The sequence below is a fragment of the Scleropages formosus genome, chromosome 12, assembly GCF_900964775.1.
Source record: "Scleropages formosus chromosome 12, fSclFor1.1, whole genome shotgun sequence".
NCBI classification, from domain to species: Eukaryota; Metazoa; Chordata; class Actinopteri; order Osteoglossiformes; family Osteoglossidae; genus Scleropages; species Scleropages formosus.
The window spans coordinates 23250495-23394170 of NC_041817.1; the positions used below are offsets into that span (position 1 = coordinate 23250495).

At 47.5% G+C, this 143676-nt stretch overlaps 3 protein-coding genes across 9 annotated transcripts; 2 read left to right on the plus strand and 1 right to left on the minus strand.

Annotated features, from left to right (window-relative positions):
- Window positions 1-18035: 18035 nt before the first annotated feature.
- lmo7a (LIM domain 7a) lies at window positions 18036-70048 on the minus strand. 2 transcript variants are annotated; one of them, XM_029256653.1, is made up of 34 exons: window positions 69754-70048; window positions 68711-68840; window positions 58632-58702; window positions 56750-56819; window positions 50978-51084; window positions 42717-42747; window positions 41702-41815; window positions 40764-40959; window positions 39806-40058; window positions 39160-39420; window positions 38476-38775; window positions 37906-38058; window positions 36790-37521; window positions 35154-35183; window positions 33462-33573; window positions 32713-32855; window positions 31597-32194; window positions 30900-31178; window positions 29812-29926; window positions 28673-28834; window positions 27749-27933; window positions 27421-27484; window positions 27084-27143; window positions 25189-25214; window positions 24779-24886; window positions 24301-24390; window positions 23180-23460; window positions 22580-22635; window positions 22091-22366; window positions 21496-21697; window positions 20809-21108; window positions 20350-20458; window positions 19479-19581; window positions 18036-18764 (listed from the first exon to the last, which is right to left on the minus strand). In XM_029256653.1, exons 2-34 carry the CDS (start codon window positions 68777-68779, stop codon window positions 18742-18744), a joined length of 5679 nt encoding a protein of 1892 aa, XP_029112486.1. In that variant the 5' UTR covers window positions 68780-68840; window positions 69754-70048; the 3' UTR covers window positions 18036-18741. The 2 variants fall into 2 exon arrangements, with proteins under 2 accessions (XP_029112486.1, XP_029112485.1); XM_029256652.1 differs by lacking the exons at window positions 22091-22366; window positions 36790-37521; window positions 37906-38058; window positions 38476-38775; window positions 39160-39420 and having other exon boundaries at window positions 69754-70041.
- An 8533-nt stretch (window positions 70049-78581) lies between these two features.
- Window positions 78582-82030, plus strand: commd6 (COMM domain containing 6). The gene is made up of 7 exons (XM_018743537.1): window positions 78582-78647; window positions 79076-79134; window positions 80609-80674; window positions 80781-80857; window positions 81006-81174; window positions 81359-81511; window positions 81626-82030. The coding sequence occupies exons 1-7, from the start codon at window positions 78587-78589 to the stop codon at window positions 81674-81676; spliced, it is 636 nt and encodes a 211-aa protein (XP_018599053.1). The 5' UTR covers window positions 78582-78586; the 3' UTR covers window positions 81677-82030.
- Window positions 82031-83785: 1755 nt separating this feature from the next.
- On the plus strand, window positions 83786-116194 carry tbc1d4 (TBC1 domain family, member 4). 6 transcript variants are annotated; one of them, XM_029256780.1, is made up of 20 exons: window positions 83786-84063; window positions 96822-97388; window positions 98387-98476; window positions 99635-99739; window positions 99923-100055; window positions 100149-100240; window positions 100450-100560; window positions 100808-100927; window positions 101343-101393; window positions 103243-103454; window positions 104678-104821; window positions 109214-109374; window positions 109718-109918; window positions 110850-111011; window positions 111106-111264; window positions 111516-111760; window positions 112536-112695; window positions 113118-113287; window positions 113396-113572; window positions 114955-116194. In XM_029256780.1, exons 1-20 carry the CDS (start codon window positions 83818-83820, stop codon window positions 115171-115173), a joined length of 3525 nt encoding a protein of 1174 aa, XP_029112613.1. In that variant the 5' UTR covers window positions 83786-83817; the 3' UTR covers window positions 115174-116194. The 6 variants fall into 6 exon arrangements, with proteins under 6 accessions (XP_029112613.1, XP_029112609.1, XP_029112610.1 ...); XM_029256776.1 differs by having other exon boundaries at window positions 83981-84916; XM_029256777.1 differs by having other exon boundaries at window positions 83981-84916; window positions 103246-103454.
- The last annotated feature ends 27482 nt before the right edge of the window (window positions 116195-143676 follow it).

Below are 143676 nucleotides of genomic sequence, written 5' to 3' on the forward strand. Positions count from 1 at the left end.
GATGGTGAGCTGGTCTGTACGATCGGTGACTTTTAATATATTCATGTCCTGTGAAACGCAGCGGGTTTCTACAGTGTCTTGCTGTTCGGCAGGTCTGGGGGTTCGAGTCCTGCTTGGTACCTTGTGATGGACTGGCATCCCGTCCAGGGTGCCCCCCCTTCAGCCTTGCACCCAATGTTGCCCGGAAGGCTCTGACTTGCTGCGACCAGCCACCGGATGGATAGATGGATGGATGGATGGATGGATGGATGTTTGGATGTCCTGTGAAAAGGTAGCAGGTGCCCCAGGTAGACAGGTGAGAGTGTCACCTGAATTGCACTTTTCCATTCTCAGCTCCACCTCCCAAAAAACACCTCCGGTAGCCATCTGGCACAGCGGTGCTTTCTTCAAAACCAGGATCCCCGTTGAGTGCCGTCCTTTCCGTAACGCCTCGAGCAACGTCACACGGGCACCTGCGCTTGGGTTCATCCTACGCAATCCCAGTGAACCGCAAGCATCAGCTGTCAGTGATCGATATTCCAGCATAATTTGCACCGAAGCAATTTGCATTTCTTTTTAAGGGTGTCACAATTTAACCTGATGAGTTACGCTTTAAGGTTAAAATGTGTGGCCAGCAAGAGTATCTCCTACTCATAGTAGATCTTTTCATTTGAACACAACGGTATCATGTGAGATATATTCCTGGATGACTCATAGGGCATTTGCAATAAGCTATTTCAGGGCTTCAGTCATCACACGTCTTAAAGGCACAAAAATGAAATGCATTTTATCCAGCCCTGCTGCTTTTTTTGAAGTTTACATTACAGTCTGTATTCTTCCTTTTACAGGAATTTATCTAATGACAGCTCAGTGAGGAACAGGGTTCTTTCATATAGCGTTGAATGTCACTGGAAGGGCTCGGTTGAGCGTAATGTGAATAAAGCTAAAGAAACTCATTCCAGTGAAATTATAGTGTCCTCAGAAAGATCTATTCATAAAGAAGGCAATATCCTTTTTAATATTTCTTTTTTAAAAGGGCACCCTTAAAAAATTATGTCACGCCCTGTATGGATATTTTAGTCTATATGACGATTTATGAACTTCGTATGTGTGCAGCCTTTTATTTACCATCCAATGAAAGCAGGAATCGGCAGGAATCTGTGCTTTAAAGCAGAATCGCAAATCATGCTGTTATTCATCGATAATCCAATAGCAATTACATTTCGACTGGTGAAAAGTAAAGGACTTTGTCAGTAGATGAACTCAGAAATGGCTTATGCACTTTAAAACTTCCCTCCGTTTGCAGGTCAGAAAACATTAACCCACGAGCAGAAAGCTGCAGCTCAATTCCACTTCCAGCCGAAGCATCAAACACAGTTTTTAAGAAAAGCAACACATTAATAATGCTTCACAGCAGCTTGAAGCTCTCATTCAAGGGGATGGCCTACAAAGAGCATCCAAGGAAAATCCATACATTTGTAGTTATGATTATGATTATGGTCAAAATACTCTTACATAGCCACAATAAAATTCAAATATAATTCTATTTTCTATAAAAACAACATAACAGAAACCTTTTCTTTGACTGTTTCCAGTCCATAAAGTGGGATATCACTTTCAGTAGTTGGATGATGCTCCAACGCAGGTGTGTTGGGTGGCAAAAATTGGACGATCAGAGCATCACGCTTCCTGGTTGCAGCATCCTGATCAACTCTGGTTTGGCTGCAGGGCTAAAGGTGCCCAATGTGGAACCACCCAAAACATACCATGACCCCAGGTGACATCACTGATGTCATGACCTGAGAGAGCCTGGATCTCCTCAACTCGTCTTCGGTCTACATTGAGCACGAGTACATTCGCACCCCTCTCATGAATTGTCAATGAATTGTGTGCCCCTGGCATTGCATGTTCCCACACCCCGAACAGAACCTACAGTCAGGCAGGACAGAAGACTCTTAGACCAGAGGCGGCCATCGAGCAGCCATCCAGAGACCACAAACAGCGCCGGGCTTGAATAGTCCTTAAAAAAGCTGCAGCAGCATCAGCTACAGAAACTAATGAGCTCTTTGTCCACTGTGACTGTTTGCTGTCAATAATCCCACCGAATGCAATTTCGAAAAGGTGAGACATCAGACCATATGGAGTATTGACGCGATGCCATAACAATGAGGAAAAAGAGTCTTCGCCTCCCTGTCGGGTCAGCCATAGGTGGTGGCGCGGGGGTTGCGAAGCAGCGGCCTGGATCAGTCAGCCGAGAAGCTAAGCAGTATAAAGGAGACTGTTCTGGAAGGATTCCCGCAGCGGAGGCTGGTAGTACATCACATCAGTCGTGCAGGCTCGTCTCACACACACACACACACACACACTGACTCTGGGGGATGTTTTCGCAGCCAAGTCTTGCAAATTTGCTTGAACTTGATGAGTCTTTAAAGTCCGAGTTCTACCCATAGTGGAAACTGTCATAATAAACCCCATCCCTTGGCTGATACTTTTCTCCAAAGCAACTTTCAACACCAATCTATTTACCCATTTATACAGAGAGGTAATTTTTTTTACTGGTGCAATTTAGAGTAAGTAGCTTGCTCAAGGGTACTAGAGCCAGAGATGAGATTCAAACCTATGACCTTTGGGCCCAAAGCCTGTAGCTCTAACCACTAAGCTCCATCCATACATTTTCTTTCCCGCTTGTCCTAGTAAAGTCGCAGTGGCATCAGAGAGAGCAGAGAGGCCCAGCCGCCCCTGTCCCCCGTAACTTCCTCCAGCCCAGCCTGGGGGATCCCCAGCCGTTCCCAGGCCAACTGTGAGATATAATCCCTCCGGCGGGTCCTGGGCCGACCTCGGGGCCTCGTCCCGGTTGACCGTGCCTGGTGTACCTCCAAAGGGAGGCGCCCAGGGGGCATCCTTACGAGATGCCCGAACCACCTCAACCGGCTCCTCTCAATGTGGAGGAGTAGCGGCTCTACTCCGAGTTCCTCCCGGATGTCCGAACTCCTCACCCGATCACGGACAGTGAGTCCCAACACCCTGCGGAGAAAACTCATTTCAGCCCCTTGTATCCACGATCTTATTCTTTCCACTAAGCTCCAGTTTCCAGTAGAGCACAGCTGACACTGTAGCATTTAGGAATGTTGCCTTTGGAGCTGAAAGTTGCAGGTTTCAGTTCCACCTACTGCTCTAGTAGCCTTGAGCGCTGCGCTTATTCTAAAAATTGCTTTAATAAAGATTACCCAGCTGTACAAGTGGGTAAATAATTGTCTATTTACCCACGACGATTGTAACTGTGGGTAGCTTTACATTTTACGTCGCTTTGCAGAAAAGTGTCAGCTAAAGGAATAAATACACAAACGAACCAGCGTTTTTTTGTAAAGAGATCAACGCACATAGGAAAGTTCACCATAGTTTACATTTACATTTACATTTATTCATTTAGCAGACGCTTTTGTCCAAAGCGACATACATGTCAGCAAAAGCACAATTTATGCGTTACATTAAGAGAAAGAGATATAGATGCAGACACATGACTCAAGTCAACCTAATTTGTTACCTACCACTTGATGCACTGAAGTTCATCTTTCAAGTAGGTGCATAAAACACAAGATAGACAAATCCTGATACCCTCCTAGCTTTTTTCTTTTTTTTTTCTTAATAATATTAAGATACACAAGCAAGCAAACACAATGCCGCAGTAGTGGCTGATAAAAGGCATTTACAGCGTACATGAGCTGGAGAGATCTTGGGCGAAATGGGTCCGGAAAAGGTGAGTTTTCAGACCCTTCTTGAACGTAGACAGAGTTTCCGCGGTTCTGAGTGAGAGGGGAAGGTCGTTCCACCACAACGGAGCCAGAACCGAGAACCTCCGTGTAGTTGCTGGTAAAAAGACGGTCAGTTTTTTTGGAGCTGCACTAAAAACGAAACTCTCGGCGATAATAAGGCAGTAGATGTATTACTTGGGCTTTGGCTTTGGCTGTCTACTTGTTCATGTAAGATGGTGAGCAATTTGACATGTCCAATATTTTGGAGAGAGGAGCTGGTTTGAGCTTTTGGACCCTCTTCCATCAGCTACCAGTCTTCCACCGGTACACACCAGTCTTTCTGTAAGGCCCGTAGGAATATGGCCACCTCTCAGTTCCCATGTTAAGGCCAGTGTCCCAGAGACGCACTCCAGATTCCACCAGAGCACAAAGTCTGGAACATCATTAGAAAAATTTTCATTAGTCTCCTGCTTAAAAATGTCCTCTTCTTCCTTTTGATGTATTAAAATAGTCGCAATGTTCCACTGACATCCTGGAGTCCGTCCAGTTTACGAAAAGAATGGGCTCTTTGAAAAAGCACTCAAAGGAATAAAGGACTGTAATTGGCTTCTGTTGTTTGCTTTCCGTTTTTCATTCCGGAATGTCACGTCTAGCTTTCTCCTCACCCGAAAAATGTTCACGTAATACCATCAACAATACACGCTGAATGCGATCACGACATATTTCTGTAGGCAAACTCACAATAGCTAATTCCACCGCAGTCGGTTCTCCCTTCGCCCGTTTCAAAATCGAAAGGCGATACACACTTTGCTACACGCAGGAAACAACCGTTGGGCCGAGATTGGATTGTTATTCCAAAACAGGGGAACGTAGCAGCGCCAGGATCGGACTCGCACTTCCTCCCTCTCTGACAGGCCGTAGACGGCCTCGTTCGCTTCCACCCTCTGCGCGGTTATCCGTTTCCGTGACAACCGCCGTGGAGCTGCTCCGTGTCCGAAGTTATCGCGCCGACCCTGTGAAAGCCCAGATCCTTCAAACTTACGTCTTTAGCAGGATCTCGAGGGAAGACTAACAAAAGAGGAGGCCCCGGACCAGCGGCTGAGACCGAATCTCAGCCGCTGGTCCGGGGCCTCCTCTTCGTTTTGGCTCGGCTCTTAATTGTCCTCAGCTGAACTTTTTTACTGTAATGAATGACGCGATTCAAATCATGCTAAGACGTGAGTGTTAGCAAACAGAACTTTGTGTAGGGAAAACGCTGCTGAGAAAACTTCTAAATTTCCATAAGTGAGTGATGCGGTTTCATTATTACAGTTGCTATGGTTACAATTAGAGACTTTGTTATTTTCCTGAAATATCAGCAAATATCTCATCCAGGTGAGCTTCACTGCTCATTGTTTCATCTCTTTGTTCAGTCCCTGGAACGATGGAGTCCAAAGCCCCCGTCTCACCCTGGCGCAAACATACTTTTACCGGGGTGAGAAAATATTTCCGTCTGCAGTTCTGTTAGCGCTTTTGGTTCAGCGCGGTTGGAACGGAGCAGTGCATTTGATCAGCGTATAAATCACAGCAAATTAATTAAGAGCTTGGCTGGAACACAACTCAACCCGCAGAGCTCCGTGCCAGGACTAAGGGTTGGTCTGGGTTGCTGCTTTTAAGGTTTGCTCTTTAATTTACTCCCTGCGCGAACCATCGACGGCGCGAAGGCACACGGTTTCCGAGTGCTCGCTTGAGACGAAGGCTGCGTTTCTTGCTCATCGCCCAATTGGATCATTATCCGTGTGGACATTAGTGGCCCCAAGGTGTCTGAATATTATTCATGGGCTAAGAGCAACACACACACACACACACACACACACACACACACACACACACACACACACACACATTCTCCCATGGATCTGCACAGCTGTAAACAGCTGAACTCTCTGGGCTGTTTACTGCTCGCCTGGAATGCTGTGTTTGCTCTGCAGAGGGAAATACGCCGCTCTCCCTGACGTGAAATCGCCCGACCCGATGCCTTCCTCCTGTACGCAGGACAGAGACCGACCCGATGCCATTCCCCTGTAGAATGTAATTTCAGACTCTCCGTTTTCCTGTTTAATAAACTCTCGGACATTCCAGAGCCTCATCGCCCTGTCTGAGCCGGACTGACCCTGCATTTCGAGTTGAATGAAATTTCAAAGCATTCTTGGATGATGATGATGATGATGATGATGACGACGATAATAATAACAAAAAGAGTCATGCACTAATAAATGGTTTATGACAATTCGAAGCGAACAGCGTTTTGGAAGTACGATTACGTTTTGAACACGTCGTGTCTGTTGATAAAAAAACTGCCCTGCTCTGTACTGTAAAAACAGCTCTGCTCATTTTTTTTTACTGGAGTGTTACATTGATAGTAAGAGTAATACATATATCCATCCATTCATTTTTATCCACTCTATATGACTTGTGTTTTTAAGTGTGTTTTCCAAGTTGTACATCCTGCAATGTTGATTCCTCATATTCCTTTCAGAGGACAGTCTATGGTTTTAAATGGTGCCACATGTTTGGGAGAGAGAGGCTTGAACTACTTCCTAGAAATCCTAAGAATACATCGGAAAGCCTTTTTTTTCCTGGGTCCCAGGAGGATATAATTTTTCACTATGAACAATTACATGTTTTCATTAGAAACTCACTGAGCACTCACTGACACATTTATTTAGCAGACGCTTTTCTCCAAAGCAACTTCCAATGGGTAGTGTTACCAGCCCACACACCTTATTCACCATGGTGACTTACACTGCTAGATACACTACTTACGCTGGGTCACTCATCCATACATCAGTGGAACACACACACTATGGGGGAACCTGAGCAGCATGTCTTTGGAGTGTGGGTGGAAACCAGAGCACCCAGAGGAAACCCACGCAGACGCGGGGAGAACATGCAAACTCCACACAGACTGAGCAGGGATTGAACCCACGTCCTCTCACATCACGCAGGCGCTGTGAGACAGCAGCGCTACCACCGTGTGTTGCAAATGTGGTCATCGTTGTACCTGAAAAATACTAACTAGAACACCAGCTACTGCCGTTGTTAGAGTGTTGGGGTAAGTAGTGTCTCGTTATCAGGTCTTCTGTGAGTGAAACAGATTTGTTAAAAAAGGCTGCGGTGCCATATTCGCAAACATCCCCTCCATCCCCCCCCTCCTCGTTCCATCCGCCGATCACTGATCCTGTCCCGCATCCAGAAACAAAATGCTGTTTCTTGTTGAAATTGTGCAGCTGATGGAGTCCCGAAGAAGCTTTGATTTCCTGCAGACGTTCTCTTATCTGTCTGAGATGGACAGTAGTCAACAGGGGAAATAAAAAGGGCACTCAGGGATAGTTATTTGTGCCCTTCTTTGACACACAGAAATATCCAGCAAATGACAGCAATTCTTTGCTAATCCACAGCGAAAATTGGAAACAGCAACCGTGCTTTTTTTTTTTTTCCCTCCCACATGTGACAGGTGAGGGGATGTGTCTCTGCAGCAGGCCAGGCTCTCTGGGTTTTGCCAGGTGGCTGTTTTGACAAGGACTGGCATTGTGATGCTGTCCATACTCTGCCTGTACAAGATCAAAAGTATTTCTTCGCTCTGGATGGACACAGTTCCATAGTAGCAGAGCTCAATATTTCATCAGTGCCAATAAAACAGGGGCAGCTGGTAGCGCAGTGTTGTAGCTGCTCTCTTCGGACCCAAAGATCGCAGGTTTAAGTCTCACCTTCATCTGTGGTGCCCTTGAGTGAGATGCTTACCCTAAATTGCTCCAGTAAAAGTTTCCTTGCTGTATAAATGGGTAAATAATTATAAGAAGCTTAACACTGTAAGTCAAATAAGGAGAAAAGCATCAGCTAAATGGTGACTAGATGCATTGGTTTCGCACCCAAGCCAAAGAAGTGTCCTGGAGATGACAGGTGGACGGCTGTGCTGTGTGACAGACCCTCACCCATCCTCATCCATTTTCTCGAACCTTCCCACAATAACCCTTGTTGGAGGCGCGCGGCTTTCCTCGCCGATGCGGAGTTCGCTTTCATTGCGCCGGCGCCAGCTGAACAAACAAGGTGTGACATAACTCCTGTTCGTCTTCACCGCTGAACGGATTTCCTCTGCGCTACAGGCAAACTGTCAGGGGAAAAAAAAAAAAACCGTTGCATAAAATAAGGTTGCCTTTCATGGGTGAAGGTCATCTACGCTGCGCTTCGGCTTACGGAAATGCTCATCGCCGGGGGTCAGCGGGTACTGAGAAGTTCCATGTATTACTAAGGCCTCCCCAAAACCCTGGCAAATAAACACACGCGATTCATCACATCGTTCCCGGTGCCTGAGATCCTGCGTCGGCTGCTTGTTTTCCATCCCTTCGTGCCGCTCACTGGGTCCGGCGGTTGGAATTGGACAGCTGCCACGTGTCACGGAACACGACGGCGTCACGCGAGCCGCATCGCTCGCTTCCTCCGCAGACCCTCAGCCGAAAGAAAACGAAAAATCGATACGTGTTAAAATTCATCAGCCGTTGAATTAGTAATACTTCTCAGCGGTTGTCGCCTCGACACTGTAAAGCCTCGGGGAGTACTACAAAGAAATGTCACATGGGACAGCTGGACACACCTCAGGCAAGGAGCCTTGCCTCCACCTGGATTCGGGTGCGCAAGCTGTCGGCTTTCTCGTTTCTCTTCTCGCCGATCATCATAATAGCAGGCACGTATTCATGATATCAGCAAAAACAAGACCTGATTATTCGTAATAACAAAGCAATCACATGACGGCTTCATTCTTCTAAAGCGACAGCAGCCTCAACGGAGCGTACAGGTGTTCGACATGACACGGGGCCGCCCCGTATCTTCTATTCACGTGCTAATGGGCCTTCGCTTCAAATGTACGTGCCGCTCTCGCAAGGCCTGCTACTCGTCGAGAGGCTGCGTGGTGTTCAGGGTGTCACTGTGATCGAACACGGCGGCGCAGCGCGGTCGCTTCACACCGGCGCCTTGCTCGGCGTTGACGCGAGCAGCCTCAGCCAAAAACTTGTGCGGACCCAAGAGCGCAACTTTTCTCGTTCGCTAGCTTGAAAAAAAATTTATACGGAATGTTTGTTGAACCAGAGGGTGCGGTGGTGCAGTGGGTTGGACCACAGTCCTGCTCTCCGGTGGGTCTGGGGTTCGAGTCCCGCTTGGGGTGCCTTGAGACGGACTGGCGTTCCGTCCCGGGTGTGTCCCCTCCCCCTCCGGCCTTACACCCTGTGTTGCCGGGTTGGGCTCTGGTTCCCCGTGACCCCGTATGGGACAAGCAGTTCTGAAAATGTGTGTGTGTGTGTGTTTGTTGAACCAAGACCGAGGAGTCATCCGCAGTAGGGCTGCTGTGATTAAGGACCCGACTACAGACACCCCTCTACTTACGTAAATCTGACTTAGGTAAATCCGGATTTAGGCTAAAAATTCCCGGCAGACACATTGTTTACGGATAGCGTTTACGCAAAACGGCTGAAATACGTTAAGCGCAAGTCGGCGTAGCCAGACAAGGCAGGAAGCTGCATCTTCCCAGTTCCTGCGTATTTTGAGCCGCAAACGCATCTCCTCTCATTAGCGTACTGCTTTTTTCCCATATTTTTTACCCTTTTCCTTATTCACAATGCCTGGCGGTAAACATGCGCTTGAAGGAAAACGAGAACCTTCCCTCAAGCGTGCAGCAGTTGATCTGGAGATGAAATTGAAAATAATTAGGAAGTATGAAGGTGGACAAAAATGATCGTCTGTGGCACGGGAACCAGGTTTAGCCGTATAGACTGGAAGAGGGGAATCTGACATACGTAACTTTTGACTCACGTAAGGGGTTGAAGAACGGTCTATTTGCCAAGTTGAGGGGTGTCTGTATATGGGATCCTGAAATTGTTTTGCATACAAAAGCAACTAGTGAAATGCTATATGTACTGTATCGGTGTCTGTCTATAGATATGAACAAATATAAACAATATGAAATTACAATAAACAAACTACATTTTTAGAAATGTTTCCTCTCTCCTTCCATATACCTCCATATAGGAGCAGAACCCCATAAACTGCTATGGTCACAGAGATGTACACCAAACTTACCCACATCAGTTACTGCCCTTTTGTAGGATTGGCAAGAGTATCCCACTCCTGACACCAACAACCCTAATAAAGAAGTCAATCTCAGTCTCCCACACCTAAGCCTCTCAGGCAGGCCTCAATATATACGTTAAAATTACAGACTGACTGCTTTGTCCTTCAAACAAATGAGTCAACAGTAACACACTGAAGCCGCTAAAACAGTTACACTAGTTTCAGTTCTGTAGGTTTCTCCAGTTTTAGTTCACAAATTCATTGCAAAGGTCATTCCATAAAACTAATTAGCGCTGACCTCATCGTTTATTTGACCAGACACTCCCATGCTTCTATTCTTAGGCATTTATTGAATTGTGTGTCTTTGTGAAACCTCCGGGGTGGAAAAAAAATAATAAAAAGACATCCTCCATTGTACAGCGGAAAAAGGCTAACGTTCTTTTATCTACAGGCATTAGCTGGTGCCATCCAACATATCAGGAGGAATTTAGGTTTAATTGTTTTGGTTTTCCATTCATGGTGTAAAAGGTCACAGTCTAATTTATTGCTAAGCAACTGCAGAGCTGTGACGATATCAAGGGTAGGAATCATTCTGCGAGTCCAACATGCGATGGACAGAAAAAGCAATCAGACAGGTTGCACAGATGCCCTTTCGGTGCTCCTGAAAATGGAGGTACGGTATCTCGCAATTCACAAACGCCCGCCTGCCATATTCGTCGCAAATAATATAGACGCTGTGATTTTTTCAGTGTTTGCTAAGGTGAAAAGGTCAAAGAATGGACCAGAGGATTCATCGGGAATGGTGTCGTGCGGTTTTTAAGATCCATTACTTAATTTATGGCACAGTTTAAACCTCCTCCTGGCCAGCGTATCATGTTTGCTTCAGTCCCATGATAAATATTCATCAGAAAAAACAGAGAGTTTCTGATATATACAGATATGCATATATTCCAGAATGGAGAATCAACACCAAAAACTGATCTGACTTGTTTATGCTTTTATGAGCTTGATTCAGGATATTAGTATAACTAGCACAGTAATATTAATATCCTACATAAACATGGATAAAATAGTTTATTTTAACAGTAACATAGTTTAAGTATATTAATTCTAAAACTCAGAAAAAATATACCACAAAGCCTTTTAAAGCGTGTTTTAAAGTAACATTAGAAATGTAAACTTTATGTAATGGATTTTACCTTCTCACATTTTTTGATTTTAATGTATGAATGTTTGTAAAAGGATAACAACATCATAACATTTGTCAGGCTGAAATTAAGGCTCTGTTTGATCTCGGTAAAATCGGACGAGTCCAGTTGTGAAGAAAATGGTTTGATTCACAAAAAAAAATTTATAGCAGTCCAGCTTTAGTGTAATATTCCACATTAGGGGATTAAAGTCACAATGTGATGTTTTTCAAACTGGTTTGTATAATCCCGTTATCAGTTTTAATATCACAACCCATTCATTAAATCAGTTTAATCAGTTATTATAATTACAGCATGTGCTACAGGGGTCTATATACATGGGATGAATTAATTTCCAGCTTCACATCTTTTGAAAAACAAAGCCAGTTGGATTTGGAGGAAAACCAGAGTCCCTGTTGTTTACTGACAACTTTTCTCTGAAATGACCAACGACGTTCTCTGCTGCCCACATTTCACGTTTCCTCGTGGGCCTCTTCGACGGAACAAAAACTGCTCCCGGACCGAATTCATCCTCACTTTCATAATTTACAGGCTATGCGGAATTAATCAAATGGTCATCTTCACCACCCCCCCCGGTGTGAATTCTCCTATCCTCAGCACCCCTTCTTATTTAAAAAGCACTGTGCCAAAGAACGTATTGAAGAAGCGGGGGGGAAATGGGCATCATGGCCCATAGCCAATAAAGCGGAGCGGAATGAAAGGCAAATATGAGGCTCAAAATTCAAATGCGAGCCCTGCTGAACCTTATTTAGAAACAGAAAAAAAGGCTGCAGCATTTAAATGAGGGGAAAACAGCAGGGAGCAGAAAGCACTGCTCTATTGACAAGTGGAGGGTCTGAGAGAGGGGGTAGAAACAAAGAGGCAGAACGATGTTAATGGATGGTGCGATCGTGTCGAACGGGGAGTGAAAACACAAAGCCAGATCCCCTGAAAGACGCAGTGATTGTGCATGCGTGTGCATGTGTGTGTGTGTGTGTGTGTTTCCGCTCGATGCCAATTTCGCAGGAGAGAAATGGGCTTTTAATCAGCCCTCGCCATGCTGGGTCATGCGGCTCCCCTGCCCGTTCCTTTTCCATGCCCAAAAGGCCCCTGGAGGAGGCCGCGCCCAACCTCCTTTCCTGTGAAAAGCCGCACGACAGCGAGCGACACCACGGCACAAACGTCGGCCGTGGGGAGTCGCAGGCAAACTGCAATTCATAAACGTCTATTCGTGTGACTGCACCCCCCAGGCAGCTCATTGCTCCAAAGCACAATTGTCCCCAAATATTGTTTAAAGCACCAAATGTGACAACAGCCTTCGGAGAAACCGCACACAAATCAATGCAAACACACACGCGGTCTGAAACCACTTGCCCCAAGCAGGGTTGCGGCGAACCGGAGCCTATCCCGGCAACACAGGGTGCAAGGCTGGAGGGGACACAACCGGGACAGGATGCCAGTCCACTGCAAGGTTCCTCAAGCAGGACTCAAACCCCAGCCCCACTAGAGAGCTGGACCTGGGCAAACCCACTGCGGCACCACACTCCCCTGCTCAAGCCAACTACTTGATGGCAAACAAGAAGGTGAGAATTAGAGGCTACCAGCCTTATTATCAGGTATACTTCATCATGTCGTGTTTTTCCCCCGCGGTCGTAATCACGTTTAATCTCCAGCATCGTGACTTATTATTAAATGATTTTTCATGTTTGTCACGTTTGAAATGAGATCCCCACCAGGGCCCAGACCTAAATGAATGAAACACACTCTCGCTGCATCGCACCCTGTGCCATTACTTCCGGTACCTAAATTCTTTAACGCAGCAAGTTTTACCGCGAGTTAAAATAACAATTATAACCACATTGTGTGCATTTGTATGAAGTTGCACTTCTTTATTACACCAACACAAATAAAGCACTCAGAGCAGCTGAGCGCCTTCAGGGTTCACCCTATTACACACTATGGAGTATCTATATTCTGCAGGGAAAATACACACACACACACACACTTTCAGAACCGCATGTCCCATACGGGGTCACGGGGAACCGGAGCCTACCCGGCAACACAGGGCGTAAGGCCAGAGGGAGAGGGGACACACCCAGAACGGGACGCCAGTCCGTCGCAAGGCACCCCAAGTGGGACTCGAACCCCAGACCCACCGGAGAGCAGGACCGTGGTCCAACCCACTGCGCCACCGCGCCCCCCTGCAGGGAAAATAATTTAGGAAATTATCATAGCTCTAGGAATTCACAAAACATTATTTCTTAATTTTGGAAATTACCTTCCATGTAGTACAAAGCAATTCCAATGAACTCTATGTAGTGTTACCAGCCCACACACCTTATTCACCGTGGTGACTTACACTGCTAGATACGCTACTTTCAATGGGTCAATCATGCATACATCAGTGGAACACACACAAACTCTCTCTGTCATTCACACACTATGGGGGACCTGAACAGCATGTCTTCGGAGTGTGGGAGGAAACCAGAGCACACAGAGGCAGGGAGAAGATGCAAACTCCACACAGACTGAACGGGGATCGAACCCGTGTCCTCTCGCACCACTCAGGTGCTGTGAGACAGTAGTACTAGGTGCTGTCCTGACATGATGCATGACACAACTTGATACATGTTTCAAGTTTGAAAAAGTTTCCCTCTGCAGCTGCCCCCCCGTCACACCGATTGTGTTCATATGGAATAATGTGCGGTTAGAAAGGAGGAGGAGCTGGAGAAATCACTGTGTTGTTTCACAGCGTTTATGGTCCCTTGTAGTGATCTCAAAGACAGGAATGTTTACTGGAGGGGTTTCCCTTTGGGATCGCCCGAAGGGGCTGGGTTCCGCACTCCAGCGCACCAAGGCAGACGGGGAGGGGGGCTGCCTCAGTTATGGAGGCAGCAGGCTTGCGTGACACCGGAATGTTCCCACAGAATTCGGAGCGGTCCAACCGCCTCCTCTCCTCCCCGGGTGACACGATGTCCGAGGAGCTCAGGACCCAGGCTCTGGAACCATCACCAGGGTGCCTGACCCACCGGCAGCGTTCGGTGGGTGGCGAAGAGGGAACGCCGGGGGACGGTGCGGTCGACCTTGGTCTCAGGCCACGGTCATCCGGACAGCGCCGCCCCCCCAAGCTCTCGTTCTCTTCTGCCCTCGCAAGGTCACCTTCCCCTCTGGGAGGTCAGATTCCCCTTTAGAAGAGCCTGCGTGAGCAGCGAGCTACAGAATCAGATTCGAAAATACTTTCCGTTTTCAGCAAAAGGTGGTAACAGTGTCACGTAGCAGAGTGGAATTATTCAAATCACAACTTTATCACGGAAAACCTGGCGATTAATTGACCCAGTTTCTCTGCCAGTTTTATTTGTGAAATTAACGTCTACCCAGGAATAAATGAACGGCTTCAGGGCTCGTCCTTGTTAGTCGGTGATGGAGCCTCCACATTCTGCAGGGGACGTCTCTTTTTTTCCTCATTAACACAGGTAGGGAATTAAATATCATCGCTGATTTTCAGAAATTATCTACATCACACAAGACAATCATGAACGGCGCATGAGAGCGCAGTAGTGTGCACTTCGGGTCTTTAAAAAGTTCATGCTGTATTGGCAATTTGAACTTTCTGAAGTTTAAATCTGATGAATAACTAAGCAGATTTGCCAGTTTTATTTGCCAAATTAAGGTGTCCTGGAGTGGTTGGTAATTTTTGTCATGGCAGCACAGCGGGTAGCGCTGGTGCCTCGCAGCTCCTGGGCTGAGGGTTTGAATCCGGGTCACTCTGCATGGAGCTTGCGTGGGTTTCCTCCGGGTCCTCTGGTTTCCGCCCACACTCCAAAGGTGTGTTTCATGTGAATTGGTGACTCTAAAGTGACACTAGTGTGTGTGTTCGTCCGTGTGTGAATGAATGACTGCCCTGTAACGCCCCATCCAGGGTGTATCCTGGTGTATCCTGGTTCATGCCCTAACCCTCCAGGATAGGCTCTGGACCACCGCAATGCTGCACTGGACAAATGGAAGGATAGTTGACATGATGCATAATGTTGCTCATGAAAACTCATTATTAAATTACACATTGTGTCTTGGAGTCCAAACTGGCATAACCACGGACGCATTTTTTTAAATTCAAAAAAAAAAAATCGCTTACAATCAGATGACAAACGCTCATCTCTACGAATTCCTCCAGACAGAATTCCTCGCACATCTCTGTGGCCGTTCACTCATTGCTGAGTCTTCATGCGCCGAATCCTCCTCCGGCGACTCATGCTGAGTGACAAACTACCGCCCTCTTACAAGAAATACGTCTATACCATAGCAACCGAACTTGCATAACATCAGTGGCTCTGCAGCTAAATATAGAATATTTGAACACGGTAGGAGACAGTCATCAGCGTGTCGGGGATACCTTCATCTCTGCCGGTATTCCTTATTGACTGAACAGTTCTCACTTAGCAGTGGCAGAGATCAGTGGAGTAAGACCCAGTCATGAAGGACAAAGCAGGCGCCTTTATTTAGTGGCATCCTTGGGCTGACATCATCATTATAATTATTATAAATATTATTGACTTCATGCTTTTATCCAAAGCAACTCAATGTTTAATCACTATTTCCAGTGATTTGCTCATTTATACAACAGGGTAACTCTTACTGCATCCATTCATGGTAAGTAGCGCTGCTGTCGCACAGTGCCTGGGTGGTGTGAGAGGACATGGGTTCGATCCCCACTCACTCTGCGTGGAGTTTGCATGTTCTCCCAGTATCTGTGTAGGTTTTCTCCGGGTGCTCTGGTTTCCTCCCACACTCCAAAGATATAGTGTGTTCCACTGATATACGGATGAGTGACCCAGTGTAAGTAGTGTATCTAGCAGTGTAAGTCACCGCGGTGAATAAGGTGTGTGGGCTGATAACACTACATAGAGTTCATTGGAAGTCGCTTTGGAGGAAAGTGTCTGATAAATAAATGTAAATGTAAGTACCTTGACCAAGTGTACAAGAGCAGGAGGTGGGATTTGAATAGATGGCCCTTCTGAATAGATGAGCAATGTTAAAGCTCAGACATGTGAGGAAGAACCCCATTTCAACATGCTGGACAGTCACTCATCAGTTCTAGGGCAGGTTCTGCATTTCCAGCCAAACTGTTGCTTTATATGGATAATCACAGCGAGAGCGGGATACGACCCCATCATGGAGAAAGTGAAGACCGCACGGCTGTTGCGCTAGTGGTCTTCCATTCTGCCACACTTTCAAGTCCACCAGTCCTGGATGGGGAATGCAAACCCTGAAACACGGAATGGGAACCAGATGGAGGCGTTCTTGTGACAACCCTGCAACTTTTACTGGCTCTTAACCGATCAACATCGCTGATACTATCCTCTGCTCTTTTACAAGCTTTGCGAATTTATTTCTTTAGGTAATTTTCAACAGCACAGCGGTTTCACAGACTATAGCTGTAATTACTCAGATGGATGCAAATCGCCAACCTTGGAACCTTAGCAATAAGCTGCGGACACATGCAGTACGTGCATTTGCATATCCGCACATTTTTCAGCGTTCAGTTTCCGAGCCTTCGGACACACCGAGCCTCTCCTTACTATTGTTCAAAAGTGCATAAACCAACCTTAGCATTTTTAGGTTTGAACTATAGCAGGGGGCATCTGCGAGCATAATAGTTAGAGCTACTTCTTTTGGACCCAAAGGTTGCAGGTTTGAATCCCACTTCCAGCTGTAGCACCCTTGACAAAGATACTTACCCTAAATTCCTCCAGGAAAATCACCCATCCGTACAAATGAGTAAATCATTGTCAGTTGCTTTGGAGGAAAGTGTCAGCTAAGTGGAAAAAAATAATGTAACTGTACATTGAGATTTCTAAGGGTGATACTGCCCCCTGCTGGCACCACATTAAAGGTACAAAGAGTTAAATCTTAACAGGCATGAAATGCTGCATAAACCAGTGGATTAAATGACTTCATAAAAGCTTTTTTTTTTTTTTTTTTTTAAATATCTATTGAAACCAGATGGGAGTGAGCAGTATAATTCTGAACTGCACACACTTGGAGGGAGTGGTAAATCTGACCTTACGGGGTTAAAACGTGTAATTCAGCAGACAGCATTCATCTCACAAGATGTACTCAGAATACAATAAACATGCTCTGCAGAAAATAAACAGAGGCTAATGGATGCTTTAGCCTCCGGAGGACTGTTATACATTTTTAAACAATATATTACCCAAGACAAACAGCGAGCGTTCAATGTGTAAACCGTGGTGAAATATGTGCAGGACAAAGGAAGCATTTGTCAAGGGGACGACTGGTGAAAAGTCCCATGTGCTTCCCACCTTACCGCACGCTTTGCTGCTCGTGAGAACTTTGCTAGATGAATATAAAGTGATGTGGAAGATGTGATGACACGTGAATAAATAGAAGCGCCATGCTGGAGAAACCATTTGTGCAGGTGTTGGCCAAGCTCACCACGGGCCATATAACACCGACCGCTGCGGTTTCTGCGTCGCGCAGCGAGTTCCGCAATGTGGATGTAAAACATATTTATTCTACAAGTCTGGGTTCAGATTCATCACCTCGGCGGCTGACAAAACCGGATCTTCCACACTGCGTTTCATCGGGACGAATTTTAAGAGTTACGCACTGCGGGCAATGGACTTCTTTCATACGAAAAGGACATTTCACTCTAGATGCACATCTGCAAAAGAGGCTTTTTAAAGAGCAATATGTCTATTGTACATCCAAAATTTTTATCTTTATCCATTTACTTCTAAATGGTTTCTTACGTGTAGTTTTAAATAATAAAAAAAGTCACGGTGACAATTATACCCCATGTAGAGGGGAAAAAGAGGAAAAAAAAAAAAGTGTAGTTTCAGCAAACCAGTGTTAATTGTCATTATAACACATACACTATAGTGGAGTTTTAAAGACAGCGTAACATTTTCAAAAGCATCCGAAGCGCCTTAAGGCCAGAGGACCACTATGTCCATCGAGTGCCGAGCAACTGACCCGAGCCACCGAGTAACAGGTAGATACTGTTTATTATGTCCAAATATTGATACACCCACACATTTTAAATGCTTCAAAAATGCAGATTTCACAACTTTATTTACAAACATTACTGAACAAAGTTTACTTTAATTCAAAATGAGACGAGAGCATCCGTTTAGTTCGACTTCAAATAGGTTTGAACGTAAATGTGCTGCTGCAATCTCGGCCTTCACCATCGTAAAGAAAAGGCACATAAAAAAAAAAAAGTAAACAACAACAACATTAATAATTCAGACATACCCAGTTCAGGAAACAAACCTAGTGGGCAGAGCACTCAAAAACAGGAAGGAAGCATTAAAATAATACGTTTCAACCGCTTTAACATGAACAATTTAACGGTGATGCTCTGTCGGACGGGCAGGAGGTTCTCAGCAATACGCCACAACATGGAATTTGTCTATTGTTTCTAATAAACATCCATTGCATACAGGATCATGCATGTCCCTTATATTCTGGACAAGAAAAACCGCCACGCTAATAAAGACCGACAGCCCCCCCCATCCCCTCCCCCACCTGCCATACAAAGACGATGCTGACAAGTTGGCTGCACATTTAACGTCCGCGGAATCATTACTTATTGATATATCCTCGCTGTCGGAGGGCGACCGCCTGCTGGAAACGGTCGGTTCGGGTTCGCGACCGCTCGTTCTCAGTTCGCTTCTTCCTCGATCTGCTGTAACGTCAGGTCACATGGAGGTGGGCTGACCGCCTGCGGGGAGGACAAAAAACATGGTTTAAACAAGGTAAAGTCCTATAAGGCCGCGCTGTTAATCTGCGCTCCGAGTCCAGAAGGACTTTCTCCTCCGGGCGGGACCATCCCGACCGAACTCCTGCAAGTACCGCATTTCGACTCTCGCTGACATTACAAAACGAGTTGAATAAACCGGCCACGCAACTAACCTGCATATCTATGTACCTGTATAGAGTACATCATACCGTATATGTTGCTGCGACGACTCCTTGTTAATCAGTATTAAAAAACAGGAAGAGATTCTTCAGTATCCAAACGCTCATTGATTTCAGGAACAAAGTAAGTTTGGATAAAGGGAGATGGATGTAGAGTAGCAGTGGGGACAGCTGGTAGTGTAGTGGTTACAGGTTCGAGTCTCATCTCCAGCTCTAGTACCCTTGAGCAAGGTATTTAGCCTAACTTGCTCCAGTAAAATTACCCAGCTGTATAAATGGGTAAATAATTGTGAATAGACTAACATTATATGTTGCTCTGGAGAAAAGCATTGACTAAATGTAATGTTAGTATATTTTATTAGAAAATTAAAGCAAACCCATGAAGTTTAAAGACTGAACACTCAGAAAAACAAAAACAGGTTTAAAAAGGAAAATAAAACAACAAACGCTATTATGGTGGTATAATGTGAATTTTCATTACTTCTCAACATGTAGTTGGAGAAAAGATTTTGCTCACTTTTGATTCGGATGTAACAGGAGTTGCAGTAGAGCTGTCTGTTTCGGATTCGGACCTCGGCTCCGGATTCAGAACCCCCGAGGTCGGACTTGCAGCTGATGCACTGGAAGGGCAAAGGGGAGGAGCATCACACTAAGACCCCGCCCGCAGCCGATATAGCCAGGCTCCACCCACAGCCAAGCCAGCAAGGCTCCGCCCACAGCCAAGCCAGAGAAGATCTCCGAAAGTGACGGAAGGTACCCAGAAGCCAGAGGGAATAGACAGCGTGGGAGAACAGGGATGCCGCCACCACAAACCAGAGATCCGCTGAGGTGTAGGTGTGTGTGTGTGAGAGAGAGAGAGAGAGAGAGAGACGAGCTCGGCCTGGGTGCAGCAGCAACAGCCCTGTGGTCCAGAGACACAGACACAAGCGCATATGGTGGTGCGGACAGCGCGGAGATCACAGATCGGTCCGGGGTGAAGAATTTGGCGCTCTGAAGCTGGACGGCCAGAACACAAGCAACTCCCGAAGACCAAGGAAACCGGGGTCCGAACTGCAGCCGAAACAGTCAATAAGCAGTCAAACATCTCCTGGTGCTTAAATCAGTAGCTGCAGTGTGGAGAATCATATCGTCAACGAGCCACAACTTCTACAGTACGACTCCTCAAACTACCGTGGTAAAAAGTGTGTTAAACAGGGATGCTCAGAGGGACACTCGGTGCTTCCTTGGTTCACGTCACGGAGCTGCTTGGATTCCGGCTACGATGCAGAGATCAGGTTAGCGGTAACGTGGGAATGAGTCAGCTTGATTACTGCAGACAGGCTGGAGTAGATGTCCTCAAGGGGGGGAGGGCGGGGCCTCCTCAAAAGGGGGCGGAGCCTCTCGCTCACCTTGAAACAACTCAAATGGTAACAAAGGCCCAGGGACTCGATGATCATGGCCGCTCCCTTGCCCAGCGGGAGGTCGCAGAGCGTGCACATTTTCCTCCCGCTCACTGACCTGGGTCACACATCAGACAGGCCGTGACGGGAGGGCCACGCCCGGCACCCTTTGCCATCCAATCCCCCACCTACCCCCGCTACGAGGACCAGCGCGGCACCCCGAGGGGTCCGGCCTCTCTGAGACTCGGGGACACATTGGGATCCAAAAAAGCCACACATCATTAAGAACAGAGGAACACGCTTATGGAAGACATGACAAGCAGAACTCATGGAACATGAAGGAGTTAACATGTTACAACTGTGGAGAGAGGCTGCTGGGGGTGATGTGCAGGGTGAAATGATGGTGAAGTTTGAGCTTGGAGCTCGAGGTGAGCGTAAAATGAAGCCAGGGCCCCGAGCGGGTCGTACCTGGTCCGCTGCTGCGACGGGGGCCGGGATTCGGGGGCGGGCTCCTCGGCGGGGGCCCCCGGCGGGGTTGGGGAAGCGGAGGGTGGCTGAGACCAGGGGCTCTGTCTCAAAGAACCCGTGGAGTAGGAGCTGGGCAGGGTGGCAGCGCCAGAGCGAGCGTAGCCCAGAGAGGAGGCCGAGGACAACGTGGACAAGGACGAGTGAGGCCGGCTGTAGCTCGGGGCTGAGGAGGCGGAGACTGACGACCAGGACAAAGGCCTCCAAGGACGGGCGGAGTCAAGGTTGTCCAGTGACTCTCCTCTGGTGGGCGGACAAAGCAGATCAATGTTAATGCCAATTATATTTGAGCTTCAGATGACTAACGTTACCCGTCTGCTGTTAATTTAATTTGTCGGAAGGGGACATTTGCGAGCTCAAATCGATCCCCCTCTGCCCGAAACATCAAGAATGAGAAATCGGTGACTAATCTGGAGCCTTCCCGTCATCGCGGACAACCACGCAGATGGTGACTGGTTCCAGAGTGCGGACAGAGCTGAGAACTTGGAGGTCCAGGCCTCGGTGATCAGTCTGCTGCTGACCAGCCTTACTGTCCGTACAGGATGCTGCACTTTTACAGACCTCATCAACAGCAGTTTCCCTCCCGGGATTTGAACCCACAACCTTGGTGCGGCAGGTTTCGCCGCTGACCTGCGGATGTGTCCCCCAAGGTTGACGGGCTCCTTGTTGATCACGCTGGTGCTACGCTGGCGGATCCAGCTGCTGTCCGTCAGGAGCTGCGTCTTTTTCTTCATCTCTTGCAGGATCTGCTGACGCTCCAGCTCGGCCTGGGACAGCGGGGTGCTCCTCTTCCGCTGCGAGTCCCTGCTCCAGGTTCCCTCGCCACCGCTCACTGTAGGGATGGGGATGCGACATTACGGGTGAGGAGGCGGGGCCACTTCCCCACAACCGTCTCTTTCGAGAGGCTCCCACTGACTGGAAGAGGACAACACCCATATTCTCGGCAACAACAAATCTAATCAGGCAGGGATTTCGTAATTTTACCTCGAGTAATTTCACTGCGCTGAACCGACTGCCGATTCAGCTACTGATGCTAATATTGGATTAAAAACAAACAGATTGTTTTGCTTGATTGGTCATTTATTTTTCTGCCAAAAACGTGTTAGGTAGAGCATCAAATTACTGGCGTTGGTAAGCTTTGTACGATTTGCCAGCCGCTAAGATTGGTCAGCTTGGTAAATGGTTGCAGTCCTGATTGGTTGCCGTGACTACAGGCCACGCCCACCTCTCTCTGGGCCCCTGTAGCTCAGGGTGCTGAGGATGTTCTTCCTCTTGGCCTCCAGGCTGGCTATGGCCAACGACCGTTGGGCCCTGAAGTCTCGGTTTCCCCTACGCTCCTGCTCCAGGACCGACTTGGCCCCGCCCCCCCGGACACCGTGCCGGCCTGCGGCAGAGCAGCGCAGGTGGGTTCTCTCGTATTCCTCTATACGGCATCCTCTCCAGGTCAATGCCAGTACGACAACGCGAGCTCCAGCCGAAGATGGATCTAAACTATCGGAAGCTGATAATTCAGCGAGAGAAGAGTCACGTAGGACCAGGCTGCTGTTCGTCCCATCAATCACTGGAATATTCAAGGGCTGAAGTGCCAGTATTCTTAGAATGCTCTTATCACAAGGAACTCTGATACCCACATAGACCACATTACCTAAAAGCACTTACACATTCCTGACAGGAGTGTCATTTTACCTCTTTAAATCCATCCACGCACACGCACCTCTTTTAGCTGGCTTGTCCACATCGTCCAGCTCAGGAGTGGACTTTGACTTCTCCCTGAAAAACAGAAATCAAGAGAGGACTCGTGTTCATAAGGGATCTGGAGCAAAGTCCTTTAAACACACGCCTTCTCTGAATCAGCAGCGAAAAGCAAATTTTTCCAGCAAGGTCTCGGGAAAAGCCAGCAACGAGGAGCAGAGCCGCGGCGATTGCGGAACGAGGGCTGGCCTCAGAGCGACGAGCATTAGGGCGACGCCCACTGACCTGCTGCGCACGGACACCTTGGGGGCAACTTCGGAAAACCTGCACGAGTGCCACGGCCTGTCGCAGCAGCGGAGAGCAAGGCACAGAAAAGCAGAGCTTCAGAGCGGGGACAGCGAAGAGACAGGAGGGGAGCCAGACCGACGGCTGGAGAACAACATCTACAGAGACGTTACGCTAAAGCAAACAGGTCGGAGAAGAGAGCAGAGCCTCTAGGACACAGGTGAGGAAGGAAGCAGCAGATGCCATTATCAAGAAAGTCCTGTACTTGAACATCTGCAATGCATGATGGGACTGGCTCCTGGTTCTGCTTTAGTGTTAACAGCATCGTGGCCCTCACCACTGCTGCTGCTCCTGCAGCCTGTGGCTCTCCTGCTCCTCCTCAATGCCCTGGAACCGTCTCCTGTCTTCTTCCTCCTGCCTCTCCCTCTGCCTCCGTTCCTCCTGCTCCTTTTGCCTCCACTCCTCCTGTTCCCGCCGGCATCGTTCTTCCTCCTCCCACTCCCTAGCTGCTTCCCACTGATCTTCCTCCAGGGAAGGAGGAGTGGACTCGCTCAGAGGGACCTGGTGGGAGCTGAAGGTGATGCTGCTCCTGCTCTCCAGCTGCAATATTTTCTGATCCTGTGAACGATGTCAACGAGACGTTATTGCTACAACAGCACCAGTGTAGCCCTAACCCTAAACCCTTCTATGTACCTTAAAACACGAGTGCGCAATTAAGTGGGAGATGAAAAATTTTGCACTTTTTGGAATTTTTTTCACCATTGTTTTCTAAAACTCCTGTTGCAGAGCAGCAACTGCCTGCATTTCAAAGTACCACCACTAGTTGGCAGTAAAACGCATTTGTGTTTGTGCTGAAGACCAAAAACAAGAATACTATATATTTCATTTGATATTACCTTTAATTTTATTGCAACTCATAATCAAAATTTTAAATGAACAGCTTTTTTTTTTTTACATAACCTAGCTGTACATGATTTGGGGGACATCTGTATCATTAAGCTTGTCTTGATTCTGTAGATACTAAAGAAAGCTGAAAGTCACCAGAAACCAACCAACACTTAACATGCTTATGTGATGCCAGGAATTAGAATGAGGAGGTGACAGTTTCTGAAAACAAAGTTTTAATTTAAACATAAGTGCTATATGGCAATCAACTCTCGCCCTGTTGGGTGTACCCTGCCTCACGACCTGTCCCTGATTCTCGGATAGGCTCCAGACCATGACAATGAACAAGTGGCTACTGATAACGGATTAACGAATTAAAGTATAGCGTACTATACGAACAGTTGACTTTTTTAATTATAGCTTTGTCTGAGGTTTTTTTAATACATCTGTATTATCCATCTTGTTTACTGTGATTTGTAAAAGTACCTTCGGGGTTACACACAAATCAAGTTAGACTTGCGGTCCCAACTCCTTGTGACTCTTGACCATATACAAGGGTGATGGAAGCCTTACCTCTTTGGACCCGGAGTCCTCCTTTGCGACCTCCTGCTGTGCTCGCTTCCACTCCTCCTCCAACTTTTCCTGGTCACGCTTGTATTTCTCCTGTGCAGATAGTCACACGGGCGAAAGGCAGAGTAAGTCAAGCAGACCTAACGACCAAGTGCTGAAGGCTGCTGGACTATCAGGTGTCGCATCGTGGATGGATTACGCCATCGAGCGCTTTTGTGTAGCGGCCTTTTTCGCCATGACGACCTAGTGCGAGCCTCCCGGTAACATCCTGCTCTGGGCTATCATGTTCATTCCTGGAGCTCTTCTGGATTGTCGCTCTGACTCTGTTAGAAACTAAAGTGTGTATGGTGAAATAAATGGAAATTCACCGCAGCTTTATTTCGCAATGTCGACTGTCCGAGCAAGAATCACGCGCCCAAGCCGTAACTGATGAAGACGAGACCCGTGAGGTTAAATGTGTAGGTCGTCTCCTGGTGCCCACCTGCAGGAGGCGCTCCTGCTCCTTCTGCCACTTCTCTTGCCGCCTGCGCTCCTCCTCAGGGTCCCAGGACCAGCGGTTGGAGGTCGTACTAAGGGAGGGGACTTGCAGCTAGGGCAGGACCAAGGGAAGAGTTGCTCCAGTCACAACCCAGATGAACTCCAGCCACCCCAAAAATCTAACAGTACATTATTCTCGCCGATCCGACTGTTAGGTGAGCACCAGGAACTCAAACTAAAATTAAAGTTTCCGCACAAGTTACTCACTACGTCCTTGATGATGCACCTAAAAGAGCATAAGAACTTGCCTTTTGCAACCCACAAAAAAAAAAAAAAAAAAAAAAAACTTCCTATTCCAAAGGGAGAAAGTGGTAATGACTCCAAATGGTCTTCCAACATCAGGAAATTACTTACATCTGATATTGCAGAGTCGGAGCCGCCTGCCAAGAGAGCAAGAGAGGAGCGCCGTCACATTGCTGCATACCTGGAGGCTTCATACAAATTCTCCAAATACTGAAGTTCAAGCCTAGCTCATGCAATCTCAATTTTACACATGTGCACCTAATTCTACCAGCTGAAAAAGACAAACTACAGCTGATCACAACACAAAACTCCCCCCCCCCCCCCACACCGTCATGGTCAAACCCGTGTCTCCTAATCACTGGTCACAGAAGATGCAGGAGAAAGGTGCTAAATTTCTGGAGGAGAACATGCAAAAAATGCGAGCACATGCATGCTGCAGATGTAAAACCAGCCGAGGCGAGAGGATCCCATGTTACCGTGCGCACAAACATGCACAAGAGCTGGTATTAGCAGGTGCTGTATGGACCCGAGTCACGACAGGTAACGCATGCAAAAGGATCGGCGTCTGAATGCAATAAGGGCGTCGTGGACCTGGTCAAGACAGCTACACGAAGCATTCTCTAGGAATGGGGATGGAGAACAATCTGACCAAAACAGACAAATTGGTGAAATAAGTGCTCCTCAGAATGCTGCTCTGGTTCCTCAACATGCGGTCCAGTAACGCCTTCAGAAACGGAGGAAGATCTCACCGACAAAAGTATTCACACCCCTTTGGTGCTTACAGTTGCCGAAACTTTTAAATATTCTCATTAAAAATGAGGTGCGTAGAGCACAAATGAACACTTCTGACCAAGGTACCTAAGAGACACAAAGCATCATACTTTCATGAACCTGGGTCATTTTTACTGGGGTAATTAAGTGTAAGTACCTCACTCAAAGGTGCTTCAGCAGGAGCGGGGATTCGAATCTGAGACCGTCCATCTCAAGACGACAGCTCTAACCACTAAGCTCCACTGTGTGTCTCAGGGAGTTATCTTCTGAACCTTAAAAAGGATCAGATGTTGGCTTCATGTGCCGCGTTGATGCGCCGAGTACCTGTCGCTGGTCTAGGTCCGTTTGTCACGAAGTGCTGAACGGGATATCAGATACAGTTTGGTTATGACTCATTAATGTAACATTCCTCTCTAGATTAATGCTCTGTGGATCAGACGAAAGCGTCCACTGCATTCCACACACAGGCGGTCCCTGATTTACGACGGTTCGACTTACGATTTTTTTGGACTGTACGACTGTGAGCTGGCGACAGACATTCGGTAGAAACCGCACTTTGATTTTTGAATTTTGATTTTTTTTTTCCCCCCCGCCAATATGCAGAGCGATACTCTCTCGCGATGCTGGGCAGCGGCAGCGATCCGCATCTCCCAGCCTGTCATGCAGAGGTGCGTATTAAACGCATTGTTGACTTAACGACATTTGACTTACGATGGGTTTCACGGAATGGGGACCACGCTCTGGGTAAACACACCAAGCTAAGAAATACTGCACGCGGCCTTATTTTATTTGCTTTGCATGTATTTCCCAAATACGGGGTGCGAGTACTTTTGACTGCGACTCGAAGCAGGTACAAATCACAACACTGAACTCCACGAGAGGGAAAGCCTCAGAACAGATTGCAAGAAACCTGGAGTTTTCCAGGTGTGAATGTGTGGAGTGTGTGAGAGAGAGAGAGAGTTATGGACTCTGAATGGCAGTGGGGGGGGCACACACTGGAGCACCGCACACGTGGCATCTTATTTACCACAGAGGTAGACGAGTGAACTGAACGCAAACCCTGAGGAGCCTGAAGAGAGAATAAAGGGCATTACAGCGCTGGTTAAATGAGAAGATGTAGAGATGAAGGCCCCGGCTTCAGCGCCGGATGGTACAAGCCGCCCCAGCCAAAAGCGAGCTGCCGACCCAAGCAGTAAAGCCCCTGCAGGCGCTGGTTTATAACTTTACGCTTTTACCTTTCTGCTCAAAAAACTCGGATCTCCTTTTTAAGTTTCGCAAAGAAATGGACTCGTGTTCTACATGGGGACAGAACAGGTGTACAGCATGAGAGGCGAGAGGTCACCTCGGAGACGCGCCGACAAACGGCACCGGCCCTGAAAACATCTCCGCCACCGAGTGATCATTCACACCGTGCTTTCTGAGCAGGACATCGCAACACGTAGGTGAAATTCCTAAGCAAAACAGTTGGCGTCGAACCAAAATTTGAACACAGACGATCGAACTCGGCAGCAAATCATTTTTCACGTTCATTTATGCTGCAGTCAAGACTTTGGGAAACCGGCGTTTACCTACCTTTGTGTCTCACCGTCACCGATTCGTCACGGAAACCGCCGTTTACCCCTTTAGCTGGGAGATCCTGGAAACGCAAACCATGCAGCTCTCATTAACGGCCTTTTTTCGTCAGCTTACCAAAGACCCCAATTAAAATTAGAATTAAAAAATAAAAGCCAGCTTTAATTTCAGATATACAGCCAACTTCCGTTGAACCCGTAGCATGATGGAAGGGACTGAGGTACACTAAGCATTTCAATTGTCTAAAACTTTCGCTTGCTCACAAAAATCTAACTGCATCCTCAATTTCTGCCGACCGTGCGGTCGCCATGAGCGCGGTGACACTTACGTTGACAGGCTGAATTCTACGCTCCTCTGTCTTTGTGGGGGTTTCTGCAGACAAAGTTCCGGAATTTCTCTCCAAGCTAGAGATGACGTGCTTTTCGGGGCCACCTACAAGTGTCGGATCCACACTGGTCAGATTGATGGTTTTGTGGCTTTTAAATGGCAGGGAAGGTGGCTCGCTGTCCCAGGCTGAGATGCGCGGTCAGTGTGGGGGAGGGGCACAAGATTTTTTCATTTATTACACAGTCGATCGCGACTCAAAGCTGCGAACACCACTAGGCAGGACTCCCATGTGCCCGGTACCCCCCCGCCCCGCCCCGCCCCGCAGTGCTTACAGGAACAGAGAAGGAGCGACAGACCAACAGTCAGACAGACAAACCACCTTCCTCAGCAAACAGGCCACACCTGAGCTCGGTACTTGGGGGTTCCCAACGGGATCACCAATAATGGTTGGTTAGTTCCTACGATTGGCCCTTGTCTGTGGCTCTGGTCGGGTTCTGCTGCGATGCGTTTGGGGTCCGTTTTGAAGTTTGGACATTTTAAGAGCTCATAAATTCTCCCAACGGAGCATTTTGGGCCAAATTAACAGATTTCTTGCATTTACCTTTATTCTTTTAACTGACAATTTTCTCCAAAGCGACTTGCATTGTTAAACTACCAACAATTATTTACCTATTTGTATAGCTAGGTATTTTGCTTTTTTTTTTTTTTTTATTCACTGGATCAATTTAGGGTAAGTACCTTGCTCAAGGTCAGCTGAAGATGGGATCTGAACCTGCGACCTTGGAGTCCGAAGGCAGCAGCTCAGAGTATGAATCCTGTACGTGTCAAGGATGCCTCTTGTCTTCAGGAGACCACTTTATCCAGGTGCCCTTTCGGCTACTGGAATGCAGCGAGGTGGAGCCTGTAGCTCAGGGGAGGGGCTTACCATTCTTCCCGTGGCGGCGCACGTCCATCACCAAACTGCCGTGCTGCAGCGCTGCTTCCAGGCTGCCCTTCCACTCATCGTAGCTCATGTCGGACACGCGGCGGCCACCTACTGCCAGGACCACATCTCCCACCTGCAGCCTACACAGCTCTGCTGGACTGCCTATGAGATAAAGGGTGGAGAAAGGTGTGGCACTTGGGGGAGGGGCTACAGCAAAAAGCCACACCCCCTTACATAGCCCACATGAGGTGTACACACGCATCCCACTGACATCCTATTGTACTCAATACAACTCTGCATCAACGCAGACGCAACGCAGTCTCATCTCAGCCACGTATAGAAACGAGTGGACGGACGAACGTCTCGGTTTGCACGAGCGCGATGAGCGGGTACCCATCCTCAGGGACGTGGGTATTTCCTAGCGATTGTGCTCACCAGACGTGACCTAGAAAGGATATGTCCTACATAGACTTGGCATGTGTGGTGAAATTCAGCCTACCACCAGCTGGCGAGCTCAACGCGGAGCGGCTCGCAGTTCCGTCAAACTGCTCTCACCCATTTCGCACGCTATCGCTCTGTCCGGCCAAACAGAAATGAAAGTAGGAGGAGTGATATATAATATATAATCCACGCTACTCGTGCCAATGCTGGACTCCGGTGTCCTTCGAGGTTCGAATACCGCACCGGAAAATGAGTGGAAGCAGGGCGGCGGGCTCCCTGCAGGGCGACGGGGAACCTCTGCACCTCCGAATGAATCATTCATGGGCGTCTCACAGAACGGGCTGCATCCGCTACCCGCAGCACCAACCCAGCGCACTCTTCATTTACGAGTCCTGCACCCCCACGTCTAACAGACGCTCAACAAGCACTAGAAAGCGCTGCAGGCTGGAGCAAAGCCTGCGACGAAAATGTTTAAAACGGGGGTAAATTCACAAACGGCTTGAGCGTAACTTTCCCTAAACTGGAGCGGTCCAACGGAAGGAGTCACCAGCTCTTCCTGAGCACTGAATGTTCAGGGATTGAACTTGCAAGGAAGGCTAATTGTTCTGTGGAGTGAGACGAAGTGAGTTTGCTGTCAGAAAACAACGTGGACCGCTGAGCGCTGAGCCATGAGCGAGACGTAGCGAACCGAGCTTTACCTGGCTGGACGGACTTGACGCGGGCCCCGGTCGAGTCCCAGCTGGTCTGGAAGCCGAAGTCACGGCTGCTGTTGGGCTTCTGGTTCAGACTGATCCTCATGTCACTGTAATATTCCTGAAAGGCGGAAAGAGACACTCAGCCGCACAGATCTAGTGTCGCCCGTCTCCACGGTAACCCTAGCCCCCCCGGAGCAGCCAGCAGCGTCCAGCGACGTCCTCTGGGTCTAGCAGGATGCCCATTACCGCCTTACTGACATACCATGCTGCAGGAGAGGTACAAACGCAGGTAAAATACCTGCAAGTGGACGCTGTGCAGTCTGCTGGACCAAAAATGTTTTGCAATTTGTTTGAATTAAATTCTGTTAGGTGTAGGGGGCACGGTGGCCCAGCGAGCAGTGTTGCTGTCTCACAGCGCCTGGGCGGCGCAAGGGGACGGGGGTTTAACCCCTGCTTAGTCTGTGTGGAATTTGCATTTTCTCCATGACTTTTTCCTCTGGGTGCTCTGGTTTCCTCCCACAGTACAGACATGCAATTCAGGAGAACTAGTGATGAAAAAAAAAATTGTATGGATGTGACAGAAAGTGTGTTTCCCTCATATGAATGATGAGCGGCTCATTGATACTGTATCTAACAGTTTAAGTCACCCTGGTGAATACGGTGCGTGGGCTGAAGTCGCTTTAGAGAAAAAGTGTCAGCTAGATTAATAAATGTACAGTAGGTGTGGTAAATTTCTATGAAAGACCACGTTCACAATCGTGAAAAGGTAGGGCTGGATCCAGAGATGCCCGACCTGGTTTTACTTCACCTCTTGACCTAATCTGGGGGCAGAAGGTGGTGCGGTGGTTAGAGCTGACACACCTTGCAATCAAAAGGGTATAGGTTCAAACTGACACATAAAAATTATCCAGCTGTAAAAATGGGCAAGCAGTTTAGTGCACAAACCTCATTGTATGTCGCTTTGAAGAAAAGCAACAGTTGAACGAATAAGCAATAATAATTAAAAAATAAAATCCAGGCGAAACCTTGAGCTACAGTCAAGGTTTCTCCCGTGCAAAGAGGTGTGTGTAGGTAGGACTGGAGAGACTTACCTGTGGGCCATCTCCATCAGTGGTGGTACTGAGCTGGGACACCATCGTGGGCTGAGGAACCACCTCGCTAGTCCCTGGGTTTGATGACGACGATGGTGGTGGCGGGCCAAGCTCCTCCTGGTGCTCTTCTTCCTCTTCATCCTCATTGCTGCTCTGCACGGAGCTGGACTGGGAGCGCGTCTCGTCCTCCGACGTCAAGAACTGGCTGTAGCGGCTGGGCACAGAGGCTCTGTGAGCGGTGCCTGCCTCGCCGTTGAAGCGCTTGTGCGAGTCGTCCATCTGCGGAGAGCGGTCGAGGATCAACGACACACAGTGGACTCGATCTTCAGCGTAACCTGGACTTTAAGAATAAAACATTCCCATGCATTTTCATGCTGTCACTTACAGCTGTGACCTCTTGAATTAAAGGGCGTCGGAAACATTTAGGGTTCAAACAACAGGAAGGGGAGCCGAGAGGATTTGCACAAACATGGAAATTCAACAGAATGAAGCGGACAGTCTGGCCATTCTGCTTGAATAGACCTTGAAGCCGTTTCATTATTCATGCAAATTGTAAAGCGATCAGGTAGCAACAGGTAACACGAGGCCCCCTGCTGGGACAGCACACGCAGCGAACCCCCTCATCCCTGTGCGCCTGCCTCTCAAAGGGCGGCGTGACGACAACTGGTCACGGAGAGAAAGTTACGGCATGACTCACGATGAAGCTCCGCGGCAGCGAGGAGATCCGAGTCGCTTGCGTCCCGAAAGGCCTGGGCGTGACGACGGAGGTGAGGCGCGAGCCGTCTGACCGCTGGTAGCTCCTGGGGAGGGAGACCGAAACCCGAGCCGTCCCCGGTTTGGCCTCCATGGAACGGTGGGCGTAAGGAGGACTGGGGCTCCGCTCTGCTGGCTGCGCTGCGAGGATCTGGTTTGAGAAGCTGGCAGAGATCTCTGTAGACGAGCTGGGGCGCTTTGTGTCGGCGCCCCGGTCGGTGCTGTTCTGGGCCGAAGGGGGCGGTGCAGACATTAATGGGGCGGGACTGATGGATGATAGGGCGGGGCCATCGGTTAGAGATGCAGGGCCATCAGACAATGAGGCGGGGCTATCGGATGGCAGGGCAGAGCTAAACAGTTGCTGGGTAGGACCAGATTGTGGTGCAGGGGTATCAGGCCCTTGGGTGGGTGTTGTGTTGATAGTGTAGTTCTGGCCCAGCTGGATCTTTGCGAGGGGCCTGATCTCGGAGGCGGGGTCCTGGACACTGGACGAGGACAGCATGTTGCCGTTGCTGCCAAGGGTATCCTGTTCTCTACTGTCCCTACAGCGACACAGAGGGGCCACAGGGGGTGGAGCGCGAGCCGCTGTTAGGTTCCACTCTTACTCTACCCGAGCGGACAAAACCAGAACGAGGATGTCCGTCTGCTGCACGAAGGACTTAATTCACACAAAAGACACGTGAAATTACCAGTTCATTCAGCCAAAACGAAAAAACGAGGACAGAAACACTGCAAGCAGTTGTCTTTGAGTATGAAAATGACAGATACGTGTTATTCAAATGAGCTACATTTCCATATGCTAATCAGCACACTGCATGGTTGCCCTTCAGTACCCATTGTATACATTTCAAAGACTTCTCCAGCAAGACTGATAACTGTGTTCTTAAGATCACATATTTACATTGCAGATTTTAATAGGGGGGAGAGAAAAAAAAAAGTGCTACAGAACATTGAATGGCCGCACGTTCGATAACCGTGAGCGTGCGCACAACTGCGCTCCGCCAAATAGATCTAAATTTGGCCCCAGCGATGGCCTGTCACGAGGAAGCCAGATCCGTACCTCTCCTCCTGCACCTCTCCGAAGGTCCTGGACCTCCTGGTGCTGCTCCCGCTGGCAATGAGCTCCATCTGATCTCGCTCTTCCTTCTTCTTCACGATGTCCGAGTTTATGCTCCGCCGGCGGTTCTTCCACCTGGTCAGGTCCTGGGCAGGGGGTGGAGACAGGCAGGAAACCTCACTCTTCAGCGGATCCACAGACAGGGGGGACAGAGGGAGAGATGCAAGAGAGCACACGGGCAGGGGACCGAAGGGCGGGGCTGATGCTTTCAGGTGTCCTACTTCCGCGCGGTCGACTCCTCCCGCCCCTCGTCCCACGTGCATCGAGCCATTATCGTGACCTACATGTAGCACTACGACAGAGAGCTCAGAGACTCCAACGCACATTCTGGTTCGGCACTCCAGCCCAACCGGCAAGGACACAGATTCCACACTGCAGTAAAGTTCACATTTTCTCAGCAGCACAGTTATGGGTTCACAAATGACAGAGCAACAGAACCTCCGTCAGGAGGACATTTAGTGTGGATGGTCTCATCCGCAGGAGGGGGACAAGATTTAATTGTGAACTTGACCATCGCTTACGAAGGATCTCGTCTTCACTAGGATGTTTGCTAGTAAACACCCGCCGTTTGCCGTTTGATAGATGGAACTGCATTAAAAAGATCCAAATTGTTTCCTGAGGGAAGCTGACAGACAGCAGCACAGGCTGTGCCGGTGTGGTCGCTACCGCCCCCTAGTGGTCGGGGTACTCACATCCTGCCACTTGTCCTCACACTCCTTCACCTGGGCGCGGATCCTCTGCAGGTCCTCATAGCGCACCTGCCGCAGGACAGGTGACTCCGGGATGTCCTCCACAGACTTGCTCCTGTTGGCGCAACGCAAAATGAGACAAAAGACGGCACACGCGGTCGTGCTTCTATTCTCAGAACTGGTTCCTCTGGGAGAGGAAAAACGTTACGCTCCAACCAAAAAGTGTTTAAGCTATTTCCTTAAAGGCACAATTTCCTCAAGAGAAACTGCTGAAGCAAGAAGTACCTTCTATTTGACTGCTCAGGAATTTCCTGCATAAATACCAAGTAATTCTTAGCAATTATTATTATAGGAATAGTTGGTAGTGTACGGGTTAGAAGAGCTACCTTTGGACCCAAAGATCACAGGTTCGAATCTCACCTCCAGCTATAATACCCTCGAGCAAGGTACTCACCACAAAAAAAAAAAATGCTCCAGTAAATACAAAGTATCCAACTGTATAAAAGAATTGTAGGTATATTAACTTTGTAAGTCGCTTTGCAAAAAAAGCCATCAGATAAATGAATAAATACAAGTTACAAAATCAAGTTAGACTGCAGGCACAGTTTCTACATCTCAGATTTATTCATTTATCAGACGGCTTTCCTCCAAAGCCACAAACATCTCAGATAAAAATACCGCAGTGCATTACACCATAAGAAAATTGAGTGAAGTCTATTTTGTCACATTCCACCATATGGACCAGTACACATTACACAAGTACCTGCATAATGGCTTTTATGTTGTTCAACAGATTGTGCAATAACTTAAATGCTTACACGGTAATCGTGCACTTACAAGATTGGGGAAATTGAGTCCAAGTTCTACGATATGACTCAAGTTCTACTCTTAAACACCTTATAGACATTTTAATGTCCTTTTTGACAATTAATACATTGTGGATACTTTGAGTAAATTAATAGTTTAACTATGAAGATTAGACATCTATAAATTGGTTTGCAGCAGCCGCTATACTATTTTTTCTTAAATTTTTCGAATTTCCATTTTGGTGCATTCCAGAAATCCATTACAGGGATCAACATAGTCCGGTATGACTGAAAAACTTTCTGGATGTTTTAGAAATTGCGTGTGTGTGCGCGTGTGTGTGTGTCTCTCTCTTCAACATATTCCCATGGGCAAGGATCTCACACAAAATATTTCCATTTCAGCTGAGCATGAATGCACAAATATTTCAAATGCAAAACTCAAGCAGCACTGCTATGGAGACGGTGCCTATGCAGCAGACTTTTTCACGTTGCGCACGAGCCATACTTCAAGCAGGCGTCACATTCAAAGTTAGGCAGCGCTTGCGCTTTCAGCCAGGAATCAAATCAAAAAGCCATTCAATGCACCAGACTTTCCCGGTGGCAGGAACATTACTTACCTGCTAGGCACTGCAGGGCACATCTGGGGAGTAACTACCAAAACCCAGACTCCCGGAGGCAGAAACACCAGCCTCTTGCCAATTATACTTTATGGGAACACACATCATTGCTGGCCAATTTTGGTGACGTTAACCACTTGAAAATTAAACATCTGTACATTCCAGCACTTCATGCTGAAGGATCCAAAAGCAACTGGACGTGTTAAACAGCAGCAGCAAGCGAAGGGGGGGGGGGCAGCATGGATCAGCACGGACGTGGATTTAACACTCACCCATCTCTACCAGAGCGTTTCTGGAGAAGTCTAGGAGAGCAAAGACAACCACAGACACACCAGGTCACATGGGGCTGTGTGTTTTTCTCTCTCTCACACACACACACACACACACACACAGCCAGGGGAATTGCAGCACATGCTCACAGTCACGGTGCAGTCACTGGGGTCTCGTGATGATGAGCACCACAAAGCCAAGAACAATTCCAGGTAGCACAACATCCCATCAAACTCCTTCAAGACAGCACTTTGGTCCCATCACACGCCACAGCCCCAGAAGTGGACAAAAACACTTTGGAAGTCAGAAATAACTCACTTTTAGTTGGAGACTGCAGGGAGGAAGATGATGTCATTGGAAAGTCTGAGTTTCTTCCCCTCTTACAGAATCTGCAGCGCTAGTCACCCCTTTGTTAATGTACAGTGTTTTGGTGTAGATCCCCTTTAATAGCATTTCTACAAATACCTACATCAGAAAAGAAAAAATGTCCACCGGGATCATAAATGTGAATTATTTTTGAAAGCAGTCAGCTGAGGTTCTGTCATCCAGCCGAAAAGTCCCTTGTGTGGTGTAATACGGGACATGAATAATGCTGGCTGGCAATGTTTCTGTAACCAAGGCGTCACATGTTAACTTGGAAACGTTCGGTTCTACAAACACCTACAAAAGCTGCAGGGAGATGAGAGAATTTCAAACAAAGTGTAAAATGCTGCGGTGTTTAAAACCTCCACGAGAAGGTGCCTTCTGCTGGACCCTTAAAGTCAAAACTGCTCCTCGCTTCCCTGCTCACTGCACTGCAGCCTTCCCAGACCTGTGTGAATTCTCCACCATGAGCCAGGAAGGCAAACCTCACACTCGAATATAGGTGCGATTCTGGAAGCGGGGGGGGGGGGGGTTTAAAAAATAAATTAAAGAAAAAAAGTCTCCCGAGCGCATACACTACACATGGCAAAAAGCCTTAAAGCTGGTTTGTTTTTATTGAATCACGAGTACAGTTCCAGTTCACGTCACAGGCAAACCTCATTTAAGCAGAGCACAGCATCTCTTTGGAATATGAGATTTAAAAACCAAAACAGTCCAACAATAAAGGCATCGCTTCAACTACGCGACTCAAGCGCTTCCTTTGCGCATAAGGCTTTTGGTAAGACAATGAATGAAATGACATTCAAAAACAGCTGTACATAGCACTCCTTGACTGATTTCAGGAAGGCAGAGTGTCCGTTGACTCGCCGAAAAAGACTTCCATCAAAGGCCTACGAGTAAGGACTGCCCTGCCCTCGTTCGGTTTAACCTGCGGCTTCTTAAAACACCCGGCCCATGTGGTTACTGCAGACAAAGGCCTATTCGGTTATTACGTGCAGGCTGAATAAACTCTATTCGGGTGGGTTTCCGCACTAAACCATACTTTTCTTTGTTGAATTGTCTTGCTCCTAAGACGAGGCACCTTCGGTACTTTCGCCAAGACCTCCTTGACCAGTCTCTTTCACAAAACGCAATTTAAATCTGTGTCACGTTTAAAGCGCCCGAGTCACATTCTACTGGGGTTAGGCCACGCGTGAAATGAAAAGCCAAAACCGGGTGGAAAAAGATGCGTCGAAGGGGAGGGCCGCTCACTCTTTAAGCTTCAAAAAGCCTAACCTCTCCACCATCAGCTTCTTCTTGTAGCGCAGGCGGCTGGCTTCACGGATCGCCTGCCATTTGTTCATGTCCGCGTCGCTGCAGGAGGAAGGCACGCCAGGGATAGGCTGAGCGGCCAGGGACGGATGGCCCGCCCCTTGCGGCTGCCCCGCTCCCAGCCTCCGGAGGAGCATGTCGTCGCTAGCAACGTGTTCCCGACGCCTCCCGTCTCTGTCCCTGGTCTTCTCCCCGTGCTCAAGGGGGCAGGGGGTGCACAGAAGACGGGTCTGTAGTTTGGCAGGCAGGGACCAGGGCTCAGGAACAGGCAGGGCACGGTACACGTCAGGGGCGCCCGAGGGGGGCCGATCGGTTTTGGGCTGGTTGAACTTGCGGAAGACCAGGTCGTCTCTCTCGATGTCAGGCGTTACGCGTTCGCCCCTCCTGGGCTGGGTGACGATGCTGGCCTCCAGCCAGGAGCGCGCGGCAACCCTTGTTCTGCTCTCGGGCTTCCAGCCGGCGAGGTCGATGCCGCTGTGGAAGGAACGGGTGCGGCGGGCAAACATGTCGTCGTTCTCCAGGTCGGGGAGGAGATCTTGTGCGGCAACGTGAGGCTCGGAGAGGTAACGCGAGCCCAGCACGGAGCCCTTCGCACACCTAACCACTCTGGGGCCAGCAGTGGGATCTGGCCTGGAGAACCCTAACCGTGGCTGGGTTGTGTGAGGCGGTACGACTGTGTATTGCTGCATGTGAGGACTGCACGAGGGCAAGAAGAGAGACAAGCGGAAAGGATTTTAATTGCAGGAGAACTGGGAAAACAGAGCAAAGGCAAGAACACCAGAGATCAGAGGGAAAGAAGCAACTTGTATTGGTACCATTTCAGCAGGTAGGCCTACAGGTACTCCACACTGTGCTCCCCCTATAGTATACACCCTCTATGTACAAAAGTACGAAAAACATTATCTGCCATGTCCCTTTGTAGCAATAATTCATACATATTCTTCAGGAGTTTCGTAATCCTTAAGGCTTGTTTCAAGTCTCTGCTATAATCTTAAAGAGAACGTTAGTATGCCAGGGGCATCTCTAGGGTAGCTGTGCAGTTAGGGGGGCGTTCCTGTGCACTCGTAGCCGTGCAGCGACCTGCGAGTCGTGAGGTCGGGGAGGATGGGGCCTCCAGGTGTGTACTGGTTACTAGTGGCCATGTCCAGCTGCTGCCGAACGGGTGGGGCTGGTACGAGCCAGGGAGCGATATCGGTATCCGAATCGTCAGATGACGAGCCAGACTTCTTCTGGCTAAACTCGGCAAGGACAGGGAAGAGAGAGGGAGAGAGAGACGTGGAAAAAACGGGGAGGGAGAAAGAGAGAACAGGAAGATCAGAAGAACAGAGCCAAACACCAGAGTGCAAAACAAGATGCTAAGACTCGCTGCAGTAAACATCTGGGAGTGAAAAAGTGCGAGAGAAGAGAACGAGAACTTCGAGATCCAGAAAACCCAACGCACACAACACAGAAATCTGATTTAACTGTCATTGATAGTAGTTACAAAAAGTGGTAAGGTGTTGATATGACAGAAGAGGGCAAGGAAGGTGTAAGATAGAGCACATAGAATACATGCTATAAGTTCTGCATGTAGACTTATTGGTAAAAGATTAGAAATATTAGCGATGTGGCTGGACCCCTCTGTCCTCCTCCTCGTAATTCCAGACACACCTGAAACCCTGCATCTTCCTGTACCAGGGCCGGCGCTGTGAGCCCAGCTTTATTCTCTGCACATGGGCTTCCTCCTCTGGCGTCCAGTACTTGGGCAGAAACCTGTCGTACGGTACATTGGCGGAGGACAGTGGCAGCATTCCAATCTTTCGTGCGTACAAGTCATCCTGCACCGGGTCTGCATAGCCCACCTCATCCTCGTCATCTTCATCTTCCGAGTCATAGCACGGCTGTCCGGGGACCGCGCGCATTGGGGCGGTCCGCCTCTCGCTGGGTGGAGGCGGCGGCGAAGTGCTGCTGCTCGAGAAACAGCCAACCACATGAGCCGTAGGATGATACACACCCACATGTGCACGCACACACACACGCACGCTCGCTCGCTCGCTCACGGCCGTCAGCTGAGTGCAACGGGTTAGTGAAACGCAGGCCAAACACCGGCTACCTCCACATCCACGGACTGGCTAAGGAGGAGTGCGACAACTCCAATCGGAAATCAATGACACGTGAAGTTTTTGCTCTGCCCGCCCTCGGGGGCCTTGGTTAAACCAAAAGGAAAAACAAGGAACTGTGAACACCCAAAACAGCTGGTTAGTGGCAACATCAGTATTAGCATCCGTGGCAGGAAGCCAGGACCTTTGCAGGGGCATGGCAAACACAAGCACGGCTCCCCCACAGCTGTCTGACCTGAGAAAGGCAACGGAGTTTCGCGGAGCTTTAGGGACCGCGGCCATTGAAGGCAAGCCCGAAGGCACGGCGTAGTTGGCCGGTGTCACGGGGGGCGGGCTGCGAAACCTGCGGCTCGCAAGGTCGTCCAGCACCAGGTCTGGCTCCGGCCGCTCCAAGTCCGAGTCGCTCTCGCTTTCGTACTCGTAGGAGCAGCGGTGCGCACTGGGCTGGGCGTCATACCCGTTCTGAGGACGGGAGTCTGCACCAGTCCCGTCTCCGCTGGGGCCGACAGCCAATGGAAGTCAGAAAACGCACAAAAGCCAAACAATGGAGATGATGCAGCTCCCCGACAGCAAGCATATCCCCCTTAGCCGTTGCCCATTGCCCAGCGTTTCTTACACCAGGCAACCTCAGGGCAACTTTTCACTCGGTACACCCAGCGGAGGCAGTCCCCCCGACCCTCACCCTCACCCCCACCAGAAAGAACATAAGCATGTTCAACAATACTACTTGCAAGGGCAGCTTAAATATCTCTGCAGGGAAGCACACTGAAACCAACACCTAAAGGAAAGGACGATGTCGCTCCATGTGCACTCAGTCAAATGACACTGTGTTCAGTAAGCACTGAGGCCAAGCTAACGTGGGCATGAGGATGAGGAGTTACCTGGTAAAGGTGCCATCCTCTTCAGTATACATGGGACTAGCCCAGCTCCTCCGGTTGTCCTCGTGGCGGTCTGCCCTCTTCTTCCGAAGCGGTGCCGGGACATACGCTGCCGGCTTGTCCTTGCTGGGGAGGAACTGGTTGAACTGGGTGGCGGTCCTGGGCTCGATGGCCTGGGAACGGCGGAACTGGAGAAGGTCTTTGCCGTCGGCCATGGTGCCAGACCTATGATCTGCTTCTGCGTCGCTGCTGCAACCTGGGGAGCAGATAGCAGGACAGTGAGGTTTTCGCAGGGATGGCCGTTTCAGTCAGAGCGTCCAGCCACGATTGGCTGGACCGGGGCACGAACGGCGTTGGCTCATTAGCGGGATGGTGACAAATACTCTGGAATCTCTCTTCGGGTTCATGGCACTGGAACACGACGGCCCAGCCAACCGCAGTGCGGTTCTCTGCCCATACCTGAGCGCGACTGTCAGAACCACTGCCTGCAATGACCCATTTGAAACTTACTGGCCATTTCAACACAACTTCTTTGAGCAAAGACTGTCTCCTTGAATGAAGAAGACATCTACAGATATGTAACCGTGAAATATAAATCTGACTTTCGGCAATCAATCAGTAAAAGGAGACAGTTGCCTTGTGGGGGGGGGGGGGGGGGGGGAGACACATGCACACACAGTGATATTTGTGGTTCTGGACAACAGCTATCAACCACTAGGGGGCATTCAGCCTTTAAAATTGCTCAATTGGTCATGTTGAGGGGGAGATTGAAAATTTTCATTCTTCAAGAGCACAGTTTCGGACTGTTGCCTTTTGGCACAGCCGACCCCGCGATATAATCAACGTACGAACCGTCTCCGTGACGCCACGAGTGCATTCACCGAAAATGTGCACTTTGAGACAGCCGCAAATAAGCGAAAACAAGGTATCAAGCAGACACTGCACGTTCAGGTTCGCCTACCCTCGCTGCTGCCCTTCAGAGTGGCTTCTGAGGAGATGCTGAGAGTCCTCGATTCTACGGAGTCCAAGCTGTCCAGAGAAGCCTCCCTCCTGTGGGCAGATTGCAGAGCGTACGGCTCCTCCCTCTCGGCGTACCAGCCGTCGCCGAAGCCGCTGTCCCTGACGCTACGTTTCGGCCCCGACGATTCCTCCAGCGCCTGGAACACAAAAGATAGCCACTGTCTGGGTTGGCTGCTCCAGAACACACACACACACACACACGGCCTCCTCTTCGAAAACACAGATGCTTGGATCAGACATGTTCGTGGGAGAACAAACAACACAAAAATATATACATTTTGCAGTGTGGCATGCAATTAATACACAGCTCATAAATAAAACACTAAGAAAATGCTAATACCCATTTAGGTAAATATTCTAATTCCGCACCACTCACTCGGAAGCACCCCGAAAACACCACAAAAGCAAAAATTATATAAGTAACATTTTCATCTGAATATGCCAAACTGACAGTGATGGAAAAATTGAAGAGGCTTTGTAGAGCAGGGAGGGGGAAAAAAAAAAAAAAAATGTTTACTTTCATTTAACTCAGTGGTTTAGCATAAACCCCAAATTCCAGCACTTTGAAATAGAGTGTTAATGTGCAGTGAAACCACACAGAGCTAATAGGATTAAAATACCTGTGCGAAAGAATTACTTCAATTTTTCAGTATTTACCGTTCCTTCTCCAGGGCTTGAGAGCAAATCCGACCATAAGCGCATATTTCAAATGCCACAAATGGAAGAATTAAAGAATTATGCCGAGCGCGAGTCAAAAGGGAGAAAACGCGTACGGTATTAACGCTTATGCAGAAACTCGTTTTGCAGGGTTACACAAGACTCCGTTCGCATTAGCTGGATAAACCCGGACGGTGCCTGTGGTCCTTGGCGAAACGTTACCTTGGAAAGCGCAATGCCCAACAACCCTTCGAAGGCCTTCAGGTTCAGGTGAGGTCCATTATAGAACGGGTCGACCTGTGCTTTCCGCCCCAGCCAGTAAATGGTGATCAAAACCTGGAAGAGAGGAAAAATATAAAATCAACTGTATTTTCCACTCTCTGAAACAAGCGTGGGCAGCAAAGCAGTCTGTTGGTGCGTTGCTCAATGCGTTTGCTGTTTTCAATCATAGCTCAGTTGGGCAACAAAATAATTATAAAGGGAATAATTATACTTTTTTTTTTTTTATTATAAAAAAAGATGAGCCACTCCGAGTGAACGTTGCATCATAACATTGATCTTCATTTGTTTTCCGGCAGCTCTGATTGAGTATCAGGCCCCACCTGCCCGCTCAGCAGAAGGAAAGATCTTTAAAAGTCCACGTTTGCATGTGACGCTGTTTATATTTAGCCCGTTTCATTCTGGACAGCTCTGAATAGCTGCCCGACAAATGTTTGCGGGGGCTGGTGGGGGGCAAAGTGGCACGGCTTCCTCTCGGCACATGCACCGTACAGGGTGTTTTGTTTAATATGTCCCCACCCCCCAAATGCAATATGCTGAGCTGGCGCAATATTGATTGTTATCACATGCGCGCGCGCACACAGCTCGACTGGCGGAGGGAAAATAAGAGTATTTTCCAGCACAATCCTGAAAAGTTTGCACTACGCACAAGTATGGAAGCCCACCCCCCGGGAGGTGGTGTAAATCACCGAGCGTACAACATTGCACGTGAATCGATGTTAAACCCACACTGGTGCCCGAAAGGAACACAATCCCTGAATCAATAAATACAAAAATGGGGGGGAATTGCATTAATATTAAGTAACACAGGACTGCAAAGATGAGGAATTAAATAAAATAAAATGTATATTGCAACTTTTTTAAAATTAATTTTACAATACACAGAAATAAGTATACACATACACACCGATACACACCATTGCATGCAGAGGCAGGCGGTTATGGAATTCACACTTACATTTTTGAGCCTCCTGCTGGTCTCTTCTTGGCTGAAAGAGAAAAAAAGTGTGTGGGGTGAGCGGGCAAGAGCCTGGGAAAACGATGAGAGGCCAGCATGTCCCGACCCCCTGTTCCCCCGCTGAAAGCGCTAGAAGGGGAAAGTGCTGCCCCTGCTACCTAGTGCCCCCCCACTCCTGCACAAAAGGTCCCGCCGGAGCCGGAGTCCTACACAAGGCTCCACAGCGCCCCCAGAGGCTGTCCTTCACACCGGGGGAGCTCGGCGGCTCGCCGGGCCTGCCTGCGAGGGCAGCACCTAGGGTACGAGGATACGACGGGCCGGGTCGACAGGAGGACGAAAGGAATGTTCCGGGAATACCGCTTTTTACCTCGTCACATTGGTACAGGTAGGATCCAGCCAGAGCTCAGAAGTCACACAGAGGAAACCGTGCGAGAGGTACAAATTCCTAATGTACATTTCTAAAGAACTACAATCCTTCCCATAACACTGTTCATTTTTGTAATAGACCCTTTTCCAAAATGTTTCGCCAGAGTCCTTAAAAGACTTACAGAAAACAATAACCAAGCTAAATATAACCATACATTATCAATAATCGCTTGTTTAGTGCAGGATCACTGTGGTCTGGGGCCTATCCCTGAAGCATAGGCTAGGAGGCAGGGTACACCTGGGTGGGATGCCAGTCCATCAAAGGACAATCACACACTAGATGGGCAATTTAGAATCAATCATTAAGTTGAAAAAAGAAAGGGGGGGGGGGGGGGGGGGGGGGGAGAGAATAAACCTTCTTTGGACCGATGCCATGAGAGCATGGTAACACCATACAGACTGAGCTGGAGTCAAACCCTAAGCCGAACCCAGAGCCCAGGAGCTGTAAGGCACCAGCGCTACAAGTTGTGCTAAATATAAATCTTGCACAATGAAACACTGATCAACTGTGGGTTCTTCCTGAACTGTGGCGAAACACGGAGACGAGGACCACGTCCTCGAAGAGAGTTCACAGGTAAACTTGATGCACTTGCACCACGATGCTGAGCTTTGTACGGCAGTGATTGACAGAGCTACAAGCTTGTCGACCCAGAAACAACCCAAGACTGTTCTGGAATTCCTTTCCAGGCATCTCCTCCCGCAGCTCGGGCGGCTCTCAAATGCCAGCGGTGGTCAACGGCGACGCCATCGCTTAGCCACGAGCTGTAGGTCGGACTTGGCGGTAACCGGGCAACCCGCAACTGTTTTCCTAGGCAAACTCTTCGTCGGCCTTTGGCATCGAGGAAGTCGCCGTCATCCAGACGGGGACCAGGCCAGGGGGGACGTCTCAGGAGAGCCGTCATGCGGGATGCCGATGTCCATCACCATGCGACGCATACCAGCCACGCTCGTCCTGCGGGGCAGGGGTGGGTGTTCACGCAGCGTTGCTGCATGCCTGGACCGTGAAGAACTTTGGCGCGTCTTTGCCCCCGCATTCCAGCACTTGGGCGACTCGGGGACCACCCGCGAGGAAGGGGGAAACATTCGTTTCTGACACCAGTCGCCATTACAACCACTGTCCCCCCATGACTCCTCAGCCACCCTAAGCCCGACTGCATCGGGAAAAAGGGAATCAACAGCACACATCTCGCACAGTAATGACTTCAATAATGATGATAAAAAAAAAAGTGAGGGGGGGACTGTTGCCTTTCTGAGGCTGGAACAAAAGCGGTATTTGTAGTTCTGCTGGAAAGTGAACTCTGGGAATAATCTTCCGCAGACCTGGTTAATAAAGGTAATTTACAAGGGTCATTATGACTTAAGCACTTTTGGGCTGTGTAGTATTCCAAGAAGCTTTTGTAAAGCCTTCTACCATTACTGTTCAAAAAAAATCAGCTGTTAGATCGCATGAATAAGCAATGAGGGGTGGGGGCAACAAACTTAATCATTACAGAACACTGTTCAGCAGTATTGCCACTATAAATAAGTGTATAACATTCCACAGAATAGCAGTCGGCAGCATTTTCTGCCCTTCAGCTACTTACTGTGTGTCTGTGTGTGAGAGAGCAGGCTGGAGGAGAAGCCAGTGTTTCAAACCAGGACATAAGGGGCTACTGGAAAACACAGCCAACTGTTTCCTTTTTACCACAATTTGAAAACTTAAATGCAGCACTGAATTCTGAAATGCAGTTCAATTAAGTTCCCCCTCCCCCCCACCCCCACCTTTCTTTTTCAGTTACACACAAAACGGCCAGATGTTGTGCACTGGTCACCACTGTCTATTTTATCATAACTAACTACAGAAAATATCAAAAAAGTCAAGCGGTCTCCACTGCTGTGGACTGAGGTTCTGAAAGCCTAATACAACGATTTACAGTGCCAGCAGGAAGAGCTGAATTCTGGATGAATTTTCATGTTTTTTCCATCCCGTACAAATGCCAATTTTTTTCTTCAAAAAAAAAAAAAAGTTTAAATGTAGAAACCTTTGTCCAAACCACCTTATAATGTGAGATTTGCATACTGAGCCACCAGCAGTGATTTGCCCATTTATACAGCAGGGTCATTTTTACTGTATCAATACAAGGTAAGCACCCTGATCCAGGACACTCCTGTGGAAGGAGGGATTCAAACCCTGGTCCCTTTAGAGCTGTTGTCTGCCACTCAGCCACTACGCCATCTAGTGCCCACACAGTACCTTCAACCACTACCACACAATACCTTAAAAAAAATAAAAATGTCAGTTACTTAATTGCACAGATGCATTCCGTGCTGAGGTTCAGCATTCTCATACCCAGGGTGAGCAGAAGGCAACCCTTGGGCGTTGATGGAACCGATGCGCCCGTGTGGGGCTGAAGAGAAGCGACACGCAACAACCTGTGGGAACTTGCAGGTCATCCAGAGAAGAGATCTATTGATGACACCCAGGAGGATAGGAGGAAACTGAGCAAATCTATGCAACAATGGATTTCTCTTTCCAGGGATTATGGGAATTAAAAAACTGTAAATGTAATAAAAAAGAAAAAACACTCCATGTGATGAGTACAAAATGAAGTTTGGCACCTGCCAAAAACATTTTTACTGAAAGATACATCACGTATTGTGAGCAATCTACGAGCAGAGGAAGAACTCTTGCTTTTTATTCCAAACCAGGTCTAATTCTCTGATCTTCTGCTGTAGAGTTTGGGTCAAATGAAGGTAAGCCAAGGAAAAGACACACTGACACTTGTCAACACTTTTTCCTCCTTGATCAGATTTGCTCCCAGCAATACAAAGTACACAGGTACATCCATAATGTGTCAGGGCAGGTCTTCTCTGAAGAAGTACAGGCTTGGGAGCTGCTTGAGATCTACATCTCAGTCATTATGAGTCCAAGTTAAGTTGTGCTGAAGTTGACTGAACTGAGGCCATTCCCTGCAGCAGTTCCTAGACACTGGATAGGAGGAGGAGGAGGAGACCAGCAGCGCAAATGTTCAAGGACATCCTGCCAAATCCACATGTGGCAAGATGTGTGAGACGTGAAAAACTAATTTCAATTAAAAAAATCCAGAAATACTAAACACACACAGGTGGCAAGTCCCAGATGGAGGTTCACCTAAAAGACTGGCTGCAACAGACACGTCCACCACAGAGACCTGCTCTTATCAAACACTTCCACTGCTACCTGCTGGTAAATCAGGTGTGGCCGGACCCTTCTCGTACCCAGTCCTTACATGCCCCACGGCCATTTATGGTAAAGGCTGTCACCGCAGCAGGAAGGCGTCTGACGTTCGCCGGTATCGCTTGGCTCACGGCTTTCTAAATCAGTTCTGGGCAAGTTGCAGGGATACTGTGGCGAAGGTGGGTGCAGAAAGTCACACACCCCAAAAACAAACAGGGCACACCTGTCCTTGTCATCTATCCCAAAATAGATCACGGGTTATCCTGGGACTGGAGCTCGTTCTTGACCGAAGGACTCAAACAATGACAAGGGAGAACAATGGTCTTCTACAACAGAACCACCAGTATAACTCGGGCTATAATTTAATTCTTGTGTTCAGTCTATAAAAGTCTCTCTCAATACCACTCATTTTGTGTGTCGTGCCCAAACAAACAGTAGTTGTCATGCTCAAGTAGGGGGAAAAAAAAAAAAAAATACTGCATATCTATCTCATTGCTGAAATGGTTTCCTTTTCTTAGGCAAAAGGTCTTTTATCCAACACTTTTAATATTCACTTCATACTCAACTCATGATAAACCAACAGCTAACACAGTAAAGGGCATGGATTTATAACCTGAAGGTTGTGGGTTTCAGTCCCACCCCCTTGTTCTGCTATAGAACCCTTGATCTTATTTGTAGCCCAAATTGCTCCGGCGAACACGGATCTGTTCACATCATGGGAAAGAGCACTGATTGGAAAGGCCGCTGGGGGTAATTAACAAGTGGCCCTTCTTTTAAGGACAAACATCTTGCGTACAAAGCTTCTAGGGGTGTAGGAAGGTGTTCTACAGTGACTTGAGGGGATTTCAAACCTCTGGGACAAGACGTTCTCGTCTCTGCCAAACCGAGTTAATTTGCATGTTCTCTGAGGCAAATTAATTCAGCTGCACTGTGAGCTCCAGGGTGATCTTATCAGAGCACAGTAATTATTTGATTGATGGGAATAATGGCGCAGTTACGAGAATCCGAATCCTGTAATCCCTTGTACCCCTGGAGAAACACTGGAACTGGCAGTCAGCAGTGAACACACGTGCTCGTTTTTATGCCTCTTGCATCTTCGTGGGGTGTTATTCAGAGGAATCTGATTGGTCAAGATGCTCAACAATCCACCAGGAGCCTAAGACAAGACCTATGTTCTTTATACCCCAGCCAGATTGTTATATTTCTCCACTTCTAGCAGCTCCCTGGTTCCACGCATAGTCCAAAAACAAAAGCCTGTAGGGTCTTTGTTTTGGCATCAATGTAGTAGAATGAGCTCCCTCTGTGCCTCAGAACTGCTGAATCCCAATCAACTTTCACAAAGGGTCTTGGAAGTCATCTGCTCACCTAACTGCTCTATAAACTTGCGATGAATTATCCGCCACACCTACTTCTGTATTTCCTATCAGTTCTACGTGTAAAATCTTGTGTAAAGCGTTTGGGCAGAAACAGCAGCACAGGGGGAGGAAGAAAAGAAAAAAAAAAAAACTGACTGTGCTTCAACAATCGTAGGTCTTTACACATGTTGGCAAAATTCACTCCCCCCCCCCCCCCCCCAGTCTGAGTTGAATGTTGCTTTGGAGAACCTGCTAAATGACTAAAGGTAAGAGCGACTACATTCATATTACTGGATGAGGCAGAGGCGTCTCAATGATTAGAGCTATAGCCTTTCATTCAAAGGACCTGGGTTGGAATCCCACTTTTAACTGTTGAACCGTTGATTACGGTACGTTACCAAGCAGTACGAATGGGTAAATCATAAGCAGCAGAGCAACACAAAGTCACCAGGGAGGGAAAAAAAAGCCCCATGAATAAAATACAAATGTGTATAACCATTAACCTGCAAAGCAAACTGATCAGCTGAATGTTTCCATCAGAAAAATTCAGCATCTCACTTCCCAGGTTTCATTCATCAAATATCTCTTTCAGCAAAACGCTGAAGAAATCGCGCTCTTAGCATCAGCAGCACATGTAGAAGACTGCCAACAACCACAACACACTTATCTCAAGGAACAACATACCTTGGAGTCACTCTTAATAAGCGATAACCCCAACAGTCATAACTAAACATAACCTTAACACTCAAGTGCAATCTATATCTCCAGATTGCTCAGAGGTGGTAAACTGGAGCTCTACATGAAGGTCTCTGTGTGTGTACACACACGTACACAGGGGAAATAAGAACTTATAGCCAAGGCCAGTAACAGCTGCGCAGGCGTTGGGACGTCACCTTGTCGTTAGCGGAGCTTGAAGTCACGCCTGAGAGCGACCTCGAGCCATACGAAACGCACGCCACATTTTTCTGCGGATGATGCTGACATTTGTCCTCCTGAAATGTGACTCGGGAGGCGGCATCGCAGGGGACGGAACAGCCACTGCCTCCCATTCAGTGCCTTTAACTACACCGTAGGGGGGATGGCACACACCTGAGGGATCCTGAGCAATCACACACACATATACACACACTTCAAACACCACTGAATTAACCTAGTGATAAAAGCCAACAAGAGGGTAACATCGAACCAAAGCGGACGTGTTGCTGAGAAACAAACGCAAGTGTAGGTTACGGTTACCGTAGGTTATGCAAATGAGGATGAAATTAGGATATCGCATTAACGCTAATTATGCCTTGCGTGTGAGCTGCCGGTACACGAGGGCTGTTTTTAGGCACGGCGACTGTGCGTCCGTGAGGAAATCTGAGGGACTTCAGGTCCAACATGGTGGCTCTGACAAGAGAGGCTGCTGGGAAATGGAGTTTTTGTGCTGAAACTCAGACTAAATGGAGTGTGCTTTTTTTAAAGGAATTAAATGACTAGGTGAAACTCAGCATGTTAAACTATGAAAATTCCTTTCCCTTCAGACTCAGCTCGCAGTGTTTTAATGAGCCTTCTTTCCGTCTTCATGCCAGAATGCACTGGGATGAAATGTCATACGCAGCCGTTACCGTCAGGACACTCGGGGCAGAGTGACCTCTTTCCGAGGACAACGAGAAGCTGCACCCTCAGGGACGAGCACGTAAACATGCACGCTCTGTGAATGAACAGCTGGGGGTGGCCACTGGTGTCAAGGGTTCGAATTTCAATCCCAGTTAGAAAAGGATTCACAACGCTAGTGGCGCAGAACATCCGAAACATTAAACGCATTTTCACAACAGATACGTACACTCAGCTTTTAACATACTATTAAGTATTCCAAATTTGTTGTACAAAACTTATCATTTACTCATTTAAAGACCATCACGGCAGTATTGTGCCAAACCTAATGTCATAAAGAGGCCATCCAGCTCTAAAATTAGGATCTGCGGACCACCATGTGTATGACGGTCGGGCCCCAGGGTCGACCACGCTTCCGTCTTGGCAACCGCTCGTTTGACTGGTTACCGGGGAGCAACATAGCCCTGTTTGATTGGAAAGGCCTACTGGTTGCCAGGGACGGAAGGGCGTGGTGCTCAAAGTGAGCTGGAGGAGTGCCGGCTGCGCGGCATTACCATGGACCGCAGTGAAGCTTTCAGCTGATGTCACACAGGGAGAATAGAGAAGGGGGGGGGGGGGCGGTTATGGTTACGGGTAAAACACACACTTACAGCCGCTGCTCTCGGGCACACGGGCCACGGGAGCTTATTTGCGCAACACCTGAGCTTGCAGAATAATGCATTACTGCGGTAAAAGGAGGAACAAACAGTGCGGCTTCAGAGAACTTATCTGTCACAGCAAGTATTCTGAAGAACATTCATTGTAGTGTTATTGCAACTACTTTTTTTTTTATATACTTTTTAATATATTTACACAAATATAGCTATGTGTCATGTATGCTAAATTGGGCCCTACTTCCTTCAAGGGTACAACAGCAAGGTCCTTCCAGGCAAATGAACCATAAACTTTAGGATAAAACATCCAGTTCAATAAATGTTTACCTATGAATTTATAGAAGCCCACACACACACACACACACACACACACACACACACACACACACACACACACACACACACACCTGTTTTACACTTGGTCTCATGTCTGCAGCCAATCCCTTACCACACTACCAATTAAATGTAATACTGGTAAAAGCATAGACTCGCACATGAGCTGTAAGCAGGAATTTTGCCAACTAAAATCTCAGCAACTCTATAATCCAGGCAATCTGCGTTTTATTGTAATACACAGAGTTTAATCCCTTCCCACCCCCACATACTTTAAGAACATACACATAGAAACTGCTTCTTTGGCAACATTCAAATAGCAGAATATTTCCCCACAGCCAGGACACATGCCCTTCAACTTCATTAATTCCTGCAAAACACCTCCTGACATTTTCACCTTGCCAACCTCAGACCACCCCCCCCCCCCCCCCCCAAAAAGGATACTGTTACATATTTGTTCTTGGAAGGAGAAAAAAAAAAAAGTTAAAAAGTTACAGGTGTTCGGCCTGTGGTGAGCTTACACAGAATCAACACGGTAAGAAGTACCAAAGGGAAGAATGTCTGAACACTGGTCCTTCTAAACTCAACTCCTACCTACAAAGGTCAAATCTCATATTCCGCTGACGCAGAGATGGAGATAATGGGGACCTCGAGCAGGATGTACACGGCCCTCCCTCCTCCCCGAGGCAGAACCTCACTTACTTGACAGTGACTCTGGAGGAAAGGTCCTGGAGGTCTCCTGGATGGAAGAGCTGAGCTTCTTTCAGTCCCAGCTTCCCGCAAGCCTTCAGGAACACGTTGATGTTGTCCTGCGGAAGAGCGGAAAGCGGTGCCCACGTTTAGCCACGGCAGCACTGACCCAGGAATTCACTGGCAAAAGGTCCAGAATTCTTTGCATCCAAAGTTCAGCCCAACAATTTGCTGGCAGGGGTGGGCGGGGAAAAGCCAGAGGGGCGGGGCTTACAGCAAATAAACAAGCACTGCCTGCAGAGTGACATGCCGGGTCACGGCACTACCTGTTATAGCAATGGGGGGGCGGTGACTGAGCAAATATACCCCAGTGCCACCAGGGCCCTCCCCAGAGATGTGTGCGTGCACACACACACACACAAAGCTGAGCCTAGTGTTTCCACACACAGCCCTTTTCCCGCTGGTACCACCCCCCCCCACCCATTATCCATGTGTGAGCACATCGCTTTCAAGATCCCTCTGCTGCCAAGAAAGAACAGTTTGATGACATCAGCACACTTTACTACCCATCAGCCTTCTCTGGAGTTCTTCACAATGATCTTAACTACTTTTGGGTGGGGGGGGCTCCAACACATTACACCGCTTAGGTCCTCCAGGCGCTTTGCACATCACACCCGCTTTTCAAAACCCCTTCCAGACGCGGCGCCGAGATTCAACAACCCAAACGGCTCACTCTTTCCTTAAGATATTTCTTTCAGTCAACGAACTACAAATATTTACCGGACGTCAGTTCGCCGCGTGTGCGTTTTCCTCGCAGCCTCCTGCTTGCGTCTCCAGACCGACGTGCAAATCATGCAGAACTGTGTTGGTGTGCAGCCCAGCTCTGTGTTTGTACACATAAACATGTGTTTCTAGCCATAGGATGGGCAAGAGTGGCCTAACCCTGTCATTTCCAAGGCCTCAAATGATCATGGGCTTCTTGGTTTGCGCACACACACGCACACACGCAGTAATGTACTCATTAGCTGGAGGAACCTAGTGTTCAGCTCCTGTGCTATAGGCAGCTCTCACCCTGACCTCTATTTTCTCCGACCTGGAACGTGGGTGTGAGGTGGGGCTCGGAGCACATCAAGAACACACCGTCCCCCCTCCCATGCTCGGGTTCCAGCTCAAACCTCGCCATCCACCTTCAAAACTCAGCAAGGCCAACATTCACCAAAGCCTATTTTGCCTATGCTGCTGTTATAATGTAACCACAGGAAACAATGACAAAGATATCTTGATAAACCTCAGATGGTCCATTCTCATTTTCTCATTCCCTGCAGAGCTGACACACCTGGTATTTATATATATTTTCTGCCTGCATTTCCTGGCAATGTGTGAAAGTGATCTGAGTGAATTGAGCGTGCCCCGTGTTCCTGCTTCCCCCTCCTTCGGACTATTAGGTGGTCATTGTTTCGCTGCCCCATCAGCAAGCCCATTTTTTAGGGATACACAATAGAGATCCAACAATTTACATTGGCTTTCCTCCAAAAGTACAGCATCTCTCAAAGCTCATCTATTTCATTTATCCAGTCCTTCAACAGAGCAGGTGTTTGGTGCTGCTGACCCAATCCCACCCTTCTTAAACGCATACAATTGCCACAACCCAGTGAGGAATGACATGGCATCACAGAGTTACCTTTAAAATTCTGTGTGTGTATATACACACACACACACACACACACACACACTTTCAGAACTGCTAGTCCCATACGGGATCGCAGGAAGCCGGAGCCTGCCCGGCAACACAGGGCGTAAGGCCGGAGAGGGAAGGGGACACACCCAGGACGGGACACCAGTCCGCCGCAAGGCACCCCAAGCAGGACTAGAACCTCAGACCCACCGGAGAGCAGGACTGCGGTCCAACCCACTGCACCACCGCACCCCCATCATATATATAAAATATATGAAGCACACAGTGTGAGAGACATTGATGTTGGGTCCAGTGCTCAAAAAGTCTCCAAGTCTCAGTCATGAGGATAGGGCCTATATATAGGCAAAGCAATAACTGGCTTTGAAAGCAACTGGGTAGAATTGAAATATATTTAAACTTTCTTGAAAAAGCTAAAACAAGACTCTGTACAGCCTACACAAACTCCACAGATACTCGAGATTTACTGCAGAAACCCCAGTAGTATTACTGTCTATTTTCAGGAACTACTCTTCAAATACTTGGCTGTGGACATATTTTGACATGAAGATCAAAGCACCAGAGAAACTAAGAAACAAGAGACATTCTGTTCTGCAGAGAGACAACGGATTATTTTACATGACCTGTGAATATGGGCTGAGAAGAAGAGCTCTTGATGGGAAGTCAAGGGCCATTCTACATCATGTGGGGGGGGGGTGTGTGTGTTTGTGTGAGAACATGTTAAACAATCACATGTTCTTCAGTTGATCTCTGGCTCACATGTCCAGTCCTCTAGCACATACAACACATCTCCTCTGCACTTGAGTGCTATTCATTGAGGTCTCCAGATGGACACGGACATCTCAAAGCATCTCATCACAACAGCTTTGGTCACGTTTGGGCACCTATAGAGTCACACTCACTAAAACAAACTTCCCTGACCTCAACATTTCCACACACACTCACACCAAAGACATTCTGCAGGATCTCCAACAATGGGAGCGTTTGAACCGCCTATCCTGTTATGAGGTAGCCCTCGAGGAAAGACTGACCTCATGGCTTCGCCTTTTCTCGGCACACGACCGGCAATACCAAGGTGGGGCTGGGGTGGGGGCTGAGATGGCTAAATCTGGCAGAGCAAGCCAAGGGGAGCTCCAGGTCTGAAAGACCAGGCTGGATGACCATCTAGACATGCTTCCTGCAAACCCACAGAAGGGACTGTTGTAGCTCCCTCACCACAGATGGCGGCCAGTAGCTCTAGAGTCTGACAGCAGACACCTCCTCCGACAGAAACCACACACCTCCAAACAATGCTGATGGGAGCAAGACATTGGCAGATGAGGAAATGACGACGCTGCCAAAAATAGAGCTATACGCCGCATCCGAGGAGACCAACAAGGCGTCGTTTGCGATGGCTCATTTCACGATGCAGAAGCCTAAAAGAGACACGATGACCTCAGCTGGGAATCGGAGCCGGCATTACAAAGCGGTCCACGGCTTTACGGAAAGGGTCTGAAATCAGTCGTCTAATGAACTGGCTCTGAGATGCAATGTCATATGTAACATATACTTTGTCTCGATGACACCGTAATCAGCTTCACGCAAGTCTTTACTAATCCAAATCACATGCCCCGAAGAACTGGAACCTCCATTATGATCTAGTTTAAAGCAGAAATCCACCGCAGGGAGACATCAAAGGAGACTAAATTAAAAACTGTTACCATACCAGGTGTACAAGGAAAACTCTGAAAACATTTAACACATTAAATATAATAACCCACAAGAAAATTTTCTGTTTCTTCACGTGGATCTCTGTATCCAGAGTCTACGAGAACTTGTAACAACAATGTTTTCCCATATCAATCCATGTCAAAGCACACTGAGGTCACCCATAAAGCAGGATAATTGGGATTAAAAAGCTTCTCTTTGGTTTTGAATTACTGCCCTGGATAAAAATGCCTTTAGGGACACTGTGTACGGTTGCCTTGTAAGGCAGAGCAAGAATATAATACCTCATTAAAAGGTGGCCCATTCCGACGACCCAGCCGCAAGTCGAATTTATTGCACGTCGAAAATGTCATTACGTGAACCATAAGGACTTACACAATATGAACAATTAACATGCATTAATACTATACTGTATAATACGGCTTTTCCCCCAATAATTTTTCACATCATTCATATTAAAATAACACAATATAAATACTGCCAGTATTTTTTCATGCTACAATATTATTTCCTGCTTTTATTTCCAAATCTATTGTCTTCCACTTTTTTTCCCACACCACCAGAATAACCATTGAGTGGCAAAGTGGGTATTTTAAACAAAAATTAATTTGAAGGGAATCACAAATGAAAAAGTTCTGCAAAAAAAAAAAAAAAAAATTGCTGCTGAACACCCAAACACTGGCTGAGCCACAAAGAATAATAAATACGGTGTCTTGCGGCAGCCGATGTTATCGTGCAGCAGACGGCGCGTCGTTAGACATTATGAGAAAACTTTAGGACTCAAACATAATATAATAAGGTTGAATGGATGGCTGTAAAGCCCAGGCTGTCGCAAGTCATACGTCATGTCAAGAACGAAACATACCGATACGGTGTTACACCGTGTCTCAGAGCGTAACCATCATCTTTCACTTCTAACGAGAATTTCGGACATTTCTGAGTTGAGCTCGTTTTTACATGTAGCTTTCAGTAATAATTTAAATGATTTTTTTTATTGTAATGCTTTGAGTTAAGTGTATTCTATTTAGTGGGTTTTAACTACTTTATCTGGGATGAATAAAGGGAGGACAAAAATACCTGAGTGAGGTCAGTTTCTCTAAACTTAATTTTTGTGGTCAGAACGAAAAGCAGTAGTAGGAAAGTATTTGTGGTCCATTAATATGCAGCAAGGAGCGACATGAGCGCTGCACCGGGATCTGGACGGCAACTTCATTAACGGCTCAGTCAAGCTCTTCGCTTACAGCCATTTGGTTAATTTCAGGTTTCGACTTTTGGGTCGAGCCTTTTCCAAAACAGCCACCCGGAGCGATCGGGGCTGGTGTCACGCGGAGCGAAGGATCCTGGCCGGGGAAAGTCGCCGTGCAGCCCGCTGCCTGGAGCCGGGAGTCCGCCGGCCGAGAAAGTTAGAACCGGACCCCAGAGCTGACGGCGCCGAGCGGTCCCCGCTGCCTCCCCGGCGAGGCTCGCGTCCAGGCCGGGCCCGAACCCACGACACGCTGTTCTCATTTGGCTGAACGCTGCAAGACAAAGCCCTGCGGAACAGCCTGACCACAGCGCCTGCACATTTCCATATTTCACGGCGAGCGAGCGCCATTCAAAGGGCCTTTTCATTCGAGGGACCGATCGCCCTGCTCGTGTCCTCGGAGACGCGAAAACCTACAGCGGATCATCTTTGTGCTTCCCTTCACACATCCAAAATGTATCTAATCTATCATTTTCACCTTACGAAGTCTCATATAACGCTTCAGCTTCTCCTGGATATGCATTCAACATTTCCCCAGGAAACGACTAACAGGGCCACAAACCCTGGGAGGGGGAATATGGGTAATCTACAGTAACCCTAGTAACCGTGATATTTACACTATGTACTATGACGAAAGCAGGGCCTTAGAGTATATAGATCAATACCATTCATTGCACTTTAACAACCACACAGCGCATATAAAATCTTCCAAAGCTATCATTTCAGATTTAATATGAGATGCATGGACAAACTGTGACCGGAAGGTTGCTGGTTCGATTCCCATGTTCACAACATCCTTGAGCTCCATAGTGCCCCATATGGGGCCTTCAGCTGCAGCCCAGTAGCACTGCACACCGCTACATGGATGGCGGTCAGGAAGCTCCGACACCGGCGGCCTCTCTGCAGCGCTCGCTCAAACACACTTTTACACACCCCCAGATGCCGTGTGCGCCGTCTTACCACGGTTTCACTTCAGATGAGCAGAGCCAATAGCACCGCAGTGCCACTTCATATCAGAGTTGTTTTGACTGTGTGCAAGTCATCAGCATCGGCACTTCAAACTTGTTTCCCTTTCTCACAACCCACACACACACCCACGCAACCGGTCGGGGACTTCAGCAGAGCAGGTCCTCGCACTCACCAGGCCAGCGATCGGGGTGGACAGCCGGTTCACTCGCTTTATGATCCCCGGTTTGATCCTGTTGATCAGGCTGCAGAGGAACAGGCAAAAAAAGAGAGTGTGTATGTGTGTGTGTGTTCGCAGGATGAGTGCAAACAGTGGCATTGTGTATGCCTCCACTACTTCCTCTAGTTTCCCCGCCTTCCTACACACACACACAACCTGTTCTGCTTTGCCACTTTATCTGTGTGTGGGGAACAGAAAGACAGACTTTCATGGTCTCATTTTATCACTGTTTGGGCTCCCCAATCCCAGAATGCACTGCTGTTCTGCTCAGTCACTTTCTGTTTATACAGCAATAGTTTAGAGAGATGCGAATTTGATTTTTTTTTAAATTAATCACTATACATTGTGCTTGTTGCTAGGGATGGCTGAGGATACACACACACTTGAGCTGGGCAACTATCAGATTAGATGCATCACAAAGCCCTCCTACTCTTGTGTAGGAATCTTTACAGTCATTCTCCTACTCCGCAGCCCCACCTTGAGCTATTTTAACATTTGGGGGGGGGGGGGGGGGGGGGGGGGGGGGTAATAAAGGCCCAAAAGAAGATTAATAACCTGCACAATCACATTATTTCAATGAATCTCAGTAGCGAGTCCAAGGCAAAGGGAGGCATGCAGTTAAATGTGGTTATGACTCATACTCTGTTATGTCTGCTTCCAGCATCCCATAATTTCCAAGCAGGCACAAGTGCCATGTGAACGGAGCCCGGCTGCGGCTCCCGCTCCGCCGGGACGGCGTGTACCCAAGCCGCTGGAAAGGGGGCGGCGTTCATTTTAGACCGGTAGAAGTCAGGAAGCCGTCTTTTCCCGACACTCCACCGCAACCAACACCCCCCACCCCGGAGACGGGGGGGGGTGGGAGGGAAGAGACGGACGCGGCCCAACTGCGTGAGTTCGGCTAAAATGTCCTGGCACGTTCGCCCAAAGATGCTGCCCACACCCATCAGAGTTTCATGAAGGAGCCCATTAGCGACCAGGTTATAGGAATGGCCCCCCCCCCCCCCACAGCAACCCAACCCTGGCATCAAGAGTACGGCATCTGGGGTGGGGCGGGGCAGGGGGCAGGCTACTGATGGCTGCTTCCCCGCATGCCGTGTTCAGGTTTGGAAACGGGATTCATTAAACATTAAATCCAGCTGAAGTCAAACACAATGAGGGTTATGTACTAAGCATGTACTGGCATAGGGGGTAGGCTGTTGGGTTTTGTGATTTCTACCAAGAGAATCCAAGTTTCCCTCCACGACACTTTGGTGCTTCATTAAGTCCGGATATCATCATTTTGGTTCCGTCAGTGATTAGAGTTGAGGAACACACCCAAAACAAGGATGTGAAAGCAATGGCAACGTCACCTTTCACTGTGGAGCACAGCAGGTCAGGAGCTCAGTTTACACCGTCATATTTAATGACGTCCTCTACTGGGGGGGGGTGCGATCTCTGCCGGGGAGTCCCACAGACTCAGTTTTGTCACATGTCGTGTTAAGGTGGTGCGTGAGAGAGAGAAGTTTCCGGCAGGGATTAATGAAGTATCATCCCATCCTGTACTAATTCATTGGCTGATTAATCTTTTTTTCCCCCCCATGCAGATCTGAACACAGTGGAGCAAATCCCACATTCACACTGGTAAAAGTCTAAAAATTTAAAAAAAAATAAAAAAAATTCTAAAATGTTTCATAAATGCTGTGGTTTGAACAGCACTATGCAGCACATTCCCCTCATCTGAGCTCATGGGCTAAATGGTACCTGCAGTAGGGGTGTGTGACCTGTTGTGGGCAAACCCAAACTCCAACAGGCCAGCGCTGATCTGAAACAGACAGTGGGGGGGGGGTCAAGAACTCACTCGCAGAGCAAGACTCCGTTCTCCAACGCCGATCGGAAGTGTCTGCCACCAAACGTCTTCCTGGTGACCTCCTGAGAAGACAGAGGAGAGGGGTGAGGATGTCGGGGGGGGGTGAAAAACAAGAGTTCCACTGTGGAGGCTCTTTAGCTTTGTTTTCCAGAATAATCTGAAGGCCAAGTAGAGCTGATATGAATCACTGAAGATCTGCAGGAACATTGAATGCGAGGGAGCTGCAGTCTAAATATTGCTTATATACTATATACACTCACAGAAAGCCACACACACACACACACACACACACACACACACACTTTCAGAACCGCTCATCCCATACAGGGTCCCGGGGAACCGGAGCCAACCCGGTAACACAGGGCGTAAGACCGGAGGGGGAGGGGACACACCCAGGACGGGACGCCAGTCTGTCACAAGGCACCCCAAGCGGGACTCTAACCCCAGACCCACCGGAGAGCAAGACTGTGGTCCAACCCACTGCGCCACCGCACCCCCTCTACACACAAACACACATGCCTTTATTAGGTTCAAAAAAAGGGTCTGCACATAGAATAAGTACAAAACACACATTTTCCTTTATTAGGCCCAAAACAATAACCCCCCCACACATACACACACACACACACACACACAGACCAAGCTCCATAAGACATGACAACCAGCCAACAAAATACTCGACCAAACCAGCAATCACAACACATTCATGCGCAATTTAAAAGACCATTACTTGACAAATAAAACAAAATAGTGCTGGTTAACCTCTTTCAGTTAAAGCGACGACGCGGAAACACACAAGCACACAGGATGAAGAATAAACCGCTGAAATATAAAAACTGGAATGTCTGAACATGGGGGGGGGGGATGATTCATTGTACGTAAAGTCATATAAACACTCAAAAAAAACAAACTAGGAACACAACTTAACATATATTCTGAAACATATTTAAGACCTGCAAATCAAACACGAAAAAAAAATTATGTATGTGGCACAGTGGTTAGGGCCATTGTCTTTGGACAGAGGTCGCAGGTTCGAATCCCTTGACCAAGGTACTCACTCTAAACTGATAGAATAAAGTTACCCAGCTGTATAAATGGATAAATAATTGTAGGTGGCTTAACATTCTAAGCTGTTCTGGACAAAAGCGTCAAATCAACATAATATTTGGCACGGTGACACAGCGAGTAGCTCTGCTGTCTCACAGCACCTGGGTGGTGCAAGAGGACATGGGTTCAATCCCCACTCAGTCTGTGTGGGTTTCCTCCAGGTGCTCTGGTTTCCTCCCACACTCCAAAGACATGCTGTTCAGGTTCACCTATAGTGTGTGAGCGATAGAGAGAGTGTGTGTGTGTGTGTGTGTGTGTTCCACTGATGTATGGATGAGTGACCCAGTGTAAGTAGTGTATCTAGCAGTGTAAGTCACCGCGGTGAAAAAGGTGTGTGGGCTCATAACACTACATAGAGTTCATTGGAAGTCGCTTTGGAGAAAAGTGTCTGCTAAATAAATAAATGGGACTATTTCCACTGGAGTGAAGAGATTCCGTTTTCCACACCAAAGACTTGACCGCGACCAGGTCTCAGCACAAGAGGGACTGTGCCGGCGACAGTTTTTCCATTTCAGATGAAGGGCTATAATCACCACCACCAACATAAGAGACCATTTCACAGCTCAACGGGGTATTGTACCACAGGCTCTGTTTGTAGAAGGCGATTCAAACCAACAGCGCCTACAACGGTTCCATCGAGAATGCGCTTTGGGTGCAATAAATACACTTATGTAAACGGAGCTGAAAACTGAGCGCTGCGAACAGGACCGCTCCGCGTTTCATGCGACCGGACCGTGACGACCATCGGCTGCTTACAGACCTTCTATCAGAACTGCTTCGCATTCCAGCCAACTTGGCCTTTGACGTTCGGCCTCTCATGTCAACACGAAGAACTGATTCCAAACAAAAGTGGATATTTCTTTTATTCCCTTTTTCAAGCCCTAGTTTGACTTACAACATTTTCACGCATGTGAAATTTTATGGTACTCAGATTCGTTCAGTTTTTATTTAATCAATAGGGAGGATACACATTAACGAATATATCTCCGCCAACAAGGACAGCAGAAAACTCCCTTCGATAGAGGAGCCAAATACATGGAAGCGAGCGCACATACGGTACAAGGTTCGAGACACACAGCGCACACAGAGGCCTCAAGGCTCCTCTGTGCAAACACGGTAAACAAAATAGTAAACAAGCTGCCACCTGCTGTTGGTTCTGAGAACACAATGAATTACTGTGGTTATCACCAAGTAAAAAAATATATATATTTACATTTGAAAAACTAATATATAAATGCAATACATATATTAATTTTAAAATTTTTATAATTTTTCTATGTATACAAACACATTTTCAGCAAACAGGTGCACTATATTCCCGAGGAGTGTTTTGCCAATGAACAAATTTTGTCTCATTATCTTGTCGCTTGTCTCATTATCACATGGATTACATGCAGCTTTGCAAACTAAATAAAACCAAAGCAATATCCAGAAACGGCCCTCCTGTTAGATACACGATGCCTTAACGCCAGAAGATAACATGGGTTTCATCACCCCGGCCCAAGAGTAACCGGACCTAGCAGCGTCTCCCAGACCCAGTCTGCAGGGGTGGGGACACGAAAACGTGGATTTAATCCCGCGATTTAAACGTGCTTCTTTTCCCCGCTGCTGGACAAGGTGTCAGCAGAGCACCTGACCGGGGAGGTTAGGAAATTTGTTGAAACGCAGGTCTGCAATCACACCCGCATTCATATGAGCGGGAGCCGATAACCTCACACTACGATACTCATGCAAAACCAAGCGGTACCAGCCTATAACTACAGAATCCAGACCTCGGTTTTCTGTCCCCTGCAGCAACGCGTTCAGAGGAGATCCAGACCAAGGCATTGTTTGGTCTGACCGGCTACATACCACAAGGAAATACACACGGGAAATAAATTTAACAACAGCTGGTAGTGTAGTGCTTAGAGCTACTGCCTTTGGATCCAAAGGTCGCAGGTTCGATCCCCACCTCTGGCTGTAGTACCCTTGAGCAAGGTACTTACCCTAAATTGCTCCAGTAAAATTACCCAGCTTTATGAATGGGTGAATAACTAACCTCAACACTGTAAGTTGCTTTAAAGAAAAGTGTCAGCTACAGGAATTAATGCAAAAAGGTATATTATCTGGAAATTAGAAAAAAGTAGAGTACTGTGCAAAAGTTTTAGGCACTTGGGGGAAAAGCTGTAAAGTGAGAATGCTTCTAAAAATAATGTTCTTAATGACTAAACTTCCTAGAAAGCTTAGCAACCATCCACTGTCAACAACCACTTGCCCCGAGCAGGGTAGTGGCGAGTTTGGTCGGGTCCCGTTCTCCGGCGGGTCTGGGGTTCGAGTCCCGCTTGGAGTGCCTTGCAATGGACTGGTGTTCTGTCCTGGGTGTCCCCCCTCCCCCTCACACCCTCCTGTGTTGCTGGGTCAGGCTGCGGTTTGCCGTGACCCCACTCGGGATAAGAGGTTTCTACGTGTGTGTGTGTGTGTATATATACACACACACACACACACTCTCCTTTAATGACAAACCCCTTACTGTAATACTTGAACTTTTTACAAAAAATCTAGAATATGCTCTTTCCCATTGACACTCATGCAGAAGATACTAAATAACCGTGTACAACAAATATTTTTGCGAAACATCCAAGTGCCTAAGACTTTTGCACAATACTGTATATTATCTGATTCTTTAGCATGACACTGCAATCCTGTAAAGTAATTTTTCCCCACACACCAACTCACAAACCAAACCTGACTAGTAGGGCAATAAGGAATAAACCACGCCTGGGTGCCGCACACTGACCCGATCCTGCATAAGCATCAATCCCACAGGTAGCTGCACTTATTCTATAAATTAGGGACTCAACAGGAAGACCGACTTAAAAGCAACAACTGCTACTGGTGCTACCGGATCACGTTTCTCCCCCCCGCCGACCGAACACACAAAAGCCACATACCTGACCCGGCAACGGTAGGTTAATTACACGGTTGTACGGCGAAGAGCGTGGCGCGGACTGCGGAGCGAGCGTCTGGTTTCGCGGCGTAATCCTACCCCGTTACGACCACCGTTCCTCTCAAACGCCTCCAGAGCAAAACCAACATTAATTACGGAGAAACAGCTACGCCCAGCTCAGGACTTTTCATTTACTAAGTCATAAAAAAAAAAAAAAAAAAAAAAATTATACACGGCTTCGGCCTTCAAATGGGAGTGGATGGTACCCCCCCCCCCGCCCCCTCCCTTGTTGCCCGAAGCCTAAATCTGAACTGGTTAAAACTACAGCTACAGCCATTGTTCATTCATATAGGGACAATGAGGCGCTGCGGCCCGCTTGGATCCTTTCTTCGGACAAACAAAAACACACACACACACACACACACACACACACACACACACACACCATCACAAAACTAAACCAGCAAGGCCTGGCACACAGCGCTTTTAGTCACAGGCGGAGGAAGAAACGCATTCCCGAAAACACAAAAATATTCCGGCCTTAAACTGGCTGCCAGGGGAGGAGAAAGAGGGGAAAAAAGAAAAAAAAAAAAAAAAAATAAATCAAATGGTTCTCCAGGAAACGTGGTTATGGTTCGGTTAGCTTTATTACAGAGCATCCTTCTTTCTGCAGAGCCGTAGAGGAGGGCTTCGCCTGCAGGGCGCTCTCACGCCGCTCACCCCTACAGATAACACACAGACACACGCGGCACGCTCATTCGGTTGAGGGTCCCGAGAGCCGCGGTCAGGGCTGGTGTCGGGAAGCCCGGTTTCACGAGGAAATAAGCTGCATCGATGACTGCCGGCAAGTCTGAAAGCTCAGCTGGAATTTCTACGGCAGGAGAATTTCAAACGGAACGGCATGTGGAGATTTCCAGCAGCGCTCACCCAAGAAGGGAGCGGGTCGTCCGACATGGAATCAAAACCAAAAACGGCTCAGCTGGGAAATATAACTCAGCACAGAGGTCCCCGAGACACGAGAACCTGACCCTGTTACGAGTTTCATGTAATACCCCCCCCAACTTTGACTTATGAGCCATTTCTTTGCATTTATGTGGGTGGAATTTGGATTTTTGTGCACCTCCTGACAGCGGAGCAGCACGAGACATTGACATTTAATCCTCTAATGGACATTTTTCTCTAAAACGACGCTCGACATTAAGTAGAACTGAGCCGACACCTTTTGGGTGTCATATCTGAAATGCTGCGCTGAACTCCCTACAGTCATTCACACATTTATGCGCTACAGCAGCGTAACACACACACACACACACACACACACACACACACACACACACACACACACAGTACAATTTTGTCCCGTTTACCTAAAACGGGTCTTTTGGCTATGGGAAAAAAACCTGTTTTGTTAAGTATGCACTATGTAAAAGCTATGAAAGAGCACAGGTAAATACACAATAATACAAATAAAAAAAAAAAGAAAGCATTAGAGTAATTATTGCTTCAATAGTTATTTTTTTCATTATTAATTTTAATATTGTGATATTTTAACAAATACGTGTGAATTTCCTGGGTTAGAAACGTATACAAACTTAGCACTGAAAACTGATAGTAATTATATCTGCAACTTATGCAAATTCACCCGTTTCTGATGCTGGGAACTGGATATCCTTGGGGCATCTCTTTGCGCATCATTGCAAACAAGACGTTACCGTTTACGAAGTAGAAGATACCCCTTTTTCCAGCAGACAAGACCACCCAAAGTTCTGGGTAGGAGTTACTAACACGCTGCTGAAAAGGAAATGCAGCACAAAAGCAGTGTAAGGCCCCCCCAAAAAGATGATCTTTTAAATTTGAAACAGTAGTACTCAATACTGATAATCAATACTGAAACACTGCTGTTAGTACAATTTCCATCACGATTAATCAAGTTCTACTTTACCTAATAATCAATATTGCAATAAAAATATAAGAACATGTAGGTATGTACTGTATATATGCTTTAAACTTTACCTAGCGCATCAAGTCATGCAAATTTACCTGTGTTTCTCCAGACCTCCATTCACAGAAGAGCACGTTTGGGTTGGTAAACCCATACCCTCATCTGTCCAACATCTGTCTTACCTGTCGGTCAACTCTCCAAAAGGCGTTCATGAACTCAATTCCCAGTTTCCAGCAAGTTTTTCCCAGTGCCACTGCAACATGTGGAGCAACGTTTCCGCGAGAGCCCGAATCGCTGCTCTGTCCCTCGGCCACACGGTCACTCTCGATGACCGCGCGGCGAGCCGACAAATGTCACACGGACCTTCGACCTGCTAATTTCCGGGGCTGCCCCCAAACGCCAGCAGAATGACCACGACCGTTCACTTCAACCTCTTCAAATATTCACAGATCAGCCCTTTCCAACCTCCCACTGGCGAAACAATCCCACTGTGGGTTTTATTTTTTTGCCTCTGTGGTCTAAAGTGAAAAACAGTCTATTTGGAGCTTCGTAAATGTGTCCATGCCCCATACTAAATTTCTATGACAAACCGTTTCAAAAGAGCTTGACTGTAAATGATATCACAGAATTCATTTCAGCAACAAAAAAAGCCATTCTAGCAGTAGGGGAAAGATTATATTTCATGTTACCGCTTGAAGGTGGGTTTTATGTAGTACAGGAAGTTGAGGTGGCACGGAGCACGAGCGTATTCACCGCGAACACGGCTGCGTGTTCAGACCGTACACGCGAATGGCCCGGAAGGTGGTCTCACCAAAAAAAAAAAAAAAAGTTGACGGGTATGGCAACTAGAAGAGCAGCGTCACAGCCGAGCGTGATGGGAAAAGGAGAGAAGGGCTCCACCTAGAGGCTGATACCCCTCCCGTGATACCCCAATCTGAGACTGTCAAGGGGTGAGTGGGGAGCAAAGGTGGATCTCTGAGCTCACCGCGATAAAACCCTGTGCAGGAATGTCTGCATGCGACACATTCCTGAATGTTTACCCAGCTTTAACACTGCACACCCCACCTCCCCCCACGATGCTGCCATCTTAAGGTTGCCCTCCAGCCTGCAAACCTAGTTAATTATTCACCAAGAAGAACCGGGGTGATTTGCCTGTTGTTTCACACATGCGTGTCCCCCCCCCCACACACACACAGAACCCATTACCCTGCCGCCACCACAATGGGCCAGTGTACGGGTGCGAGAGGGCTGACGTCGTAGGGAAGGCATGCAGATTCACCTCTTGTGAAACAACAATATTTGTTTAGTTACAGGCGCAGCTTGGACAGCGAGACACCCTGCTGGGGGGAAATTCACTGGGGAAGAGGCAAGAAAATCCTCATAAACTGCACCATTAATATAGGGCTAGCGAGATGGGCAGGGAGTCTAATGAAAAACTGGACGTCCGTTACTGCATACCAAGCTTTTGGGGACATTCTTCAGAGGTCCAACACTCGTTCTGACCTCCGTCTTTAAAGTAGCAGTCGGGAGAACCTCATCGCTCAGACTCGACGATCAGAACTATGCTTTGAGTTTGAAACAAGAACCACCCGCCTACCTTTACGCTTCCTTTCCCGGGTTATTTATGAGGTCAGAAATATTTCCAATTTAAACAGAGGTTATAGCCTAAAAATATGCGTTAATGAGATGTTGCATAACATTTTTTGTAAACTTACGGTTCATGCCAGGCCATGACATTCCACATTCCTTTAGAAAAATTACCCATGGTAAAAGCACAAAAAATATTTGATTTTAAATGTTTTCTGGGAGAAACTGAACAACATTTAGTTATGATGATCTGAAAGTATATGACTTGTTGGACACACACATTAAACGTGTGTATCATGCACTGCGGACTGCAGAAAGAGTCAAGTGCTTGTCAGTACATTAAAATACATTCTTACCCTGTTATTACTCCATTGTACTAACTGAAGTATGTGGACATTTTTATAACTAGATTGGATTTTGAAGCCAGCTGTTTGACAGGACCTTTTATTGAAAGGAACTAAAATCCAAATAGCTGATACGAAACAGCCAGCAAAGCAAATTGCAAAGAAAAAAAAAATAATACATTAAGAGCAAATGAGGAGGTCAGTTCTTAGATGTCACCGAAATTGATGCAAATCGGAATTCATTTCAAATGAGTTGTGAAGGAACAACCATTCTTTCCACAGACAGGTCCAAAATTCTGCAAGGATCGGCACACTTCTTGGCATGGGGTATTTTCCCGAAATATTTTTCCCCAGAAGTAGGAACAGGATTAAAAACTGAGCTCCAGATATTAAAAGATTATGGCTCCATAACTGTTGCCAGCTTTGCATATGCACACATGGACACCAGTGTGATGGGAATGGAGAATTTAAATGTAAAAAAAAATGACTCATTCCATTTCCTGGTGGTGTCCATGAGGGAGACAGACAAAACTAGAGAAAAATGCCCCACCGCTTTGCAGTAAGATCCACCAGTTCAAGCTCCATTAACCCTCAGCTCACACTGGAGTCAGACCATCAAACTGAAATAAAGCATTCACTGCAAGTACATATAACTTCTTAATGACAATCAAGAGGACAAGGACAGAAGCTGGAAACAAAAGCAATTTACACTTTAATAAGCACCATTTACTAAGAACTAACTAAGATTTGTTAGTGATCCTGACTTCCTGCGATTGGTCAGTGGTTTTGGTCAATTCTGAGCACTAACTGCTACCCTGAGTTGACTATATCTCATTACCAAAATATTCTTTATTCATTCATATGATACCATTGTAAGACACTTTGGACAAAACTAAGTTTGTAATATATTTGTAATTATTTTCCCCATTTACACAGCTGGGTAATTTTGGGCAATTCAGGGTAAGGACCTTCCTCGGGGGTATGACAGAAGGAGGTGGGTTTTGAACCTGGGTCTTCAATCGCAAGACCCCCCAACTTCTGCACCACCAGCCGACCCATTTCATTCATATCTGAACGCTGAGACGATGTCTAAAAACACCACACTGGAAGATATCTGCTCCAACATATAAGCGCGCGCACACACACACACATGCAAAACCTGTTCATCCTTTGTTTTGTCGATGTAAAAATAAGATTACTTATTTTCAAGCATAGTATACAGATCCCACAACAAGTGACAAATGTTCATCTGTTTCAGTACAGAACCCACCACTCAAGGCCTTTAAATGGATCTCTGGTACGCAGCAACCCAGTGTGTAAGAGCTGTCACACTGTTTTCATAGGAAAATAAAAGGACACAAAAGGACATTGAATTTGGCCCCCATGTGTCAAGCGCCTATCGAGTTTTAGCAAATATATCATATTAGAGCATGGAGAACATCTGTAAAGCTCAGAGAAAATGACCTGTCAACGCCGGGAGCCATCGCTACACTCACAGCTACAGATCTCGGGATAATTTGCCTCTGGCTCTGGAAATAAACCACCCACACCCAAGAAGCAGAATTGGGGTAAACTTTGTCTTTTAACCCCTTTGGTTGTGTTCTTTCCTCCACTAATGCCCTTTAAAATTGGCCAACAGGTCCAGACAAGACTTGACAAATGGGAGTTTGCTGGAGGATCAAACCAGAAGCAAACATCTATGGGTTCAAAGAGAGAGCATTTCAGCAGTTTGTTTGTAGGCTATGAGCAAATATTTTCGTAATTCCAAAGTATTAAACTCAAAAGACAATCACAGACAGCTCCAGAACCTTGAGGTTTCCAGCTGACCGCAATACAGACAAAAGGTTACTGTAATTTTTAACACGATGTTCGCAAGTCAGAATTTTCCACATTTAATAAAATCTACTTTACTGCATTTTTTGTCATTCGCTTCTACATTTTATATACATGTTCACCTCTAAGAATAATGCATTTGTTTATGGGGAAATGACAACACCAAGCGAAACGGATGTTTCTTTAAACTTGTAATACGACTTCACAGTAAAAACTGTTCTAATAGTGACTGGGAGAAAAGGGCACTGGACCAGCAGAACTAAAAGTTATCCACCACACACACAAAATCAGGGTTAGTAACACTGTTGACCACCAGCTGGGCAGCACTTACCTCGACCCATCGTTGGGCTTCTGCAAAGGCAACGTCGCAGCTCACTGTGGACTGCTCTCGCCACTCCATCTGGATGGGACCTGGGCTGCAACTACCAGAGGGTGGCTCTAGGTCTGCTGAAGATCTGCAACTTCACAATCAGTGTCAGAACCTGATTTGCTGAAATTGTGCAATTTCACAAACAAGTGCTGGAATCTAGCCTGATGTTGGTCAATGTTACAATCCATGGATGGCAGTATGTGATCTACTGAGTTTCTCCAATTTTAAAGGGAGCCGATTAGGCCTAGTTTGTAGATGTTCCGCAACTTAGGAATTGGCACGTGGTGGAACAGGGTCTGTTGATGTTCTGCAAATTTAAACTCAACCCATTTAGAAACCTGTGCTGCTGAAGTTGTGCAACTTTGCCGTTCATGGATTGTGAAACACCATCAACTTAAGTTCTTTAAGTTTACAACTAATACATTTTGGAATTTAGTTTACTGATCTGCTAGAACTTTAAAGTCAGCAGGTGGTGGGCAAGGGTCAACTGAAGTTTTAGAACCAAACTAATTTTGGAACCCCGGTCTACAGAACTTCAACTTCACAACCAGCACTGGAACTTAGATAACCGCAGTTCTTCTGCTGGCACCAGGACCGACAAAGCAGATGAACCATTATCCCACGACTTTAAAATGAACGATCAGTGGATCTTGGTCCGAGTCTGCGACTTCATAATAAGAGAAATAAAACCGGCGCCGGCAGTTCCGAGTTGCGAAGCAGGACGCGTCGTCGCGTTTTCCGCGAGCAGCAAACGGAAAGCGGGGAGTTTCAGATAAGATCTCGCACACTTAGTTTCTGCACAAGATCGCTCTTCCACAGGTACAGCTCGCTCACAAGTGTGTTACCTAAGGCTGCCAGTCCACCAGACGGTCCAAAAGAGGCGGAAAAAAAAAAAGCGCAGGAGGAAAAGCCACGCACGCGGGCGCGCCGCAGGTGATACGCGCCGTCCAACACCTCCGTCCTTCTTGAAGTTCTTCTCCTTCTTCTTTCTCTATCGCTCTTACCTCGAGGAAGGAGGAACGTGTCCCGGAGTGACTCTCGTCTCGTGCAGCCCGCCGCTCGCGCACCTCCTCGTCCAGGTGGCCGCTGCTGGATGAGCAGCAGGTAAACTAAACGGAGCGCTCCGGGAGAATCCCAAACGCAGCCAAACACGCACGCGCCCCCTCGCTCGCGCGCGCGCACACGCGCAAACACACACCTTCGGCTCCCGGGAAGCCGCGAAAGTCTGCAGGTCTGCGGTGGAAACCTCGGCAAAGCTCGCAGAAAAAGTCCGGAGAGCCGAACAAATCCCGCCCTCTGGTGCGTCCGAACCGGGAGGGGGGAGAAGAAAAAAAAAAAAAAAAAAAAAAAAATCACCACCCGCAGGACCGGGACGGGAGCGCGCTTCCTCCGCGCACGTGCCGACTTGTCAAACCCGGGTCTCTTCCACCGCTTGTGTCGGGATCGTTTACAGAACCGGCCTCGCAGAAAACTCTCCGGAGTCCAAGTCCACAGTGACTGAGGAGAAACTTTAAAGTGGTTTAATGAGCTGCAGGGAAGGAAGCAGGTACAACACCTCCCATCCTGACAAAAAAAAAAAAAGAAGTCACTAAGTTTGTATGCTGCACGAGTCAGCTTCAAACTAAAAATGCCAAAATTTAATTTCTGCGTTTGGCTTGAAGGACTGTGTTCACATTAAATTAGATTAATATTCTCAAAGCAGCATTTGACCACCCTCTGCACTGTCCTTCGAGGGTAAACACTGGGTGAGGTCAACATGGTAAATGTTAAAAGCATTCATTTACTGCAAAGGATTCACACGTCAGTGCACCTGAGAAACACCTGAGTCATGGCATGACCACTGTGAACTCCAAGAGCAAAGTCAACCGCCGCACAATGTCATCCAGATAGGAAGAGGCTCGCTGTGTGCGTAGGGTTCCTTCAAACACGGTAAAATTATAGCACCGGCTACTGGAGCACAGTAAATGTCAGGTGCTGCTGTGTGTTAAGTGTTAAGAAAGAGTATCTACTGGGGGAAAAAAAAAAAGTTTAGTTCAGGGTTCATACAAAGATAAAATACTAAAGACAGTTAATGCTTAAGATTCTGCTTTCAGCAGATGCTTTCAGATCCTTTAACAAGGGTCTGAAGACTCACCTCTTTCAGACTCACTTTGCCCATATCATCTTAAACTCAGGTAAGGTTTAAATTTTAATGCACCGTAACTTTATGATCATGCCTGGATAAGCCTTTACACAGCTACTACTTCTGTATTGTACGTTAAAAAACAAAAAGTGTTGGAAGGTAAGGGTGACATGGTGGGGTCCTGCTGTCTGGCGGATCTGGGGTTCGAGTCCTGCTTGGGGTGTCCTGTGATAGACTGGCGTCCCATCCTGGGTGTGTCCCCTCCCCCTCCAGGTCTGCGCCCTGTGTTGCCGGGTTAGGCTCCAGCTCCCCGTGACCCTGCATGGGACAAGGGGTTTCAGGGATCATCTATTCTGAGTTTTATGGAGCTACTCATGTGATGAATATGGGTTTATATGGTGGAAAGAAACAAACTAACTTTACCTAAGAGTCACAAAAATGCAACTATGTCTCTCGTTCTCCTAATGTGATGAACACAATGTATTTTTTTATCCGAGATGTATGTCGCTTCGGAGAAAAGCGTCTGATAAATGAATAAATGAAAATGTAATGCTGAAGAGGACAACCTTCTCAGCCAAATAGGGCCTGAAGTTCGTTCTGTTACAAAAGCATCTATTTATTTAAAAAAGGCCATAAAACATTCAGAGAAAATATTGTACAAAATTTCTTTCACTGAACTTTATTATCGTCACGTAGAATGATATCATAAATAGTAGAAACGGTGCCTTAATATTTTCGACTTGACTTTAGTTGGACTGTTATTTTCAAAGCAAGCCTGCTCTTCATCCACAGATGCTCAAAGGGTGCATTGAAACCTGGTTAAAAACCCCTGATCTGGAACTTTTTTATGTAAAAATGTTACATGATATTTAGAGCAACATGGTGGCTCACAGCAGCTGGGTGGTGTGAGAGGACATGGGTTCAGTCCCCTCTCAGTCTGTGCAGAGTGTGCATGTTCTCCCCGTGTCTGCATGGGTTTCCTCTGGGTGCTCTGGTTTCCTCCCACACTCCAAAGAGATGCTGTTCAGGTCACCCATGGTGTGTGAGTGACAGAGAGTGTGTGTGTGTGTGTGTTCCACTGATGTATGGATGAGTGACCCACTGTAAGTAGTGTATCTAGCAGTGTAAGTCACCGTGGTGAATAAGGTGTGTGGGCTGAGAACACTACACAGAGTTCATTGGAAGTCGCTTTGGAGAAAAGTGTCTGTTAAATATATGTAAAAGTATTTATGGCTCAGGTTGAACAATGAGTTTTTATTGCTATATATCACGACAGATCAAGAAAAATGTTAACAGAATGAAACTTTCAGCACTCGGCTGACAGTTTTCTGTTTGTTCTCTGCATCTGGCCAGGAAGCGAGATTGGCAAGGGCTCTGGAGAAGGGCCACCATGGTGATGCGCAGCTCCTCGGGGTCTCGGGACATGAACCTCGCAGACCTCTGTTACATCCTGTCCGGGAGAAATATAAAAATAATAATTTGGCTCTGTGCAAAGCGAACTGTGGGACCGTCGTACTGGGAAGCGCTCACACAAAACCACTGTGGAGTCGTATCTGACGCCTCTATGGAAATGCAGGGATAGCAGTATCAAGAGTGACAGCGGTGTGACTGAAATTAAGCATATCTCCAGCATATTTGAATTTCATAACATGTCATGAGAGAAACTACCGCAGAGAGAACAGGAGATACTCGCCACTGTGTGACAAGACTACTAGAAAAGTCCTTTTTGAGACATATAGTGACATAATATCACACACACACACACACATTTTCAGAACCGCTCGTCCCATACGGGGTCACGGGGAACCGGAGCCTACCCGGCAACACAGGGCGTAAGGCCGGAGAGGGAAGGGACACACCCAGGACGGGACGCCAGTCCGTCGCAAGGCACCCCAAGCGGGACTCGAACCCCAGACCCACCGGAGAGCAGGACCGTGGTCCAACCCACTGCGCCACCGCACCCCGACATAATATCATTTTAAATCAATTAACAAAGTGCGTTTACCACCAGAATTAAAACACGTGGCTAGACGTATGGGGGTGTGCTGGCACAGCGGGTTTGGCCGGTGCCCTCTATGTGGTGGGTCTGGGGCTCAAGCCCTGCTTGGGGTGTCTTGTGATGGACTGGCGTCCCGTCCAGGGTGTTTCTCCTCCCCCTCCAGCCTTGCACCCTGTGTTCCCGGGATAGGCTCCATCTCGCCATGATGTTGGCTGGACAGAGTAAGGTGGCAAAATAAGGTGCTGTTTGACCTCTAGGAAGCCATCCTCTGTCCTTCTCACATGGACAATATGGGAAAGTCTTACAACCATGTAAAAAGAGGGAAAAAATGTCAGGCTTTGGTAAAGCCACATGTTAACTATTTAATTTACTGCTAGGGCAATGTGTGGCAGTTTAAAAGAGGAAAAGGAGCACATGGGGGTGGATAAGGGACACAATGGAATTTTTGCCCATGCGAGTCTCCAAGTCTGCTGTTTATTTTCCCACAGCAGAAGTTTGCGTGTCGTGTCCCCCCCCCCCCCCCCCCGCCAGACACACAGTAATACTGACCCATTTTCCAGTGGACAGGAAAGCCAGTCTGCTTGGAATACATATGTGTGGGAAATAAATGCATAAAGATTTTTCTTGCGGTAAGGGATGTGTGGACAACATGTAAACGCTGGATCGTTCACCTGACAATAAAACGTGTATTCAGAAACACAACGGGACAAGGTTAATGAAAGACAGGACTTCAGAGGACTGATCCAGTTTATATGAACGCCCACCAGTGCTGGCAAATGCGGTAAAAAGCAAATACACTTTTACATATAAAGTCAGGGCCCGAGAGAGTAATACAGTAATAGGCAAGATCATAATATGGAACAACTGGACATTTTTTCCAGAAGCAGTCATATTTCTCATAAAAAGAATCAATATGAAAATGATATTATGGATTCCTGTCTAATACACTGTTTGTTTGTATTTGCGTTGAAAACACTGAACACGAATGGGTCGGAAACGAGTGAAAAGACAGTGTACTGCAGGAATGTGTGATGCCGGCGTGTGCAGGGCAACGCGAGAGAAACCGCAGTGGAGATGACAAACGCTGGCAAAACCGGGTATGTGGGCGCTGCTGTGTTTCAATACGCCGCTGCCCCAGTGTCTCGAACCTCATCCCTTTCAAGGAAGGCTGCCTTTTCCTCTGGACCCAACAGTCGCTGCTTTCGCTGCCCCGTTCGCTTCTGGGACGAACTGACGATAAACAATTCTTCAGAAATTTATTTGCTTTTAATTATATTTCAATAACACATTCTTTCAAACTAAATTAATTCTAAGGATGTGCTAAATGTATTTATTTATTCATTTAGCTGATGTTTTCCTCCAGTTTACACTGAGTTACTTACCACAATTTACCCATTTATACATCTGGGTAAGGGGGGCGCAGGGGTGCCGTAATGCAGCGGGTTTGACCAGGTCCTGCTCTCTGGTGGGTCTGGGGTTCGAGTCCCGCTTGGGGTGCCTTGTGATGGACTGGCGTCCCATCCCGTGTGTGTCCCCTCCCCCTCCAGCCTTACGCCCTGTGTTGCTGGGTTAGGCTCCAGCTCGCCACGACCCCCCCTCGGGACAAGCGGCTTCAGCCACTGTGTGTGTGTGTGTGTGTGTGTGTGTGTGCGTACATCTGCGTAATTTTTACTGTATAAATTCTGGTAAACTATCTTGATCGAGGGTCTAGTTTACTACCACAGGAGTGCGAATCAGATCCTGGGTCTTTCATTTGTGAAGAAACAGCTCTAACCACTGCGCCACCCACTGCCCTTATGATGAAAGGTACATAACAACATTGAACTCAGTAACTACGCTTTGTTCACTGACTCCAACACGATATCAGCGCACGAAGCAGAAAGAATCAGTTTAAAGCCTAAAGCTGCAGTCCACACTTACCAAACTTACAGCGTGAATCATGCCCATTGTTCCACAGCAACCATTAATCAGCCATCTGACACATGCAGTAAACCTCTGTGCTGACTTCCTGTCCTCGAGATTTAATCGCAACCTCCTCTTAGAGCCTTAAACATTCGTGGTGGACACAAAGCAGTGTGTTTTACTCTCAAAGATGCAGAAGTGTCCAATAGTGACTGATTCAGCCACACTGAGGTGTCCATCTGAAGAGTGTGATTTCCCAGCATGAGAGTGTACTTACCTTTTTATTATTTACTCCATATTATACATCTCTTTAATGATTATTCTGATTTACTTGTAGTTACTCTTGGATTATCCCTTATTACATTGTTCACCATATGGAATTCATCTTTACATGCTTTTCTTGTGTGCCTGTGCTATGACCTTCTGCAGAGAGTTCTAGAATACAGAGCATTCCTTCACCTTGGCCCTTTTCCACAGACGCAGGGAAAGGAGGTAAAAGGGTTCAGCTATCTTTTGTTTCGAGAACATATTCATAAGCTACAGCCCAACCAGACCGCTTCGCTCTTCTACTTCTGCCCGCTTGGTGGTCCCACGCACGAAAGGTAAAGCACGGAGGTTCTCGGTTCTGGCTTCGTTGTGGTGGAACGACCTCCCCCTCTCACTCAGAGCTGCTGAATCTCATTTCTTCCATACTCACTTCACCCACGATCTCATAAATTCATGTAAGGTGTAAATGTTCATGCTCTATAGCTTTAAGATCATGCCCGGATAAACCTTTCTGATAATATATTTTATTATTATTTTTATTATTATTTCAATTATATATTATAACTGATTATATGTCTTATTTGTGTCTTAGGTAGTCTTGGATACATCCCTCCCTGAGATTTTTAACCACTGCGCCACCTGCTGCTCTATGTGTGACATGAGCATCCTAAGCTGCCCACTATACTGCCAAGTGCAGCCAGTCTGTGCTGTCAGTAATTTAACCCTGTAGGTGTTGGAATTAATCCGTTATAAATGCGAGGCTCAATAAACTTTAAACAGTTGGTGTATGACAGTTGGGGGTGCGGTGGCACAGTGGGTTGGACCGCAGTCCTGCTCTCCCGTGGGTCTGGGGTTCGAGTCCCGCTTGGGGTGCCTTGCGACGGACTGGCGTCCCGTCCTGGGTGTGTCCCCTCCCCCTCTGGCCTTACGCCCTGTGTTACCGGGTAGGCTCCGGTTCCCCGTGACCCCGTATGGGACAAGCGGTTCTGAAAATGTGTGTGTGTGTGTGTGTGTGTGTGTGTGTGTGTGTGTGACAGTTCTCTCCAGATGCCACCCATCGCGGACATCTGCACTTGCGGAGGTCATACGGCCGCACCGCTGTTAATGCAAAGTAGCACATCTGCGTCCTATCGTTTCATACAGCCTGAAACTTACTTACATTTACATTTTACATTTATTCATTTGGTAGATTATTTTGTGCAAAGCAATGTACGTCTCACAGAAAATACAATGTGAACATTACATTAGCAGGAAAAGAGACTTAGATGCAGACGTGTGATTCTTAAGTACAGTTAGTTTCTTTCCACCATATGCACCAATGTTCATCACACAAGGAGCTGCATAAAACTTTATCAGAATATCAATGAGAGGGGGTGCGGTGGCACAGTGGCGCAGCGGGTTCAACCGAGTCCTGCTCTCCGGTGGGCCTGGGGTTCGAGTCCTGCTTGGGGTGCCTTGCGATGGACTGGTGCCCTGCCCTGGGTGTGTCCCCTCCACCTCCAGCCCCTCGCCCCACGTTGCTGGGTTAGGCTCTGACTCTCCGCGACCCTGTATGAGACAAGTAGTTTCAGATGGTGTGTGTGTGTGTGAGAATATCGATGATTCCTGATCATCTTCCTAGTAATAATGTTTTTTTCTGAGATACATATAAACATTTGCATTACATTAGAAGAGTAGCTGCGTAAAGGTTTATCCGGGCATGATCTTAAAATTATAGCATATAAATATTTACACCTTACATGAACTTTGATCATGGGAGAAGTGAGTCTGGAAGAGTTGAGTTTTAGTTTATAAACTGGACGTACTGACGAATTTACCAGCCGGACAAAGTGAGCAGTTTATAAGATGGAAAAGCTGAGATGTTTCCTAGCTGGTGGAATTTACTAGTGGACAAGTAGTTTACAAACTTAGCATGATGACTGTTTTGCATACTAGACAAGATGAGCAGTTTATAAGCTGGGAAAGTTCACTAGGTGACAAAATGAGCTCTTTAAAAACTGCAGCAAAGGGTGACAAGTTCACTCAGTGAACAAGTTAAGTAGTTTATAAGCAGAAAATTTGTCTAGTTCACCAGGTGGACAAGATCACTAGTTAACGCACCAGGGACACCAGGCCATCGCGAGGCACCCCAAGCGGGACTTGAACCCCAGACCTACCGGAGAGCAGGACCCGGTTCAACCCACTGCGCCCCCCCATCGCTAGTTTACTATGTGAACAAACTGACCGGCTTACAAGATGGAAAATGAACTAGTTTACTAATTGAACAAGTTGGGGAGTTTATGAATTAGTTCACAAGCTGGAAAAGATGAATGATTTACAAGCAGGTCTGACTAGTTTAGTAGGTGAACAAATCGAGTCATTTACAAGAGGGACACATTGACTAGTTTATAAGGTGGACAAGTTGACTAGTAAAGTCAAAACTCTAGTTAAACCCTAAAACTCTAAATAGTATTTTTTAAGTTAAGTACAATTTTGGATCCGAGTTCCGACATGATGAACAAGTCAGTCGGTTCCGAATCGTCACAGCATCTGACTGCAGCTACGTAGACATCGGTCCCGATTTTTACACCAAATAGATATCATTATTATTATTATTATTATTATTATCATTATTATTATTATTATTAGTGGCGAGACGGCCGTGAGCGCTGTCAAACCGCACGGCGGGACGGAGAAGACACTTCCGCAACCGGCGAGTGAATAATGAATAGATGGGGGGGGGAATTCTAAGTTGACAATTTAAAAAAATACAATTCTTCATTTGGCTTAACTAACTAAAATTAAACGTTGAATTTTAAAAATAAGAATTCAAACACAATGCAGACTTTTAAGGTGCTTTAAATGCATGAATATGCAGTTGTTTTCATGATGTTCAAACATACACACCTATAGAACAAATGGACTTTTCCACATATGATCTGCGCACCGTAAATCCCTCTGTGCAGAAATAGTGTGTATCACGGCCACCAGGGGGCGCCTGTCTCCTGCTGAACAATATTGGTGTCACATACCGTGAATGTTTCCTGAGACAGTTTACACTCTGTGAAAATGTTACAGTGACGTTTCTGTGGCAGCTCGGCTTTTACGTGTATGCGTTTGCTTACAGAAAACTTTGCTTTGATGCTTCCAAAAATCAAATCCTCTAAATAATATTGTGCGTAAAACACTTCTGAATGAATACTTCATTAAAGGTTCACAAACACCGTCCGATCAGTCCTTTTTTAGCTTTATTCGAGCCACATTCAGTTTATGTAAACTGTTTAAAAGTTTAAAATATTTATATGCGCTGACCTTCATTAAAAAATACACTCAATCATCACGAGGTTAAAACAGTACCATGACGTACAATCAGTGGTATGCAAAGACCCTGACCAATAGCGTGAGAGGATCTAACTTTTCAACCAATACGCTGTCACAAGCCCACATTTCCAGGAAACTAATAGGTCGTCTCCTGCAGTGTGACGTATCTTCACTGTCCGTTGAGTGACTAAAGGCTATGACCAATAGTGTGAGAGGGTTGAAACAATCTAACCAATAGAATGTCAGAATGCCGCTTTACCCGGAAGCTGGTGCAAAATCCGAGATGCGCGGAATAGAGCTTTCGCCAGGTGAGATGCGTTTCATTAAAATCATTTTCAAAAGCGTGTGTACGCATCGTCTTCCACACTCTTATCACATTGGGTATTGCAAAATTTTATACCCCCTTTTTTCCGCAGTCTGCACTGTAGGCTAGGTTCAGGGTAGCTATTCGAGTGGACAAAAACCCACTGACGACTCACTCACTCACTCACTGTCCTGATATTCGAACCATTTTATTTGATTTCACATCATGTCATAAGTTGACAGTTTTGTCTCTTCGAGTTTAGAATTTAATAATAATAAATGTATTACTTTAATTAATAGTGTAATAAAACCTTCATTCTTCAAACAAAAACGTTTATTTTCATTTATAAATCTTTATGTATGTAGTATGTGCTTGATCATGTTGATGATCCTCGTTCCACCTGTGAAATATGATGTTTATTGATTCCTCCAGGTCTTGACAGAATTGTCGCCAACATTGGACAAGTGCCTCCGGATCTCTTTGCACAAACAGTAAGGATTTTGTCATTTCCACAGGGGAACTTTAATGGTCTTTAGTGCATTTTCCTATATATGCCTGCATTTTGAATGTGTGTTTATGCAGAATGAGAACATTTGTAGTAAAAAACCAAGCCTTTCAGTGATCACACACACACACACACACACACATTGACAGAAGCTGCTTGCGCTGCGCGGCAAGCCGGAGCCTAACCCAGCAAGCAACGCAGCAACGCAGGGTGAGGGTGCAAGGTTGGAGGGGACACACCCAGGACGGGATGCCAGTCCATCGCAAGGCACCCCAAGCGGGACTCGAACCTCAGACCTACCAGAGAGAACGACTCGGCAAAACCTGCCCCCCCACCGCACCCCCCGGTGATAAAACATGATGGTGAAATATCAGAATCGGAGTGAATTTTATTGGCCAAGTGTGCTGACACACATAGGGAATTTGCTGTAGTTCTAGGTGCCTCCAGTATTTACAGTTACTTTACATTTTACATTTATTCAGTTAGCAGATGCTTTTATCCAATGCGAAATACATCTCGGCGAAAATATTTACAAACAGCTGATAGAATTACAGAATAAATAAATAACATTTACAGAGTATACCAGCACTTGAGTATAAATAGTAGTATAAATACAAAAAATGTAAATAAATAGGAAGTAAATTACAAAAGTGGCTGGATATTGTTGCACTGACAGGAGACCTATAATGAGAGTGATGACCTACCTGGTCTGGTCGTTCTGGCGGGCAGTGCTCAGTAACGCCTGCTGGAGGGGAGGAGAGTAAAGAGTTTGTGCCCAGGGTGTATGGGATCGGTGACGATTTTGCTCGGCCGCTTCCTCATTCTGGACTTGTACAAGACCCGAAGGGTAGGCAGGGGTCCACCAATGTCATCCTACTCAAAGATATAAACATGTGTAATCTCATCCTGTTTCACCAATGCTCCCCTCAGCCGTCTTCACTGTCTTTTGTAGCCTATTTCTGTCCGATTTGTTTGCCGAGCCAAACCGGACAGTTAGAGCAGTGCGCAGGACGGACTCGGTGACAGCTGAGTAGAACTGGCTCAGCAGTTCCCGTGGCAGGTTGAGCTTCTTCAGTTGGCAAAGGAACTACAAGTGTATATTTCTTAAAATATAAGAAATAATTTCTTTTGTTTCAGTCATCCTACTCAAGGATACAAACGTGTAATCTCATCCTGTTTTCTCATGACTTCTTGAATATCATATTTTAAAGTAAAGTGAAAGTTAAAATTCTGATGACAGATGGATGTGGAATTGGTGATTGACTGCTGGTTGACAGCTAAAGGCTCACATGCTGCTTTTCACTTGTAGCATGTGGTTACTAGGTTGCGCCGTTGCTGTGCTTCCTCACCATATGTGGTTAGGAAACGTGCCACTGCCCTGCAGCGCTTGCTTGTGTATAACAGGGTCCGCTGCAGCTCAGCATGAAGCCCATATACCCATAATCTCTTACTATCTCCAGTGTCAGCAGATTGCGAGTCAACTTCAAGGGTGCACCCAAGGAGTCGATGTGACGGAAATCCACGAAGTGAGTTCTGATTTCTGCACTTTCTTCCACCACGTGACATTGAGCCATGCCCTGTGCATATCACAATAACAGCAGCAGCGTGATTCCTGTTGTTTTGTTCATGCAGACATATCAGAAAGCGGGAGTACCACTGGACTACGAAGCCCTCCAGGAAATTATAAAACTGCTCTCATTTGATTTCAGGTAAATGCACGGTAAAGGAAGAAATTAGCTGATTTTTATCAGGGACCTTTACCAGAACTGTGTACCACAGAGTCGGCGTAGGTGAATTATCTAGCGAGCAGAAAATTAATCTTATGTCAGAGCTCATCTGTGACACATTTCCTCGCAGGTCAGCAGCGAAGAAGAATTTGACTGCAGAGCAGTTGGTGGCCAAGCTTAGTCAGAGCAGCAGTGTGTGGAACAAAAGTGCCTTGCAGGTTGTGCACAAGCTGTGGAGTGAGCAGGGTGCGCTTGTGCACTCCTACCAGGAGGCCCAGATCATGATGAGTGTGGGTCAGGTAGGACCATCTCCATCATATCCTTCCTTTAAAAAGAAAAAAAACACACTGACAGGCAGGTAGAGTTGTCATCATTCTTATTTATGCATCCGGATTCAAACAGCTGGAAATTTTGGAGACTGAGCATTCACCTTGCAGGTCCATAATGTTAACCGACGTGCTATGTGACATGTTCCATCCCCAGCTGGTCGATGTGCAGTGGAAACTGGGGATGGCTGTCAGTTCAGACAGCTGCCGCTCCCTCAACTCCCCGTATGTCTCCATGTTGCTGAAGATTGCAGAAACCTCTGGGCAGATATCAACCAAGTGTTTTGAAATGACAGTTCCACAGTTTCAGGTTGGTTTGCGTTTCACTGTTTTTAAAACAACCTTATTGTAATGTCTTTCCCTGTATATATTTCTGATTACTTATAGTCACACTGACAGTGGTCTTCGCTTTTCTTTTTTCCAGAACTTATTCAGACAGTTCAAGGAAATTGCAGCAGTTCTAGAAACTGTATGATCCTGGAAGGGGACCTTCCATGGATGTACTCGCTGTGTCTGACCATAACCTACCTGAAAAAGTGAACAGTGGATATTCGTTTCGTATTCGTTTTCCGCCGAAAGTCTTTATTGTCTTGGAATTAAAACCCTTTTATAGACATTTTCATTTTTTTGTGCTTTATGGGTGTCAGTTTCCACAATTACCTGACCATAGGCAGAAGCCCCTCTGTTTAATCATATAAAGATAAAATCTTGAAGTCAGTCAGTGTTATTGCCATTCCACCTATGTGTTTTTGGAATAGGTTTTTCTAGACAGCTGGTAGTGTAGTGGTTAGATCTACTTCTTTTGGACCCAAAGCTTGCAGGTTCGATTCCCATGTCTGGCTGTAGTACCCTTGAGCAAGGTTCTTACCCTAAATTACTCCCCTAAAATTACCCAGCTGTACGAATAAGTAAATAATTGTAAATACCTTAACGCTGTAAGTCACTTTGGAGAAAAGTGTTAAATGAATAAATGAAGACATATTTCTTTCAATTATTTTTTCATTTTCAGTTTTTTGTGCCAGTACCAGGTTTACTTATATGCTTTTAATTGAGGGTGTTGAACCATTCCTGATAAGAATTACAATTAGTCATTGTACTGCTGGCAGGTCAGTATGATAACCCACATTTATTTTTTCAAGTATAGAATGCTTAGCTGTATTTTTAAACGTTGAAATTGTCCTATTCAATAAAGTAAATTTTAATGTTAGAAACCCCCAAATGGATCTGCATCTGAGTGCAGGCTTGGCTTTTCCAGAATTTGTTTCACATTAAACATCAGTGTTAAGCGTTTCATTGATGTCTTGTTGGTTACAGTTACAGCTATACAATCAGTGTTGAGCGTTACTTTGCAAGTGGACACGTGGGAAGTGTCCAGTTCCGGGGCTGCAAGGAAGGCCACCTGCTCAGAGACTGACTCTGATGGGGTTACATGTCATGCATATTTCATCTATTTCAGGGAGTTGCTTCACTTCTCTGGCATCCTGTTACCAGCTTCAAGGAAATCATAGTCATCTCATTCCAAATCCAGAGTCTTAACAGCAGGTCAAGTGTTCAACATGTAAAAACAGTGTTTACAGCTTAGTTTCAGGAGTTTAGTTCTCACAGCAAATATGGGTTGGGTTGTGGGGGTGCAAAGCATTTATCTGGAGTTTGGATGGAATATACAGTATGACTGTCTGCATAAGTGAGGGACTTGCTGAAAATGAGGGGGATACTTCCCTCTCTGCATCCATACTTATAAATGAACGGGATAAATCACTGGGTTTTAGTTACTGTGTTGCTTTTACATTTATCAAAAAGCAGGTTAGTTTTCATTTCCTGCAACTGTGTAGCAATGTTCCACAAAGCACATACACTTGCAGAATATAACCTTAAGGAGCACAATGGATAGAAAACAGCCTGTGACGGGGTGTGTTTGGTCTGAACCAAAAGCGGTTGTGACGGACAATGCCAGGTAACCTGCGTTAAGGAGCCTTCAAAGCCCTGGGGGATACACTGTTTTACATGTGTTTTTACTCATGTCCATCTCAGTCTGTGTGGAGTTTAGAAGTTGTCCCTGCGGTGTCCCATCCAGGAAGCATCCCTCGTCACGCCCTGTGCTTCCAGGAGAGGTTTGGGATCATCGTGACCCTGCACAGGGACTAGTCGTTGTTGGGGGGGCAGAAACTGATATGATATTACTGATTATGCAGGGAAGAGGATAAGACTGTAGGTGTGCTAGTGTCGGGGGGCGCGGTGGCGCAGTGGGTTGGACCACAGTCCTGCTCTCTGGTGGGTCTGGGGTTCGAGTCCCGCTTGGGGTGCCTTGTGACGGACTGGCGTCCCGTCCTGGGTGTGTCCCGTCCTGGGTGTGTCCCCTCCCCCTCCGGCCTTACGCCCTGTGTTGCCGGGTAGGCTCCAGTTCCCCCGCGACCTCGTATGGGACAAGCGGTTCTGAAAATGTGTGTGTGTGTGTGTGTGTGTGTGTGTGTGTGTGTGTGCGCGTCCTAGTGTCATTTCTTAAATGTTCTAATTTGTTTAAATAAGTTCTAATTTGAGAAGAATGCCAGTGTTGTAGCAGCCTGCCAGCAGAGAGCCTTGGCTGCTCCGCTCATACAATCAGTGTGTTGTGTTTACATGTGTTTACAGCACATGGGGAGAGGGGAGGTCAGCGCGAGCGCATTACGGGACTTCTCTCCGCCCGAACACATCGCGCACGTTTGGTTAGTGGGCGGGGGGAGGGGCGCGCATGAGGGGCGCTGTGTCTCCACCCACAGCTGCGCCACGCGCGTGCAGACGCGTGAATTCGTGGCACGCAGCGCCTCTCCTGAGCGGAGCTGCTGGACGAAGGGATCCGATAAGGAACTTTACGCTGCAGCTGCTGTATGTTCTTTTCTTGTTTGCTTGTTGTTTGTGTTCAGAGGTCCACGTGAGATCGTAAGCAGTTCCTGGTTTCTCTATTCCACGCCTTCGAGGAGCGTGCGTGTACAGTCGCGGAGGGAGCGCGTGCAGCATGCGCTCTTTTCACCGGGAGCGCGCATCTGGAGGGGTATCATGAAAGCATCAGGCACACTCCCAGCCCCAGGAGAAGCCCCCCTCCCGCGCGGGAGAAGCGCGCGCCGCCGCCGCCGCACGGAGCCACCCGCTCGGCACCGCAACTTTCCGTCCCCCCTGTAGTATAAAGTTCTTGTTTTTCGTTTTTTTATTATTAATGATTGATTTTAGATCGCAGTTCCTAAATGTGGGTTTTAACGGATCGTAATCTACGCACTCGTTGAACTGCGTGATCAAATTCTGCGCTGAGACAGTTCCTCGAGTAGAGATGGAGGTGAGGAGCGCGCAGGACGGCGCTCAGGACGGCGCTCCGCCCGGCAGCCATGAGAAGAGGTTCATCGTGCGCTACCTGGGCTGGGCCCCCCTGGACCGGCGCACCACGCTGCCCATGCTGCCCTGGCTCGTGGCCGAGATCCGCAGGAAGGGCGAGAGGGGCGACGGCGCGGGGCACGCGCACGCCCGCGAGGTGCAGCTGCGCCTCGCGCCGCCGCTGCTGCGCTGCGTGCCGGCCGACAGCGCCGGCGCCTCCGTGTTCGTCTTCGAGCACCACGCGCACGCCATCTCGCGCTTCGTGCACAACAGCCACGACGTGTGCTGCTTCGCGTACCTGATGAGGAACCGGCCCGACGATCCCGAGTCCGAGATGGCGTGCCACGTGTTCCGGGCGCGCGAGCCCGGCCAGGTGAGTGAGAGAGAGCGCGCGCATCTCGCGCGCCGGGGTAGGTGCGCTTCTCTCGCACGTTACGTCCCCCGTTGGTCCTAGGACAAGTTGTGGTAAGTTCCAGGTTGCACACCTGGAAAGGTAAATGTGTGCCTGTACAAACTGGGTCAAAGTGTAGAACCCTGACACTTTTATCAAATCATGTTCACCAAAGATGATGTCCACCAAAAGTTGGTCCTAGGTTGTGGTAAAGTTCCAGGTTAGGGTTATTTTACCTGGAAAGGTAAATGTGCACCTGTATAAAGGGTCAAAGGATCAAGTCCTGGCACTCTTTGGAAGAACATGTCCACCAAAAGTTGATCCTAGACTTGTGGTAAAGTTCCAGGTTAGGATTATTTTACCTGGAAAGGTAAATGTGCACCTGTATAAAGGGTCAAAGGATAAAATCCTGAGCCTTTAGAAGAAAATGCTCGCGAAAGATGTGACGTCCATCAAAAGTTGGTCCTAGATTTGTGGTAAAGTTCCAGGTTAGGGTTATTTTACCTGGAAAGGTAAATGTGTCCTTGTACAAAGGGCCTAGGTGTAAAACCCTGACACTCTTCAGAAGGAAATATCCACCAAAAATCTAAAGGATGTCCTTACAATAGGAGACAGACTTTATTGTAGTAACGACTCACTCTGAATAATAAATGTAGTCGCTGCTATGCAAATTGAGTAATTATAGTGCATGCTCACTTTCACCTTAACCGTTTGTGTTCAGTGTGGCGTTCCATGAATTAGGTGTGTAAGGCTGTGTTTCTGCTCCTTCAACCATTGACAGTGCGAGACACTACAGGGCCAGCTGACGGGTTCCGTTGATTCACGTTTGCATTTATTCATGTATTCATTTGGCACTCTGTTTGTCTAAAGCTGCATAAAAGTTGTACACAAGCATTTCACAGCTTGATTTATTTTTTTTTTTTGGTCTTTACAATATAGGAAGCCAACAGCATACTCATACTTTAAGTTTCAAAAACATTTGGTGTGATGGCTTTTCTTGAACAGTTATATATATGTTTTCTTTAAAGAAAGAAGAAAAAAAAACCCAGTTGTATAAGTGGGTAAATAATTGTAAGTCGGTTTGGAGAAAAGTGCCTTAGAATACATAAATGTAAATGTTTACTAAATATGTTGTATTAAGTGTATGAAACTGGAAAGCTGTCCTGCAGTTGCATTCGACGCTAGACATGAATCATAAGGCTTACTGCAGTTTTTTTCTTTTCTTACGGATCAGAATGGATCACCAGTCCACCCAAAGGTGTCTGGCTCCACACACTGTCAAACTCGACAGGAACAAATCTCTCCATTCATCATTTCCGGTAATAAAATCTTTCTTCAATAAATAAATTAATCCTAAAAACTGCCATGCCAATAATAAAATTTAAAATAAAACAGTAAAATCAATAAGACCAACTCATATGAAAACCGCATGGAAGAACCTTTAAAACACTAAAAAAACATACCCCGAGGCTTAAAAACAAAATAATAAATAGCAGTTAATCTAGTTATGGTCGACTTGTACTGTTACTTCACTACGTTACTGCTGGTTATGGTTAAGCTATTTGCTACATGACATTGTGCACTACAGTGCCGTTGGTTATGGTTGAGTTGTATTGGTGCCTTAGAATACCATCCACGTTAATCATAATAAATTGCTTTCAAGTTTACTTCTGCAGAACTCAAGCATAGACATATCATGACTTGTTGCCTTGCTGCAGCTGTCCTGTACATATTTTCCCAGAGACTTTTCCGGAAACGATTGATTTGTCCTTGAGAAGCACTGAAAGATGGAAAATGTATCATTGATTAATAATGACTTGCAGTCAACATGTTCTAAAATTTGCCTGATTTGTGCTTCGTTCTGGTATTTATCCTTGTATGCCGTAGTATCCTTGAGGCTCGACGGGATACTACGTTTTCCGTGGTGGAAGATGGCAGTTCCCAGACTTGATGTATTGGTACGAGCAACGACGGAACAATGCGGCATACTGAAATGTTGATGGGCGTGTAGATTTGTTTAGCTAATCCAGATTTCAATGAACTGTTTTACGTACCGATGGAGAATCATTGTTTACGTACGTTCAAATCCTACATTCAGATCTCAGCAGACTCGGTGCAGACATTAGCCGTTGCCAAGTGAATATTCATGAAATGCGTTGGCTGGTACATAGTGAAATGAATCACGTAGTCACAGTCCATAATAATTATACTGTACATTCACGCAAATTATTTTCTGGTACTTTTTAGCAGGTGGGAAACAGTCCATTTTTAATAACTCAAGATGTCATTGACCGTAAGGAAAAATTAATTTGGTTTACAGTGTACCACAGTTTTCTGTTTTTACAGGAGATGGGGGTTAAATCGAGTTTATTGCTCCCAGACATGTAACCAGAATATAGAAGAAATCGCTATGAATGTCAAATGAACTTCTTTGCTGTCCCTCTTCACTCAACTTGAAATCCCATTTCTGCCACCAGAAAATCTCATAAGGCTATGTGCGTTATGTCAGTCACGAAGAAAGCTTGGTGACTCAAAGTGGCAGCCAAGCTGGCAATATATACCACTTTCTGGTGGGTAGGTTCTGCAAACGACAAATGACATTAACAAGAACTCTACATGAGACTTTCATGACAATAAAAGTGATCTCCTTCCCAATAAAAATTCCTGTGCTTCTGAACTATTCGCTACCAGGAAACTAAGGTGAGCATATGTATGACCCACGATCCACCCTAGCAGACAGACAACTAACTGGTTTAACAATTATCCCGCGTCCCAGATTTACATTAACTGACACCCGTATCCAGGGCTGTGTGCAGAAGCAGTCGGGTGAGTTTATGACGACGACCGTCATGCGCTGACACACAGGCTCCGACACCGGCATCAAACTGGAGCACCCGGATGTGAAGAGAACTCCTTCAGCAAGAATCCCTACCGACACTCAGATTTCCAGATCTCAAATTTTGGCAAACGTGGCTGATTCGTGACGCCACGGCTGCGTTACTGCCTTTGTAAGTGGATGGCGCCTTGGCTTGGCTTTCAGCTACCTTGTATTTGATCTCCAACACATAATTTCTATACTCTGACAGCAAATTATAGTGATCTAGAAGTGAAAGCCCCTCTTGATTTTATGTCTTGGCCTCTCATCATGGAAGGGTAGTTAAAAACACACATTCATAGCCCAAAGGTTGCAGCTTTGACTCCTCGCTGGAGTCCTGATATTGCACTCTCAAGGAAAGCACTAAAACTGAGCCGCTTGAGTAAATTTTATAAACGTGCACATATGCATATGTTGAGATACGTGGTACGATTACCAGTTAAGCAGTTAAAGGTTAATAATAGTAATAAATACTAAAAAGCAAAAGCTTGGCAGTGCCGTTGAGTCAGTTACTGAAATATTAACGGTTCCTTCCAGACATGTCAGATTCTTGGACTGTGCCTCTCGTGTTTTATGTGCACTTCGCTTTGGGTGTCGTGCTTTACGTGCGCTTCGCGGAGCACCTGTGTGTGGGAAGGAGAAGAACACCGTGCCCCTGCGCTGCCAGCCGTGTTCTGGCCTGCGGTCGTACAGGAAAAACTGGCCTGGGTTGAAACATGCACCGCGCGGATTGCATCGAACACACTTTCCTAGAGACGCAGGGAATGCTCCCCCGTTGTCTCCGCTTCACTGCCTTCCTCTCTGTCTCCGCTTCTCGTTATTCTACTCCCACATGTTATAATGCTTGCTTTTTGTCCCTTGTGTACAATTTTTTTTTTGGCTCAATTTGTATAAAAATGGGATCAACGGTAACCCGAGTGCATATTCCTCTCCAAAGCAGCGTGTGTCGGGCCTTGACGCCCATGTAATGTGTCCAAGGTTTCGGGCTCAGTGGTTTAAGGAGGAAAAAAATGCGCCTGGGTGCAGTTCTCACACCGCTCGCCAATAATGACCCGCCATTTATCACGAGTACTGTTTGGATTTCATTTCTCTTTCAACATAGCTTTTTTTTTTTTTTTTTAACAAGTTCGTTTGGCCCCTTGCGTAATCTGTGTGATTTGATTTAACCCATAAGGAATACAATGCATAGTGGATAGTCTCTCTCACACACACACACACACACACACACACACACACACACACACACACACACACACACTGTCTGAAACCGCTTGTCCCATGTCGGGTCGCAGGGAGCCAGAGCCTAACCCGGCAACACAGGGCGCAGGGCTGGAGGGGGAGGGGACACACAGGACAGGACACCAGTCTGTCGCAAGGCACCCCAAGCGGTACTCGAACCCCAAACCCACCAGAGAGCAGGCACAGGGCAAACCCGCTGCAAGTGGATAGTCAGTTCTAGTCAAATGTTTGAGTACATTTTTCTGGGAAATAGTCCCCCCACAAACATTTGACTTCTAATCTGTTACTTAGAGGGGGCGCAGTGGGTTGGACCAGGTCCTGCTCTCCGGTGGGTCTGGGGTTCGAATCTCGCTTGGGGTGCCTTGCAACAGACTGGTGTCCTGTCCTGGGTGTGTCCCCTCCCCCTCCAGCCTTTCGTCCTGTGTTGCCGGGTTAGGCTCTGGCTCCCTGCGACCCGACATGGGACAAGCGGTTTCAGGTGGTGGGGGGGTGTGTGTGTGTGTGTGTGTGTCTGTTACTTAGTTATACTTCTTTTTCCTCCTTCATAATAGTTCCTGTACAACTTTTGAGGTTTGTTTTGGGTCAGTATCTTGATGGAAAAACGAAAGACTGCCCATTGGCGTAACCCTAATGGAATGGTGTACCTCTGAATTATGCCAAGATAGCCATGCTGGTTCAGGTCACCATGGCCTTAGAGATGATCACCAATCCTGTCACTAGCAACGCCATCCCAGACCATGACACTGTCACCTCCATACTGGACAATGGGAAGCACAAAGGCTCAACTCGCAACCTAATTCTCTCTGTGTCTTATAAATATTCAGAAGTTGCACACAATTTTTGACTCATGATCATAGTGCCAGCTTGAACTTCTCAAAGATCCAGTTTCTGTTATTTTTCACCCAGGAAAATGTGACTTCCAGCAGGTGTACTCAAAATCATGACTTGCTGCAGCAGCTTAATATTTTTCTTTAGGGTTTGCAGTTTGTAGGATATCGGTCGTGGGGTCACAGCCCACTTCCCTGATCAGTACTGAGAGTCTCTTTTTAAGGAGAACTTGGCAGCAGCATGGCTGTCTTTCATGCGGGGGGAACACAGTGAGCACCAGCAGCCGTTGACTCGCATGCCAGACGGCACTCAGTCAGAATGTTGACCCCTGACACGTTTCCCAGCATGCCCTGGTGTCTGGTTCTGAGTGGGAGGTGGCCAGGCTGAATGCCCTGCTGTCTGTGAGCTCAAGATAGGCTAATCAACAGCTTCCCTCCTGGTTCACTTTGGCAAATGTGCGTGGCTGCAATTTGAACAAGGTGGTTACCTTTGTTTGTGTGTGTTGGGGGGGGTGGGGTCTGCACGTACTTCATGTTAGATCCCTTGATCAAGGAGTGGGAACAAACACATTCATCTGTGCCGTATCTTACGACTTACAGCCGGTTTGAACCCCCCCCCATCTCAAGGACATCATGATTTTTCGGTTTACTTTTGTTACACTATTTAAATAGTGTTTTGGGTTCAGGGATGAATGTGTTGTGCAGAACACAAACTGTCAGCTGCCGAGGGTCACTGACCAGGACATCATGGTAAACATCACACTTGTCAGTGCTCCCAGTGTGTGAGAACCTCTTCCTTGTGTTTGGTGGTTTTTTTTTTTTTTTTTTTTCCCCCCCCTTTTTTTCTTCAGTTAAGATGTTGAGGCACTTTGATTTCAGAAAAATCAGAGGTCCTTGACAATCTAGAGTTTTGGGAATGGGGCTCTATAGGCCTAGTTTTCTTCCCGCCCCCCCTGCTTTTGGATCATATTGATACTGGTGTACTCTGAAAGTTATTACCTCTCTCTGCGTTACTTGGCAAACCCAAAACATTTTTTTTCAATGCTTCTTTGCTGAGCGGTTGCCAAGTAGTAAATAATACATCATGACCCGTGATTTGGACTTTTTTTTTTTTTTTTTTTTTCTTTCTCCAGACACTTTTGAGAAGGTTGTTCGTCCACCTGCCAACCCAAAAACATTTTCTTTGGACTGGTTTAAATGCACCACTCTATTTTATGGTTTGACTTATTTTGTGCTTGTTATGTGTTATCTGAGATGGCCGTCTCATCATCAGTGTACATGCTAAAGAGGAGTGTGACTTTGTTTTATTTTAATACATATTTTTTGAAATAGTGATGGATTGTTGATGTTATGATGTACTCCATGCTGGTTGACAGCAGAAGAAAGTTCGTGTGATGTTAAAGATGATAAAGTGAAGCACAAATGTGCAGAAACATGGGAGGGATTCTTTGGGGATGTGGGGGTAAAAGCAGGCAAGAGGGTTTGGGAGTGAGTATTTGGACATGAAGTTACATGGGGGTGGGGGTGCGTGAACAATAACCAGGTTTCCACTTCAGAACTTTAACTTAACCTCTTGAGACCGAGCGAAGGAATTTGCATCCACTGTTGTGTTTCTGTATCTTATCTCTGTAGCTTTATGTGCAACATCATGACTGTAGTTCATACACAGTAGATGACGTAGTGATTAGAGCTATTTCCTTCCAGACAGAAGGTCTTGGGTTTGAATCCCGCCTCCTGCTGTAGTGCCCTTGAGCAAGGTGCTTACTCTGAATTGAAACCGTAAAAATTACCCTGTTGTAGAAATGGGCAAATCACTGTAAACTGCTTAGTGTAGGGGCGATTAACACTATAAATCACTTTGGAGAAAAGCATCAACTAAATGAAGAAGGGATGCATTTTTTTTGTAATAACTTATTTGGCTTCTCGTTAGATTCTGATAAGTCACAAAGATAACAAGCTTCTTTTAAGCTTCTCATACTAGGTTTGCTTGAGACTTTCATGTCTGCAGCTATGTCTCCTTCTCTTAATGTCATGCATAAATTGTACTTTTGCTGAGATGTACGTCGCTTTGGACAAAAGCGTCTGCTAAATGAATAAATGTAAATGTTGTATTCTCCGTTCCCAAACGTGTATTGCTTTTACTATTTTAATTGTTACTCATTACTGTTCTAGGTAGATTGTGTAGTTGTTACAGGAGCCATCTTGCACTTGAAGGACTCGGGTTCGAATGCAACCTCCTGTTTTACTATCCTTGAGCATGATGCCTACCTTAAATTTATAATGTGAAGATTAGTCAGCTGTATAAATGGGTAAATACTGTGTGATTTGTTTTGGACAAAAGCTTCTGCTAAATAACTAAATGTAGATGTACTGTTCCTTGTAAAAACAGAAACGGTACTAGAACATATGACCAGCAATGTTTGGATGTTTGTTTACATTTATTCATTTAGCAGATGCTTTTCTCCAAAGCACCGTACATCTCGGAGACAAATACGATGAGTGCATGAATTTTGCTTCATGTCCAGAATAACCCCATGTGGGCACCTGGAAATGAATCGACCCCGAAATGGTCAGTATTAAGTACAAAGGGCCCTGTTGAAGGGACATTCTTACTTTTTGGAAAGAGGTGTGTGCATGTCTTAAAAAGAGGTGATCGCGAACTTGTGTTAGTGCCTCTCGGTTGAGTGGTGCCCCTGTTCGCCTAATGAGGAGGTTGTACTGTGGGGACAATGGCAGTGGTGGTTGACTGTAAAAATAGCCAGACTGTTATAGGACAAAATCCTGAGCTTGTGGCCAAATGGGGCAAAAGTTCACCGTGTCTCAGCTTTCGGCTGTTGGTGTTTTATTGGACCAGTGTGTTTTTGTTCAGCCCATTCATTCTGGATTTATGATACTCAATCAGAGAAGTTGGGACATTCCTTCTGGTTGCATACCACATTAATAATAGCAAAGAAGGATCTTTTTTTCCACAATCCATCATTTGAGTGTTTTCTCTTGGTGACCTTTTCCAAAGTGTATAATTGTCCCAACTATAATCCCACTGTTCACGGCAGTCTGAGAGAAATTATATTTTGCGTGAAAGTCTTTTTCCGATAAAGACCAGCCAAGTTAACTTGTAGAAAAATCCAGTGTCTGTACTGTTGCTTCGTAATTAGAATCTTAGCTTTTCTGTTAATTCAACCCATCCAAAGAGTGTTGTAATTACCCTTTTTCTAACATAACTCTTTGTCTTTAGAAACAAGACTTTTCTCCAGTTTCGCTACATGGACCCTAGCAAAGGGTAAATTTCTAGGAGGCAGAGAGCCGTTGCACCATGTTGTACCGTGATGTCCTGGGCAGAGTTGTCCGCACATTATTTACTGTCCACTTGCAAAATTTTGAAGATTACGGCATTTTTTCACAGTTTGTTTTAATTGATTTTAAAAGGCATTTTCTGAAATGTAGGCTTATTGCAAAGTGAATGCAAACTGTGTTCGCGCTGCTGGCTGATAGGTGTCAGTAAAACAGACTCAAGGGAAATAGAAGCGTGGAACTGTGTTAGTTGTCGACAGTGGGCGCCGTATATGGGACAGTTCTCTATTTTGTCATTTTAAGGATGTTTAGAGTTAATTTTAATGTAGCTCAAAGTGAATGTATTAAAATTAAAAGTTGTGCAAAGTATATATTTTTTGTAACGGATTATGTTAAATTTGACACTTTTGGAGAACTCCAGTTGAGGTATGTCTTAAGCTTTTGTAGTGAAAGTGTCAACGGTTCTCCTGATCCCTCCCAACTGTGGGTCACAGCAACTGTGTTCTCTACAGTGGTCACCCATTGGACAAGGTGTGTGTCTCTCACTGCCAACAGCCAATGATACACATGATTTGCGGAAAGCAGCCAATCCTGCTGCCCAGACCAAAGTGAACCCGCCCTACCATGATAACAGTGTGAAAGGTGCAGGTGGTGACCTTAAACCAAAGTGAAAAGAGATGACCTTCGCTGGAAAAGATCCTCAGAAACGCTTCAGATTTTAAATAAGACAACACAGACAGATAATGTAACTTTCTTTAAGTTAAAACAGTGTTGAAGGGGCACACCACAGCCCAGTTTCAACACCAGCCTGCACCCCTCCCCCAGGCTTTCTTGAGGGAAAACTTAGCTGAAAAATATATGCATCCAAAAGACCTAAAAACCACGTTTAAAGGCATTTACTTGATAACGGCTGCATGTTTTTCTGTGCTTTACTTGTACAAATCGCCTCGTGTTGGCATACGCTTTAGGCGTGCGTTAATTCAGAGATAGGCCAGAGTGTATACCACGGTACTGATGTGAAGTGGGATCTGGCAGTATGAGGGAGACGTACATGTCAGTTTGTTCCTGATGTTTGCTGGGAATCTGGAGCATTCCCGGGAAGCGAGCCAGCAGACCGCTGCAGACCCAGCGACCGCACCCTCTGTGCTACTTTCTACAGTTCTGCCATGTAGCTCTTCTGTTTCTCTTAAATTTCTTTTCTTCCTGCTGAGTATGGAATGGCTTTAAGATGCTTCTTGAGAAAGGAATAACAGATTGTGCTGGCACCCATAAGAGCGTGGCAGCTGAAGGAAGTATCAGTTATTTAAGCCTCGGTCTAAATCTGGTTCCTGTAATTGGGCTGTGTTTTGAGGCAAGCGCGCTGCCAACAGCTGGCCCTGAGCTCTGCTCCTTGTTATTGATGTTCTGAATACACAGGCACTAGGCTTAATTTCCAAGGATGCTTTAAATATGGTATTAGATTGACCGCAGACGTTTTTTTTTAATTTTTTTTTATTTTTATTTTTTATAAAGAACTGCCCCATCCGTTACTTATTCCCTCTTTTGTCTCCCTGCTCTACTGCGGACACATCTATTGGGATGTTTTTGTTTTTCCCCATAGGCCCCTTCCGTAGGCCTGCATATTTTGAGATCAATTAGTGGATTAGTTTGGATTCGGGGGATTGATGTCATTTCCAGGTTTATGGGAACAGGGGATGGAATCCAGAATGTTCACTTCCCAAAACTGTTACAGTTCTTCTCTTCCACAGGTCTTGGGAATAAATGGAAGTTGCCATCTTGGAAGCTGGCTCTTCAGATTAGTTGAGATTCCAGAAGTTTCCTTAGGGTTCTGCTTCCTGGATTGTCACCCTCATTAGACGACATGGGCTGCTGAGTAACTTCTAACATATAATATGGTGAAAGTAACTTTTTTGCAATAATATTAAAAATATAGATCAGTGTGGGTCAGAATAATTTCATTTTCACTCTGTTATTGAGGCTTCTGCTGTAGTACCCTTGATCATGGTAATTTACCCTGAATTATTCCAGTAAAAATTACCCACCTGTTGAAATGGGTTAGTTGTACATAGCTTGGTATTCAAACCAAACATTGTCAGACCTAACAAGGGAATTAGCTTGTTGTTGTTGTTGTTGTTGTTGTTAATAATTAATAATGTCAAAAATAATACAATAATGCTCAGACCAAGTGGTTATTGAAACTGGATGGATAATAATAGTAAATGCACATAGTATATAGTATATGATCACATAGTGAGAATGATGAGTACACATAGCATAATAATTGTATATTATCTCAACTGTGTGTTGTATATTATATCACTGCATGTTATATCATCCACGGAGCCTCACCACCGTGTTGTTCAGCCTGTGTGTGACCTCGATCTGGAACGTGGGGGGAGTCGCGAGATTTATGTTGTGTCTGATGCGACTTGATCAGCTGGCCCCTTCTGCAGGGATTTCTGTTCTATTTGTGGCTGTCCGCAAAAATAATTTAACCGTAACCCTTTTATAATAACAAATCGAAGAGGAACATTTGGTTCTTAAGAGTTGTTTTTGAGGCACAAGCTACTGAATGCAGTTGTTGGTTTACGGAGTTACTGATGGTGCACTTTTGGTGTCGTTCGGCTGGTTTATTCATTCTTTCACCTGTTAGTCCTTTGTCCAGAGCAGGATTGTGGTGGACCGCAGTGCATCGTAACCAGAACTGAATGTGGCTCCTGGTCCTAGTGTGCATGTATGTCACAGACACTCATATACGCACATTAGGGACAGCTCAATTTAGCTCATTATTTCCTTTCATTGGAGACTTTCAAAATGGGATTCAAACCCAACCCGCATGTAAAACCATGCACAATCTCCCCCCCCCCCAGTATCTCAGACTAGTTGTCGGATGAAGGACAAACAAGGAGCTAAGTGTCCTGTTCCCTGTGTTCTTGAATTTGAGTTTTCTGTGGTAAATGGTGTAAAAATCCTTAATCTCGGGTAAAAGGTAATATTAAAAAAAAAAAAAAAATCTGATGTCACTTTTGTCAGTTTTCTCCAGGCACAGCTGTCGGTTAGAAGCTCTACCCAGATGCTGCATGTTTCCTGAGCTAACGGTCATGCTGCTGTTATCACAGGGATATTACTGACTCTGCGTATATGTGTGTGTACGCGTGCATGAGATGGTTGTTGCTCTGGGAATGTGACTTCAGGATGTTAGTGTTCAAACTCGCTTTGCATAAGAAACATTGATGCCTCAACCGCTGCTCTGCCGTGTCTCTGTCTGACACATACACACACAGACACCATGTCTCCTTTCTTGTGGATCCTCAAGGTATGAATGTCAATCTTTTTGTCTTCTGTTCCTGAGCTATCTGGGTTATTTTTTTTGTTCTAGGACGTAGTGTAAATGTAGTAAGTTTTATGCAAGGTTACCATGATTTATTTTTGTTGTGTTATGATAGTTTGAATCCAAAGAGGTTTTTTTTTTTTTTACTGTGTCCATCTTTGTAGCAGGAGTTACGCGGTGGGGCCTTTTTCTGGGGGTTGAATAGGTTATAGTTCCGTAACTACTGTGTCACCTGCTGCCAACATGGACCTTGCAGTGGATAGTGAGATATTGTGGGATGGGTTTTTCTCTGTGTCCCCACTGAGGTTAGTTGCCTCCTTCCAGGTGCCGGACATCATCAGCAGCATCCGTCAGGTGTCTAAAGCGGCACTGAAGGAGGACGTGTGGCCCAAGCAGGAGACGGAGGATGCCTTCTACAACTCTCAGAAATTTGAGGTGCTCTACTGCGGCAAGGTGACGGTGGCTCACAAGAGGGCGCCCTCCACAATCATCGATGACTGCATTGAAAAGTTCCAGCAGTATGAGGTCGAACGTCGGCGCCCACCTCTGGTCAACGATGTCCCCCCGGAGCTCTTACCAGCCGATCGGGACCCCCTAAGCGCCATAGTGGGTGGCTGGGAGCCTGAGAGCCTGGATGTGGAGGAGGCAGCTGACGTAGTCCTTAGGTCCAGTAGTCTGAGAGGCAGCCTTCCAGAATGCATCCTGGAGGACTCCTCCGGGTTCGAGGAGCAACAAGAGTTCCGTACCCGGTGCGGCAGCCTGGCAGCGGGGCTGCGGCAGCGGTCGAGGGAAGCTGCGTCTGGTCAAGCTCCCTCCCGACGCAGGCACGCCAGCGCCCCCAGCCACGTGCAGCCGACGGATGCCGAAAAGAACCGCACCATGTTGTTCCAGGTACGACCGTGTCAAGTCCTCTCCCCTCAACCTTTGCGTCTCACCAAAGAGATTCTTTGCTCTGGTTCATTAAAGTAACATCGTGCCATGACTATTTTCTTGAGACATGAGCAGATTGGATGTCAGTGTAGAATACTAATTTTTGAAAATAGTCATTTCATGGTTTTATCTTTTTTTTTTAAAATACATTTTTAAATTTAAATATACAGTATGTGCTTGTTGCTAAGCAAGAACGACCTACATTTATGTGCCTAACGGATAGATGGAAGTAGAGGACACCCAAACAGAAGAGGTGTGTGGGACAACATTAATTCAACTCGCTTCCACAGTGTTTACAGCTCATGTATGATGTTCCGTAGTGCTGGTGATCGGTAGCAAGACTAGGAATGTTTTATATGATTATCGAATGCATTGCAAAAAAAAAAAAAAAAAACTGCATTGAATAGGACTTTGTGAAGGCATTCTATTTTTATTTTTCACTTTAAATGGGTTTTTATTTTAATGTTGCTCAAAATTAAAAAAAAAAAAAAAAAAAAAAAAAAAAGATATTAAAATTATTAGAAAATATTTTTTATAGCTGTCTCTAAGACTTTTACAGAACTTAACCTATAAATAATTAAGGATGTTTGCTCCATTAAGGTTTTGACTACTGTGACTCGATGGTCATGATGAGTTTTGAGTTATGAACAATTACAGTTGAGTGAGGCGCTGGTGTAATTGTAGCCCTGGTCTGGGTTGCGCCCCCGTGTTCTAAAGGCAGTAGTTTTGGCATCGCCGCTTCCTGTTGAGCGGCAATGTTAACAGAAAGGGAAATGTTCAGCTCAGCCTTGGTCACCTTAATTGTATGTGCATTTGGACAGGCGGCGACTCCCAGAATAGCCACGGGGCACCTGTCACGTGTTGGCCCTTGTGAGATGTTTGTGGTCCTTTTTGCCATTTGTTTCTCTGCGGTCAGCGGGGGTTTAGAGTCCTGAGACCGGAGTCCTCTTGCCCCGCAGGTCGGCCGCTTTGAGGTCAATCTTATTAGCCCGGACAGCAAGACCGTGGTGCTCGAGAAGAACTTCAAAGACATTTCTTCCTGCTCTCAGGTACGTTGTTAGCCTTGTCCACAAGGGTCACATTAAAGCCCCTGTTATTGTTCCACCTTGCACGGGTTGACGTTTCTCATCCTTAATCTGTTGATAAGTCCTTGTTATCACACCAGGCTGTACTTGTGACCTTTACCTCCTTGCTGTTTGGTCAGCCCAGCTGGGTGGTGTTCAAATAAATATTGTTCCTTTACACAACAAGGAGGTACACACAGGTTTGTCTCTGTGCTTTCTAACTTTTCACATCCCTGAATAGAAAAATACTGGCTCAGCCTTCTAAAAGATGCCATTCAGTTGTAGAGGGTATGCAGTGGCACAGAGGGCTTGGCCAGGTCCTGCTCTCTGGCAGGTCTGGGGTTCGAGTCCTGCTTGGGGTGCCTTGTGACAGACTGGTGTCTCATCTGGGATGTGCGCCCTCCTCCTCCAGCCTTCCGCCCTGTGTTACCGGGTTGGGCTCCGGTTCACTGCGACCCCACTTGGGACAAGTGGTTTCTGTGTGTGTGTGTGTGTGTGTGACACACGCGCATTCAGTTGTATTAGGTGGAACAGCTGGTAGCACAGTGGTAAGAGCTGCTACCTGTGGATGCAAAAGTTGCCAGTTTTAATCCCAGCCTGAGCTGTAGTATCCTTGATCAAGGTACTTACCCTAAATTGCTCCAGTAAAATTACCTGGCTGTATAAATGGGTAAATGACTATAAGTAGCCTGATACTGTAAGTTACTTTGGAGAAAAGCATCAGATAAATGAATAACTGTAAATGTATGGAGAAACACTTCACTTAAGGGCCAGCAGATGGCGTGGTAGTTAGAGCTGTCATTTTTCCACTCGAAGGACCGGAGTCCAAATCCTCCCTCCTGCTGTAATACTCTTGATCAAGGTACTTACCCTGAATTAATAGAGCAGAAATTACCCAGCTGTATAAATGAGTAAATCATTGTAAGGCTCTTTGAGAGAACCCATGTTCTTGCTCTAATGCATTGAGCAACTGGCAGGGTAAAGGGTCTGGTGGGGAAGGTTAAGCAATTACTTCCTGTTTGTGCAAGTAAACAGTTCAGTCACCAGGAGACTCTAATTTGTCTGTTTGGAAGTTTGTTTCTTTTCTTCCAGTTGAGCTCTATGTTTGCGTGTTTGCCAAATTGTCTTACTTCTGCTGTGCAGGGGATTAAACACACGGACCACTTTGGGCTCATCTGCCGGGATGCGGCGGAGTCCGGCCGGAGCCAGTACGTGTGTTACGTGTTCCAGTGCGCCAACGAGTCTCTGGTCAGTGCGCTGCTTCCCAAACCGCTCTCCACAGAAACTTACTGCCTGATTTGCATTTGCTAAAAAAACATTAAACTGAAAGGATATTCAAATGCTGCAGCTGGGAGTCCTCGCGTTGGTCGCGTGGTTTTCCGGGCGGCACGTTCCACGCAAGCTCTAACTGTTTTGCTGCCGCCGAGGCAGGTGGACGAGGTGATGCTGACGCTGAAGCAGGCCTTCGGCACGGCGGCGGCACTGCGGAGCTCCAGGACCCAGGTGAAGCTGTGCGAGGCCTGCCCCATGCACGACCTGCACAAGCTGTGCGAACGCATCGAAGGTGCGCCCTCCTTCGCCACGGCAACGTCTCGCGCCCGTTACTTCCCCGCCCGTTCCTTCTCTCCTTCACCTCGCTCTGTCCTTTCGTCGGCAGGTCTTTACCCTCCCAGGGCCAAGCTGGCTATTCAGACCTATCTCTCTCAGCTGACGGACAGCGAGCAGGTGGACATCTTTGAGCGCGTGCAGGTGAGATGGTTTCCTGACCCAGAAGCCAGTCGAGGTATCTGAGGAGGAAATGCGGTTCCATGTCTTGATCTTCTGCAGCGGGTTCCAGAGATGTAGGACACCTGCGTGTCGCTTTGCTTTCGCTCCTCTGTCCAGTCACTTTATAAAGGCGGACCAGGTGAACTTTGCTGGTGCTGTATGGTGACGTTCTGGTGCTTCTCTCTGTGCAGAAGATTAAACCAGCCTCAGACCAGGAGGAGAACGAGCTGGTGATTTTACACCTGAGGCAGCTGTGCGAGGCCAAGCAGAAAACCCACCTGCACATCGGCGAGGCCCCCCAGGTACCGCACTTCGCAGGACCCTGTGGAGCTCGTCCCTGGGTTTCCCGTCGCTCCCATTTCCTCCCGCGATGATATGAGCTATGCGCGCTCTTAATGTGGTTTGCTTGCATAATTTAAATTTTATTTTTTAATCTGTCAACAATTAATTAAATGAATTTGTAATTTTATTTTTAAGTTTTATCATTTTTCCGCCCCCACTTCAAAAGTACAAGTTCATGTACTTAAATCCCACCTCTCTTTATGTCAGAATGCCCACAACAACATAGCGCCTGAGAGCTCTACGTCCACCGGCCGCTTTAAGCTGGACATCCTGAAGAACAAAGCACGCAGCTCTCTGACCAGCTCCCTGGAGAACATCTTTTCACGGGTGTGTGTGTTTTCGCGTGCACATCTGTCCAGCTTTGTGTCACTCGGGGATTTGACATGACCTATTTACACCCATCAGATGAGGGATAATACCATTTTACGACGGTATTTTTGCAGAATCGGCCATCTGTTCATTTGTTTCCACCAATATGGTGTTTGAGAACGACTCCAGGTCATGGTGCGTTTGTTCACAGAGCTATTCTTTGTTCAGGTTTCATGTACTGAGAGGCCTTCTCCCCCATTTCAATTGAAGGGTGATCTGTTTTGATGGCTTCAATGTGTTTTGGCTAACAGTTCACTGCCCTACAGTGGCCACACTGCAACGTTATTTAGACATTAGTAGTACTTTTATATGTGGATGTGTTGAAGGTCACGGTCACTTTGGCGGCCGTGTTGACGGCCTCTGTCATCCACAGGGGGCCAGCAGGATGCGAGGGCGTCTCGGAAGCATGGGCAGCTTTGAGCGCGTGAGTATGCCCCTCCCATTGCTCTATGGCCCAGAACTCAGAGCTTCTTAACCATTTCTATTTTATTCATGTATCTGTACACTAAATGACAGTGATTTGCCCATTTAAAGATCTGTGTAGTTTTTACTATATCAATTCAGGGTAAGTACCTCAATCAGGGGTACTACAACAGGAGGAGGGTGTGAACCCAGGTCCTTCAAGAGGACGGCGATGGCTTTAACCACTGTGCCATCTACTGAATTAAACAAAATTCACACGTGAGCCATAATTTCAGCGCAACACATTGCAATTCATCTGCAGTTTCTCCAAAAGAACACCACCACAAGTCTGCTGTAGGAGACGAGCCGTTTCTGCACCCCTCACATATGCATTTACTACATTTCCTCTGTCTGTGTACTATGTCTTACACCAGCATAGTGCTCCGCAGCAAGACACAAGCTTTATTTTGTGGCCTCGTAGTTGTGGAATTGAGTGTATGTGTCATCCAGGCAGATGGCTCGAAGGTTTCTTGAGGGACAGTGTGCAATGAAAACTAAACGATTGAAAAGTACGTAAAGAAATTGCAACAGTGCACAGTTTGCCAAAGAGTTGCATTATCAGGCAATAATACTGCAGTGACATAATTTAACAAACTCTAAGCCGAATGCCACTCGCATGGGAAAGTTTGTTTTTGTGGATCTAGTCCAGACTGGTCAGGGTCACTGCATGTTTCCCTTTTACTGCTCGACGTACTGCGGGTTGGCACGGTAAACAGGCTCCGCTGTGATCGTCCTGACTCCTCCGCCTCACACCCGCTCCCTTGAGGGCAGACACGGGCGGCAGTATGTTTGCCCATCACCCAGGTTGTGCCGCGCCCTGAATGGGCCTGGAATTCACAGTGGAATGCAAAATGTGTGAGGCATATACTGACCGTTTCGGGCTCCTGCTCTCACGTGGCAGGGTTGCGAACAGGCAGGGGACACAGGGGTCATCCCTTCTTCAGGGGTAATTGGTGTAAATGAATTGGTGATACATTTAAATAAATACCAGATAGATGAACGGGACAGTGTAAAGAAGTATGGAGAAATGGCCACTTCTCAGGTGGAGGCTCTTTGACGCTTGGAACCTCTCCGTTTTCTGTGTGACGGAACTGGAATGCTGACACATTAGGTTTATCTGAAAACATGGTATTCCAACAGCTTTTTCAGCTCCCAAGTCCTTCATGAGACCGTTTTAGCTGAGTAATGGGTCCGCTGTTTCAGGAAGCGGTGCACGAGGCAGGAAATGTGTTTGCTGGAGCCGAGGGAGGAAGCTCGGAGATGGTCCTTCCCATACCCAATGTGGTAAACAGGGTCGAGCAGAAGAACGCTGGCCTCCTGCGGTCCATGTCATTGTCCGCCACAGGAAGCAACTCGCTGGCATACAATAGAGCTGCAGCGACGTGAGCCGGGTTATTGTGTTGCGTCTGGCCTTGGGGTGAACACACGGCAGGGTTACAGCCGCTCCTGGGATGATGGTCCGCTGGGGTCTGAATGAGCCGTGGATGTAGAAAGAGGAGAAGGACGGGGAGGTTACGCAACCTGGTGTGTGTGATGACAAGGTGAGTTTCTAAGGTGAGACTTCTGCAGAATGTTAGGTGAGGGAAGTGTCCTCTCTCTGAGGTGTAGGTGTATGATTGGTTGTGTGCAATCAGAACGGTACAGCGGGGAATAAAAGTTTGGAAACACTTCGGTCAGGGTGAGGGGTTTCCACTCGCGTGTGTGCATGATAGCCAGCACAATGTCAACAGTCACCATGACAATGAGTGTGTAGAAGTGGTGTGTTTGCCGGAATGCTGTCCTCCCTCGTAACGGTGGGATTGTGATCCCAGCAGGACGACTCGCCCGGAGACTCCCCGCCTGGAACGCCCCCCAGCTCCTCGCTGTGTCTGTCCGAGGAGGACCCCTCTGCCGTCCCGTTCCGCCGGCGTGCCCACACGTTCAGCCACCCGCCCGTGAAGAAGAGAATCTCCTTCGATTCGCACGGCACCAAGGGCCCTCTCTGGCGCCAGCAATCGGTGGCTCCTGAACTGCTCCAGAGCAGGTATGGCCACCCTGGAGTAACTTCCTGTTTTTTTGTTTAAGCCGCATCACTTCCTGTTTGATTTCAACAGTCACAAGCTGATATGCCAGAAGAAGCTTCAAGGTACAGAAACTGGTAACTGTAGTCACGATAAACACCGTTACTACTAGTTATGAGGAGTGGTGTAGCTGTGCCTGTAGCTGTCCTGAATACCATATTTGTCTCTGGGGGAAATAAGTTATTCCTCTTTTCTAAATAATATCTGTACTGGGTTTAAAATGTCATCAAATGCACCTGGCAAAGATTGAAATTGCAAATTTAAGTCTTAACTGTTAACCCTGCAATTAGCTTTGTTACGGAGTTGTGGCTTGTCACTCAGTACTGTACTAACTGCTATGTAATGTGCATACAGTGCTGAGAAAACGTTTCCTTTGTCGCTTTATGGCATCAAAATTGATGAGAACTTCTTTTATTTCTAGAGGTATATAAATGGAGCCAGAAGGGGGGGGGGGGGGGTGACACCAGTATCATTTGTATCATTTCCTTAGTGTAAAAGACAATGAAACGTGCAGCCATTGGAGTGAAATATTAATGGATCCTTAGTCAAACAGGTTGTGCCACCTTTAGCTGTAACGACTGCAACTAAATGCTTCCTGCAGCTGTTGACCAGGGTCTTGCGTCACTTGCGGAGGACTGACCAAAATCAAGGCTGATTTGTATTCAAACAGCTGATTTTAATTATCAGAGCAAGTAGTTTAAAGTTAGGAGGCAATTACTTTTTCACACCTATGATTGGGCATTTCATAGTCTTCGAGACCTAGGAAATGGCTTTAAAAATCACGATCAGTTTATTTTTTCCTCTCCTGGAACTATTCATGAACTATGAGAACTGAGAAGGGGATTTGATCAGATTTAATGCTAAAAAACTTGAGAACTAGAGGTCATTAGACACTGGGTTAGGGGCTTCTTCTGCTCTGCTCACCTGTAAATAAAGTACCTTCGTCTCAAAGGAATGGAGGTGCATAATTCAGATGAGGGGGATATGGGTCACAGATGAGTTTGCCTTTCGTTAAGAGCATCTTCCTGTCGTAGCACAGCCCTTGATGTGTTTCTCCAGCAGCTCCACGTTTTGTCTCGGCCTCTGCTGCTGTTCAGCGTCACACGTCGGTGTTTGTCCGTGCAATACTCCTACGTGTACGCATTTTTACCGGGATTCTGTGTGTTTTGCGTCGCCCTCCACTCAGCCCCGTGAGAATCTCGAGAGCGCGCAGCATTTCCGAGAGCGAGTCGTCCTCCAGCCTGCCGTCCTCTTTCTCGGCCCCCAGTTTCCTGAAAAACTTTTACCAGGGCTCTCTGGGTTCTCTGGCTGACAGCGGGACCCTCAAGAGGTGAGAGGGGCTCGTTGACCCCCCCCCCCCCCCAATCCTGCCTCCTTCACCACTCCACCTGCTCCACTGCCAGTGTTGCTGTCAGGGCACTGAGATAAAATCAAGGTGTGTTTGTGGTCACCCTCCGCTCGCTGCCACAGTCTGCTCAGTCTGAGAGGCTTTTGTAGTGGGAAGAGGAAAAACGCTCATCTTCCATCATCCCCCTTTGAGTCTGGGACCTTCGTCCAGCCAGGTGGGACCACACAAGCTGGCATTACTACCCCCTGCATCATCGTCCTTGCATGTCGCTGCTTCTGGACTTTTCGGATAGCTCTGGAAAAACGAGGCTCTGTCTTCATCTCTTCAGTCACTCGCCCTCCAAACCCGCGAGCTGCTGTGCTCTTTCACACACACACTCGTACTAACTGTCGTGGATGTGTGCAGTGACTAACGTCTGTCTTTGTTTTTGCTGTTTTGCCACTTTGTCATTGAGAAATAATTCCTGAAATAGAGCAAAAGCCATTGAGGTGGAACAAATGACTAAACTACGTATTTGTTGAACTCTGTTCTTTTTTTTTACACTTTATTTACTCGTTTAACTGACATTTTTCTCCAGAACAACTTAGAATGTTAAGCTGCCTACAATTATTCACCCATTTATCCAGCACCATAATTTTACTGGCGCAATTTAGGGTACCGCCCTTGCTCAAGGGTATTATAGCACCAGGTGTGAGATTTAAACAGAGGACCTTCAGCTCCAAAGGCAGAATCTACTGTTAGCCGCCTCTAATATTTACAGAAGTACACACACACATTTTCTGAACCGCTTGTCCCATGCGGTGTTGCGGGGAACCGGAGCCTACCTGGCAACACAGGGCGTAAGGCCGGAGGGGGAGGGCGGACACCCAGGACGGGACACCAGTCCGTCGCAAGGCACCTCAAGCGGGGACTCGAACCCCAGACGCGCTGGAGAGCAGGACCCAGTCCAACCCACTGCGCCACCGCACCCCCCATTTACAGAAGTACTTGTTTTATTAATAATTGTTAATGAGTTTTTAAATTTCTTTAGCTGATCCCCCCCCCCCCTTTGGATGTTACATGACTCGTGCCTTGTCAGTGTCCCCTACTCTGAAGAGGTACTGTAGGAATGTGAAGGTTGTGCACAGATCAGTAGACCAAGCAAAAGTCCAAGAGCGCTGCTGAGAAAGAATCGCTTTGTCTCGGGACAGCCTGGTCCGTACTGCGGAGAAGTGTGGAGTAAAGGGTAAAGAATCCGCATGTGCTGCGTGAACAAGCCCGCAATTCCATTTTGAAACAAGACTCTTCTTGTCCATTAGCAAAACTGGAACTTTTTTTTTTTTTTTTTCTTTTTTTGTAAAATGGTCTTTTTAACAAAGAATGAAGCATGGCTCTGGCCAACAAACCACACTGCCATGGTCAGCTGTCGTCTCGTAGCGGTAACACTCCATACGAAGCCTCCTTGCACCCTGCGATGTTGTTGACTCCCCTCCAGCTGCTCTCCATCGTCCTGGTCCTATCATCCTTCTTTGGCCTCCGTTCCTTTTGTGAAGGTGTTTCATCTGGATTGTGGACTGCAGTCCCAGTCAAGTGTTTGAACACACCTGGCCAATACGATATGGGGCAGACTGGACAGGAGAGTAGATGGAAGCAACACACAGGTGTCCTGCACCTCTGGGAACTGCCCAGGGGAGCTGGGAAGACATCCAACCTGTTACCGGAATACTGTTTGAAAACAAGTTATTTTCTACCAAGTGCACTCAAACTTTTGACTGGTATTTTATGTGTTTGTACTGAAATACAGTTGATTCTGAACATGACCGCTTTGATTCAGAACCTCAGCGAAACAGCCAGGTAGCATAATGACTTTGAACATTTTTTGAAAGCACAGAAAGTAAGAAAAAGTTACATATTTAGTACAGTTCATCCTCACATGATCAGACTAATGGAGGGTCAGGAGGTCCAGGTTCACGGGTGATTGTGTCATTTACATGATTTCCTAAATCATTTTGACATCATAGTAATCCGTTTGTGAATAAATAAACTGTTCCATCAGAGGCAGCAAATTGTGTGAAAATAAGATTAAATTGAAAATTGATTTGTTTTATAAATATCTTAGACAAGCCGTATTGGAAAATAGTACAACGGTGACACTTCCTTAGCAAATATTCAATTATAGTAAAGCATTTTTTTGTTAATTTTATGCAACTAAACCACTTAATTTACTGAAATTGTGATTTTAACGTTTTTGTTCCCCTTTTGCAGATAAGTGATGGAAAAATCTATTTTAAATATATGTACTGTTTGCACTAGACTGTATGGACATATTGGAACTGTGGCAGAGAGGTATTTTGTTAACTGTGTGCAGTTAATATATAATCACTGTCCTGCTATAGTCACGTGTCCCAGAACTTTTTTCCGCCCCAAAGTCGCTATGGAGGTCATTGGTTAAATGGACGGGACCATATGCTCTCGGACGTGCCGATTCTGGGCTGCTGAGGTACTTCCAGTGTGAGACGCCCTGCACTAATTAACTTGGTCGGGGGTGCGAGGGTGCAAGAGTTCAGGACAGCCGCGCCACATCTGCAGCGGCCTCGCTCAACTTCTCCAGGACGGTGCCTGGTCGATCGAGGTCAGTCAACGTGACAGCTGACTAATTGAAAGCACCCGGCAGCCAGCTGGACCGCACGTCCGGCATGGAGCCTCGTACTCGCTGGGGATTATGGGTAACCTCGTTGTGTGGCTGAGAGGACCATTTTACACAATGGATTCATTGTTGCTTTTCTTTGATCGTATTTTTGCCTTTGAAGTTTTCATCTCGTTCCAGATCTTGGTGTCTCATAATTGCATGATGAAAACAAGAATGGCCTGTTTAAGGGAAAGGATGTGAGGAAACTAGATGTTTTAAACACAGACTTGGCTCAATGTGGTGCCAGAGTCCAGTTAAGGGCTTGGGTGTGCGGAACCCCTAGGATGTATGAAACTGAAAGAAAGATTGGAGAATACATGTGAGCTTCCTGAAACGGTTATATTTCTTGTAACGTGACAGGTGCATTTCAGCTGGATGCCTTCGTCAGCATCGCTGATGGTTGTACAGGTTCTCATGAATGTGTGTTCTAAAATTTCCTGAATGTGAAATGAGTGTGGTCTCTCGTGTGTCATTCATGCAATCCCAGCCGTAGGCATGGAGGGTCCCTGAATGTCATGTGATGAGGCTTGGCTGGTAGTGGTGCTAACAGCTTCCTAACCGTAAACAACGCCCCCCACCACCATCCCCCCACTTCCCCCTCGGCCGAACCTAGTGCATTCCTCGACTGCGAAGCAGCAGGTGTTGCTGTCATGTGCTTTCTTCCCCATAATGTTTTTTTTTTTTTTTTTTTTGTGCTTAATTGGATTTACTGATAACTAAATTGGAGTGTTTAACGTTTTTCCTATGATGTCACGAGACGCTTATGGTAATCTGTTATTGTACTGTTGTAATCCTCCTTGAACACTGGCTCTTTGTGTTATGAATGTTCAAGTTAGTTATTCAAAGATAGGAACATTTTCCCCTTTATTTTAATTGTATTTCCGTTTCCTTCTCTAATTTTTGTCCCGTGAAGCGTAAGTGATCTGCATTTCCCCTCAGAGCCTTTAGATGGCAGTAAAGCACACAAACAGAATTGGACTGTAGCTCAAGAATTGGTCAGCAATCACATGATTTGCTTCGTCTAACTTATTTTTAATGTTAAAACTTTTCGGAGTTAATACTAAGTAATGTTCTGTAGCTATATCAGAGGTTTTTTGCTGGATTTATTCTGTAAATTAAGAAAGATATGAAGGTATTAAGCTTTTATCGATAGTGTAAATTTTAAAGAAAGTTAAAAGTGCAAGCTGAAGCTGGCGAATGTGGTACACGCTCGTGCAAGGAATCAGTCTGCAATTAGGAATGAAAAGAAACTTATGAAGATTATTTATTTATTTATTTTAAAAAAATATATATTTATTTAGTTTCAGATTTAATGTTTTATCTCAGGATATCAGTTTTATCTGAAGTTTTTACATAACCAGTGACTGAATTGGGGATTTTTGGATATTGCTAATTTTTTTCTTGATTGTGAGTTAGTGGTGAAAGTAGCTTTGGATTTATGATCAGAGTTAAGATATTTCCAGTCCCAGTTGTGTTCATAAGATGAGGAACCAGTGCTTCTATTATGATGTGTATGTAAATGCTCCTGTAGTCAGGGTTTCTAGGAGTGTGTCTGTGGAGAGGTCAGCAGTGTTCTGGAGGGCATCCAAGCAACCCTACCCATTTTCTAGTCGTCATCTTGACCTGATCTGGTTAACAGGATGGTGGCAGATGCTGTAGTCCTCGCACCTCCAACTGACCCCTCTATGGGCTCTGTTCCTCCGCAGCAATGGCGAGGGTCGTAAGAGGACCCTCTCGGGGTGCAGCACCGACTCCCTGAGTGGCGCTGCTGTGCCCTGCTCCCCACGTCGTATCTCGTGGCGTCAGAAGATATTCCTGCAGGTGGCGTCTCCCCTGAGTAAAGCCCCTGGCTCCATGCATCGTCCAGGTCTGTACCCCACCTTGTCCATTATACTTGGAGTTGCTGCTGAATTTCGAGTTTCGATTCCAGAGTCACTGCCATTGTACGTTTGGGAATAGCAGTTCGATTGGATTTTTCTTGATGCAATAGTGAAAAAAATTAAACGTGCAACATTAAGACAGCTCTCTATAATGCGGCATAATTTAAATTAGGACTTTGGAAAAGATGATGATACCTAAATGTTTGCGTTTACATCTTTGAATGGATAGAAATTGATCTTTTGAGCCAGTTACTAGAGACTTTATAGCCATGAAATCCCAGGTCTCACAGAAGAATCCCTTTTTTCCACGTTTGGCTGCGGGGGAGCCAGACAGTCTGGATGCGAGGGAGCTCCTGCCCCTCTCCCCACGTGCCTCTGCCCAGGAGCAGGACCCCCTGGACTGCCTGCTGGGCCTGTCCCCCGGGGAGAAAGTCCGACGCACATCGGTCGACTACCGGACCCTGTGGAAGAAGGCCATCCATCAGCAGATCCTCCTGCTGCGCATGGAGAAGGAAAACCAGCGCCTGGAAGGTAGGCTCCTTCGTCCTGCCCCCTGCTTCTGCCCCCTACCGTTTGCCTGAATCCTCTGTTCTTGTTCCTGCTCCTTTCTGTGTAATTTGTATGGAATGTGCGCATTACAAAATTGATGGATTTCATTAATAATGGGTATATTAAATGGTGTACCAGAAGTACTTTCTGAAAATATTAATTTCAGAAATTAAAAGTTTGTATCCTTTGGTTGTTTTGTAATTGACCTTCAGGCTGGTGTAGGATTGTATGGCAGGGGCTTGATTAAGGAAGGACCGCCCCCTAGAGGACGAGCATAGACATTGTTTCACCGTTGAGGACATGCAAACGTGCAGTATTTGTACATATTAGTTACTTCTCCTTGGTTTGATGTGTTTATCCTTAACTCATCACAAGCTAACAGAGACGATCCATTTCTTGGTTTGGGGGACAACGAAATGTTGACATACTCCAGTTTTCGTGGATTAATGATAGGATATGGAATTATTGGATCAGATTTGCCTGATCTCACAATTTCTTTTTTTTTTTTTTTTTTTTGATCAGTGATTTTTGCATCATTTGACCTCTTTTCTCAGCCTCACACTGTGTGGAAGAGAAAATATATTTGTATTAAAAAATAGAAAATCTTCTTTTTCCAGCTTGTAGCATAGTGGTTAGAGCTACTGCTTTTGCACCCAAAGGTCGCAAGTTTGAAATCCTACCTCCAGCTGTAGTACCCTTGAGCATGCTTATCCTAAATTGCTCCAGTAAAATTACCCAGCTGTATAAATTGGTAAATAATTGTAAGCAGTTTAATTTTGTAAGTTTTGAATGAAAAGCATCAGCTAAATGAATAAATGTAAATACAATTTAAATCACTATGGGTATTTAAATTCGTTAAACTGCCGTGTGTATGCGTGACATCCTGGCTGTGTCGTCCTTCTCGGACTGGTAGCAAGCAGAGATGAGTTGCACATCCGGAAGATGAAGTTGGACTACCAAGAAGTTGGTCAGTGCTCCAAGGAAGCTCAGGATGCCTGGGAGAAGAAGTTGAGTGTCCCAGGCAGATCCACGATACAGTGCGATATGGAGGAGATCCACATGGCCCTCTGCCAGGGTAAGTGGGGCCCCGTAGATGTGTGAAACCTGCAGCAGCATGGTTTTCTTGCAGGATCCTGCCACATTGCCTCTGACACTGTTGTTGTGTGTAGGCGTGCCAAAAGGCCGCCGCGGGGAGGTGTGGCACCTCCTCTCTCAACAGCACCGTTTGCGTCACCGCCTGCCCTGCAAGCAGCAGCCCCCAGACACCTCCTACCAGGACCTCCTCAAGCAACTGACTGCACAGCAACATGCCATCCTCGTGGACTTGGGTGGGTTCCTGGGTTGGGGGTGGAGCCACCTGGGTTTATATGGATGTGCACTTTAGGATGGGTGGAGCTGCAGGGGTTAATCTGGGAGTGTACTTGGGGAGGTTTGGAGCCTCAGGTCTTGTACTTGGGCACCAAAGGTGGAGTCACTTCAGAGTGAGTGGTCCTGATCTGTGTTTTTTGCCCCACTTCTCTCACTGAAGATTGAGAGCTCGTGTTTGTAACAGAATGCCATTATTAACCTTCCTCCGCAGGACGAACTTTCCCCACCCACCCATACTTCTCGGCACAGCTGGGGGCAGGACAGCTTTCCCTCTACAACCTGCTGAAGGCCTACTCCCTGCTGGACACTGAAGTGGGCTACTGCCAGGGTATCAGCTTTGTGGCTGGCGTACTGCTGCTGCACATGAGCGAGGAGCAGGCGTTCGAAATGCTCAAGTTCCTCATGTACGACATGGGCTTCCGGCGACAGTATCGGCCCGACATGGTCTCCCTTCAGGTGCGTCCCTCAGCAGCATGTTGAAATGGTCTCACAGACCTGCTCTTCCTGTAAATGGGCGTAATAGTTCCAAGCAAATTGCCAGTTATTCTACCTTCTGGTTAAGATAGTTTGCTTCTCTTCATGTACGTTACTTGTACTTACACTGCAGTCCTGCTACTCTGCCTTTGGTAAATTGTGTTGCGCTTAAATCTGAGGTACTACATTGTATTGGTTAAGTAGTTTAAGTTGTGAACAAGAAGTTGCAATTCAAAGTCCCAGGCTTCGTCCTGTCATACCCTTGAGTCGAGTTGTTCAACCCAGAAGTACCGAATATTGAATAAGTGTGGAAGTGAATATCAGTTTATACCATTGGCTGCAATAATGTTGACTTGTGAAAGTTTTCTCTCCTGTATGTAAATTAATAAAATATTTACATAGGAAAGCAGCTCACAATGTATGTTAGATATGAACAGAAACGTGTTGTGAAGAACCGCACCATCTTGTGGTCACTCTAGATGTTGAGGACATTTGCATTTTCAAATGATGCCCTATGGGTTTCTGTTTGATGCTGAAAATTGGTTGGATGGAGTTCTTTTGATATTTCACTCCTTTAAATGAGCTTGTACTCATAAAAAGTTTGAGAACCACTCTATCAGGGTCAAAGGTTAAACTGTTAAAACTTTTAACAAAATCTCACATCTACACCCACTACATCCCTGTCCTTATGCACACATCTGCTGAGCTCTCGTCCTGAACTGCAGACGGAGTTCATGACTCCAGCCCTCCTCTGCAGATCCAGATGTACCAGCTGTCCCGCCTATTGCATGATTACCACCGGGAGCTGTACAGCCACCTGGAGCAGCATGAGGTGTGCCCCAGCCTGTACGCTGCCCCTTGGTTCTTAACCCTCTTCGCCTCCCAGTTCCCCCTGGGCTTCGTTGCCCGGGTCTTCGGTACGACCTTCATATTTTCTCTTGTTCTTGACAAAGCTGTTTTTACTTTACATTGTTCAAACTGACATTCATTTTTATCCTCTGTGGAGGACAAATATATTTTTAAATGTGTCTCCCAAAGGGTACATCCAACAATGCTGAGTCCTAATGCAGCTTATAACGGATATTCATTTTAAATGACATCGCATTTGAGGACGAGGCGACTTCATAGAAATCCTAAAAATATTTCAGGAAAACTTACGTGGGTCTCGGAAACACAGAAATGTGAAAAGAAGAGCTGTGTTTAAAGATGTTTGCAAAATTACACAAAAGTGCATCTTTGGGACCATTTGAGAGGAGGGGCCAGAGTGACAGATCGACGTGTGTGAAGCACGTTGGTCATCTTCTCTCGGTTAACATGCGGCCATGTTGTGCTGCTGCAGACTTCCTGTTTGTCCAGGGCACGGAGGTGATCTTCAAGGTTGCATTGGGTCTGCTGAGAGGTCACGAAGGGGAGATCATGGAGTGCGATAGCTTTGAGACTATTGTGGACTACCTTAAGACGACGATCCCTACCCTGACGCAAGGGCAAATGGAACAGACAATCAGTCAGGTAAGAGTACTAGCAGCTGTCCATCCTCCTGTCCATCCATACGTTGTACCCACGGTAGTGTTTGGCATAATGCCCGAGACCCCTGTCACCGAAGTTCTGCTTCGCCAGGTGCTGGAGATGGACATCTCGAAGCAGCTCCAGGCCTATGAGGTAGAATACCACGTTCTGCAGGATGAGGTGCTGGACACCTCATCTCTGTTGGATGACTCCGACCGCTTGGACAAGCTAGAGAAGACCAACACACAGCTGAAGAAGCAGAACATGGATCTGCTAGAGAAGTTGCAGGTGAGAGAAGGTCTACAATGTAGAGACTCTTGGTCCTCAAGTGAGTGAGCGCAGCTACTGCAGTCCACTTGCTCTGCAGTTGTTGGTTTGCAGTGGTCTTAGTCCAGTGCTCCTCCACTCTTCTCCTCATTTTACGAACGATTGTGTTATGAATTTTATAAGATACAAACGTTTTCCAGTTTATTTTTGCTTAATTTTTCTTCAGATATTTTTCTATTTCTGTTTATAACAAAGGAAAGCAAAACGTTCATGCACTAATTAATTCTGTCTGAAAAGAATAAGCGTGGGACTGTTTCGATTCTGTTTGCTTCCACTGTGCTTACAGCCTGTGTCTTGTGGTCTTGAGTACTGGTGATCAAGAACAAGATGATGGGCTTTGCATGAGTTTTTGGACATGAATCGGTCAACAGTCAGCACTTGATATGAGCTGGGGACAACCTTTTTTTGCTTTGTTATTTCAAGTATAATTTTAACGTGACTGAAGGATAACAAGCTTGTATTGTTGCTGTATGTGAGATTTTTAACAAAGCTGAAACTGGAAGTACATTGGAATGGTTTTTCATTATTAAGCTTTTATCTGCTGTGACGTGGGGGCCAAATCGACTTTGGAAATGGAAACGAAACGAATTACGGACAAACTGCCAGTCCCCGCTGGGTTCATCGGTGGAGTCCGTGTCTCAAACCCATTAGCTATTCTTACCCGTTGTACCTTAACCCCCCAGCAGACGGCGCTAGCGAACAGCTAAGTAGTGATTGAGAACAAAGAGAAAAATCAATTGCTTGTTTTTCTGTAAACACACTGATGTTGCGTCTCTGGAGGAATCTTCAGAGCGGCACAGGTGAGCCGAGGTCACAGCTTGTCCCCAGAGTCTCGGGTTTATGTTTATATGTTGTTAGGCGCACCTGCAAAGTAATTTGATCCTCTGTGGTTTCAAGGGGCCGCGAACTGCAGGTTTTCCAATGTTTTTTACTAAATGATACAGTCAGAATTTAAGTGTCATTTGTGTGTTTCCTCAACTCACAGTTGAGTGTCAGTTGGCTGGATGTAAAGGTACCGCAGGATTCGATAATCAACTTGCAGTGGTGTTAATCTATAAGAGCAGCAGGTGACGTAGTGCTTAGGGTTACTGCCTTGCACTTGAATGACCCGGGTTCGAATCCCACTGCCTGTTGCCATACTGGTGATCAAGGTACTTGCCCTGAACTGAGTTGTTAAATAAATAAATAAATAAATCACTCTGCTGTGTAACATGGTAAATTTTATTCTAACAAAAAAGCTATAAGAAATAAATAAATATTTGGTTTATTATAAGTAATGTATGGCTTCGCTGAATTATAATGGTCACAGGATATGAGATTTGTTGTTTGTTTCCTTTCTGCAGGCTGCTAGAGTAAAGATCCAGAGCCTGGAGGTGAACATGGAGAACTTCCTGTTGCGGGAGAATAAGATGAAGCAGCTGATTCGCTCCCTGGAGCAGGAGAAGGCCTCCTACCAGAAGACCATCGAGCGCATGCGCAGCTCTCTGCCCCCTGGTGCGCTCTGCGACATCGAGATGACCCACATCAAGGCCGGCGACAAGGCGGGCAGCACCAAGCCCTGACCGGGAAAGGTGCAACAACCGTCCACTGTCCACCTAGTCCAACCTGGATGGATTGGCATGGATTGGGAAAATGAGTTTTAAAAAACTGGGAAAATACATTTACTAATGTGGCCTTGGGCTTTGAGACCTGAAATGTTTTTCTTTTTTCTTTTCAAAACCGCAGCAGCCTTGTAGGTGGGGGCAGGCGTGGCAAGTTCCTCCATCGCTGTTTTGTGTCGGTATGAATGTGTGTGAAAAGACTGTAAAGACGCATGTGTGACTCATGTGTTTCCCACAATGCACCTGTGCGGACGCACCCCGCCGAGGGCGTTGTGCACCGAGGCCTCCCTGCACAGTCTTGGGTGTCCCGCCATTCATTGAACATTGAATATACTTTGAAAATACTTGAAAACAAGGTGAATGTACTTTCTTTCAGTGACGGTGCAGCTTGCGGTTCTTTACTTGCCGTCGGTGCCGGGATGCTGTAGAGGCGCTGCGTTTCTCTCCCATCTCGCTCGCCGGCTGCTTTAAAGCTCCAAGTTGCGACAGAGCCTGACTGTCGTCCTTTCAGCATGAGAACCAAATATTTACTAGTTCTGCAATTCGCAGGATGTGCTTCACCCGACATTCGGCAGGATGTGAGCGTCTGCCAGCTGGTTTCCTGTGCGATTGACCGAGGTGCCAGTGAGGTCGGCCGTCTGCTTGCTCTCCCACCGCGGGCGCCGCCCTCTCCTCGCCCCCGCCGTCGCGTATCGTTCTTAATCGCCGCCACCACCCATCCAGTTGACCCACTCCGTCCACGGTTCGAGAACGGACATGCAGGAAGTGGGTCTCAAGAAGGGCGGACCCTGGCTCTTTCAACACGGCGCCTGATGGCGATACGGTGTCTTGTAGCAACGCAGGCGCAGATTTTTACTGTGTTAGAGGGTTATTAATTTTTAAAAAAATTTTACTGTTGTTTTCTTGTACCTTCCTGTCTGAGGTGTCTCTTCTGTCTCCTTTCGAAAATGTTGCTCTTGGTTTTGTAAATAAACATCTTGGTTTGACTCCACAGAAGTCGTTTGTGTTTCGGGACCTTTTGGTGATATCCGGGGGGGAGGGGGGGATGGACACTGGGTCCAGGGCCTGTTTCTGTAACCATGGCAACCATGGCACTTCCACATACAGGGAGTTCACCTGCCACATACAGAGGGATGGCGGATAGTGTACCGGTTAGGGCTGCTGCCTTTAGATCCAAAAGTCAGGGGTTCGAATGCAGTCTGCTCTTGTAGTATCACCAGTCAAGGTGTTAACCCCGAATTGATATAGTAAAAACTACCGTGCTGCGTAAATGAGTAAATTGGTGGAAGTTGCTTTGGAGAAAAGAATTGGCTAAGTAAATGTAAACATACAGGCCTCTGAACAGTGGTGTGTGACTCACGGTGTGTAGTGACCTCCTGCACGAACGCACAGCCTCATCCGAAATGTCGAACAGTAACAATATTATTAAACATTGACAGCTGTGCTTAAAACGCCAAGAATTTTAAAATTCCATCTACAAAAGTGAAGATATCAGTTATTACTTTGCATTTGTTTCTGCAAATGGTTGAGCTTGTGCAGCAAAGTAACGGCATCAGGTGGCGTAGTGGTTTGAGTCATCATCTTGTACCCTGAGAACACAGTTTCGAATCCCACTTCCTGCCATAGTACTCTTGATTAAGGTACTTGCCCTTAAACAGGTAACATTTATTGTGTTTGTGCTTCTCCAGATCAAATTAGGCATCAGAGAAAAATCGTTGGTGTGACGAGGGGAGGTGTTATCCTCCCACACACGGTGGGAAAGTTAGATTTGTCTCCGTCGGTATTATTGTTCAGAGTGTTTTATTGATCTCCAAAATATGTGACAAGTTGATACACCAGGGTAAAAATGGCCATTTATGAAGTGAGTAGGTTAAGAGTGTTTGAAACTTACTTATTATGCTTTATGGCAGCTGTACACTGTTTAGTCACACTGGTATGTGTACCCTGAGCTCCCCCAGCCTACATGGTGTGCTTTGCTGCTCAAGTGCCGGAACCCGCCCGTCTGTGGCCCCGTGACCCGGATCGGTTCTGCGGCTGCCCTGCGTCTCGTGTGTTTCCGAGACGCGCTGCAGGCCTCCGGCGCGGCGCACAGGAAGGGTGGTCAGAACACACCTGTCATGCAGTGATCAAAGGGAACCGCTAATCGACCGCGTCCCCCTCATTTCACCCTCGCTCTTCCGTACCGCCATCTGCTGAAGGCCGCCAGTCAGGGCACCGCCACCCGAAGAAATGCCCTAAGCGAGACTTTGAGGGCCTCTTGCTGCGAAACAGCGATCGGCACAGCTGAGGGAAGTGTTGTCGCCACCGCAGAGGCGCAACCGCAGGAACCCGCCTTTATTTATCGGTGCTTTGCTCGCATATGCAAATCCAAAAAGTCGGAAATTTCCAGCGAGCTAAGAAGTACACTGTACAGTCACCATCTGACCTTTAAGGTACCAGTTCTGTAGCCCCAGGTGGGGGGCGAAGGAGTGATGGTGCTGTGATGTGGTGTGTGTCGCCCCGCGGCCCCCTGGGTAGGAGTCTTCACTGTTCACACTGCCCCTTTAACACATGCCCTTATTGGAATTTGTGCACTAAAAACTTGTTTGGGAGACGTTTCAGTCCTGTCTGCGGGGGGTGGCAGGGTAATGACAGGATGTGGTCGGGGGTGGGACTGCGGGGAGGCCCTGTTGCCTCTTCCCATCTCTCGCAGTCTTCCCCTTTAAGTCGCGTATCTCTGAATCCCAGCTGCTTACGTAACGTCTGCTCGCTTCCCCTCGTCTTCGGGGAGCCGCTGCAAGGGAACGTGGGAGCCGACAGACCCCGGCTCCACGGGGGGCGAGGGGTAGGGGGTGGAGATGTCCCCCCGCCATATACGGTGATTCTCGGTGCACAGCTATCTCCGTGCTGGAAAAGGCTCTGTGTGGGCTTTGGCTGACCTGCAGATGCTTCTCCACGGAAACGAGAGGCAAAGCACCATGGAGAACGGTGTGTGTGTGTGTGTGTGTGTGTGTGTGTGTGTGTGTGCGCGTGCGCTCCCCCCCCCCACCTCCCCATGTGAGATACACATTGAAATATGAGGCAGCAGGTGACGTAGTACTTAGAACTGTCACTGTGCACCGAAAGGCCCTGGGTTCGCATCCCACCTCCTGCTGTAGTAGCCCAACAGTGTAAGTCCCCTTGGAGAAAAGTGTCATACGGATATTGAATTTTTACGATTATAACACAATATGTCCAAATAAGTAGTCAGTGGGACGCAGTGCGTTGCCCTGTGAGCGTAAAAGAGAAGTGTGTGTCCACAGTGACTTACTGGTGTATTTACCACACTATTTACATGGAAGCAGCGTTTGAAGCGGTGTGTCTGTTACTGACGTCGCTGTGTATTCTGGTACTGGAGTCGGATGACGGTCATACGGCGAATGAAGCCACTGTACTGGCGGCGTGATGAAACGTTAATGGTTTTTACAGGCGGGGTCGTGACCCCTCAGGGCGAGCGAGCGAGAGAGAGAGGGAGGGAGGGAGGCAGGTGGGTCAGGTTTGGTCATACAGCTCAGGTTCGGTGGGGTGTCAAAGGGGTGAGGTCTCTTTCCAACCCCCCAGAACATGGAACCCGAGTGTGTCCCTCCCCAGTTGCACAGGTACTATAAATATGAAAACGTGGTCCTCTGGGTGGACGGGCTCTTCAGTGCTGTCGCTGAGCCGACAGAACCAGTCCGGTCTGAACGTTCTCTGACCACATTGACCGTCACCTTCCGGAACGTTTTGTTAATCACCTTAGAAACCGGCGCTAGATGCGTCCGTGATTGGTTTCTTTCCGAACCTCAAAGTCGCTTTTACTAATAAATCCCAACGAGTCGATCGGTTAGCCCCTCCCACCTGTCTGCTTGAGGGTTGCGATATTTCATAATCGGTAAAAGGTTATTAATGCCAGCATCCCTCAATTTGTCCATTGAATATGTTCTGTCCGAATCTTGCGCGTAGCTATAATAAATAAAAATCCTTTGTATCACTTTAATATTTCTGTTCAAACTGCATCAAAATTAGATTTGACATGACAGAAGATAGACTGCTGTTCAGTGCTGATTGTTGACTGATTTATTTTGTTACTAATTAGCAGCACTCAGAAACGTTGGATACAATCTGTAAACAGTGTGGAAGCGAGTTGGATTAAGGCGGCCCCGCATTCCTGTTTGGGTGCATTTTACGGATGGCGATACGGGAGCTTAAATACAGGGAATTTTGGCTGCTAGAGACAAATTTTAGAAAGTAAATGAATGCAATTAAAGGTTTTTAAAAAATGGGCGATGGTTGTATTGTCCATGATCCATTTCTGAGCCGTGCGTAAAATGTGGAGTCACCGTGCAGTATTTTTTTTTGGTCAAAGTTTTAGGAGAAATTCACATTGTTTTTTTAAAAAAAAAAATTGTACTACTTCTGAAATGTATTTTTGACTATTTCTTGATTATCTTCTGCAAAAGTGCAAGAAACGGGGCCCCAGGGCCTTGACCCTGCAACATTCTCTGCCCTGAGGTGGTGTTGCTGTGAGAAAGAGTGTTGGTATATTTACACACAGCATGTACAGGGGTTGCAACACACTGCACCGCACCACACCCCCCTTGCAGACAAACACGTACGCGCACACGCACACACACACACACACACTCTTTTAGCCTGTGCCGGTAGCCCGTGACCTTTGGAGCGGAACGGTCGATTTTTCCAAAAGAGCTGCCGCGTGTGCCTCGGATGGAGGAAAAACAAACATTGAAACCCAAATTCCGCGTGCGCCGAGAGTCCGAGCGGAGCGGGTGGCGTTGGGGTCGCGGCTCTCGCTGCGGTTAAACGGTGCAGCGTAGCGTACCTACGGCGAACTCGTCCACCACGTCCTTTATGGGCAATAAAAGCAGTGAGTAATGTGTTCCATCACCTCCTCAGCAATACCTTCTTTCTAAAGAGACGGTTAATTTTTATTATAATGCCTTTATTAAATCTAATTTACTGTATATAAATGCATTGTGTACTTTGTACACTTAACAACTGTCGAGCCATTTATACAGCTTGATGATTTCTACTGAATTAATGAGTACGGAGCCCAGCCTCAACCATCATTGGCGGAGGCGCCTGACACAATTACCGTGGTGAAATGCTCACGGGAGATCTCCCACTGAGGTCACACACATCAGTTTTTAAAAGGAGGAGCAGCAGCCGGTAGCGCAGTGGTTAGAGCTGCTGGGTGTGGCCCTGCAGGTTGCGGGTTCGAATCCCGCCTCCAGCCGTAGTATCCCTGAGCAAGGTACTTACCTTAAGTTTCTCCACTAAAATTACCCTGCTGTGTAAGTGGTTAAGAGAAAAGTGTCACATAAGTGTAAGGTTCCCCTGCTGAGCCCCGGTACGAGGGCGTTGTTCCCGAGCTGCGTGTTGTTGTTGCTGATGCTGACTAGTGTTAGTGGAACTGCCCAAAGAGAAGTTTCTCTGTAATTTCCAGTCAGGAAACATTTTTTGTAGCTTAACCACAAGGCCATCCCCAAGTTAGCTGATAACGTCATATCTTAAATTTGTTTTCGGAAAGTAGCGCCGCAGGCCCACCCCTGCGAAACGCCGTCGCTTTTGGCCCTCCTGATGTGTTACTTCGTTAATCTGATGTCTGTCTGCTTTTTTTCAGCGTGCCGATTCCGTCACTGTGGGCTGCAGTGCCGTGGCACGGCGGGTAGCTCTGGTGCCTCTCAGGAACTGAGCTGAGTGTCTGAATGTGCCTTCGAATCTGGCTCAGCTTGTGCGGAGTCTGCGTTGGTTTCCTGCAGGTGCTCCGGGTAGGGGTGGGGTCCAGGCTCCCAGGGGAACCGGTGACCTTCAGTTACCCTTGGTGCGTGTTGCCCTGTGATGTACTGGTGTCCCATCCAGGGTTATACCCTCCCCCACATCCTGTGCTCTCAGGACAGTCTCCGGACCACCGCGACCCTGACTGGGAGAAACAGTGATTGATGGTGGGTGGATGGATGAATGAACAAACGAATGAAGCTACTGCTGGTTAAATGAATAAAAGCTCAGGATCATAACGACACCATCGATCATAACGACGCCATTCGCTCGTTCATCCTGATCAATACAAATGAATGATATTACCGAGTTCCTGTCGTTAGATGGGTGCTACGTTGTCTCTGTCGGCGTGCAGAGGGTGATACCCTCACCCCGTGAGGCCCAGAGTTCAGCGCAAGTTCACGTCACCAGGCGTTTTGGGGCGGCGCGCGGCGCGTTTCGGCCCGGTGGAGGACCCCTCCTGATTGGCCGGTCCCTTGGCTGGGGGTGTTGCAGCTGCCGCTCCCTGGAGCCCCACACAGGGCCGCATTGTGCTGAACGGAGCGATACGGGAGCCAGCTGTGCCGAGTTACCCCCCGGGCTCGCCCTCCGTTCCTGGCAAACACACACACACACACACACACACACACATACACATACACCCCACCCGTCTAGCTCCCGACACCACACCCTCGATTCACAGCAAACAACCCCTCCCGTCCCTACCCCAGCCCAACCCCCTCATTCCCTCCTCCTCCTCTTCCTCCGCACACGAGCACCAAGCGCCACGACACTTGCCAAGTCGCAGACAAACACACGGCGGAAGGTTCCAGAAGGCTAATGGGACGAGCCAGGAGGGGCGAACGGCTCTCCGGGCTTTGCTGACGGCGGGAGCCGAGACGATCCTTCCCCGGCGCGCGCGGACCTCCGGCGTACCGCGATTCAGTCGGATGTTTGAGGGCGGTGGAAGGAGGAGACAGCAGGGCTGAGCCGCTGCACACGTCTCCTCCTCGTCCATTTGTTTATTCTCCTTATTTACTTTAGCTTGTAGCTCTCCGAACACCTCTTTCCACTTATACAGCGTACACATTTTATTGTTTCATTATATATACATTGTGTTTGTATGATATATATGCTGAATTTAGCGCAAATTTCATTTCCCTCCAAAAATGACAGTCTGTCTCGATCTTTATAGTTACGGTGTCGTATCGTCAGAATTTCTGAGGTTCGAGTTCCCCATTCCTGCCATTGTACCCTTAAGCGAGGTACTTACCCTATGTGACTCCAGTAAATATTACCCAGCCGCGTAGTGGATGATCGTGAACAGCTTCTTATATAAACGCAACGCTTTGTCGACTCGAACGAAGGACTCGACTCGTGTTGGCAAGATGATGACGGCAGGGCATCTCCATCACGACGAGTGCGTTACGTCCTGGAAATGCGACGTGGCCCCATTTTGGCCTTTATTTTTAAACGTCGTGTCGATGCGGAAAGGTCCTCTCTCGCCGCTTCCCTCGTAGTCCTTCAGAGAAAGTTTTATTTGTCTTCAGTGGTACGATATACTATTTTTATACATGCTGTCACATAATTTACCTTTTGTCGACAAAATTATTCTGGGTTTCCGTCGAGGATCCTCGTAAAGGTATTAAATCCAGATGTGTCTGGGTCTTGATGCGGGCTCTTGTAGATGTTTCGCTGTAAATACTCAGAGGCAATGGACGTTATTTATTTCTGTCCCCTATACAAGTGATATTATAACCATATGGTCCAAAATATATGCTGTCAAGAAGCTACTATGGCCTTAAATAAAGTGTTTTGACTGTGAAGATATTTTTCAGCTGCTGGGTGTGTCCGGAGACCACGGTAAAAAAAAAAAAAACATTAATAAATAAATAAATAAATTTTAAAAATCCCTCATGGAATCTTGTAACCGTGGTAAAGGGCCAGGCGCTGGTGTCAGATAAGGGCGAGATAAGGGCTCCCGGTGATATGAGGAGAGAAACGTGTCTATTATTTGTATGAATGAACAACGGAAAATTGTCATTGATGGGAAAAGGATGAAAGCGGAAGTTTGTCGCGAGGGCCGAACGTCGACCTTGCGAGAAGCGCCCGCGCCGTAACGGGCGAGGGATGCTGCGCGGACGGCTGCGTGGGAGCTCGTAATTTATGCGTGTCAACAAAAGAGGGGAGAGATGAGGTCTGGAGATGATGTAGTGTGCGCGCTGGCGCGGCCGCCAGAGCGTTGGCGCGGTGCTCCGCCACGGACGCGCGCATTCAATGGAGCCTTTCAGTTCCGCTGCTCGTCTCCCTGGGGGCGAGAGACCCGTTGCTATGGTTATCCCGGATTCCTGCAGCTAATGGGTGGGAGTTGCGTATCTGTGGCAACCGGGCGCGGCGCCCAGGGGCGTGGTCGTGTCCGCGGCAGCGGCGGCGGCGGCATTTCGCGGGCGAGGGAGGTCACGGCCATAGCCGGGTCGCCGGGGCTTCGCTTCGGCGGAGAGGAGGCGGCGGCGGCGGCGGAGGCGATGGCTCTTATGGCGAGGCGGGCTGGCTTACTGCCGCAGCGGTGCGAACCTCTCATTCATCAGGACGCCCACAGAAACACCTTGCTTGTCAGACCCTGCTTCTCCTTACAAACTAGGAATATGCATGTGCAAAATAATTTCTTGCTCTGCTGTGAGACATCCTCCCCGATGCTGTCAAGTTTAGCCTGGTGTGTTTCATATGCAGTCCGATGTAAATCGTGTTTTCAATACTTGCTTCTCGTCCAGGTCAGGGTCGCGGTGGTCCGAAGCCTATCCTGGAAGTGCAGGGTGCCAGACTAGCGAGGGTACACCTTTAATAGGATGCCACTCCATCGCAGGGTAGAGACATGCACGCACGCACATGTATTATGGACAGTTTAGAGTCACCCTTTTGCCCATGTCTTTAGACCGTGGTAGGAAACCAGAGCACCTGGAGGAAACCCGCACAAACAAAGGGAGGACATGCAAAATCCACACGGACCGAGATTCAATCCGATGACCGAACAGCCCAGGCGCTGTGAGACACCAGCGCTACCCCCTGCGCCACCCTGCCACCCGGATGAAATGGATGGTTGACGTGAAGAATTGAAGAGCTTCACTTCACTTTTTTGGGTTCCGGAACAACACACGCAGCCTTCGGACGCGACATGTAGGCGTTGGCCAAAAATGGCGCGGCTCTGCAGACGACCCGTCGGGATCTCCCTCCGTTCTTCCTTTGGGAAGTTGAGCGGCCCGCGACCGTCAGACGGTGGCGGAAACCAGCGATGCAGGCGCCTTTCCGGACAATTCCGCAGATTCCACGCATACTTGACATAGTTTCCCTTTGGACTTTGGGAGAGGTGAGGAAAGTAGGTAAATTAAACTTCACGGTCCTTTAACCACCCGGTGACAACATATACCCTCGGGGTTGAACGCATGCACTTCCAGCTGGCCAGAAAATGTTTCATTACAGCAATATGGTCATTCTTTGTAATGAAAATTAGACTGACTTTCATGGGGAGAAGATCCTCAGAGCTTCAGAGGCCTTCGACACACACACACACACACACGCATGGGGTCATGCTGAAAAACTTGGTGGTTAAAGGTCAGAACGCACACACATGCGGGTTGTGTGCGACCCGGGGGTGACGTCTGTGCGGCGGGGGGGGGGGGGGGGTGCTTCTCGGCCCCTCGATCCCGTGCGTCGCGCTACTGGGTCTCGCGTCCGTCCACCCGCTGCCGCCGTCCTGCAGGGGCGCCGAGGTGACCTTGCCCTCCGCTCTCGCAGGGAGGCTGCTTCTTGAGCCTTTGTGGCCGAGGCACCTGCCGGTACCTACAGTTACAGGCAGACAAAAGCGCACCGCATCCCTCGCGCCCCCCCCCCCGAGCAACCAGTCCGCTGAAAGGAGCAGAGGGCTCCGAGGCAGCCGTCTGAGTCATTCACACCCCAGCAAAGTGCCTGTGGGACGCGTCTAATTTTCCCCTGATGGAGCCAGAAGCGTTTCCTGCTCTCTTCCATTTCCTGCACCACCCATGCAATCGCACGGCCTTCGCAGCGCCCCGCAGTTCGGTTCTTCTGATGATCCAAGTGACAGCAAAATGAAATGCTGTGGGTTTTTTTTTTTTTTTTTTTTTTTTTTTTAAGAATAAGACAGTTTGCTGTCGATTTTTTTTTTTTTTTTTCTGCCAAGATGAAATGAGATGACACACATACACGGCCGACTGCAGTAGAGGACAGGGCTCGTTCGCCTTCCGTATTTGCGCAGGCGTAGTTCCTATTTATAGCAAATACTAAGGATTTTACTCCCCAAAAATGAAACGTCCCCAAAATGCAATGTTTGATAAATTCTTCAGCTGAATGTAACTTAAGTCAGTCAACTTGTTAACTTTTTTCCACTCTCGTTATTATTAATTCATATTCAGCTGACCGAAGTTGACTTGTAATGCTGGACACGCTACACTAAGCTACTTAAAAGTATCCACCCATCCATAAAAGAGATCAATGTAACACACATACACAGGCACTACGGGTGATTTAAAGTCTCCAAATCCACCTGAAACATGCCTTTGGACTGCGGGAGGAAACCTAAACAAGCTGCACCGACCGGTCATTTAAACTCGGGTCTGAACCCAGAGCCTAGGAGCTGTGAGGCACCAGTGCTACCCGCTGGGCCACCATTAATACTAGTTTGCATGGTTTTTTATGTGCTTCAAACGACATGACCACGGAAGACATGAGTTATTTCACACATTTAAGCTGAATGAATAAGAGAATTTGAACATGCTGGTTTAAAGCTGTGGTTTTTGAGGTCATACGTTTATGCTGCTGCATGGGGGGTGTGGTGGTGCAGCAGGTTTGACTGGGTCCTGCTCCCCGGTGGGTCTGGGGTTCGAGTCCCGCTTGGGGTGCCTTGCGACGGACTGGCGTCCCGTCCTGGGTGCGTCCCCTCCCCCTCTAGCGTTATGCCGTATGTTGCCGGGTTGGGCTCCGGCTCACCGTGACCTTGCTCAGGAGAAGCGGCTTCAGCCTGTGTGTGTGTGTTCATGCTCTGCTTTGATCCGGTGAACACTTTAACCCGTGAATTTCCCTCCATGGATTAACAACGTAGGCTATAAGTAGGGTCGAACGAGCAACTGCTTGAGCTGAGTTGCGGAATCGTGGTATTTCTAAACTCTTGGTACTGGCCAGAATGTGCCGTTTGACAAGGGAATCCATAAAGTCCACTTTGTTTGCCGATGCCACCCGGTGCCACGACTGTAACAGAGATCGTGTGGGCGGATGAGGAACCGGCACGCTGTGGCTTCCCGGGACTCGAGTCCAACGACCGCAGAGCCTACGCGCGGCCCGATTCTGCCGGACGTCGCTCGGAGCTATTCCCGCTAACTCGCCGCCACCGAGAGGCAGGCTGCTGCCCGACTGTCCTCGCGCTCCTCGCCTCGCAGATTCTTTGCGATGACTCCAAATGCTGGGTCTTCTGGAAGGGGCTAAGGAGGCGCCGGCCGAGCTGCGTGTCGGCGCCCCGAGTCGAATCGATGCGCGGCGCGAACATCCGCTCTGAGTCACGCAGGTAGCGCAAGAGACGAGTTCAGCCGTGCTGTCGCGTGAGCGGGCTGCCTTTGGGCCGCTCGGCACGTCGACGGCCGCAGAAGGAACGGAAGGAACCGGAGCGCAGAAAGACTCCCCCACATTCGCCCGCTCCTTCTCATATCCCCGAACCGCCACGCTTATTAGCGCGCGTTTCGGAGGTGCGCTAAAATCGAGATGTTATCTGCAACGCCGCTCATCCGCATGTATAATCACCCTCGGTGGATGCGGTTTTTCTACGAGAATCCTTTCTCTCGACGTTGCACCGAAAGCTTTTTTCCTCCCGGTTTTGCCGTTCCGCAGAGGAAGCTCATGCCTTGGCTCGTGTTCGACTCGAAATCCAGCGTTGCCGCCTACCCCCCGCGGACCCTTAAGAAACTTGGCTGCGGAAATGACCGAATCTGTCGCTGCTTTCACTCGGCCAACGTGCTCTTGAAATGCAAGAAGGCCGCTGCGTTTCCTAGAACTCGGTGGCTTGGTTCTAAGCCGAGCGCGCCTCGCCATACGGCACCGCCGCGGCTTTTACCGAGCAGACGCGGCTGCTAGCGTGGAGGAGATGGAAGAAAACAAGGCCGCGGGACGGGTTCGAGTTTGCCAAAAAAAGCCAGTAATGATCGAAACAGTGAACTGGTCTTGCGCTAAGAGCTGCCGTGTGTGGCGGAATATTGATGTTGGACCGAGCCCGCGAGGATCCGGCCATGAAAAACAACCCCAAACGGAGCGTCTGTTGCGGAATACTAGCTGTGCCTGAGGTCATAACCAGCCAGTCGCAGTGTGAGGGTAATTTACATGGCCCCGCCCACTGCTCCTTAACCCACATGTTTGCCAGGACGTTATGCAATTTGTCAGGCCTCCTATTTTCGTGCAGTATTTCATCTTGAGAGATCTGGCACAGGGCGCTGTCACAAACCTCCAGTATTTACTACCTCAGGTCCTCTGTCAAAACCGTATGAATCGATATGAATCAGGCTGGATCGAGGATGAAGCAAGATTGTTTTCGTGTGGCGGCATGCGCGGTACAAAGTCCGATGACTCAGTCCGCATATGTAAATGAAACCGTACAAATCGCAGCGCTTCTTTCTTTCCACTTTTGCACTGATTTCCCCCCCCCCCTTCCCAACTCAGAATTTGCACAAAACTGAGCGTAAGACGGTCATATTTCATCTTTGGATTCGTAAAGTGAGGACACACAGTTAAAGATATTTACTTGTTTATTTATTTTAATTGAGTGACATTTTATGGGGGTGCATGACAGTGTTATGAATCACTCGTGTAAATGCGGTAGAGTAAAATTCAAGCATCTTCATCTTTCAACCCTCCTTCATCAAACGCCTGGCAGACTGAAAAAGTGACACGGGCATTTATGGGGAAATAGGAAGCCCCATGAAGCGGGGGTGTTTCGGCGAGAGATCCACAGAGAGACAGCCGTAAGAGACCGATTCATCTTGGGGCTTGCTGAGCCAGCAGACCCCCAGGCCAGTTCCACCCAAAGCCAAGCCAATGGAAACAGGACCCTCGTTTGCGAGATACTATGAAAGGCACCATAAATCCAAACGGGGTCCCTGCGCGTTTTCTCAGACCCGTTATTTATGTATTTCCAGCCTCCCTTCTTGCTGGCCGGGAGCTTTCCGTGAGCTGCCCAGACTCCTTTGACTCTCGGCCACCGTCTGCTCTCATTGTCCAGGCATTTAAACAGCCGCAATGAGGTGGCTTTAATTTCGTCATCGTTTACTGGTCTGCCCTGCGGCCTGCAGGGTGCCCTGGGTGTAAACCCAAACAGGGAGGGGTGTCTCCAACATGAGCTTTGCAGACAAACGCGCGCTCAAACCAACGGCCTTGGGGATGAATGCATTAGTCAAGTGCCGCTCCTTTGGGTGCAATATGGATTAGTTATGGCGCATTAAGGGGCTGCTTTTCCATTTCATTCGCACATCAGGGTGCAATTAACCGCCCAAGATCAAAATTTCAAATACCTGTTCGGCAGCCAGTTAAGAGTTAAAACAGTTACATGTTCTTATATATTGCTGAAGCATTTGTCTCTATTAAGTTAATTAATAATCGCTTAAATAGCCTCCGATCTTACAATTTAATTTCCCCCTGCATGTTGAGCGCATTCATCACTGCAGTCGGAGTGCCAGCTGAGAAGTGCCTTTGCTTTCTGCCGCTTCCTGTCCGTGTCACCGCATCCACCTTCTCCGATTCTCTTCTTCAAACTCTACTTCTCCGTGTCTCTACTTATTTACACCAGCTGGATGGTTTCTACCGCATCAGTTCAGGGTACTTTGTGATGGGTCGTGCGGTAGGAGAGAGGCAAACCTGGCACCTTTGATTGCAAGGTGATGTCTCTCAACGGTACGTTAACTGTCACCCTGTTTTATCTAATAATTAATACTGTAGATTTACTCTGTGAATTTAACATTCCACCGTTACAGCTAAAGGAAGACATCCAGCGTACAGATGGGTTGATCTCAAGGGAGTTCCCGTACACTCATCTCACGAGTCATGTATTGACACACTTTATGACACATGTATGTGTGACTTAAACATGTCTTCTGAATGCAGTAGGTAATATCAGGTCAAAACCACATTTCCGTGCTGAAATCAGTCATTGCGCATTTTCTCAAGCTTTCGGAACATGTACCTACGGAAGCAGTGGAGAGGTCTACTAATAATCCCATGGTCCCATTGGCTTTCATTGCTCCAGGCATTTTGGTCCCATTGTGGACTCTTCTCTGTCTCCCGTGTATGAAAAACGTGTGTCTAAACATTGTTATCTGCCTCCCAGAACAGTAGAGATGAACTCAAGTGTTACTGAAGCGGGACACGAAGACTGAATAATTGATGACCTGGCATTGACAACGTCAGCTTATCCTACCTGCAGTTTATACTGGGCGGCATCTCTGTACGGCGTGAAATGGATTGTTTATTGAACGAGGTGATGGTTTACAGTGTGTAGGCTATCCGCAAAAACATGCTCGTCGTGATCACCTTTGAAAAATGATTCGAACCATTTTTAACTATATGTTTTTCAGTTATTATGATTTATTTTTCAAACCATCTCATATGTAAGCCAGGACCAGGTTGTCACACCACACATCTTGGTATGGGGTGTATGTGCTTCCTCTGGGGTTTTTTAGTTGCCAAATCTGTGTTTACAGTGCGAAAGAGAGGAGAAAGGAATGTTGCAGTATTACAATACTTACAAAAGTGCACTGTAATTCACACGTGCCGTTAACTACATAAATAATACGCATCAACATGCATCAACCCATAGCTTCCCTTCTGTTTTTTTGGGAAGGACTGAACCATTTTCCCCAAAAAGGGGTGTGAGAAACACAGATTTTAATCAGGGAAAACATTAACGTATATAAACAACATATGCTGAGTTACACCTTTAATCCTTGCAATAGGTTTTTGCATAAATATCAATTTCTATTGTTACAATTCACGATTATTAGAAAATAAAGTGATTAATCAAAACTAATTCATTTCGGTCTTCCCCAGCAATGAGTTTTCCCATTTACCTCCAGCTGAGTGTGTGCTCCACTCATATAAGAGACAGTTGGCAGAGCAGTGGATAGAGCTCCTGCCTTTGAATTCAAAGGTTGGAGGTTTGATCCCCACCTCTGGCTCTAATACCTTTGAGCAAGGTACTTACCCTAAATTGCTCCAGTAAAAAAGAGAATTCCTGCTGTACAAATGGGTAAAAAATTGTAAATGCCTTAATGTTGTAAGTTGCTTTGGAGCAAAGTGTCAGATATATGTAAGCAGACGAAGTTTAAGGCCAACTAAAACCTGATTTACAATTATTTATTTAGCAGATACTCTTCTCCAAAGCGACTTCCAGTGAACTCTGTGGAGTGTTATCAGCCCACACACCTTATTCACCGCGGTGACTTACACTGCTAGATACACTACTTACACTGGGTCACTCATCCATGCATCAGTGGAACACACTCTCTCTCTCTCTTTCACTCACACACTATGGGGGAACCTGAACAGTATGTCTTTGGACTGTGGGAGGAAACCAGAGCAAACCCACACCTCCACACAGACTGAGTGGGGATCAAACCCATGTCCTCTTGCACCACTCAGGCACTGTGAAACAGCAGTGCTACTCACTGTGACAGCATGCTGCCTCTGACTTAGCTCTTCCATCTTTTTATCAGGTTCAAAAGTAAACAGTGCTGATGAGTAATAGAAGCATGACATATTTAGTTGGCTGATACTTTTCTCCAAAGCAAGTTACAATGTTAAAGTACTTACAGTTATTTACCCATTTATACAGCTGGGTAATTTTTACTGAGACAAAGCAGGGTTAGTACCTTGCTCAAGGGTATTACAGCTGGAGATGGGATTTAAACCTGTACCATTTGGGTCCATATACAGCAGCTGTATCCACTACGGTACCAGCTACCTCCAGCTTTCCTGTTATTGTTATGCATAACATAGACAAGTAATAACAACAGAAGGTGAGATGAGTGTATGTGCTGAGTATGACTTGACAATGTAGAACTGTTGGGAATAAATGAGTTTCCTGCACACACTGAACTATAGCAGCGTTGCTCTGTCACACAGGTGTAACCTACAGCAGGGACTCCAGTTGAGATGGTACTGAGACCCATGGTGTAACAGAGCACTGAGCTTGACTATATGTGACCTGATATTTTCCTAAATATGTAAATGAAATCTGAACGGCCCAATGAAGTTTGGCTATTCTGTTTTTGCAGCTTTTTGACATTAAATCAGATCTTGTCGTCAGTTCTACAGGTGTATGAATGGAGCCCGAGAGGAAAAAGGGACACCAGTATTATTTTTAAGTCATTTCCTTAGTGTGAACGATGATCATGTGTTGCCACAGGTGTGGAAAAAGTGATGGCTGCAGTCAATAACTGGTTACATCACCTTTAGCTGCAATGACTGCAACCTGAATGCTTCCTGTAGCCTTTCGCCAGGATTTCACATCACTGTCGGGGAGTTTTGGCCCAGTCCTGCAAGTAGGACTGCTTTAACTCAGCAACATTCGCAGGTTTTTGAGCACAAGCAGCTCTTTTCAGGACTTGCCACAGCATCTCAGTTGGATCCAGGTTAGACTCTTACTAAGTCATTCTGTAACTTTAATTTCTGTTTTTCTTAGCCTTTCTAACGTTTACTTGCTTGTATATTTGGGGCCATAGTCTCGCTGCAAGGCCCTGCTGCACATCAGCGTCAATCCATCTTGTTGCGTCGGAAGAAGGCGTTCAGCACAAGTAGCTCCATAACCCTACAACAACATTTTATAAGCGGTATGGTGAAATTTTCCATGGACCAAGAAGATTTTGTCGTAGGATTATGGAGTTTCTTATGCCGAATGCTGACGCATACATTGAACGTGCTGTTTTGGTCAACGGAGGTGAATGGCAGGAATGCCGAAGAGGGAGGGGAAGTATGACTGAGCGTATGGTTATGGGCGACCCCCTGCAGAGCCCAGACTTCAGTCTCCAGCACCTTTATTGGATCATTTTGGCTGTTAATGACCAGAGCCTCAGCAGGACAAGAAAAAAAAAAAAAAAACTGTGGAATGTTTTTCCTCTGGGAATATCCCACATTTCTCAAAAAAAGAATAATGGAACTGTGTGAATGTTCATAATGAAGACATTGTGAAGAGTTAAATATTTTACGACTTAGTTTCCCGTAGTACTTTGGTGTCCGACCACGAAAATAAACTTTCGCAAAGTCTCAAGCACTGTTTGTCTGCTATACAATGGAAGAGAGCGTAAGCTTGCGGCTACTGGTTTACGCCAACGATTTCGGTGCAGCGATACAACATTGCATTGTAGCGTCTTTGAAAAAACACATCTCAATAAGCATCGTACAGAAAACAATATTTGGGAGAGTTTGAGTTTTGCCAGATCCCACGTATAAAATGCTCATTCCGTGCTGTTTCTGCACTCGTGGCTCATCGCCGCAAAATCGAGAGCGTTGGCCACCTAAGGAGGGAAACACCCCTGATGTTGCCCCTGAGAGCTTAGCGCTGATCCGGGCGTCATTCACCTCCACCCACATCGTGCCCACGCCACGCCCCCGCCCACGTGGGACCCGGAGGCGCATTATGTATGCAAGCTGTACTCAGCTAGATAAAAGAAATCACATTTGATGCAGAAGCGCACAGGAGTCAAACTGTTTGAGGATGGCCTTGGCGCCGCGTTCGTCGCGATTCCCTGTCGTCGGTTAATTAATCATCCTGACTGCTTGGCGGCGCATGTCAACGAGCTGCGTTACAATATGCGCGTGGGCCATCAGTTGGGTTTCGACAGCGCGCACGCGTTCGCCGCTTCCCTTCGCATTACGTCACTTATTAGGCGCGTCTTTCACGCTCCGTCACCCGTTCTCGATCGGTGCCTTTTTCAGTTCCGATTCGGCTCGCGCCTCCCTTCCCGCCAGGTCCGAACCAACGCTCCACACGGGGAATGACATTACCGTTCAGAAAAAAAAAAATATATTAATTACGCGACCCGGCTCTGCAAAACATTCCACGGGCTTTGAGTAAGTCTTTCCGCAGATCCACAGCCTCACGTTGCGTCCGCACTATTAAGATCGAGTGACCGGGTGCATTTCGGGAACGAGCGCGGCCCTGACAAACACAGGCTTGAGTAATGGTGAGGAGTCGCTGCCACGGCAACCTGCCTCCTCCCACCTCGTAGCCCCCCCTTCTCGGACAGCCGCGGCGGAACCGGGCCGGACGTTACGTGCCGCGCTGCATTATTAACCAGCGTGAACAAAGCCGGCGCTCCGGTCCCGGCCGCCAGCAGAAACCCGACGCTCGGTCGGGACGACAGGCGCTCCCACAAGGAAAGGCTCGTTGGCCTTCGCTCTCCTTTCGGCTCCTTTGTCTTCGGAGGGCTGCAGAAAACGTAGACGCAGACATCCTTCCGAACCCGGAGAGAAATCAATACGCGGCATCTGGAGTCCGGTGGGCAGATTGTGTTTGCGAGACGCTGGGTGTTTTCTTTTTTTTTTGTGTGTGTTTTTTTTTTTGCCGAAATTCACCCTGACAAACGGAGGCAGGCGTGTTCTGCGTTGCCAGGGAGCAACAGAAAGCGGCTCGCTTCGCTCAAGGCGCAGACCGCATGCCGCGGAGTGTAAGAAAACTGACAGCAAGCAACCAACTGCACATCGGGCTTCAGGTGCCCTGCAGCTGGGAGAGAAGAGAAATTAACATTAGAACCTGAATGATAAATCCAGCCCCCTCCCTCCCTCCCTCCCTCCCACCCACACAAACACATCATCATCAGTGTGAAACTGGTTTTTTTATCCCCACATTGTTATTGATCCATAATTTTGTGGAAACTGACATGAAAATGAATGACGGCGAATCCCACAGCCGCACCTTTCTTTTACCTCTTCTGTGGTTAAAATGCCTAAGAAGGTTCACTCTGATGACTGCAAAGACTAGAGGGAACGCTGACGCTTTCTTGACGTTACCATCGAGGCCAGCAGACCCGACCTTGGTTGTTTTGTTGGTTCTCCAGCTTTGAGAGAGACAACGGGGGTCTGGAAAGGCACCACAGCTGCCTCTTACTGAAGGGAAGCTGGAGATCATGAGTGTGTGTGTGTGTGTCTGGGAGTATGTGAGCGTGTGCATGCGCCAATCAATTAGAATATATAAATCTGCGTTCCTGCGTGTTTCTCTGTATGTACCTATTCCTGGGACCGTGTGTGAGACTGTCATAGCTGTGAAGGATTTCAAGGACGTTCAGGCATGTCCGCGTGGCCGTCTCGGCGAGGGGGCGTCATTAGAATGTGTCAGATTGATGGAGGGCCTTTCCGTGAGGAGAGCACGGGACACTGCCCCTTTAAGAGCCACGCAGGCGGGGAAGCCTCGGCCCCTGCGGGCCGCACCTGGCCGCCCCCGGGCGCGGCTGGCCTTGGGTGCTGACGGAGCTCCCAAAATGCATTGCTTTCGCAGAGACTCCGTCCAAGTGCAGCGGAGTCAGGTGCGCTTTCACACTCGCTGCTATTCCACCAATTTTCCAAGTGCGGGATGCTGTCGTATCCTCTCCATCGCATCTTCTCCCGCTCATCCTCAACTTGGCCCAAAGCCCCCTCCCCTCGCACCTCCTACGAGAGCTCCAGCCTCGCTTGTCCTTCCTTCCCTTCCGTTCGGAGGGACGTCTGGCCAATCGGGCTCGAATAGCACGGTGCTTGAGGATTTGGTCCAAGGTGTGCTCCATTAGCTACGGGCACACATGTGAAACAGTGGAAAAATGAGGTAATGAAGCCTTTGACTTGCTGCATAGCGCAGCGCTCTTACAGCTAATTGGGAAAAAGCTAGAGGGCACTAATTTGAGCGCCGCACCGGGTAAATGTAGTGCAGCCAACTATGAAGGGTGAATCAATTCATTGCGTGCCCTCGCTTCCTCGTCCTCTAACAAGTCCGCCTGCTTGCAGCGTAAGACAAATGAGACCGATTGTGTGTCGTCGGGCGTTCTTACTTAACGGGGGGTTCGCGAGGTTGCGTCCTGCAGTGTGTTTGCACTGAAGTTTACTGTTTTTTTTTTTTTTTTTCTGTCAAGGGTTGTGCCGTGGGCCGTTTGCTTCGCAGACTTTCCCGGGTCTGTGGCGCAGCCATGGCGAGGCGGCGGAGACGAAAGGAGACGAATCGCTTAGGAAGCGGCTGTGGCTTCGGCGCAGCGTCGCCACTAAATCGGAAGGGCCATATATTCATATTAGCCTAAGGTGGCAGCAGCATGATGTCACGGGCGCTGCGGGGCCACAAATCACAGATGCTGGGAGCCAGGGGATTTCCTCACTGTCGCTCGACGTTTTGAAAATTGTGACATGTGGAGCTCTTTTCCCAGGCTGTGTGATGAGCAGGAGGATCCTCCCATGATGATCCATGTGGTGGGACCCACTGGACTCTGTCTGTTCTGGTCCACGGCGATCGAGAGGTGGGAGGGCTGTGGATTTATCACCCCCCCCGCTGGCAGCCCGGCCTCACGGGTGGCTGAGTACTAAGCCGGAGGAGGTGTTCGCACCGGGGACCGACCTTCTCCGAGTGCCTCACCGGATGCTCGAGAGAGGAAGGAGACGCCTTGAAAACACAACAGAAGAAGGAACAATGTTGGATCGCTGTGACGGCAGGACCAGCTGGACACACCGCACTGCGCATCCCGGCGAAGAACGCTCGTGGCCGTGCTGGGGGGGGGCGGGGAGGGGTTGAAGATGGGGCTCCGCCATCTGCCTCCTGCTCGTGACAGCGCCTGGGGCTGACCCCCCAGGGGAAATAGCTACGGATAAGTTATTCAATTAGAGGGGCATTATTGGCTCAGCAGCGCAGGGAGCAGGGCTGATGGCGATGTGATTATCCCCTCCTGCATTCCGTCGTGTCCCTGGCAGCTCGGCCTACCGCGGCACCTAGGAGACACACTCCCTGGATGGGAGGTGAAAGCTGAGACTCGATGGGGGTGGGGGGGAGCGGCAGAGGAAATGGAGTGAGGGTTAGAAACGGCGGTCTATCAGAGATGCCTGACCGGTTTCAAATGAAGCTCCCCGGAACCCGGGCCACTGGTCATACGCTCCCGCTGAGACGGGCGGAGCGGCAGGGCCAGGGAGAGGAGCGTCGAGAGGAGATGTATGGCAGAAAGCTGGCAGCACCGGAAGAGAAGGGGAAAAAGAACGGTAGCAAGGGGCCTTTCACAATCAGTGAGGGACTCTCCCCTTAGCTCTATAACCCCTATTATGAAAATATATTTTTTCTCCATACATATTTTATCCACATCTATGGAGTAACAATATAGCAAGTACCGTGCCGGGGTTACACAACTCCATATAAGGGGTGCGTAAACTCGAGATGTTTAAATAGGACAAACGGTGTCCCTTTCGTAACGTTAATGTGGGCACTCAGCATCCGGTGGCCGATGCACACGGAGGAGAAGACTCCCGAACTTCCGTCGAAGGACCGTGTCGGTGTCCCTTCCAGCCACGAGTGCCGAATGGATGTCCCTCGCATAGGGCGTGGGCCGCCCGCCGCCGACAGGGCACGGTGCCTCATCTGTTGTGCAGAGAATACAAATAGGTCAGCCTTGTACAGGAGGGCCACGGCGGCTGTGAAGCCCTGCCAGATGAATTCCTCAGTCAGGCTTGATGTTAAGGGCCATCTGGTGCGAATGTGGGGAAGTCGAGCGAGGGGGATGGCGTTCCCCCTCGGGGTCCTCGTCGTGCCGAGAACCGCACCTGAATCCGCCCCCCACCCAATCACAGACCTGTCAGCCGTGCTCCTCCGGGGGCCATCCCCTCCCTCGCCGAAACACCCGCCGCGGTATCCCGGACCATCGCGGGAGGCGTTGTACGATGGCGCTGCTCGAAACGCATCGCCGCTTGGCAATATGGCGGCAGATGGGCTGTTAGATGTCTCCCAGAGACGGGCGAGATGGACGGGGATCCTGATGGATTTTATAAGCCAGGGCAGAGACGAATAGCACACGGGGGCATCTCCATGCGCAGCTGGAGCTCCGCTGGCGATGGCGCAGTCTTAATGGGTGCAAAAGAGGGAACATCCATCGAGAGCACAGCTCTCACCGACATGTACAATAGCTCACAAAGAAAGCACGCTTCAGCAGGGGCGGGGTGGTATCGGGGCCCAGCTACGAGCACTTTTACGTCGTGGCATTCCAGCAGAAGATCAGCTCGCTTACGGGCTTAGCTGTTTCGGTGAGAACCCACGATGGCCGAAGATGAGAAGAGCTTCTAAGCTGCCTTGCCGTAGACGGAAAGGGAAGCGGACTTGGTGGAGATGGGTGCGAAACCTGTGCTGACGGCGACATCCATCTCTTGCGGCTCAAGCCGTTGCTTGGAGAGCCAGCCGTACAATCCAAGCCAGCAGCAGGGCTCATTTAAATCACAACCGGGACCGCATCGCTTCTCCAAAATACATACCTTTCTTACCTTACTGTGATGTAAACCTGAGCGGTTACATTACTGCACTTCTTGAAAAATTATTTCAAATGATGACATAATTTCATGTATTGTATGTATTCATAACTTCATAAATTCATGTTAACAAGCAATGCGACGGACTGGCATGCCATCCAGGGCGTACTGCGCTTAGCCTTGTGCTCCATATTGTTGGGATGGGCTCCGGACCACCGAAACCCTGCCTTGGACAAACGGTTAACAATAGTGCGATTGCTGGACCTTAAGAAAACCAACATTTCGAAATCAAGTCTGGAACATCACATTGGTACCCCAGTCCAGGTTATCTTTGTCTTTAAATATAGACAGTATCTGCAACCTCATTTTACATCGGACAGAAGAGTCGAACAGGAAAGTGTCACTTGATCCAAATTGGATCGTCAGTCCCATTTTTATAGGTGCAACAAGTTACGATAACCCTCCTGCTTTGTGTAATACAGCTTTAGTCTTGCCCGGTTTATTCCCTAATGAGAAAATTGCCCCTAAATATGGGCAGTCCTAGGAACGCTGTTCTACTTCCTGCCTGCTCTTTGTTCCGTTGCAGCAACACATCCGTCGCTGCGATCATTTTAACCGGTACCAGCAAATTACTGTGACCCCTTTAATCTGACCCACGACGAGGGCCCCCTTCACATCTCCACAGTCCCTTTAAAACCAGAAAAGTAGCTGGAGAAAGCAATGCTGTTGCCATGGCTACCTGCTGGCAGCCTCCTCGGTGTATTGAGGGCCCCCACAATGAGCGGCACTGGCTGTTCCCTTCCCGAGCCAGGGTAGGAGGGGGGCGGGGCTGCTAGGAAACAAGAAAAGGTCTCTCTTCCACCCGAGAGACGGAGCCAAGGCTGCGGGTGGGTAAAAGGCAAACAGAAAGCAAAACTCAATGTTATCTCCTTGCGTGGACTTTACTCAGACACTTTCTGGCCCCGCCAGCTGATTGATTTCGGGGTCGCTCTCACGTCGGCGCGGGGAATGTTAATATGTAATCAAAATGCTCCCGATGCCCTCCGGCCACAGCAGCTGTAGGTCTTTGACTTGGCGTTTCCAGCCACCAGCCCAAATATTGCTCCTTTCTCTTCGAGCAGCTCTCCACTCGAAACGAATCAAAATTGCATTTGGGGGTCATGCGTACGTCCTTACTGTCTTGCTTTTCGAGGAACATTGTCGACAGCATCTTCCAGGTGCCCACAGACCACCGGAGCTCCATGAGAAAATGAGCTGGGTGGTTCTGACCCGTTCAAAGCTCCTCCTGAGCAGAAAGGAAAGATGAGCCCGACAACAGATACCGTTAAACCCCATGCGATACGTGTCCCAGGACACACCAGTCTCCGTGTTACCGCTGCCGGTAGATAAGGGACCGAGATAGGCGGTGGGCTTGGTGGAGGTCTGTGTATCAAGGGGCCATCTATGTTTTCCAGAACCCGGCAGTGATGGATGAACGTATTTTACTGGACAGAAGGAATGCATGTAGAAATCCTGGACAGGGTTGTTGGTGGACACTGACGTGGCAGTCCGATTCAGACAGCAGCCCACCCCCCCGTGTCTCCCCAGTCCTTACCCACCCCTTCCACCCCAGCGGCTGGTTGACCTTGGCACGAGCGGCGATGCTGCAAACTCGGTCCGTGGTGACTCTGTCGTCAATCCTCGTGAGATCGCTGTGCTTGAACAGGTGCGCTGGGGGGCCAGTGCAAACACTGGGGGAGGGGGGTCGGCCAGATGTCGCATCCTCGCCCGTTCACCTCCCTCGATCACCTCAGTACTGCTGACCTCCGCACCACACCTGCATTTTGGCACCATGTCCATAAAAACAGAGCTCACTCTGACTCCGTGTTCACTGCAGAAGGGACTGCTGAAGGGCCGGAGTGGTCCACACACAAAGAAATACCCATAATATCCATTGGAAACAAATTACTTTTCACATTGGGAACACTTTGCTGTGAGGAAAACGAGGCTAAAAAAAATGCTGTTGTGAAGACCGTGACCTCCAAAGACTCTGAATGTTTGTATGTGCTGTGTTTCTGATTTATTCTTTCTTATCTGTCTTGCGAGGGGGCACGGTGGTGCAGCGGGTTTGGCCACGTCCTAGTCCTGCCTGGGGTGCCTTTTGACGAACTGACATCCCATCCTGGATGTGTCCCCTCCCCCTCCAGCCTTATGCCCTGTGTTGCCAGGTCAGGCTCCAGCTCGCCGCAACCCTGCTCGGGACAAGCAGCTTCAGCCAATCTGCGTATTTGTCTGGCTGTCAAGAGAGTCACCGACCATCACTACTTGCTAGTCAATATTTTCCATTAGGATGGACTGATGTTTTTTATTTGAACCTCTATGGCTGGCTGGCCCATCTTTGATATTACTTGAGATTAACTGGGTTTGGTTTCCTTTGTCCATAGGTTCAATGTTTTTGTCACTTGTTCACCTGGACAATATTAATATGTTGATCTGTGAAGAATTTTCAAGTTCAGTCGAAAGGACTGCTCAAACAAGATCAGGTGTCTCATTTGTCTGGTTCTGCTTGGTCTCACTTTACAGAGATCCATCCATCCATCCATCCATCCATAGCTGCTTTTCTACTTGCGGTGACCCATAGCCTGGAGACAGCGAAACATGGTACACCCTGGATGGGAAACCAGCCCTTTACAGGACAATCACACACCTTCATTCACTCACTAAGGGCAATTTAGAGTCACTGTGTCTTTGGACTGTGGGAAGAAACCAGAGCACCTTGAAGAAAGCCACATGAACACAGGGAGAACATACAAACTCTACACAAACTGATCTGGGTTTGAACTCAAGTCTAAATCAAGCACCCAAGAGCTGCGAGGCACCAGCACTACCTACTATGCCACATGAAAAGCTGCCAAACTAAATTTAACACTGATTTCTTTTTCTGCTGAGATGCTGAAGACCAAAGGGCCAGATTGGTACCACTTCATCATCATCATCATCATCATCATCATTATCTTTATTCAAACAGAACTCTGTAACAATTTGGAGCGCTTGTGAAAGCACTCTTCGTTTTCATTTGTTGTGTGTTTAGTCTCTGAGCCTGTGGATTTTTAAACAGCATGTTACTGTAAGAAGTGCAGCCCTTGCGACTTCCACCTTCACAGCTAATCAGAAAGTGAAACATTACCACCGATGAAGAAAATTCCCCTGTTTCTCTCCTTGGGGGGTATCTGAGCTGCCCCAGCCTACTGGAAATCACTCATTTCTGTGGGATTCTTCTTCCTGTGGAGAACTAGCAGATGGCTTGGACTTGTTCTGGATGAAAAACCAAATTATCGCAGTGACCCTTGTCTGCAGTTGGCCTGCGCTAGGGATGCCACTTGTCCACAAGAGAGCGGCTCGCGAGTTTCCATACGCTAAAATGCTTCTGCTCGTGCCTTTTTATGAGTCCATTTTGATTTATTCATGATGAAAAAAAAAGCCAACTGGATCTTTAGCGAAGAGACCACCACACATACCAGAAAGGGAGGACTCAGGAGCGGAGTTTATTTTTTGCATTTTCTTTGATTTCGCATTGGATCAAAACAGCGCTTGCAGGCAGAACTGGCAAAGAGCTTCTGGAACAATGTTTCAGTCACTCGTCCGCTAATGAGCGCAGCCCACACGGAAAGGCTCGTTCGCGATCTCTTCGTGCACAAATGCGTTCTGGAGCGATCAATCATGCCGGAGCCACAGCATCTTGCCTCTCCACTCGCATCTTAAAGCCTTGAATGACAGGCAGAACAAATATCGCCGCCGCATACTGGCAACCGTCTCAACAGGGAAATGTTCACTACATTTGTATAGTAAAGACATGAACCTTGGCTCCTCTTTGATTGCGGTAATTCCAGTATGCTCCCCCTCCAGCAAAGTCCAGCTCACAGGTTCACTTTTTGTACCCCTTCCTCTAAGCACCAAAGTTACCCCTTTCGATGTTTCCATCAGTTTCTGAAGTCCAGGGCTCAGACGTACAACAGAGGCGATACTGTCATGCGGAACTGAGGGAACCGGGACGGCTGGACCCAAGTGCGGAATCGTTCGTCTGGATTCAGGGAATCGGGCAAATTCTTGGTGTGGGGGACAGGCGAATAGTCGGTCGATCGGCGGTCGGAGGCAGAGCGGGGATCCATGGGCGAGGTCGGGAGACGAAGCGAAGAGTCGGTCGATCGGCACTGGGACAAAGGTCTGCGGACGTGATCAGGAAACAAAGTGAAGGGACGAAACCCGGAGGACGAGAACTGAGAACAAGGGTTACGTGTGGACTGGCCGTCACAAAGGAGGGCGGTTGTCTCTGATAAGATTCCGCAAAGGTATGGGCGCTGAGGAGGGTCTTGTAAAGGATGAGCAGTTAGTCAGGACCTGGAGTCAGGTGCTGTCAATTGGGTTGTCGGCCTGAACGTGACACGTGCAAAACAGGAACAAATTTCAGGAGATTTTAAGAGTTTTTTTAATCCTTGGAAATGGTGACAGATGAAGGTAAGTCCTTAAAATGGCTAACGTGTCCATCTGGTCTTCTCACTGATTTTCATCACGGTCTGCATCCTTGAATTTTGCATTATAAGGAATATAATTTGTGGAGAACCAGTGGTCACCCTCAGGTGATCATCTCATTTGGATTTGAAGGGTCACTGGAATTTATTTCGGTGCGATATTTAAATCTGGCAGCAGTGATACATGTCACAGTGGCATGTTCTGGAATGACCATTTGAGCAGTTTTTTTTTTTTTTAGTATAAAACCTATAAATTTAATGTTGCAGTTAACGATGATAGTGTTTTATTATTAAAATGCACAACTGTTTGTTTTAATTAGTTCTCAGTAATTATGAAAATAATTAGTTTGAGTCCAAACCAGGAGCACAGACCTGAAGGGAATGTGAATTGCTTTTCTATGCTATCTAATTATAGCTGAGCTGAAGGAGTTCATAGTCTTTAAATCATATCACCAGTCAATACCAATTTAATGTAAAAGCGAAACCGTTTCTCTGTTCCGAGGCTTTGAATAATGACCAGCAAAGAGCTTTTTAGCCCAGACTTTCAGGTTTTGTCATTTTTTAAAATCTTGGGGCAAATGCTCAGTGACTTAATAGTTAGGTAGGTAGGTGGGGTTAAGACTGGGGTTGATAAACACAGAGAGGTAGGGAATATATCGAGGTGGACTAGTGGTGCAATCAGCCCTTTGGACCTGAAGGTCACAGGTTGGATTTACCGCTCATGTCATAGTACCCTTGACTATGGTACACAGACACAACATCTACCAGCAGCACAAGGTGCAAAGCTGGAGGACACACACCCCACACAAGACACCACAAGGCACCTCCAGCAGGACTCAAACCCTAGACCCACCGCCAAGCAAGCCCCAGCCAAACTCGCTGCACCACTGTGCACATCCCCCCTGACTATGGTACTTACGCTGAAATGTTGTAATAAAAATGACCTGGGTGTCTAAATTGGGGGTGTGGTGGCACAGCAGGCTTGGGTGGGTCTGGGGTTTCGAGTCCCGCTTGGGGTGCCTTGCGATGGACTGCTGTCCCATCCTGGGTGTGTCCCCTGCCCCTCCAGCCTTGTGCCCTGTGTTGCCGGGTTAGGCGCTGGTTCCCCGTGACCCTGCTCGAGACAAGCAGCTTCAGTCAGTCTGTGTGTGTGTCTGAGTTGGTTGCTAATTAGTTTAATATTGTAAGTTATTTTGGAGAAAATCACCATCTAACAGAGAGAATGTGTGTCTAGTCATGGCACCTTCATATAGGCGGTTGTGACTGCAGAAAAAAAAGAGGTGTTTGCTGGACTCGGGTTTGGTGGTGGCGTGCTGCTCCTGCACCGTTAGCAGCCCTGAACAGTTCAAGCTGCTGGATGACGGTGCGCTGACTGTGGACGATGACACTAAGTGATGATGATGGTCGCTCAGCAGGCAGCGACCGACCCAGAGGCTCGCAGCTCATTGCAGGTTCGCCATCTCCAATCATACATTTAACACTCTGCGTGGTCAATGGGCAAATAGCAGGAGAGCAGCTGCGGCCCTCAGCATGAGAGAAGGGACACTCTGACATGCCGGGTTCCGCTGCAGCCGCTGAAAACAAGGGGCTGAGGCCGTGAGGGTGGAGGGGAGCTGAGGTCAGGGCTGTTGGACCTGGGTGGGATAGGGGTGGAGGGACTGGGGGTAACTGGAGGGGTGTTTAG

What these genes read in the sequence shown, in the direction of transcription:
- lmo7a (XM_029256653.1), bottom strand. Translation starts at nt 68,779, where the DNA reads ATGGAGTGGCGAGAGCAGTCCACAGTGAGCTGCGACGTTGCCTTTGCA. An exon ending in TCCTCCAGAGTCACTGTCAA is followed by an intron (nt 42,748 to 50,977) that starts GTAAGTGAGGTT and finishes TTTCTCTTTCAG; the next exon opens with CCAAGAAGAGACCAGCAGGA. An exon ending in AGCAGGAGCGCCTCCTGCAG is followed by an intron (nt 24,391 to 24,778) that starts GTGGGCACCAGG and finishes CTATCTGCACAG; the next exon opens with GAGAAATACAAGCGTGACCA.
- commd6 (XM_018743537.1), top strand. Translation starts at nt 78,587, where the DNA reads ATGCCGCTTTACCCGGAAGCTGGTGCAAAATCCGAGATGCGCGGAATA. An exon ending in CGGATCTCTTTGCACAAACA is followed by an intron (nt 79,135 to 80,608) that starts GTAAGGATTTTG and finishes TACTATCTCCAG; the next exon opens with TGTCAGCAGATTGCGAGTCA. An exon ending in TCATGATGAGTGTGGGTCAG is followed by an intron (nt 81,175 to 81,358) that starts GTAGGACCATCT and finishes TTCCATCCCCAG; the next exon opens with CTGGTCGATGTGCAGTGGAA.
- tbc1d4 (XM_029256776.1), top strand. Translation starts at nt 84,503, where the DNA reads ATGGAGGTGAGGAGCGCGCAGGACGGCGCTCAGGACGGCGCTCCGCCC. An exon ending in GCTGTGCGAACGCATCGAAG is followed by an intron (nt 100,056 to 100,148) that starts GTGCGCCCTCCT and finishes TTTCGTCGGCAG; the next exon opens with GTCTTTACCCTCCCAGGGCC. An exon ending in TGCCATCCTCGTGGACTTGG is followed by an intron (nt 111,265 to 111,515) that starts GTGGGTTCCTGG and finishes CTTCCTCCGCAG; the next exon opens with GACGAACTTTCCCCACCCAC.